The following is a 144,179-nucleotide window of genomic DNA, read 5'->3' as shown; positions in this document are numbered from 1 at the left end:
CCTACCTCCCTCCTGCCTCTTCTCTCCTATGCCCAACCTCTTTACACTCTCTGCCCAGCCTTTCCAACCTGCCACCCCTCCACAAACAAAGTGTCACTCGGTAGAAAGAGCTCCAGTTTTGCCTTCAGCTACACCTGAGTCTGAGTCCTGATTCCACTTATTACCCATGAAACCTTGAGCAAGTTGCTTCAACTCTCTAGGGCCAGAATTCTACATTTATTAAGTAAAAATAGTATTACCTATCTCATAGGACTAATATACTAATTTTAGGAAACAGCAAAAGTGAAAACCTCTTGAATGGCATTTGATGCTTGATATGTGCTCAATTAACCACAATAATAGCAATTATTGTCAACTTTGCATTGTTATGAACTAGGGCAAGCATATGCCAGAGAAGGTAATCAACTCTGTTCCTTGTCAACAAAATAGTCACTTGTACAGTGTCACTTTGGACTTAAAGCAAGTGGATTTAGGAGACTTTGAAAACCCAATCAATTTGCTAAGTAGATAAATTTCTTAATAACATGTAGTTTTGAGTACAGATGGTTGAAATCATGTCTCTGACACTTATTAGCTGTGACTTTGGTTAAGTTACCTAAAGTCTCTGTGCCACAGTTTGCTCATTTAGAAAATGGGAATGGGATGAAGAAGTATAAATTAATAGCTACAAAACAGTCATGGAGATGTTGAGTACAGCATAGGGAATATATAGTCAATATTATTGTAATAGCTGTATGCAGTGCCAGATGGGTGCTGGAGTAATTGGGGGGATCACTTCATAAATTATATAAATGTCTAGCCATTGTCCTGCAAACCTGAAATGAACATAAAATATAAATAAATAAATAAATACATACATACATACATACATACAAAGCAAAAAAGAAAAAAAGAAAGAAAATGGGGATAATAATGGTATTTACCTTAGAGGGTTGTCGTGAGGATTCAATGAGTTAATATATGTAAAGTACTTAGAACAGCACTTGACACATCAAAAGTGTTATATAACTCTTTACTATTAATATTATTATTACATTGTATCGAACACCTACTATATGCCCAAGGTCACAAAGCTAGTAATGAGTGAAGCCAGAATTTAAACTCAGCACTGTCTGATTCTGAATCAACTCTCCTAACTAGTAACCCCCCTTTGTCTAACCTCTCTAACTTGCCCCTCCCTTTTTCATCCCCTCCCCTTCGCAACCCAACGCTTCCCCCATGTTCATAGGATGCAAGTCCTTGTCTTGTCTTTGCCTATTTTGGCCAACTTTTATCCTTACTTCTTCAAATCATTTCCTCTGCCACAAGCCTGGAGCTGAAGATTGACTAACACCAGCTGAATCAGAGACCCGACTCCAATAGCTTAAACACATCTTTATTTTCTCTTCTGCTTCTTTTACATAAAAGAAGTCTGGAAGTGAATAGTTCAGGGCAGATGTGATAGCTCCATTATCAAGCAATGCTGTTTATCTAATAGTTTCTATCCTCAAAATCACCTCCTAGTGACAAGACTAATGCTATATTTCTAGCCATCACATCTATATTCCAAGTAGTAGTAAGAGACAAGATTACGAGAGGTGACTCAGCACGGTCAATGGCTTTGGAAGAGCTTTCCTAGAAGCCCCACCTAAGAATTGTCATTTGGCCACTCTTATCTTCAGGGGAGACTAAGAAATATAGTTTTTAATGTGGGCACATTGTTACTCCCAACAGAGTGCTGTGATTACGGAAAAAGAAGGAAAATGGTAACTAGGTAGGCAGCTAACTCTTGCTACCATACTATCCTCAGAAAGAAGATAAGGAGAATGGGTGTTAGGTAGGCAGTTAGCTGTCTCTACCACTCCATCCTTAGAATTCCTTTTGAGGAGAGTACTGTGGATAGTTGGGAAGGATTCTCCGATGAACCACTTATGTAGGTGATAAGACACCTAAAAAGCACAGCCAATAATTATGGGTCCCTAACATCGTTTAGGGAGGAAGTTTCAAATTAATGGCAGGCCTTCTGTTATGCTAAATAGAGATGTAAGTTTGATTCCAGAGCTGTTTTGCTTGGACAACGGAAAGACTAAATACTGCCAAGAGGAGTCCTATTTGTTTTCATTCTTAACACCCAACAACATTCAGCCTCTTCTCTAAATACCCTTTTAACAAATATTTTAAGAATAATGGTTTGAAGGGATGTCAAATTATTAGCCTTCCAGGGATAAACATTACTTGTGCTCACTAGTATCTGGTTCTTCTTTTCCTTTTTCTGAGCCCACAGGAAGAGTACACTATCCAGACTCCTTGTGACTACATCTGGTCAGCAGACTGTAAACAGAGGCAACATGTGTCACTTCTAGGCCAAGCACCCAAGAGCAGATATGAGTTCTCACTGCTTTTCTCTTCCCATTGCCATGATGAATATGGAGGTCTTGTGTTGAGTTGGTGGAGCCAGAAAACTGAAGCTGCCTACATCATTCAGTGTCAGCACATGGAGCAGGAAGGGGGTTGGATGAGGTTTCAACGGACTTTGACAAATCGAGAAATAAATTTGTCCATAAAAACTCAAGTGAAACAACTGTCAATCAACTGATAACTGGATAAATAAAATGTGGTACATAATAAACTGGAATATTATTCAGTAATAAAAAGGAAAGAACTATTGACATGTGATACAGCATGGACAAACCTTGAAAACATTATGTTACATGAAAGAAACTGGACACAGAGGACCACATATTACATGATGCCATTTATATGGCATATCCAGAATAGGCAAATCTTAGATTAGTGGATGCCTAGGGCTGGATTGGGAGAGGGACTAGGAAGAGACTGTTAATAGGTACAGGGATTCTTTCTGAGGTGATGAAATGTTCTAAAATTAAATAGTAGCGATAGTTGTACAGCTCTGAACATATTAAAAGTCATTTGCTCTATCTAATGAAATCCCATAAATGCATGTTAATACTCATATTAGCCAATACAAGATGCCCTTGTTTCTAGTTGTAACACAGGCAAAAAGTGAATCTTCTCAAAGGTTAAAAAAAAAAAGCTATTGAATTGAACATTGTACATTGAATTTAAATGGGTCGATTTTATGGTGTATGAGTTTTATCTCAATATAGTTGTTAAAAAAAATAAACAAATTTTTGTTAAGTTCAACTACTGAAATTTCAGTGCTAATTTGTTACTACTAAAGCATAAGCTGGCCTATCCTAGATAAAACACTGCCCGAGGTACCCATGTGTCTGTAGTCAGCCTTGACTATAATAAAGTATGAATGAAGTATCATGGGAGCATAGTGCATGAGTCAAGTAACTCCAACTGGAGAGTGGTGAAAAAAGGAAGAACATTTAAACTCTGTAATGAGTAGAATAGTCCCCTCCTCCCTCCAAAATAAATAGATGGATGGATGGGTAGATGGATGCATGGAAGAAAGGAAAGAAGGAAGGAAAGGAGGAAGAAAGGAAGGAAGGAAAAAAAAGGTAGACAGGTAGATAGATCATGAGTCACTTATGATAAGACATGGACTCATTGAAAAAAGATACTGAGGAAACCGTCATAATTTGACACGACCAGAATATGAGATCTATATCATCAAGATGACAGTGGTTAGACAATAAAGTATCTTAAATTTCTGGCCAAGGTGTTGGGACTTGATCTAGTCAGAGAAAGAGAACTTTTGAGGATTTTTAAACAGCAGGTTGGAGTGGAAATATCTGTATTTTACCTCACTCTGGTAGCAGGGCAGAAACTGCATTCATGTAAGTAAAACTCTGTGTCAGAAGCTGGGAGCCTGAGTCTATACATCATGCTATCAAGTCTCACACATGCTGGTCCCTCTGCCTGCTACGCTGTTCCCTCACCTCTTCACCCACTAACTCCTTCTCATCCTTCAAGCTGCATCATCAACGTGGCTTCCTCCAGGAAGCCTACCCTGGCTCCACAGACTAGGTTAGGGTCCCTTATTTTGTGCTTTCAAAGTATGCTGTGTTTCTAGCACTTGTTTCAATTGTAATTAATTAACCACTTGTGGGATGAGCTGTACATCATCTGTCTCCCTCACTGAACTCTACACTCCAATGAACCATGCTAGTGTTGTTCACAGCTGCACCCTCACTGCCTAGCACAGTGTCTCACCCACAAGTAGGAGCTCAAAAAATATTTGATGAGTAAACCAGGTGGGTGGATATGTGAATCGGTAGATGAATCTGAAATTTTAATAGCTGACTTGAAGGTGAAATTCATTCTGAAAGGAAAGAAAAGCATAAACTGAACTTCTATGATAGCAGGGAGTGGTGAGTTCAGGCTTTGGAGTCAGCCTGGCTTAAGTCATGCCCCAGCTGTGTGACCTAGCGCAAGTCACTTTCCTTCTCTGAAACTCAAGTTTCTTTCTCTGTAAAATGGAGACAAAAATATTTATCTCATTCAATGAAAGTTAACACAAAGCAGTTAGCATTGTATCACACAATAATACAGCCTCAATATATAACGATAATAATAATAATAATGAAAATAGAGCTTTATTTTCTCACTTAATCCTGACAATAATTCTTTGAGGATTAAACTCAGTGTTTCCCAAACTTGCCTGGTTATAAGAATCACCTGGGGGGAACATGGTATAAATATGGTTTCCCAAACTCTCACCCTGGACATTCTGATTCTGTGGGGCTGGAGTGAGGCCTACTGAAATTGCAGTTTCATCAGGCACTCCAGGTGAACCTTATGAGCAGGTAAGTTTGAGAAAAACAGTGGCTATTATTACTCGTAATTTAATAATAAGACCAGTGTTTTTCCCATGCACTTTAAAGTACAGGAGAATCATCTGGGGATTCTAATTCAGTAGGTCTGGGTGGGGCCTGAGATCTAGGAGTTCTAGCAAGCTCCCAGGTTATATGGATGCAGCTGGTCTGGGGACCACACTGAGTTCAAGGAGCTAGCTTAGAGAGTTAGCTCACTGCACAGGGGTGTCAGCTAAAAATGCTGATGCTTGGGTCCTGCCCTAAAGATTCTGGTGTAATTAGTAGGTGTGGCCTGGACATTGGAACGTTTAAAGCCTCCTCAGATGATTCTACTGTATAGCAAGTTTTGAGAACCGCTGATTTCAGTAAGTCATATTGTTGGAATTTATAGAGCTAATAAATGACCAAGCCAGTATGTGATCCCTTGTGAGAAGGGTATACAAAATGGTAACTGATATTATTATTACTGATATTATCGTTATTTGAGGGAGGACCCCAGATATAAGGCACAAAGAAGTAGCATAAGGCTGGGTCAAAATCTGGAATTTGCAAGCACGAATGGGCCAAGCCGGCAGTATAAACAGGGTATAGTCTAGGAGAGAGCTCCCTGCTCTTATTCTCCCAGCTGTGGACAGACAAAAGCAAACAAACGTGGGCGTGCGCCATCTCCCTCTCTCACTGGCACCTCTCCAAATGGCATGAGCAGCTGCTGAGGTCTCAACTCACCTCACACCCACGCTTACAGCTTTTTGAAGATGGAAACAAAAGCCAGGCTACCCAGGCAGACGTGAGAGATGCATGATTGGATGACCTTGAGAAAACTGTAGCAGCCCCTAACTCAATTTCTTACCAATTATCCTGGCGAAATGTCTCCAAAGGGACAGACATTCATGGCTTGATTAACTAGAACACCAGACCACCGGAGACAGGCAAACATTCCAACCACAAAATTCATTTGGAAGACTCAAGGCGGAGAAGGGATGTCAAAGACTGGCTGTAATTTCAGAATCCATGAGAGGCATCACTTGACATGAATAATAAACACAAAAGCTATCATTCATAGAGGGCCTGCCATGTGCCAGAATGTGTGTTAAGTACTCTCCACACATTTTCTCATTTAATTCTCACCACCACCCCGTGAAGGAGGTACTCTTAGACCCTCTGAATAGATGAAGGGATTCAAGTTCACAAACCTTAAGGTCACACATCCATTAATTGGCAAAACTGGGTTGGAACCCCACACTGGCTCTTAACCACTTTTTATTTTCCTTCTTACTCTGTGTAGCTGAGCCTCATAGATCACTGCCTACTTTGGCCTTTAAACAAAAAGTTTTCCTCTGACTATGCAGTGTAATAATTATCCCCACTGAGCCCAGCTGTTCCTCCGTACCCACATCCATTTCTCTCTAGCTAGGAAAGGGACTGACTTTGAGAAGGCTGCAGGGCCCCCCAAAAAGAAATGAATGCATGTACTGTCTTTAAAGGTTGCCAGTACCAGAGAAAGTGACATTATTCTGAGCAGCTTTGGTTTTGTATCAGAGCTTTCTGCTGTTTTAATTTGCCCCGGGGTTCCGGAAAGACAAGCCCTGTGTTCCAAAGGCTTCAAGCAGGTGTGGTCATTTAATCTCCTATCTTTAGAAAAAAAAAAGAGCAGGTGACATTTGAACCAGCCCGCAGGCTTTTGTTCTAAAGAGCAGGATTGTTATTAGCTCTTACTTTGTCCCTCCACGGTAAGGTATCCATGGTTCTATGTCCTCCACCAAGGTGATTCCCAGGATACAACGTTCTCTACCTTCCCTGACTGATCTCTGAAACCTTAAAACCCTCTTACTGGAGGACAAAAGCTTTCCTTTCATAATTAGAGACAAGGCTTAAAGGTAGATAGCCAGATGAAAGGCAAGGTGAGGTCTTTCCAGCCAGCAATGACCTAGAATCATCACAAATCCTGAGTCTACCCTTTAGCAACCCATAACTAAGAAGGTCTTGGAGAAGGCAATTGTAAGCAAAAAGCTGAGAGCAGTACTCAGTTTTAGGCTTTTAGCCAGCTAACAAATTAGTGAGCAGATAATTTGAATTACCTTTTTTTTTTTTAATTTTTGCAAGCTTAATGAGGAAACTTTTTCCTTCAAGTTCAGAACTAGCTAACAAGCTCGTGAATAATTAGACTCCATGGTGGATTTCAAGATCTTTTTTTTTGCTCAAATCCATCTTGATTTGGAAAATCTTTAGCTAGCAAGTATACAAGGAAATAATTTGGGAGACCATCTTGATTTTTTGATCATTTAAACTACAAAACCCAGACATTAATCTCTTTCCTGTTCTTTCCCTATCAAGTGTAACCTTTGTTTCTGACCTGGCTTGGGTTGGAAATTAGTCACATAATAGGAATAGCCAATCTTGATAGTGCTTACTAGTTACCAGATACAGCTTTAAGGGTTTTACATGTATGAATAAACTCATTTGCTCCTTGCAACAGTTCTATGAAGCAGGTAACATTTTCATCTCCAATTTACACATGAGACACCAAGACACAGATGTTGCGTAACTTGTCCAAGGACACAATAATAACAGTCCAAGTCAGAATTTGAACCCAATCAGCCCACACACTTTTAAAATTTTAACTGTTACCATTTTATAAAAGGATAACAGACATACAGGAAAGTGCACAAGTCATAAGGGTACAGCTCAAAGAATTTTCACAAAGTGAAAATTCAGTACCAATACTCATATCAAGAAACAGAACATGATCAGAGCCCAGAACTACCCTCCTGCTCAATTCCAGTCCCTACCTCTGCTGCCACCTCACCTGTACCCTCAATCCCGGCCCCAGGTAACTAGCAATTTGATTTTCTTACTATCTAAGATCCTACTATCTTTGCCCATTTTTGAACTTTATATAAATCTAATTATACAATATATAACCTTTTGTGTCTAGCTTCTTTTATTCCTAATAATGTTTGTGCTTCATCCATGTAGTTGTTTCTCTGTCCCATTCTGGGACCAATCCTTGGACCAATATCATGCTGTCTTAATTACTATAGCTTTATATTACATCTTCACATCTAACGGTAACAAAACTCTAGTAATTAACACAGTCTTGTTCTTCTTCAGGATTGCTTTGGCAATTGCTCTTTCCTAAGCTTGTTAATCTCTACCAAAATACCTGTGGGATTTTTTAAAATTAGGATTACATTAAAATTATCAGTAAATTTGGTAAGAATTGTCATTTTTACAATAGTGAGTCTTCCAAATGAAATATCCCTCTATTTTTGGATCATCTTTAATTTCTCTCAATGATGTTTTGTAGGAATGTTTTCTTTGGTCTTATACATTGTTAATTCAATTTGTTCTTAAATTGTCTTTTATGCCATTATAAATAGATTTTTTAATTTCATTTTTTGTTTGTTGCTAGTATTTAGAAATGAAATGATTTTTCTACACTGACCCTGCATCCAGTGACCTCAAATTCACTTAATGTAATTGTTTTTGCATAGAATTTTTTGGATTCCTTACAGACGCAATCAAAATATCTACAAATGGTTACATATTTGTTGCTTCCTTTCCAATGCTATGCCTCTTATTAATATTTTTTGCTTTGGAGCTCATTACTGAAATATTATACTATAATCCAAATTGCTCTCTTAGAACTCATTTGCCTTCCAAGACTGACATTCCTGGGATCTCCCAGTATGTGTTCTTTATGTGTGTTCATTTATTAAGTTAGGACTGCTTTCTACCCCAAAGAACAACAACAACAAAAAACCTGACATTTGTGGCATAAACAAATAGGAGGTTGTTTTGTTTTGTTTTGTTTTGCCTGAATCACCTAACAGAGATTCTAAATAAATGGCTGCTGCAGCTTCAGTTATCAAATCTACATTCAAAGCAGGAAAGAAAGGAGCCAAGACCCGCAAGCTTATACCCCGAATATTTTCCCAAAGTTTCAAAGTTCCCCAGATTGTCACTTAGGATGCATTGGTCAGAACTAGATCATGTGGTCATTCCTAACTTTAAGGGAGCCTGGGAAAGTGGAGTATGGAATTGTTATAATTGACTTAGACCACATCCATAATCTGGGCTGGACACATTACCTCTGAGCAAAATGGTAGTTCAGTTAGCAAAGAGGGAATGGTATTTCGGTAGTCAACTAGCAGTGTCTAATACATCACAAATAGACTTATCTCCATAGAAGGCCTCTGCCTGCTCTCTCTTGAACCCACTAGGTGTCTGTAACACAGTAGCATCAGGCCAGGAACCTGTACCTGGACCAACAAGAGGACCAGATGAATGAGACATGCCATTTATTACTCATGATACAGAGAAGCTTCAGCACTTGATTGGTTGGAACTACAGGAAAAGGCATCCAGCCAAAGGCAAGCAACATTTTATCCCCAAGCTGGGGAAGGGGGCTTGCAGATAGTGTCCAAGAGAATGGTGGCCAGCCACCCTCTCTAGTGCATTGAGCAGATAATATCCATGGGAACAGAGAGTTCCCATGGGAACAGCACAGAATGTCCTTGGAAGCAGGCATTGCTGAGAGAGCCCTGGGTCCACTGTCCACTGTCCTCTTTGGGGCTGCTGACTAAGCAGCCCTTTTAGTCTTCTGAGTATGTGGAGGGGCTATGTTTTGAATGAACCCCACACTGTCCCTGCGTCTCCTCTGAACAACAATATCTTCTGCCACAGTTGAAGCCTCCAGGTGATCAAGCTGTCCTGCGATATAGCAGCCAAGTGGAATGAAAGGTTCTCACCTCCTTTCGTGCTACCCTCTGTGAGAATTGTCACACAGCAGTGCTGCTCATGCTCAAAACATTCAGAATTTTTAATAAAACATATCTCTTACAATCCTCACCTTTACAAGGACCTTGACACAAGTGTTTGGAACTGAGCCCAGAACCAAGGGAGAACCACCACACTGTGCATACAACCCCCTCTGAGGACCACAATTTGCTATGAGTCAAGCTTGTTATGCTGGGTGCCTACCCCTCTTAGGATGAGCTCTTTCCCAGGAGACACTGATGTTCTGGTGAGCTGGGATTCTGATCTGAAGCCCCACTCAGGATCAAGCTGAGAGCCTGGCTACAGAAACTAAGTAAGCTAAAAACTAGGAAACCATTTTGCCTTCAGAGCACTTTTGAACTTGAATGACAAAGAAGTATTGAATTTCTTAACCAGCTGGAAAGTCAAGAAACCTGGGATCTAGACCCGATCCTGATACTAATTGGCTAATTAATCTCAGGTAATTTCACTCCCCTCTCTGGGCTTCTGTTTCCCCAAATGAAAACATAAGAGAGTTGGACAAGATAGCCTCTCATATTCAATCTAGCTCAACTTTTTTTTAGAGCCCACCCCATGAAAATGTGCTAAGGAAATGCCCCAGTGGGCCCTGACTATTTGTGAGTTTAGATTTTGAGTACCCTAGGAGGAGGTCCTAATATTATCCTCGTATTAAAAATCTGGAAACTTAGTCACAAAGGTAAGGCAGCTTGCCCAAGATGGCAAAGCTAGTAAGCAGTGGATCAGAATTTGAACCTAGGTCTGTCTCATTCCATCCCGGCTATGGACCACTATGTTATGCAACCTCTATCAATACTGGTCCCACACTCCCTGAGAATAGAGCCACGGTGCAAAGCCTCAGCTACAGAGAAGATAATCTTGCTTCTGGGTGGAGCTGAACAGCTCCCAGGTGAGGGGCAGGGCTGTCATCCACCTACCCACCCTTCCCGTGAATTGTCTGCCCACATGATTACAAGTTTCTGCTAAGCCTTCAGCTTTGCTCTGCTTTCTCCACCATAGGCTTCTTATTTTATGATTTCAATATAAATGATTTACTGGTAATTGTCATTCCACAAACTGCTCAGCCTGCTATAGAAATCAAATTGCCCAAACCCACAGCTAAGTTGAATAGAGGAAATAAATGTACCCTTAGCTCTAAGAACCAGAATTGAGATAGCAGGCAGTCCACCACACCTGCCACCTGTATCATTCACTCAGTGGGGATCTTAGGGCCTGCCACACATGAGGCATGTAAATACACATGTGTGCATTTTCTTCTCATATTCTCCACGGGAGCTATATACATGGCAACAATTCCACATCAGAAATATTTGTGAGAACTTGTTGTATTTGTTGAGCTGCCTCAGTTTTCCCAAAAGCAATCAATCTTAAGGAAAACAAAAGGCAAAAAAAAAAAAGAGAGAGTATTCAGTTTACTGACTATTCTCTGAGTCAAAGGCAGCCAAGATCCCAAACATCTGACCTCTCCACCAGGCATCGCTGCATGTTCCTGAAGGAGATTTGCAGAAAACTAAGCAATACCCATTCTTTATTACTCTGTTGTCTTCTATTCTAATAAGCTTGGTAGTTCAAATAGGAGCAGAAAGGACTCCATTTGTCCCTTTGCCTGAAGCTCTTAGACAGTGCTTCTTAAAGTCTCTTTAGTGAAGTACCATTTATTCTTCCAATCTGTTGTGGACTGACAATTTTATAAAATACAATAGAAGTAATTACTAGGAAAAATAAGAAAAAAGACATACATAATAAAAGCCTGAATGTTTTATTGTTAGCCAATAAATTCAATAGATTCAGTTAGATTTAATAGATTCAATAAAATTACTCAGTCAAATTGCTATATAAATTTCTAAACACTCTCAATTTCAATTTCTACCTTGTTGCAAACCAGTTCAGACAGCTTACAGATCAGCATTGATCCATGGACCACAATTGAATAGCACCTTGCCAGACCACAGAGGGGCAAATATGTGGCATATGCATCACCGGTTCCCTATCCCATAACCAACAGCAGACATTGATAATTGATCACAACACTCATTCTTTTAATTTTTTGTAATTTTTATTTTACTTATTTTATTAAATTTATTGGGGTAACATTAGTTAACAGTGTAATATAAATTTCAGGTGTACAAGTTTATAACACGACATCTGTATACTCCATTGAAAATATTCATTCTTCAATGCAGCCCCAGATTCCTTTTCAGCACATTAATCCACTCCCCAAATCAGATTGGGTATGCAAAACAAAAATGATTTGCTACCCCTGGTTCCCTTTTTCCAGCTCTATATTCTGGTTCTGGCTTTTTTGACTCTGTGTTCCAAGCCTTCTTCTACTCTTTTCTACTCTCTCCAAAAGAAATAGGTCTTCCAGGGGGCTAGAGCCTGCCTGTTAAGGAGGCAGCCCCAGCACTGAATTCATTGAAGAGAAGAGAGAGAAGTGCAGTGATGACATTTCAAGGAAAGAAAAGAGAGTTTCTAACCCCATCCAGTCCTATTTACGATGTCTTTACACACCTACCTCTAACCACCGCTCCCGCCCAGGAAATAAGGCTTAATCATGTGCTTTGAATCTTATACTAGAGATAACATCTGTGGAATCTGCAGTGTATCGGACCTTATTTTAGGTGATTATTTTGCTACCTCAATTCATCATATAATACCCCAATGAAATAGCCATTACTATATGCTTATTTTAACAAGCTGAAACTCAGAGAGAGAAAGTGACTACTCAAGGTCATGCAACTATGATAGAGCTTAGATTCACTGATTTCTCTTCCCCCTCCAGACCCAGCTTTGGAACTGGGGGAGACAGGCTAATGGTGACATTTGTGTAATCCACAGTCTTTTCCAAATGGTACTACCAGGCAAGAGAGGCAGCACTTCCCCTCCTTACCCCCAAATGGCAAAGGAGAGCAGACCAAGGCTCGGCCTCAAACTCAGCCTTTTATCTTAAAGATAATTTATTGATAAGTGTTGAAGAATTACAATGTCCAATCCCACAGTTCATGGATGTCGCTAGGGCAGTTAATTGGACATTATTCATTTGCTTCTCTGGGTCTTGGAATCTTGACATTTTAAGGTAGGAGGCTACGGAGTGTCCACCCAAAAATACTGATAGAATGAGTCAGTATTTCAGCAAAAGCATTGGCTGGAGAATTCACCCATCTGGCCTCGGCAATCTGGCCTCCTAGACAACTGCGGAAATAAATAAAACAAAATAAGAAAATGAGAATAACAACTGCTACTATTTATTGAGTTCCATATGCCAAGTGCCATGATAAGCATAAAAATATACATGTAAGAATATATATACATATATATATATATATATTCCTAAAATCCATACAATATTCCTTTGTATTTCTTCAGTGAAGGGGAATTTTCATACTTTGAGATTGTGATTTTTTACAAGACCCTAAAGTCATTTGGTATAGAGGCAGACGAATAAGGTGGGCAATGGAACTAAGTCACGGCTGTATTTGATCCAAATGAAATGGTGACTATAGAGTAATAAGATCAATTTCCTAAGTAGCTCAGAAATTAGCTCTTAAGACTGATAAATAGGAGTCCCTGGAAGGTTTTGAATAGTGGTAGGCCTCAAAAAGAATATTTATAGTCAAGGTGACTTTTTTCCTTTGCAAAAAGAAAATAGTATGTATTTGTTTTCTGATATTGCAAAGGCTGTTTATTTTTACTGTAGAAAGTAGAAAATAGAAAAAAATCAAAAACAAAAACAAATTATTTGTAATTTCCTGTTATTATTTTTGTGTTTCCAATTTTGTTGCCATTAAAATTATGATGCAATGAATAGTCTTGTATTTATATATATTTTTATGCATCCCTGATTATTTCTTTAATATAAATTTCTCGAAGTAGAATTTCTGGACCAAGTTTATGTGCATTTTTTTAAAAACTTTCAAAATTCATTGCCACGTTGGTAAGTAAAAAATGTTATGTTAAGGTGCATGTTTTAATTATTAATAAGATGTAAGTTTTTATAGATTTATTTATTTGCATTTGTTATTTTGTGGGTTGCCTGTTCATGACTTTAGCTTATTTTTATATTGAAATATTTATGTTGTTTTTTAAAGGAATGTTCATATACGAAAAAAGCGAACCCTTTGTGTGTCATGTATTTCACTTCCTCTAATTTGTTAGCTGCCTTTCAATCTTTAATGATTTTTTAAATTGCTTTTTTACTTTCATGTAGTCAAATATACAGATCTTTTCCTACATGGTATCTGTCTTTGCTTATATACTTTGAAAGGCCTTTCCAAAATGGATATAAATATTCACAAAGGCAACTGCTTTGCAGAGAACATGTTTTTGGATATATAAACACTGGTATATTGTTTTCAAAGTCTCAGTGCTTTATAGTTACACTTTTTAATGTATTTATTCAATTATTTTTTTAAAACTAACATTCGACGAATACCTCTATTTGCCAGGCTATCTGCCAAAAGTTGAGAGTGCAGTGATGAATATTTTAAGAGCTCAGAGATCACTCTGACTTCATTCTACTTTGCCCAAAGCCAAACTTGGCAATCGAGAAAGTAGCAGGACAAAGGGAAAAAATGATGTCACTCTCCTCAGTCTCTCTCCTTGACCTAGTCTCTCCCATACATCTCGGTACTTTATGTAGTTCTCATCTAGGTCTTCATTTCCTCTCATTCCTCACAAGGTCCGTGGGTGATCAACTCCAATGACTGTGGGAGTGTGAGTACCCCCATATTACCCTCCTGAACATCAGAGCTATATATACTACCATCATCTCCACTTGTGGATCCCACAGTCACCTCGAACTCAACATATCCAAAATGAAGCTCATCACTGTACCTATGAATGCCACACCTCCTTTGTTCAGCTCAGTAAATGGTCTCACTATTTACCAGCAACTCAGGGATCACTCTTCATTCCTCATCCTTCTATCATTTCTGGCATCTAACCAATCACCAAATTCTGACATTCTACCTCCTAACATTTCATCTCCAACCCCTTCTTTCTAAACGCACTACCATGACCTTACTCTGGGCCCTCTCATTTTGCACTGGATTACTGCCTCGGCCTCCTAACTAAACTCAACACTGCCTGTCTAGTCCTCTTCCAACCCATCTTCCACACAGTAGCCAGAGTGATCATTCTAAAGAGTACCTCTGACCACATCCCTCCTTCAGCCAGTCCTCACTTGCCTCAGGAAAAAGTTTGCGCTCCTGAGCTGGGCCTACAAAATCCTCTAATATGTGGCCCTTGCCACCCTCTCTAAACTCACCTGTCATATTCCTTCCCAATCCCTTCCTCTCATTCCATAAACTGCTTGCAAATCCCTAAATATACCAAGCTTTCTCTTGCCTCCAGGGCTTTTCAAAAGCTGTTTTTCAAAAGCTGTTTGGAACTCTTCCCTCCCACACATTCACCTGGCTAACTCCTATTTATCCACGGGGCTCAGTTTAGATTATCATTTCCTCCAGAAAACCTTATTTGAAACCTACCTCCACGTCCAATGACTTGATTAAGTGTCTCTTCTCCCACAGTCTCCCTTCTTATCTTAATTACTATACCATAATTGCCTGCTTGATTGTTTGTTTTCCCCTTTAAATTGTGGCATAGCTGCACAGGTTATACATTGCACAACTCACAAGAAACAATGATGTAAAGGGTGGCCCCTTTACAGAGTTATACAGTGTATACCCTACACAACTGTATCTGAAAGCCTACCTGTGACCCCTTTGAGGAGCAGGAGGACTTATCTTGTTCACTCTCATGTAAAATATGTGCTCAGAAAATAATTGTTGAATATATGAATGGATAGATGAATGATGAATGGGTTAATGAATAGACAGATGGATACAAAACTTATTCTTTGGTCTCCATGTCTCCTGGCCAATGAAAGTCTGCACCCTCCATTATCCTTGTTATCTATCTCCCATCTGCCCTACTCACCTCTAATTAATTCACCACCTCACCTAGCTTCCAAGCAAGTACCTTATTTAAAGGAGTTAGTCTTTGTGTTGCTTAAAATCAAGACATTTCTCTTTAGTTGTCCTAATTCCTAGGAGTCTCCTGAAGTTTTAATCAGGAATAATTGATGACATAGGATTATGTGGGTTTTCATATCTGACATTATAAAAAGTTAACCAGATTCTCTGCTGTATATCCTAGGGCATAGAAGATTGGAAAAAAATACAACTGAAATCTTCCTTTCTCCCTCCACCTTTCCTTTATTTTCCCACTGTGTAAAGAGAAATTGCCTTTGGAAAATTACAGAGTTTTTCTCTCTGCATCCTAAAGAACAAGAACAAAAAAAAAAAAAAAAAACAGTTTACAAGAATTACAACCAAGGAACTGAGCCTAAGAAACATTTGAAGATGTACTATGCAGATATGCCAAATGATAGAAGTCAGACTCAACAGGACAAATATCATATAATTCCATTTATATAATATTCTTACAAAGGTAAAACTATGAGGTCTAAAAACAAATTAGTAGTTGCCAGGGGTTGAAGGGCTGGTAAACTGGAGACGAAGGCGGGGGGAGGGGAGATGGCGGGGGGGGCACGGGGAAGGAATAGAAGTGTTCTATATCTTGATTATGGAAGTGGTTACAAAACCGTATGCATTTGTCGAAACTTACAGAACTGTACACTTGAAGAATTTTACTATATATAAATTATACTTTAAATTTTTTACATGAATAAAGTCATAGATGCATAAATCATTAACAACAATGTAAATGAGAAGAATGCAGAAGGTAATATATGGTAAATTCAGTCCTGTTAGTTTCTATTCATTTTCTACTTCTGGAAATCCACTGCAAACATCATTTTTTTCTCACTCTTTTGATTATTCTCTCTTTATTCCTCCTTTTTCTCAAACTAAAACAGACTTAGACTTGAAATTTGTGTTGCTACTTCCCAGCAGATGAATCCTGGACAAATCACTCAACCTCACTGAGCATTCGTTTCTGGGTTTCCTTATCTGTAGACCAGGAAAAACCATATCCATCTCCCAGGGGTTTTCTATGAGTGCTAAAATAGATGTAAGTGAAAGCAGACACAGTGTTTTGGGAAAACCTGTAGGTACCATTTTATTCATCCATCCATCCATCCCATTAATCATCTACTGATCATTTAGGATTAAAAGGGAAGAAGGACCAGGAAATTCACTTTGTTAAGGGTCTAATGGTACTGAGGCAAACACCATCATTTAAAGATTTTTATTTTTATTTATTTATTTTTTTAACGCCTATAGCACCTGGTCTTGCTAGGCGGTCTCGCATCCAAGTACTAACCAGGCCCGACCCTGCTTAGCTTCCAAGATCAGATGAGATCGGGCATGTTCAGGGTGGCATGGCCGTAGACTAAAGTTTTTTACTTAATCCTCCCAACCCCACAAAGAAACTCAGATATAGAAATATCAGGTTGTGCAGCCAGGAAAAGGAGTCAACAAAATATAAATTTTTCTGAGTCTTCCCATTCCTTCCCCAGGTGTCAGAAATTCTTTTTTTTCAAATGTTATTTCCTTTGGCTCTCACAACAGTCCTACAAGGCACATAACCTTATCCCCATTTTATAGTTGTGGAAACTTAGGGGTTGTCTCTTGCTCAGGAAACCATGAGCTAGTAAGTGACTCACTCCTACAGCTCCAGTTCAGTTCTTGTCACTGTTAATTGGTCCAGGTCAAGTTTCCAAGCATGGCACTCACCCTCCTTTGACAAGACCTGGGCTGTGTGTAATGCATTGCAAGGTCAGCACACAAAAGAGAAGATGCCATCACTGCCCTGAGGGATAGGAGATGTCTGGAGTTTAAAAACATCTTGGCAGGTAAAGAATCTTCATGGTGTGTGGACTTTTCCAACATTCGGAGTACGACTTTGAACCTGTTACTTCCGCTTTCCGAACCCCAGTTCTCTCCTCTGTTAAACTGGTTTTATTATGCTACCTGTCAGGACTGTGGTGGGGATTCAATGAGATATATATGGAAAAGCACCCAGCATGATAATGGTCCCTCCTGTTTTCAGTACCTGCCCCACAAGGCTCAGATCCACCACCTACCCATGTTCAGGTTGGAGGCTTGGGAGAAAAACTCTAAGGAGACAAGTTTATGGGGTTACATGTTAAATGAGGATGTTGGGTACTTGGATCAAAGCTGCAATCCTTTATCATGGCAAGATGTTTTTGGATGTGGAAGTGGGAGTTGTTGATATAGTTACCCTATGCTCTGGACAACGCACAGGGACTAAGCCAAGCCTTGGGGCACAAGTGGGCATTATTCCCATGAGACCCTGTTGAAGAAGATCCTCACTCCTCAACAGCAAGAGGACAGCAAAGCCCTTAAAACAGAGCGGGGAAGCCCACAGACAACGACTCATTTCCCAAAAACTCCTGGTTGCAAGTGAAGGACAACATTTGCACAGATAGAAACCGTATGGTGAGCAGAAGTTGGCTCATCCCCTGTCCATGTGGTCCTTTCATGTTCACATCCACAAACTCTCTACCTCCTGATTTCCTCTCTGACTCTCTCCTTCTCCCCTCTACTATGAAAAACCATTCTGTAGTTTTGAGTACAAGAGGCCTTGATTTGAATCCTCAATTTTTTCCCCCCAATGCATTGAGTATGCTCTGAATTTTTTCATTCCCTTGACAGTCTAGGCTTTGGGAACTCAAAAGCCAAAGCATCACTCTTTCCTCTGCCAAAGCATCCATTCCCTGGGATAATTTGTCTCAGAATAATCCAGCCTAGTGGTTCTCAAAGTAACAAACAATAACTGCATCACCTGGAAACTTGTTACAAGTGCAAGTTCTCAGGCCCCCTCCCAGACCTACTGAGTCAGCTACTCAAGGAATGGGGCTCAGTAATCTGTTTTTTTTTTAATTAAGTTTATTGGGGTAACATTGGCTAATACAATTATATGATTTTCAGGTGTACATTATCATTTGACATCTGTATATTCTATTGTGTGTTTACCATTCAAAGTCTAGTTTCCTTTGGCTACCATATATTTGACCCTCTTTATCCCAAATACCTTTCCCCTCCTCCTCCACCCCCTACTCTCTGGTAACCACTAGTCTATTGTCCATGTCCATGAGTCTCTGTTTGTTTGTCCTGTTCATTTGTTGCTTTTAGGTTTATATCCCACATACAAGTGATATCATGTGATTTTCAACTTTTTCTGTCTGGCTTATTTCACTTAGCATGATTATCTTGAGGTCCATCGGTGTTGTCACAAATGGCAGTATTTCACCTCTTCTTATGGCTGAGTAATATTCCATTGTATATATGTACCACATCTTCTTTAGCCAATCGTCTATTGTAGGATACTTCGATTGCTTCCATGTCCTGGCCACTGTGAATAATGCTGCTATGAACATCGGTGTGCAAATATCTTTTCAGATATAGGTTTTCAAGTCTTTGGGGTAATACCTAGTAGAGGGATTGCTGGATGATATGGTTGATCAATTCTTAGTTTTTTGAGGAATCCCCATACTTAGTTTTTTGAGGAATCCCCATGTTTTCCATAGTGGCTGTACCAATTTGCAGTCCCACCAGCAGTATATGAGGGTTCCTTTATCACCACATCCTCTCCAACATTTGTTATTACTGGTCCTGTTGATTATAGCTATTCTAACAGGTGTGAGACAGTATCATACTGTGGTTTTGATTTGCATTTCCCTAATAGCTAGTGATGTTGATCATCTTTTCATATTTTTGTTGGCCATTTGTATGTCCTCTAGGGACAAGTGTCTGTTCAGGCCCTCTGCCCATTTTTTGATTGGATAATTTGGGGTTTTTTTTTGTTGTTATTGAGTTGTATGAGTTCTTTCTATATTTTGTATATTAGGCCCTTATCGGAGGCATTGCTTGCAAATATATTTTCCCATTCGAATGGTTGTCCCTTTACCTTGATGGCTTCTTTTGCTGAGCAGAAGCGTTTTAGTTTGATGTAGTCCCATTAATTTTTTTAGCTTTTACTTCCCTTGCTTTTGAGGTCAAATTCGTAAAATCCTCTTTAAGTCCAATGTCCTTGAGTTTAGTTCCTATGTTTTCTTCTATGCATTTTATTGTTTCAGGTTGTATATTCAGGTCCTTAATCCATTTTGAGTTAATTCTGGTGTGTGGTAATAAACAACAGTCTAGTTTCATTCTTTTACAGGTGGCTTTCCAGTTTTCCCAGCATCATTTATTGAAGAGGCTTTCCTGTCTCCACTGTATGTTTTTGGCTTTTTTGTCGAAAATTATTTGCCCGTATAAATATGGATTTAATTCTGGACTCTTGATTCTATTCCACTGGTCTGTGTGTCTGTTTTGCTGCCAATACCATGCCGTTTTGATTACTGTTGCTTTGTAGTATAATTTGAAGTTGGGCAAAGTGATGCCTCCAGCCTCATTCTTTTTTCTCAGGATGGCTTTGCAATTCGGAGTCTTTTATGCCTCCATACAATCTGATGATTTTTTTGTTCTATTTCTTTAAAAAATGCCTATGAGATTTTGATGGGGATTGCATTAAATCTGTATAATGCCTTAGGTAATTTTATGGTCATTTAAACTATGTTGCTTCCTCCAATGCAAGAACATAGAATATCTTTCCATTTCTTTGTATCTTCTTTGATTTCTTTTAATAGGGTCTTGTAGTTTTCATTATATAGGTCCTTCACACATCTCGTTAAATTTATTCCTAGGTATTTTATTATTTTTTTGTTGCAATTGCAAAAGGAAGTATTTTTTTCATTTCTCTTTCTGACATTTCATCATTAGAATATAGGAACTTTATGGATTTTTGAACCTTGATTTTGTATCCAGAAACTTTACTGTATTTGCTTATTGTTCCTAGTAGTGTTCTTGTGGAGTCTGTAGGGTTTTCTATGTCGAGAATCATGTCATCCACAAATAGTGGCAGTTTGACTTCTTCATTTCCTATTTGAATGCTTTTTATATCTTTCTCTTGTCTGATTGCACTTGCCAGGACCTTCAATGTTATATCAAATAATAGTGGTGATAGAGGACAGCCTTGCCTTGTTCCTGATCTTACAGGGAAGTTTTTTAGTTTTTCATCATTAAGTATAATGTTGGCTAAGGGTTTGTCATATATGGTCTTTATTATGTTAAGGTACTTTCCTTCTATACCAATTATGTTAAGTGTTTTGATCATAAAAGAATGCTGTATCTTGTTGAAGGCTTTTTCTGCATCTATTGATATGATCGTATGATTCTTATTTTTTAATGTGTTTATGTGGTGTATCACATTAATCGATTGGCATTGAACTATCTCTGTGCCTCTGAGATGAAGTCCACTTGATCGTGGTGTATAATCTTTTTAATATGTTGCTATATTCGGTTTGTTAGTATCTTATTTAGAATTTTTGCTTCTGTGTTCATGAGAGATATTGGTCTGTAGTTTTCTTTTTTTTGTGTTATCTTTACTAGGTTTTGGTATCAGAGTAATATTGGCCTCATAAAATGAGTTGGGAAGTATTGCCTTTTCTTCGATTTTTTGGAAAAGTTTGAGGAGAATAGGTATTAAATCTTCTTTGAATGTTTGGTAGATTTCAATAGTGAAGCCATCTGATCCTGGACTTTTGCTTTTTGGTAGGTTTTTGATGATTGTTTCAATTTCCATACTGCTGATTGGTCTATTTAGATTTTCCAGTTCTTCTTGGTTCGATCTAGGAAGATTGTGTTTTTCTAAGTACTGGTCCATTTCTTCTAGGTTATTAAATTTGGTGTTATACACTTTTTCATTGTATCCTTGTATGATCCTTTGTATTTTTGCGCTGTCAGTCATAATTTCCCCTCTTTCATCCCTGATTTTTTTATTTGTGTCCCTTCTCTTTTTTCTTTCGTGAGTCTAGCTAGGGGGTTCTCAATTTTATAAACCTTCTCAAAGAACCAGCTCTTTGTTGTATTTATTTTTTCTATTGTTTTTGTTTGTTTGTTTGTTTTCAATTTCATTTATTTCTGCTCTAGTTTTGATTATTTCTTTCCTTCTGCTGACTTTAGTCTTCATTTGTTCTTCCTTTCCTAGCTTTTTAAGATGAAGTGTTAGGTTGTTTATTGGGGCTCATTCTTGTTTTCAGAGATAGGCCTGTAATGATGTGAACTTTCCTCTTATGACCGCTTTTGCCATGTCTCAAAAGTTTTGATATGTTGTACTATCATTATCATTTGTTTTTATGTATCTCTTGATCTCACTTTTTATTTCTTCTCTGACCTAGTTATTCTTCAGTAGCATGTTCTTTAATCTTCATGTATTTGTGGTTCTTCCTAATTTCTTTTTGTAGTTGATCTCCTGTTTCAAAACATTATGATCAGAGAATATGGTTGGTATGATTTCAACCCTCTTACATTTGTTGAGGCTATCTCTGTGTCCCAGTATGTGGTCGATTCTTGAGAATGTTCCATGTGCACTAGAGAAAAATGTATAAACAGCTGTTTTGAGATGGAAGGCTATGTATATGTCAATTATGTCCAGTTGGTCTAATGTGTCATTTAAGGATGTTATTTCCTTATTGATTTTCTGTTTGGATGATCTGTCCATATCTGACAGTGGGGTATTTAGGTCTCCTGACTGTGATAGTGTTTTGGTCTGTTTCTCTCTTTAGTTCTGTTAGTAATTGTTTTACATATTTCGCGGCTCCCCGATTGGGAGCATAGATAGTAATAAGTATTATATCTTCTTGGTGCATGGTTCCCTTTATCATTATGAAGTGTCCCTCAATATCTTTCTTTACCTTTTTTATTTTGAAGTCGAGGAGGAATTGAAAATATTAAGGGAAACCAAACCAGTTATTATTTTAAATATACTCGCCTCTAAAATAACAACTAATTGTTGTAGTTAATGTATTTGACTTCTTATGATGTACAATGGACTAAACCAAGCATGTTACCTGCACTGCTCAAAACCACCTTGTGAGGTAGGCACTATCATAACTTTCATTTCCCAGATGAGGAAACTAAGGCTTGGAGAAAGAATTTGGAATTTGCCTTTGGTTATGCAGGAAACAGTAGGGTCAAGATTGAGATCTTGAAAATCTGAGTGAAGAACTTCACTTTAGCAGTAACTTAAAATCAGGTTACAAAATAGTCAATAGTATGGAAAGTAACATTAAAGATAACTTTCATTTTCTTTCTGTTTTTCTATATTTTCCACATCTCCTCCTAAGTGTGTTGCTTTTTAATCAGAAAAAATAAGTTGCTATTTTTTCAAAAAATCTGCCCATTATGGTCTCATACTGGTAAAATAAAACCTATAAAACATATAATTATACATAAGTGCACATATAAATTTTACATAACTATATTAGTTATATCAACAGTTATTTATTCACAAGAGAAAAGACTAGAAGGCTCAGCATCAAAATGTTAGCAATGATTATCTATGTGGTGGGAATCTAAATGATTGTAATTTTCTCCTATTTGCTGCTCAGTATTCTTATATAATAAACATAAATTATTTTTGTAATCAGAAAAAAAGTTTTTAAGCCAAGGCTTTCTGACTCCAACACCAGAATTTTTTCACAGCAAACTGTCAGTGCCTTTTTAAAAGCTCCCCCACCCCCACCCCCCGGCCTTTTTTTTAGCTTTCACCAATAAGCGAGTCTTGTTTTTCTGTCACACGCTGTGACTAAGCACTCAACCCATTCCACATCATCCAAGAAGGAATCAAGCCTTCCAATGAGGAGCTTCTTGCAAAGCTGCCCAGATGATATTCTCTGATTCAGACTTTGCCTGCAATCTTGTTGTTCTAAATACAGACTAGAAACATACTTTGCCTTTCACTAGATAATAGTTGAGCTCTAGCTAATTATGGTATACTCCTCTGTGGATTTTTGACTATAAGTGCTTGTGAGGCTTCTTAAATGATTATGGAATCATCAGACCTAGGTTCAAATTCTGGCTGTTTCCATTTCTAACCAACTCTATTGACCTTGGGCAAAATACTCCTCTGGGCTTTAGTTTCTTCTCTCTAAAATTAGAGAAAGTATTGAATGCCTTTCAAGTTTGTTATGCGGAACCAACAAGAAAATGTACATGAAATTTCCTAAAAATGCTTGGCACATAGTCTTTCACAATCATAATTTCCTTCTTTCTCAAAGAATCATAGTTTGATTCTACTATTGGGCTACTTAGCCTTTTTCAACCTGTTTCCTCACCTTCAATGAGGATAATGCTTCCTTTCACCTTCATGCTGAAATAGTGAACATAGAGGTGAGCTAATCAAATGCCCCTTCAAGGAAGAAACTCAAGGAAGTCCCAGCTGTCAGCTCCTACAGGGTGGGCTTCAGGGCATGTCCTCACCCGAAGACTGATTGCAATTGAGATATAAGGTCTAGTTTAGCCCACCGCCGCATAGCTCTGATGAGGCTGCCCAAAGCTTCACCAAGTCTGCATCACTGTTCAACTTCTCTCTCTGTCCAGTGTCTTCCTCTCTCTCCTTTGTACAGCTAATGATCCCTAATAAATATCCTGCATGCCAAACTCCATCTCAGTGACTGTTTACAGAGAATCCAATCTGTGACAGTTGGTATCAGGAGGAATCTGAGAAAGCAGGCAACAGATGAAGGTTTGGAGCTAGACAGCTCACCAATCAAGACCTCAACATTAATGGCAGGGGAGAACAAACAGCCCTTGACTCAGGTGATGATGTTGCTAAAACATTCAACTGTGGTGAACTGGGATGGCATGTGCTGATGGAAGAGAAGCATAAGCTTATGTGATGTATCAGGTGTTTGAGAAGTACCAGAAAGTACTAGCTACGAGGACAATGGGATTGGTTGGAGTATTAGTTTTTTAGGGCTGCTATAACAAAGTCCCATAAATTTGGCAGTTTAAATCGATAGAAATATATTCTCTCAAAGTTCTGGAGGCCAGAAGTTCAAAATCAATGTGTTAGAAGGGTAGGCTGTGAAGGAAAATCTGGTCCTTGCCATTTCCTTATGGCTGCCACTCTCCAATAAGACAACAGTACCCCCACTTAAGAACTGCCATCATCTCCTCTCCTGGACACCAGGCCTATAGCTAGGTGACATGCTGGGCCTGGTAAAAAAAGGAAAGGGACTACACCCCCCCAAAGAGCTCTAAGACCCAACAAGCATGTGTCTGCAGAAGGCCAGGGGTACATGTAGGGCTGGATTCTAATAATGTTTGATTAAGGGGGCTTATGATCGAGAACACGGGATTGGATTCTGGAAAGTTGATTTATTTGAAAGTACTTTCCCAAGATACAGGGATTAACACACTGGCATAAAACTCCAGCAGATGATGCAAACTCTTCCTTAGGATGGTTTCTAAAAGCATGGGAAAAGCGATGGCCCATGCTAAGTGAAATTGCAATTGCCATAGCTGACATGGAAGAAATTATAAAATGCTCAGGGGAGTGCATAGATTGTCACAGAACAAAAGACCCATTAGAAGATTGTGTTCCATAGGAAGGCCTAACAGCTACACTGTCTACCAAGACTGAAAAAATGGGTAAAAAATTGGGTGATCAATAGCTTTCCTTCAAAACCAGGACTGATAGTAGGAAAAACTAGGAAGAGCTAGGCTCATTGATAGCAGTGAAGAAGACAGGACCCCAAAATAGAGTCCAGGTGGTGGCACTTAATTGCCAAAAGGCAGGTGATGCAATTATCACAGTGAACAGCAGGGCTGGAGTAGCAGCGGAGGGTTCTGACTCACAGAGCTAGTTAATAGTACTCAGTGTCCCAGGGCAAAATAGATAGGCAGCTTGAGCCATCAGAGGAAACCAAGGAGGGGTAATCTAGAGACTTAGGACAGTTGTCTTAAGAAATAGCCTGATCTCTTGCCCAGTTCTAGATGTGAGGCAGTTTTTGGACCTAGCATTCACTGACTGCATAGGAGACCAGGTCCCTTGGTGGAAGAACCCTTGCAACAACATAGCTAATATACACAATAATGATCCCCTAGTCTTTCCCTAAAGGGACCTGCAGCCATTTACTCTGGTAACTGTTCTCTGGGGAAAGGTGAGTACAGAAATATTTTGAGGACTGTTGAACACAGGGTCTGACCCGACACTGTTAACTAGAAACCCAAAGTGTCACTCTCCCTCTGTTAGAGTGGGGGCATATGGAAACAAGGTAATAAAGAGAGCCCTGACTCCTGAACACAGGAAAGTGACTTAGTCTGCTTTAAGAAGTCCTTAATATTCCAGTTTCTGCTATCTCTCCAGACTCATCTCTCAACACTTATTTCACTTTCTCCGCAGAACTGAGCTACTAGTATTTCCTTAATGCTTCATCTCCCATCCCCATTCTTTCAATCTCAACATCGCTTTCAACCTCTCTATCTCTATCTCTCTCTGCCTTACCTCTCTTCTAGTTCTCTCCCATCTCTCTCTCTCTTTCTCTTTCTCACTACCCCCTTAAATCTCTCTCTCTTGATTCTCTTCTGTCTCTCATCTCTCCAGTCCTGGTCTGTCTCTCTGTTCTTCATCTTTTTCTATGTCCCTCATTCCCTCATCTATCAATCACACTCTGTGTCTGTATCTCCCTCCTCTCTCTCTCCTTTCTCTCTCTCTCTCACACACACACACACACGTGCACACACACACACACACACACGTGCACACACACACACGCCAGACTCTGTAGAAGCTTATTCAGCAGTCTTGAATGCTCGCCTCTCCCTCTGCCTTTCTCCTAGGTAATTTCTGTTTGTGCTTCAAACCCCTTTCAGGAATCACCTCTGAGACTCAGGGAAGCCTTTATTCTCTCTGTATTTGCCTCAACCACAACATAAACTAGATTCTATGAAATAGTCAGGACTCCCCAAATTGATCTACAGAGTCTGTGCAATCCCTATCAAAACACAAGCTGGCTTTTTTTTTGCAGAAGCTAAAAAGTTGATTCTAAAATTCATTTGGGAATTTAAGGGATCTAGAGTAGACAAAGCTATAGTAATCAAGACACGATGGTACTGGCATAAGGAAACACATATAGATCAATGGAATAAAACTTATAGTCCATAATTAAACTTCTATATCTAGGGTCAATTGATTTTTGACAAGGATGCCAAGATAATTCATTGAAAAATGAATAGTCTTTCTAACAAATGGTACTGGGACAATTGGACATGTACATGCAAAGGAATAGAACTCTACCTCATCATATACACAAATTAACAAATTAAAATGGACCAAAGACCGAAATATAAGAGCTAAAATTATAAAACTCTTAGAAGAAAATTCTGGATAAAATAAAAAATAAATTTCCCATTAGAGAAATGTAAATCAAAATCGCAATGAGGTATCATTTCACACCCACTAGTATGCCTATAATCAAAAAGGGAGATAAGTATGGCAGCTCCCCAAAAAAATTAAACATAGAATTACTATACGATCCAGCAACTCCATCTCTGGGTATATACCCAAAAGAATTGAAAGTAGGGACTCGAACAAATATTTGTACACTTGTGTTTATAGTAGCATTACTCACAATGGCCAAAAGGTGGAAGGAAGCAATCCAAGTGTCCGTTGACAGATGAATGGATAAACACAATGTGATCTATACATACAATGGAATATTACTCAGCCTTTAAAAAGGACATTCTGACACCTGCTTCAACATAGATGAAACTCGAGGACATTATGCTAAGTTGAAAAAATCCAGTCACTAAAGGACAAATATTGATTTCAATTATATAAGGTACTTAGAGTAGTCAAATTTATAGATGCAGAAAGTAGAATGGTGGTTTCCAGGGGTTAGGGGGAAATGAGATGTTATTTTTAATAGACACAGAATTTTAGTTTGGGATAATGAAAAATTTCTGGAGATGGATGGTGGTGACAGTTGTACAAGTGTGAATGTACTTAATGCCACTGAACCGTACACTTAAAAATAGTTAAAATGGTAAATTCTATGTAATATGTACTTACTACAATAATAAAAAAAAAATGTTTACTCTTACCATTTTGTTTAAAAAAAATAAAAGCATGTGAATCATTACAGGTCAAAATACTATTAAAGTCACTGGTACTAAATTTGGAGGCACTAGGAGGCCCATGCACCTCCCCGGACCTTGTGGTTTCATCTTAAAAATGAAGAGAATAGGACTATATCTGCCCTACTCCCAGCTAGGAGTCTCTGGACCTCTGTGGATTCTAAATGTAATTTTAAAAGATTCCTTGGTTATTTTCAATATTTCCAAATAAAAACCTAATAAAATTATTCTTTTACCTTTCAAAAGCCTGCCCAGAGCAATAAAAACCATCAGACTTCTGTCTTTTCTGCAGACTGGAATTATGAGACTTCAGAGTGGACTTGAAGGTTATTAGTTATTATTTTTACAGAGGAGAGAGGGACAGTTTCAAGCTGCTTATGTAATAGCTGCTACTGGTACAGGGGAGAGGATTGTCACCATGGAGGCTAACTGGAGAAGTCCTTTGAAGCCCATAAAAGGCATAACAGTTTGAGCATGGACTGTACCACCTATAGCTGAAAAAGAAAGGATGCCACACTTGAATAGGCACAGGTATCTGTGGCAGGCAAAAATGTCGTCACTTGAAGCAGTAGTTCCTTCAGGTTCTATGACAGCTGGAATTGAGATCAGCAACTGGGGAAGGAGAGGAGGAACATGGCAGCTGAGAAGAGCAGAGAGCCATTCCTGACACTGTGGATTCGCTAAATTAGTGGTTCTCAAACTGTAGCGTGCATCAGAGTCACCTGGAGAGTTTATTAAAGCTCAAAGTGCTGGGTTCTGCCCCCCAGATATTTTGTTTCAATAGGCCTGGGGTGGAGACCAGAGAATTTACATCTAACAAGGTCCCAGACAGTGCCAAAGCTGCTGGTTTGAGGATCATGTTTTGAAAATCACTGCCCTATTATATTGATCAGGATAGGTTATGCAATGCTACAGTAAGAAATAACTCCCAAATCTCAGTAGCCGAACATCATAAAAGTTAATTTCTTGCTCACATCTCAATCCAATGCAGTTTTGATAGCCTTTCTCTATATTGTACCCACATCAATTGTACTGCCAAATAGAAAGAGTCCTGGGAAAGTGCATGAGAGATTTTTAAGGCCTGAAAGAGGATTATATCACCCTTCCTGCCTCTCATTGATCAGACCTCAATCACAGGACCTCATATACACAGCATGGATAAATTTCATAAGCATTAATGCTAGAAGACAAAAGCCTACATTCTATATGATTCTATTATATAGTATTATACAACATTGTCAAAAAGTGAAACTCTAGAGACAGAAATCATATCAGTAACTTCCAAGAGCTGGAGATATGAGTAGGAGATTAACTAGCAATAGTATAACAGAACTTTTCAGAGTGATGGAAATAGTCTACATATTGATTACAGTGGTGGTTACACAACAACGTACTTGTCAAAACTCATTGAACCATACACTTAAAAAGGGTGGCTTTAACAGTAATGGAATTATATCTCAGTAAACCTGGCTTTTTAAAAAAATTTAACATACAGATTTTATAGATTGAATTCATAGAGACTTGGTTTTAAATTCTTGCTTCATCACTTTCTCTGTAACTTTAAAGATGTTTCCTTAATCTATCAGAGCCTAAGTTTCATCATCTAAATAATAGCAGAGAATTTTTTGTTCTGGGTAAGATAAACACACCTTACCCTCTTTAACCCACTGAATGCAGATATAAAGCCTAGACATGATGCTCGGAGGTCTCTGAAAAGCTAATACTAGCAGTTAAATTAGGAAAGAAGACTAATTCAAAGTACTACTAAACTGAAATAGTGTTTCCACTTTTTTTATTCCAATGTCTCCTAGCCTGTACTCAACACAACCCCAACCCAGAAGTGGACATCCACATGGACAGAGAGAAATTCTCTAGTTATAGCTCTAGGAGCAGGATAAGGATGTCCTGGTGCTCAGAGAAAGTGGGGGGAAACCTTTAGGGATTTTTCTTTTTTTTTTTTCTCTTCTAAGCTCTCCTGCATTAGTCCCCAAGCAATCGTGTGCCAGCGGCAGTAACAGCAGTGGCAACAGGGACTCATAGGAACCTAATACTCTGAGGAAGGGAAAACTTCCTCTCTGATAAGAGAAGATATAGTCCCAAAACAGTGAGACAATGTTTATTTTTCTCTTTCTTGACCCCAGATGCGGGTGTACTCACTGGAAGTGAGCAGCAGAACAAAATAAATAAATTCTTTCTGGCTAAGAGCCAGAAAATATTTAAAGTGTTGAAAGAAAGAAACTACAAAAGAAATCTAAATAAATGGAGAGACTGACATACTATGTTCATGGATCAGAAGACCGAACACAGTAAATTCTTCCCATATTGATCTATAGATTTTACATAATTCCAGTAAAATCCCAGTGGAATTTTTGCAAATATAGAAAAGCCGATTCTAAAATATAAGGAAAGGCAAAAGAACTAGAATACAAGACAATTTTGAAAAAGAGGAATAAAATGTAAAGAATTACACTACCCAATTGTAGGACATTATGAATCTCCATTAATCAAGACAATGTGGTACTAGAGGAGGAATGGACATATAGAACAATGGAACAGAATAGAGTCCAGAAATACACCCAAATAAAATACAACCAGTTGATTTTTCACAAAAGTGCAAAGACAATTCAATGAAGAAACACAGTTTTTTCAACAAATGGTTGTAGGAAAATTATACATCCATATGTAAAAAAAAAAAAATGAACCTTGACTTAAACTGTACAACTTATACACAAATTAATTCAAAATAGATTACAGACCTAATTATAAAACTTAAAATTATAACGTTTTAAAAAGAAAGTATAGAAGAAAAATCTTTGTGCTCTAGAGTTAGGCAAAGACTTATGAGACATGATACAAAAGCATGATCCTTAAAAGAAAAGTTTATCCCCCGTTGATAAATTGGACTCTGAAAATTAAAACTTTTGCTCTATTACAGACATTGTCAAGAGAATGAAAAGATTAACTAGAGTAGGAGAAAGTATTTGCAAATCACATATCTGACAAGGGACTCGTACCCAGAATATATAAAGAACTCACAAAACTCAACAGCTGAGCCAAGATTCAAACTAGGAAGTCTGAAGCCGGAGTTTACACTCTTAACTATGACATTATACTGCCATTTAGATGAGATGCCCACTCTGTTCCTTGAAATTCTACATTATCCATTTGCTTCTTTGGTGTTAAGAGTATGTAGTATTCCAGAATTCCATTGGAAAACACAGTATCCTTCCAGAGAGAGAATTCCAAGACCTGGTATAGAGATTATTCTTTCTCTTATGAAGGTTTTCCTATCTAGTGAACTTCTGGTCATCTTTCAAGATCTGGCCCACATATCAACCCCCATCCAGGAAGCTTTCTCAGGAAAACTGAAGAGCTGTCTTACCACAACTGTGGTGCAGACGTCATCTGTATTTTACTATAATCGCTCTGTATATGTATTTATTTTTTGTCACCAGCCTATGCCGTTCCCAATTGCAGAAATTTTGCTTCAGGCACCGTGCTTGGCCCTAAAAGGTAGAAAATGAATGAGATATGGTCCCTGACCTCAGAGAGTCTCAAGCCTTCTATATGTAGCTGATGGATGTAGCTGATATTTAAGACAAGAGCTGGAGGGCTATAAGCAAAGGGTTATGTGGGCAGAGAGGACAGAAAAATTATTTCTGATTAGAAAGAGGTGATATTTGAGCTAAGACTAAAGGATGAAGAAGATTTCAATGGGAGAAAGAATGAATCCCTCGGGAAAAGGAACGATTTGTGTTGTTTCTACGGTACGAGAGGAAAAAGATCAAACTTGGAGACTGTATTGGCAGGGCTGCCAATAGCCCTGTGACTTCAGGCAACTCACTTCATTTTTCTATGCTTCAGTTTATCCCTTGTAAAATTGGAATAATATCCACTAATTTCCCAGGATTTGTTTTAAGCATTAAATAAAATCATGTCTGGAAAAGTACTTTGTGTAAAATGCTAAATGCCATAAAGATTTAGGTATAATTATGCTTTTAAATTCTTCTTGTACATGGTCTCTTAAGAATTCAACAAGATGGAAAACATTTATTGAGAGCTTACTCTGGGTCAGGCACCATAATATGTACTTTCTTGATACTATTTCATTTACTATCCCAGCAATCCCATAAAGTAAACTATTATTACTCTGCACATTCTATAAATAAGGAAAAGAAGAAACAGAGTTTCAGTTGTGTTGCCGAAGATCAAACAGCTATTAACTCCTGGGGCTCAGATTCAAACCCAGGTGGTACTTCAGGGGCTAAAGAAATATTAAAGATGCTCTCAGTCTGGCCAAGTTATGACACATCAATCAGCTGGAAATGGACAGATGCAACAAAGCGACCCTCCTCTGACAAGATGGAGATCAAGACCCCTCTCCTTCACCTGCATCAGCAGATAAATTGAATAATGTAGCTAATTGTAAGAACCACAGAGCTTGGATATTTTTTCCCAAACATTTTCTGTCCTTTACTTAAACGCTGATTAGAAGAAAAACAGAGACATAAAAATTATAGAGATTTTTACAGGGCTTTTTAAAAAACAAAATAGGTCAGCATCCTCTTAGTGAAACCTAGCATGACAAAGTTGTTGTTAAGAAACACAAAGCCAGCAGCTGGTTAAATTAGAAAAATGAGGACCCACATTTGCTCAAATCAAGTGGTATTTATCTGTATTTTTAAATGGCTCTCTACCATTTTTATTTCATTGGTATGAGAGTTCCAATAGAACCCTAAAGCGATTATACAGAACATTGGGGTTTTTTAATAGCCTCTAACTTCACAAGCCATGGTAATTTAAAAGAGAACGGATGAACTGCTAGGAGTGGGGAGTTTTCTGCTAGAGAATACAAATGTGTTCTCTGCTACACTGCTTCTGCCTCTTCCTAGAGAGGCAAAATGCACACAGGAATGTGATGGAACTCCAGCTGGTGATTTTGCATTATCGAGAAGGACAGTTTTTGTAAAAATGTTTGATAATTAGGTGTGAAAGCCCGTGAGACTGAAAAATGGAGAAACTGCAGAATCTTTGTATCAAGGACTGAACTCCATTGGTAGTGTGAATTGGCACAATCTTTTCTAGGGTATTTTAGCAATGTGCTGACACTTTGACTCAGCAATTTCACTTCTAGGAATTGACTTTATAGCAATACTTGCACATGTACACAAAGGTCTATTACAAGAATATTCACGGTAGCATTGTTTGCATGTATGAAAAATGGACATACTCTATATCTATCAATATGAAAATGTTTAAACAAATGATGGCATATCCATATTTTAGAAAAATTTTCTGCTAATAAATAAAATGAGATATTCTGACATGGAAATATGTCCTTGATGGGGTAAGTAAAAAAAAAAAAGCAAATGGCAAAATAGTTGCTATCCCACGATTCCATTAAAAATGTTTTTAATGTTAATATAGTCATAGAAAAATATCTGGGAAAATATGTACCAAAGATTATCAGTGGCTATCTCTGGGGGATGGTAGTATTTACATTTTTATGAGCATGGATTACTTTTCCAAAGAGAGGGAGGAAAAACAGCAAGGTTGAATTATCACCTAGAGGGAAGGAAGAAAAAAAAGTAACGTGGCTGGTAGAGATTTATTCACTGTCTTTGGGTAAAAGGTTTTAGTGTAATTGCACGGTGAATGCATTTCAGATTCTGGCAATCGGGCAAGGGTGACATTTAGTCAGAATGAACCAGAATGACTGTGCTCACATAGAGAGGCTGAGATGCACTATGTCTCCCACCTGCTGCCCTTATCCTGGTCTCAGTTGTTCTTTTGGTTACTGCTGCTGCTCTTTGTCCTTGGCTGATGGAGTAGAACCAGTTGATTTCCCACTTCTTTCTCTTGTCTAACAAGCTGCCTGTTTTAGAAGGCACTAAAACAAGGTGGTAAAGAGCTTGGCTTTTGGAATTCAGGAGCTGTGGGTTCAAATCCCCTAACTGTGTGACTTTGGGAAATTTGCTTCTCCTTTTAGGCCTTCTGTGTCTTCGTGTGAAAAATGATACTCAGAAAAGCTGCCTCATGGGGTCTTTTGGAATGATGAAAAGAGATAAGTATAGAAGGTGCTTGGGAATAGTAAAGAAACAAATATCGCCTGTTGTTATTGTCGCCATGTCCTATCAGTTCATCTTTCGTAGAATCTCTCCCACCTAACTCCTGCCTTATAAACTCCTACTCATCCTTCAAAACCTGGCTCAAATACCATCTCTGTGAAACCTCCTCTGGTCTCTCATGATGTGGGAGTCCAAAGGGGGACACTGGCCTGGATCTCCCGTGACCAGGTTCTTTACACCACCAGAAAGAATTCAAGGACATGACAAACAGCAAACAGGAAAGTGCAAGTTTTATTACAGCAAAAGTACACACTTAAGAGAAAAGTGCTGCCCCGAGCTGTCTGAATTATGGGCTTTTGTTTTCTTGGGCGTGGTGATGGAGACATATTGCCGTATGGGTGATATAATGATGTTATGATTAGCCAAAGCTAAACAAAGGACAAGGGAAAGACTCCAGAACCTGGAGGGGAGGGTATGGCCCAAGGCCATCTATCGTGTCTCTGGGCTTTGGCTTGTTTCTCATGCCACCTGGAGGGGACAGGGTACTTCCCTAGGCTAACTAACCTGCCTTGCTCGCTAGCACACACAGAACTGATTAGCACTCCCTCATCAAAGGTCCTGCAGGGCACTGGGTATCCAGCTTCATACGGCGCATTACATTCTGGGTTTGCTTGTCTGTCTCCTCTGCAGACCCTGGGCTCTTGCAAGACAGCGGCCCTGTTCTAGTCATCTCAAATCCTCAGCACTTATCTCAGTGCCAGGCCCAGGGTTTGAATTCAAATAATTTTTTCAAATTGAATTAATCTCATTAATGCCTCTATCACTTCAGGCCAGCCTCTTTAGTTCATAGTGAAACTATGGTAACAGCTTCTTAACCGGTCTCCCCGCTTCTTCTTTCCCCACCCCAGTCCAGGCTAACATGTGAGCCTGACAGGTAGGTCTCTGCTTAAAGCTCTTCAAGGACAGAGTAGAATTGTAGGACATGGAGCCAAACCTGGTTTTTAGCTCTGTTATGCCCCAGGCTGTTCTGATTCTAAGCACATTGCTTTCTCTAAGACTTAGCTTCTTCGTCTCTAAAATAGAGGTGATAACCTCCTCCCACAGGGTAGCGGAGAGGACTCAATGAAAAATGCATGTGAAATGCATCAACATTACCCAGCTCTAGCTATTACTACCTCTGTTATTTGTGACAGGCAACGTACATAGGCAAGAAGGTAAGAGTATCTGAAAAGTCTCTGTCCTAGAAGTCAAATTACACCCTGAATGGCCCTGTGATCTTGAGCAAGTTTATCTCCTTATACATAAAGAGCTGGGTTCTCACCTGGGGTCCCGTTTCCTCCCAGGAAACATTTAATGTGCCCTTTTGTGAAACCAATCCCCAAAGTAAAGAGGCAGAGACTCTTTTTCATCCTTAAAATTAAATACAAATATCAGAGAATATTGGTGAGTCCTTTACCATTTATGGAGCATTTTCATACCTATCATCAGACTTGAAAGGGCTTTAGTAGGATGATATCCCAGCCAAATCTTAACAGTGATAATCTCTGGGCAGTGGAATTGGGCGTGATTGGAATTCTATTTGTGTTTTCCTAAATCTTGAGAATCTACATTTTGGAGCTGGATGGAGATGATGATAGCACAACATTGTGAATGTGCTAAATGCCACTGAATTGTACAGAACATGTACAATTTTATGTTATGTGAATTTCGACTGATTAAAAAATTTTTCTCCAATACACATGCATGATTTTATAGTCATTTATTAAAATGCGGCTTGAGGCGAGAACAAAAAAGGATTCTCAAGGCTCAAAAGCAGTTCAATTAGCTGACACTCTCCCCCACTCAAATGTTGAGTCACAGTCCCAGGCCGCCAGCCTGCAGAGCGCTCCTCCGACCACGAGGGGGTCTCAGCGAAGTCCTCACGTCCTCACACTCGAGCGAGCGCCTTCTCTTGCGCCTTTGAAATCCGTGTGCCTGTGACAGGCGTGGCCGGAATTGGTGGTTCCCCGGCGTGACTGTCACCTTAGCCTTGCCGGTCCCTTCAGTTCCCACCTCTGGCCCCAGCCTTCTCCTTTTCGGGCTAGTCCCAGACTTCTCTGTCCCCACCTTTAACCGTCTGCCCCGGTATCCAATCCCTGCCACGCTGTCCTCTGCCCTGCTCCGCCAAGGGTCCCTGTCTCTGAGCCTCGGCCCTATGGCGCTGCAGGCGCTGCAGAGCTCGGGGGTGGCCTTCCGCAGGATCCTGTCTCACTTTCCCGAGGAGCTGAGCCTGGCTTTCGCCTACGGCTCCGGGGTGTACCGCCAGGCGGGGCCCAGTTCAAACCAGAAGGTGAGCCCGGCCTGGGGCCAGCCCCACGCCGAGAATCGGCCTGTTCTCACGAGTTCCCTTTTGCCTACCATCTCTGCAGAGCCCTACAGCTAGCTGCCTGTCTGCCCTGCGCACTCCACGTATCAACTAGCAAAATTCAAACTGAACGTGTTAAGCTGAGATTTGAAGGGTAAATAGGAGTCTACTTTGGTTTAAAGCAGAAGATGCAATTATGCAGAGACAGAGTGGAAGAAAGGAAAAAAAATTTTTGCCAGGTACTAGTTCAGTATTCCAAGCCTTGGCTGAAAGCTTCTGAGAGGCTTTAAAAAATACTTATGCTTGGGTTCCACCTGTGGAGAGTCTATTTTAATTGGTCTGGGATGAGGCATTGGCTTCAGGAGTTTCAAAACCTTCCCAGGTTGATTCTAATGGTTCGCCAAGCAGAGTTACTGCCTATAGCTGTAGGAGAGAAAACAAAATCCGTCATGACTTTAGGAAGCTGAGGGACTGTTGTAGGCGCGGCAGGAGCAGTGAAGTTAACTATGAGCAACAGTTTGTGGCAACAGTTTGTGGGTGGCCAGTATATTACCCATGCTCTGGACATTTAACAAGAGTCTGTTTAGGACTAGACATTGTTACTCTTCAAAGCTGGTTGAGCACAACAGCAGCGGGGGTACAGTTCTTGTGATTGCAGTTTTTTCTTTTTTCTGAAAATAAAGGGAAAATACAGTTTGCTTTCAAAGAAGAGACAAGATTCAACACAGCAGAAGAGTGGCAGGCAAATACTTTTCAAATGAAGCTGTTATTAACTTCTGTCAAGGCTTTAGAGCTTTTGCTGAATTAACAAAAGGAACAAAAGTCTAGATAGAGGTGTTCTCTGTGTGTGCCACTTGTGTTCTGAACTGGATTTCTACTTGCTTTAGTCCTTGCACAGTCTAACAGTTCACTGTCATCTTTAATAAACAGGAAATGGAAGTGTGCAGATTGCAGTAAGGCCTCCTGGATTTGGATACCTGGCTATAATCTCTGGCCATCTATACTGTTGCTTGGATTTGCTCTTTCTCACCTATACTAGTATTTAAGTATAATTTTCTTTAAACTGATATTTTGAAGTTATAGGTTATAGGTATATAAGATTACAGATTATTGTAGGCTATTTTTCTAATAGTTATAAATTTTTCAAAAATTTCATAGTTATAAATTTTTAAAAAACATATCCACCCCAAATCTTATGTGTCACCAGTGGTTTGTGAATCACGTTATAGGAAACTCAGAGCAGGCCTTCACCTCCTGATTCTATAGTCACTTCTGTATTTTTCCATGAAAGTTTTCCTTTGAGCAGATGTGGAATTCCCTTTGAGAAAAGGTCCTTACCTCCTTTTGCTTCACCATCATTCCCTACAAGTTAACAAGTCTTATAGATTCCAATACCTAAATCTCTCTCAGATCCCTACTCCTTTGTGCCTATTCTTTTCTCACCTGGAATCTTGAAGTTAGCCTCCTATGTGGTTTCCTGGCCTTTATTCTCCTCCCTTCATTGAGTTCTGTAGGAAAATTTCACATGGCAACCGGCCTCCCTCTCTGATGTTACTTCCCATCAGTCCTTTGCCTGCATTCTATTCCAGCCATATTCAGACTAAATGCAGCACCCAGAACATGCCAGCTCCCATATTCACAGGAGTGTTTTCCTCTAACAGAACTCCTTCCCTTTCCCCACACGTCTAATGACTTCCACCAAACCTGCTTAATTCTTGCACATTCTTCAAAGCTGAGATTTATCAGATTCTTGAAGAATGTAATTTTATAGGAAAATTTCTCCGTCCTGTTCTGACACCGTTTTGAGTGACATTAGTACAGTTCGCATTCCTCTATCAAGTCCGTTATGTGATAATTTGTTTATTCTCCCCAGTAGACTACCCCAGGACCTATCAGAGCTCTTGTATGTTCTCTGTGAGTGGTTAGCGAATAGGTGAGAGTTAAAATAATATTTCTCTTTACATAATAGTTTATAGAGCTTATCCATATGAGGTTATTTCATCTAGAAGAAAAGTGGAGCATATTTAGCAACATTTAGATGAAAGGCAGTGTATTATAGTAGTTCAGCACACAGAATTTGGAAACATACTTTGTCACTCACTAGCTGTGTGTTCTTGGGCAAGGAACTTTGTGCCTTGTTTTCCTTTCCTATAAAATTGGGATAGTAACAGTACCTACCTTGTAGGATTGTTTTAAGGATTAAATGAGTTACTGGATATATAATAAAGTGTTTAGAAGAGTGCTGGCATGACAATACATATTAAATAAGCATTGCTTTTATTCTGTGTATTGATGAAAGCAAAGTTCAGATTGGTTCCAGAGACTTGCTTAAATTTCTGATGACAACCTCAGGTGTTTTATTAATCAAAATGATATAGAATATTAGAGCTTTCCATACTAGGTACCTTTCTAGGAATTAAAACTAAAATCCTTCTCTTTTTCTTCACCTCCCAGAATGTCATGCTGGACTTTGTATTCACAGTAGATGACCCTGTTGCATGGCATTCAAAGAATCTGAAGAAAAATCGGAACCATTACTCTTTCCTAAAAGTTTTGGGGGCCAAGGTTATCACCACTGTCCAGAATAACTATGGCGCTGGAGTTTACTACAATCCATTGATCATGTGTGATGGTAAGGTAAGTGATTTAGGGCCTTTGTCTTAACTTGGGTTGTTATTGACCTTTGTTATTAGAATACCAGCTACATATATATGTTTTTGCAGTCAAGAAATGGTAAGCTTCTGCTGGATGAAGGTAATCAAGTGTGATCGTCTTTATTTTTTTGCGTTTGGCCAAGTGATTCTCAATTTTTAGTGTATATCAGAATCCCTTATAGTACCTATTGGACACACAGATTCCTGGGTCCCACCCCAGAGTTTCTGATTCATTAGGTCTGGGGCAGGGTTTGAAGATTTGCTTTTTTTAAATCGAGGTATAATTATCATGTAACATTGTATTAATTTTAGGTGCATAACATAGATATATGTATATATTAAGAGATGATTGCCACAATAAGTTAATATCCATGGCCAAACATAGTTACAATTATTTTTCTTGTGATGAGAACTTTTGATATTTACTTTCTTAGCAATGAGGATTGGCATTTCTAACAAGCTTCCAAATGATGCCAATGCCGCTGGTCTGGAAAGCGCACTTTGAGAACCAGTGGTTTGGTCAGTGAGAGTAATAGGCAGGCCTATAAAGATCAGGGTGGAAATTAATCTTATCTATACAGAGGGGTCGACACTCCCAAGAAGAATTTGGAAGTGAAGAGGATATCATAGGTAGTTGGGAGCATGTGGTGCCAAGTGGAAACCTCTTGGTACCAGCAGGTGGGTGCAATTTGACAATGGGGTGTTAGAGAGCAGGTGAGATGCTCTCTAGCACAGATCCTGGTAGAGGGTTGTCTGACAGCAAGAACCCTTCAGATGAAGGGGTCCAATCTCTAAGAGGGCTCCGAAGAACTAGGCAGGATCCCAAACTAAGAGGACCAAGGGGGAACAAATCAGATGCCTCCTAGAGATAAACCGGGCTATGGATGACAAATGGGTTCCACTAGCTGTGCCAACACTTCTCAGTGCTGCTGATTGCTTAGAGCAGTCATACTTTGATGTGCAGATGAATCACCTGAGGATCTTGTTGCAATGCAGATTATGATTCAGTTGGTCTGGAATGGAGTCTGAAATTCTGCATTTTTTTTACAAGCTCCCAGGTGATGCTTATTCTACTGATCAGTGGACCACACTTTGAGGGGCAGGAGGTAGGAGTACTGACTTGAGAAGGATTTTGAAGAACTATCTGAACTTGGCAGGAATGAGCGGTATGATTTATTGGTGATGTCTGCATAGCCTTTGGGCCCTGTATTTACCTTTCTGGTTAAGGTCCAGTCCTGGTCCACCTGTGCTTTACATATGAGAAAAACCAAGCTTCAGAGAGAGAAAACGACTTCCATAAGGTCATGCAGCTAGTTAGTGACAGGCCTCCGACTTCCAGATCAGTGGTGTTTCTATTACCTCCCAGCTGTTACGTGCCTACAGCAAGAAGGGCTTCTGCAGTGCTGTGGCCAGAGTGGCGGGAAGAGGTTATTCATCACACACAACCTTCCATGTCCACTTAGGTCATGCCAAACATGTGGCTTTGTTCTTTCTCCTTAATATTATACTGAGCCTATCTCTAATTAATAGTTTTAAACAATATTACAAGCTTCAATAACCAAATATTTGGGCATAATTATGCCTAAAGGACTTTTTAATTAAAATTCTCTAGCTACTTTTTAGATATTTGCAGCCTGAGAGGGCTGTTGGGATACTGAAGTTCAGCAGAGTGAGTCCAAAGATATTTGTTGAAGTAAATGGTATTTTATAACAGCTACATTCAGGAACAGCTACATTCAAGGTTTGTACAAATTGCTATTGAATGAATTTGACCATAATTCCATTTGTTTAACACTGATAAAGAGGTTTTATATTTGCATGTTGCTTTGTAATTATAAAAGTGTTTGAAATAGTTTATCATGAAAGGGAAATTCATCTCACCATGTAAAGGATGTCAGTAAAAACTTTTAATTAAAGAAAATTTCTTATACTTTGTGATGACATAAACATTGGAAGCCCATACTAAAATTCAGGGACTTAGTTTTGTCTCTGTTACTAATAGTGCCATTTTGTGCACATCATTAATTCTCTCTGAGCCTTAGTTTCTTATTTCTCAAATGAGAGGCATGAACTATGTTATCGTTTCTCAAACTGCCTGTGGTAAAGGACCAATTTTTTGTTTACAATCCATTGAGGACCAATACTAGATAGCCTCTAAGAACCATTAGGCCTTTAACATCACAGGAGTCTGAGTTAAAATAGTGGTCACTTCACCTCATATATCTGAGGGGACAAATCAGTCTTGGAAACTAATCTTTTGCAAAATTTTTTGGTGGAAATATGTGTTTTTTACAAAGTAGGCACTTTGAGTGGCTTTGGAAATCAAGGTACTACTCTTGGTAAAAATTTATTTTCTTATATTTTGCATTTACATAATCAACAATATGGTGTTTTGTTCTTATGTCTGTTTCTTTTCCAGCTTATCAAATATGGAGTTATTAGCACTAGTATTTTGATTGACGATCTCCTCAACTGGAATAACTTGTATATTGCTGGACGACTCCAAAAACCGGTGAGTGTTTTATTGGTTGCCACAATTAGAGATATCTCTTCTCTCTGAACCTGATCTTACTTTGATCTTTGATTGCAATGAGATGGAACTCCAAGAAATAGAAATGAGTTTCAGACTCCTTTCACTGCCTACAGAATTCATTGCCAAACCATGTCTAGATATTACTCACACTACTACTGCCATCTCTCTAAAGATTCTTCAGTTGTCTGGATAAATCAGACTCAGAGTTAGTCCATTTGGGCTGGGGAGGATGGCAGAAGCACCTACTGCCTCAGTGGAGCCTCTATCATCTCAACTCAGATCACCTTCTCTTCTAGAATTTAAGTGCCATGAGACATTGTTTGTCCATTGATGTATCCCAACAGTACCTGGGACAATGCCTGGCATACTGTAAGCATTCAGCAAATATTTGTTGAATGAGTCAGGTAGTCATTCTGAGGGGGATGGATTCTGATTCCCTTTGTTATTATTCTCAGGCCAGTGTTGAAATCCTGTCATAGTGTCCTTCATTTGGGATACTGCTAGAGGAGGCTGTAGGGGGCAGGTGTCTCCCTGTGCTTTAATAGAAACAGAAAACAAAAAATGGAAAAAAGTAGAGAGGACTTGAACTTTTGTCATGTATTTGCAAATATCATGTTTCTTTTTTTTTTTTGCAGCTTATATAGTCTATTTTCTGAGAAGGGGTCTTTTTATAGTTTAAGAACTATGCAAAATAGTCATAGTTGCTAATCTCACAGCAAGGAAAAATTTTCTTTGTGCTGTCAGAGAGTCTCAGACTCCAAAAAGAAGATACATAGATTTTTCTCAAATGTCTCCCATGAGGATGACTGTGCTGCTCCTCCCTTTGTCAGTTATGGCAAAAAAATTAGAGATTTATACAATCTTAGCTTACATTGTGGTGTCATAAAAATCTCTGTTGATATTTATAAGTGGTCAAGATTCTCTTGCGTTGTGTCTGGGTTTAAAATTTAATGGCGTAGCTCATTAAAACATCCAGAAACACTTGATCAGGGCACTAGTTACATGTATATATCCATATGTAAAAATTTGTCAAGCTCTTTCTGTTAGATTTGTATACTATATGTAACTTTTACTTCAGTAAAAACTTTATTTTTTAAGTGCAGAAACAGGCTCACTGAAATAACTTCATATGTATGTAGATGAAATTCTCATTTCTAGACAGGATAACTAGTAAAGCTCATAACTGAGCAAATAAATGTCATTGAAAAATTTTAAATATTCATTTTCTTTCCAAGGTTTTTGTTTTTTGTTTTTTTTTTAATATGTAGCTTGATGAGAAGAGTAATGAACATGGAATGAGAAGCTTTGGGTCTTATTCATTCCTGCCACTCATTAGCTATTTACGTGAACTTGGGCAACTTGACATCTTTCTGAACTTCAGGTAATTTATCTATAGAATGGGGAAACAATATTTGCCCCGCCTACTTCATTACGGTGTTGAAAAATGGAAGCAGAATGGTAATGCTGGAAAGAACACAGGTGTTTTAGAATCAGACAGATCTAGAGCTTGTGTCCCAGCTCTGATACTCCCAGCTACATGACTCTGTACCAGTGACTTGATCTCCTGAGCCTCAGAACATCTTCATCTGTGGATAAGGCTGATGGAACCGATCTCAAAAGGCATTTGAGAAATGCTGGATCTGAAATGCCCAGCACTTAATAAACACTCAGGAAATGCTCTTTCCCTTCTCTTTGTCATTGCCTTTCTCAGAGTTATTTTGAGATAAAATGAGATGTTGAATATGAAAATGTATTATTCTATGCACTGTGCTTTGACTATTTCAAAAATTTTTTAAATAGTCTTTAGAAAACAAAACACCATGAAATCGCAGAATATAAGCACTAGAAATGACCTCAGATTTCATCTCAGTGTCATAGATTCTGATAAAATAAAAACAGCAATTCAAGAAAAGTAGTAGCAGCTATACTCATATGCAAATTTGCATTTCTCAGGTAACTTGAAGAAAATGTTATTGATAACAGTGACTATCCCTCAGGCTTACTAAACTTATAGACAAGAAAACTAGGCTATCTTAAAAATCATTTGAAAATGTTGACTATTACACATGCTAAAAAGAAAATAAAAAATGATAAATAGATAAATTAACTCTTCCACCCACTCTTGCACCGTTTCCCTCTCTAGTGGAAATCACTGGTAATCAGAATTCTGTGATAACTATCTTTAAGTAAACTATTTTTACCTCTAGGTGGCAGCAAATATTAATCAAACGAACAAATCTAATGAAAGTGTTGGTAGCATTTTGGACAAAAAATAATGAGTGAATGTCTTAAGAAAGAATTGTGAGAATATGAGTGTGAATTCTTTGTTTTTGTGTGTTTTGAAAGAGTTACATTATATTGCCTAAAGCTCTAAAAGTATCTTCCATATTGGAAATAGAATAGAATTTCTCAATCACTAGCAATTTAGTCTTTAAAATATACAGGGCTTGTGGGAACTCTCTGTACTTTCCATTTAATTTTGCTGTGAATCTAAAACTGTTCTAAAAATAAAGTTTATCAATCAAAAAAGAAATATAAAGGATAGACATTTCTGCAAAAAGTTAAGCGTAAATTAAATTTCATGCTTTAACATTAGCTTACCTCCTAATTGAGAGGATAACCCATTTTTATTTTTAGTGCAGCCTTAAGTTTCTGAGTCATTTACCAAGTCATTTTTCATGAAATTTAAAGTATTTAATAGAGCCTTTTGGCAAGTCCTTTTTTTAAGTCAAAAGAACTTTAATATTAATAATAGTTATTTCCCTAATTTATTTAACATAAGTTTGGGATTTTGTATTTCATATTGTTTTTTAGTGTATAGATAATTTGGCTTGAATTTTTAAAGTATTTGCATTGACATACAATGATATTTTGCCACCTTGTTAAGAGGATTTTAGTTTATTTTAATGTATTCATTGCAATATATTTGCTAATGTAGCTTTTAAAAAAATAATAGCTTCATTAAGATATAATTCACATACCATACAATTCAACCATTTAAAGTGAACAGTTCAGTGGTTTTTAGTATATTTTTAGTTTTGCAACCATCACCGTATTGTAACTTTACTGATTTACTTTTTATGATTAGAAAAATCCCAGCACTATAAAAGATCTCTGACTAGGAGTTGGAAAACCTGGCTTAATAGTCTTGGTCTGCTCAGTTGTGAGCAAATCTTTGTGCCTCTAACCTTTGAAGTGCAAAGATTGAGCCATTCACTTACTTATTGACAACTAAGTTTCTTCTCTGTCTATGCCAAAGGAATAAAAAAATAACACCATATTGCTTTTCTTGGAAGACTCCACAGTCCAACAGGCCAGTAATAAGGTTTCATCCGGCTTGAATGTTCATTGTCTCTTCTTGGTCCTCAAGCAATGACCATTTAGAAAAACTAGCCTTTCTGGTCATTTGGAATGGAAAACTTCTGCAGGAAGTGTCATTTGGTTAATGGTTGAGCATTTAAACACTAGGTAGGGCTGTGTTCTTTGTAACCATGTAACTTCACTCTTTGCAATTCAAGTACTGTCTCTGTGTGCCTGTATTATAGAGGAGACCACATGTGATGTCTTTTTTTTTTTTTCCCCCTATCTTGAAAGGTACTCACAAATCTCTGAAGTTGGGCTTTTGAAAGTCCCTTCAAGCCTTGCCCCTTCCTCATTAAAGATTTTCTCCTTGGCAGTAGTGCCAATGCTATCTATGCGGTTCAGGTCAGGGCATTCCCAGTAAGATACAAACAGCTATTCACGAATCCGAGGGCTTTCTTTTTTTCCCAGGCTTCTCTGGCAGTGTCCCAAGAGTTCATTGGCTTTTCACTCTAAACAACAAATAACAGTGCTGCTGAGACAAATTCCTCGTTCACCTTACACTGGAGAGCCAGATCAGCACAGCAGCATTGTCTTCTGAACTGACATTTTTTCTTTGAGTAAGGATGCTTTTATTTACACTCTCTTAACCTTAAATAGCAAACAGACTGCTTTTTTACAATCTAAGTAGAACAACTTTCTTGGAGAACAAGTGTTATTTCATTGAATAGGAAAATTTCCCCAAATGTACTCTTTTCTTTGCATCTTTGATTTGTAGCATCTCCAAATAGCTTCTGTTTTCATGGAGTTTCAGTAAAAGCTACCAAAAAAAAAAGGGCAAGGAATTATTGAGCAGGACTTGGTGAATGAGGATAAAGAAAAAGAATTTGGAAGTAAAGAGGCTTCACAGGGTTGTGGAAAGGGCTCTGGAAGAATCAGGGACCTAAGTTCTCATTCGGTGTGCCACTATTTCTCTGAAAATCCTAACTGTCTGTGCCTGTTTCCTCATTAGTAAAATGGGGAGGTTATCCTCCTAGATCCATGATTCTGTTTGGAATACAAGGTTTGGGAAAGTTTTTCAAGGAATAAATGTGGGAGTTATTATAGGACCTTAACATTTGTTTTAATCATCTTTTGAGAAAAAAATTAATTAGAGCAGATCCCTAACTGAATGTATGAGAATAATTCAAAATATTTAGAGCTGGATTTGCCAAGCATAAGGGTGTTACCCTGATTTTGCCATCGACTTGTTATGCAACCTTGAGCAAGTCATGCTACTGGGTTGCTCCTTGGTTTTACTTTCTGCAGATGATTGCAATAATGCTAAATCACCCAAGTGCTGAAAGGCTTAATTAAGGGCTCTTAAGTCTTTATAATTACAAGGGAGGAGGTAGTAGTATTGAAAAAAGTGGCTTACCTACCATACGAGAGGTTTTATGTTATAAATATTCCCTTAGATAAAAAGTAGAGACAAAAGCTAAGAGATAGAATTAGGTTCTTAAGCCTGATTTATAAAATAGTTATGTTTTATAATATTCCCTTATACAATTTTTTAAAAAGAAACTATACTTTGATATATACATCATTCTCTTTCCTCGCTAATAAAATTTTATTAAAATTTTAATATGCAATTTCTTATAGTGTGTGTGTCTTTTATGTGCCATCTTAATTTTGGCAGAAATTATTCGACTTAAGCCCTTTTCTCTAGAATAGGAGGAAAATTTGGTGACAACACTAAATGGTTTAGAGATGTTGGATACATTTCAGATATATGGAGTTATTAGGGAATTCTAGACCCTTGTTTAGAAAATCAGTCAAAAGCAGCATGATGCTTTAAAAAGTTTAGGGCAGGAATGTAAATTGGCACAACTACTCCGGGAGCAATTTGGCAATTCGACTTCTAAGTATATTCCTTAGAACAGTGGTTCTCAAATTGTGGTCCCTGGACCAGCAGCAACAACATTGCCCGGGAATTTCTTAGAAATGTACATTTTCAGGGCTTACCCAGGCTTACTGAATCAGAAACTCTGGGGGATGGGTCTAATAAGTATTTTAACAAGCCCTCCAGGTGATTCTGATGCTTGCTAAAGAACCTCTGGCCTAGAGAAACTCTTGCAGTGTGCACCAAGAAACACACATAAGAAAGCTCACTTCAACTAAGGATTCATATGTAATATCTCATTTAGTCTTCCCAGCAACTGTATGAGCTTGATTCTGTTATTAACCCCGCTTTACTGATGAGGAATTATGCCCATAGTCACAGAGTTAGTAAGAGAGTTTGAACTCAGATACATTCTCTTAACTACAGTGCAGTCATTAAAACCAAGAATCTCGGAACGGACTAGGGCAATTTGCATTTTCATCAATTTGGGGAAAGTCCAAGAGAGCAGTTTCTGTTGTTTATTCAGGAGAAGAATTCTTTTTATTGATCAAGGCATTCACTAGTTATCAGGGATTTTACACTTATTATCTTATTTAATCTTTGTAACAATTCTTTGATGCATGTCTGTTATCCCCATTTTATGGATGAGAAGTTAAGTAATTGGCTCAAATTCACACAGCTAGTAAAAACCTGGACTTGAGCCCATACTTATACCCAAAACCCATGTTCTTTCTTTTGTAGCAAATTTTCATTCCTTTTTCCTTAGTCAAGTTCAAAATCAGTTCAAAACAGAGCATGAACTACTCAGGTTATATGTATTACAGAAGAGATGAGTTCTATATAAAGTAAAATACCTTTGTCCACCATTAAATTAAGTGAACGATGAGATTATAAAATATTAAATTTCCCAAAGGATATTTATTCCATCTGTACTTCTTTTTTTATTTTATTTATTTTTATTTATTTTTTTTTTATTTTTATTTTTTTAGGTGAGGCAACCCTTGGTTGACCTCACAGATTGCAAAGACCTTGTCAGTTTACAATCCCTTATTTTTTATTTTTTATGCCTACAGCACCTGGTCTTCATAGGTGGTTTCCCATCTAAGTACTAACCAGGCCCAACCCTGCTTAGCTTCCAAGATCAGACAAGATCAGGCTTGTTCAGGGTGGTATGTCTGTAGACTTAACTTTTTTTTTAAAACCCATTGAGAGTTTACTCACTTAAGAGAAATATTTGTTTTCTTTCCCGTGTCAGGATTTCTCTGATTTGAGCATAAAATGAGATTCTAGGATTGCATATTAGAATAATAATTCTTTTGTGTCAACTGGCCTAATTTTGCAAGATCTTCAGGACTAATTTGGGACAGTTTCATTACATGTGTAAAGCCATAGCTTAAGCAATACACTTCTGGAATTTTTTTTCTGAATGTTCTGCTTTTTTTTCAGGTGAAAATTATAGCAATGAATGAGAATGTCACTCTTAGGTCAGCCCTTGATAAAAATCTGAAGAGTGCTGTGACTGCTGCTTTTCTCATGCTCCCTGAAAGCTTTTCTGAAGAAGACCTCTTTATAGCGATTGCTGGACTCTCCTATTCAGGTTAGTAGGTTTGATGCCCATGTTTTCTGCAAGAAGATTTGTTGTTTGAAGGCCATGCAAACACCTTACTCCTCACTCTACACTGGAGCTGCAGTAACATTAGTTCAGAATCCCATTACTTCCTGTGTAGGTTACTGTGATTAGTCTCCATACCTCCAAGTTCTATTCCTCTCTCGTATTCATCTGTACACAGATTACCCCAGGGTAATCTTTTTGTTGTTGTTATTTTTATCTTGAAACAATTTTAAACTTAACAGAAGAGTTTCAATAATAATACAGAAAACCCATATACTGTCTCTCCAGATTTACCAATTGAATATTTCATCACATTTTAACATTTTATCAGATTTGTTTTATCATTCTCTCTATATCAGTGGTGTTCAAACTTTAGTGTGCATCAGAATCTCCTGGAGAGCTTGCTAAAATAAACTATTAGATCCACTCCCAGACAGCTGATTTTATTAGGTCTGGGGTGTGGCCCAAGAATTTGTATTTCTAGCAAGTTCCCAGGTAATGCTAATGCTTCTTCAAGGATCCCATTGCTCTCTCTGTATATGTAAATACACTATATTACGTATTTTTTTCTGAACTATTTGTGAATAGGTCACACTTATCATGTCTCCTTTAGGCCAGATACTTCAGCATGTGTTCCCAGAGAGCAACGACATTCTCTTACATAACCATAGTAAGATTATCAAATTCAGGAAATTTAACAGTACTGATAAAAATTTTAAAGTACTGATACAGTACTTTTATCAAATTGACGATCCATATTCTAAGTGTTGTCAGTTGTCCCAGTTATGTCCTTTATAGTATTTTTTTTCCCTCCAGTACATGATCCAGTCAAGAATCATACATTGTGTTGCAATGTCATGTCTCTTTTATCTTTTAATGTGGAATGCTTGCTCGGCCTTTCTTTTTCTGAAATGACATTCATATCTTTGAAGTCTACACACTAGTGATGTTTGTGCACTGATAGGCAGTGTTTTCTCCCTTCTAAGCAATCTATGGAGAGACATTTGAAGATCATATAAATATCCTGCTTCTTATCAAACTTTTCCTTCTAGGTAGAGCATCCATTGATGATTCTTGCTCAAACTCATCTTTTCTATGATGGTTATAAGGTGGTGACTTTCCAACTCCACCACTTCCTCCACGTTAGGGAAAAGCTTTCCCTTCTTCCTTCTTTCGTTCTTTCGTTCTTTCGTTCTTTCTTTCTTTCGTTCTTTCGTTCGTTCTTTCGTTCGTTCTTTTGTTCTTTCGTTCGTTCATTCGTTCGTTCATTCTTTCGTTCTCTCTCTCTCTCTCTCTCTCTTTCTTTCTTTCTTCATTTACCTACCTACCTAGATACTGACTTCTTTCCCCTTCTACTTAAACAGTTGTGTCCCTCAGAGATGTCAGAAACTCCTTCAGAGGGCAAGAGGAAAGCTGAGAGGATAGAGCCCTGGCCCCTCACCCTAGCTGTAACCAGAAGAATGCCACACTTACCTGTTTAACATGTTGAGGATCTATGTAAAATTTCATTTACAAAAAAGTAGTCAACTACTCAAAAAATAGTTTGAAAATCACTATCTTAAGTAAATATCCTTTTCCCCAACTTTCAAGTATGAGTCACAGAACTCTATGTTCAAAATATTGCAAAAGCAGTTTGCTCCTTTGCTAAATCCCTGTACAGATAAGATTTCATGGAAATGTAATGCTGAAAGAGACTTTAACAGTCTAATTCTTCAGCGTTTTTTCCAAAATGTGTCTAGCATGACCACAACTATAATTGCGACATGGAAGAAAGAAAATGAAATAACTCTCTCTTTGGTTGCTTCTGCTTCACCTGGCAGCAACCCTGCCATTTAACAAAAGGTGGGGGAGCAAAGAGCGTATGACTGTGCGCCTAGGTGAATGGTCCTACATGCAGCATTTGGGGAAAGGTGTCACTTATGTTAGCATAATCCCCTCCCCGTGCTCCCTGTGAGAAAGATGGGCCAGAAGCCTTTTATTGACTTTGTGGGAGAAAATGCAGAACTGTTCTCTACTTTGCCCATACCACTCCTATATTTTGCCCCTATAATCAACATCAGCATAGTATTAGGCAGCTTCTAGTTATCTATAAATTTTTAACATTAGCTAAAGATGTTTACCAAATGACATAACTGCTTTTACCTAATTGCAAACCTTAAGTTAGCATTCAAGCTGCTATCAGTCTTCAGCTGCTTTTTGCTTTGCCTCCTGAAAGGACTGTGTTTTATACTCCTGGTTTCTCCTTGGCTTTGAGACATATACAAGTTATTTAGTAAATATTTGCTGATTCATAACAGTATCATCTTCTGTTTTGCTCCCTTTAGAATATTTATTAAGGGCTGCTATATAGCAGCACTGTACTAGACACAGATAGATAGGTAAGTGGGTGGGCAGGCAGGCTGGCAGACGGATGGACAGACAGACAAATAGGTAGATAATTTATTCCACCGTTAATTTTTCACATGACAGCCCTATTTGTTTAACAAATATTTATCGTGTTTCTTATACTGTGCAAGGCCTTACCCCTAGTGAGCTGACACTAGTGAGCATGACATGAGCGAAACATCTCATGGAGTTTATGTTCTTTTAAGGAGAAACAGACATTAAAGAAGCAATAAGGTAATTTCAGATGGTGCTTAAATGCTATGAAGAGAAGAAAATAAATCAGAATGAGAGTAGGGCTGTCTTTAGTCTTTACAGTGGATAGTCAGGGATGGCCCTCTGAGGTGGTAACATCTGAGCTGAGATCTAAACTGATAAAGAGTGGCCCTGGGCTGTTGGGAAAAGAGCAATCAGAGAAAGGGAGTTGCTTCCCAAGAGCCAGGTTTCAGACCTTGCTGTGTCTGACCCTAGCTTTCTCAGCCTCCAGTCGCTCTCATTTCTCATCTAGTCTCCTCTTGTTTTCTTGCCATTATATTATTTATTGCTTAACCCAGATTTGGATCTGAGAATTTGGCCTAGTATCCTATATTACTCAGTTCAGTGAAGTTGGCTTCTTCTTACCGCAAAACTTAGGACACAATGCTTGGCAAATCCTCTCCAGAGGGAACTGGTTACAACTCTGTGTAGTCCCTAGCTTATGAATGAGACATTTTCCAAAAAGTCTGCTGTAAGTCAATTGTTTAGAACTGGGACCATTTTCCCACTGAAATAACATTATACATGATGGTTGTTCCCAAGCCAGGACACAATATAATTAACGGTTACCTAGTCCATAAAATGATGGGATTAGACTAGAATAGTGAGGATAGGGAAAGATCCAACCTCTGAAGGTAGATATCTTTCACGGCTATGAGACTTACCCCAGGCGATGTGTCGAAAGGAAGCTTTTCCTTCTGCCTTCCCTAGGCTTCGGAGAACCCAGTGTCCTTGAACTAATAGGATTCTATCCCTTTGGCAAGCCCTCAGAATATTCCAAACTTTAAATTAAATTAGTCTCATTTTTACTTACAACTTTGATATTTATTTTCCACCTGTTTCTAGCTAAGAGATAATATGTTGGCTCTAACCTTTGAAGTTAAACATTTCTCCCAGGAAGGGGAGCAGAGAAGACAGAAAACAGTGTTTCTCTATGTTATTGGACAAGTTCCTGCCAGGAATTACTGGCAGAGGCAAGATCTATCAGTATTACTAGTAGTAATAATAGCCTTTTACATTTAATATAGTATTTAAGGATCACTTTGACTACCCTGGGGTCAATATTTATGGCATTATTGTTGTAAATGATGATGAGAAAGGAGTAGGTGGAAGATGAGAGCCTGCAAAACTGTGGAGGAGAAAACTTTCTTATCCTTCAGTTGTTCTTAGAAGTCAATATTTAAGTGAATAGAAAAGGAAAACGAAAAACCTTAAAGGTTCTCTTTGAACTTTCTTATGTAAGTACAAACTATTAAAATGACTAATTTTAGGTAATGACCTTAGTTTAATTTATCAAGTGAATCAGCATTTCATACCTTATAAAGAATTGAAGATATAATTTTTGCTAGTGTGAAGGACCTTCACACTAGTAAACACATGCAGTCATAGTGAGTCAGTGGCAGACTTACAAAATAACACGTGTGAAAAAGGCAAGGGAGGTGTGAAAGAACATGGCTTGTTTAGGGAAGAAGGAGTACATTGGTATGACTAAAGTCCAAGGCTTATGGCAAGAGAAAACAGCATTTATTATTGTGTACAAGGAATGACTCTCAATACTTTTGATCTAATAGCTTGTTCAGTCCTCACAACAACCCTTTGATTTGGGTACTATATTATATTGCCTTATTTTACAGAAAACTGAGACCCAAATCTCTCTAAAGTCAGTTGTGAGGTAAGTTAGTAGGCGGTGAGCTGATTTTAGCCCACACTCTTAACCATTTAACTTCACTGCCTCTCTGGTATTTTGGAGAAGAGGTTAGACCTAGGCCAGACTGGGCTGGGCATTGAATACAAAGGGGAAAAAAAATTGGAATTTGGCAAGCTGTACACAACTAGAAGCCGTAAAAGGTTTCAAGCATTGTAAGATGGTCTGAGATTTGTTGTTGTGGAAAGATAATTTTGCCAGCACTGTGCAGGAGGGAGAAAGACTAAAAAGGAGAAAAGTTTTATTCAGCAAATAATTACAAGAGTTTCTTAATGCCAGGCACTCTTCTAAGCTCTGGAAGTGAAGGAAGCAAAACAAGGCAGGGCATGGTCCCTGCCCTTGTGGGGCTTTCATTCCAGTTGAAAAGTCGGACAGCAAACAAGTGGCAGCACTAGAATAGTGCTGCCACTTGAATAGGGGGAAAAGGTGAACATGGCTTACTTTAATGTAACCAGGGAAGGCCTCTCTAGGAGGTGACATTCGAACTGAGCACCAGCAAATGAGGACTTGTGAGGAAAGCTCAGATGAGAGCTGTCTAGGCAGAGAGGAGCCTGCTGGGAATATACTTAGGGCTGTGTCTGTATTAGCTTGCTTTTGTAACCTCAGCCTCTGGAACACTGTGTGGCACATAGTAGGTACACTGTACGTATTTGTTGGATGGATGGACAAAGAGACCAACAAGTGTTAATGATGATGAGGGCTTGAACCAGAACAGTGCCTCAGTGAAGTGAGCAACTTCATGTGAAAATAATCAGTATTAAACCCTTAACTACTTAAATTAAGCATCCTATTTCAAACCTTGCTTTTTGTTTTGTTTTGTTTTGTTTTGTTTTTAATGTAATATTACTTCATGGAAGGTAGCATTAGAGAAATGTTTAAAGCAGGTTCTCTGGACTCAGACGCCTGGCTTCAATCTTAGCTGTACCCTTAATTAGCTTTCCACCTTTGAGCAAGTTTCTTATTTCCTTATGACTCAGTTTCTTTGTCTCTAAAGAAGGTTTTTATAAAGAGTAAATTAAATCATACATATAAAGTGCTTAGCACAGTGCTGGCACATAATAAATGCTTATTAAATGTTAGCCATTATTAATTTAGATATGTGTTTGCTTATATTAACACAGCCACTTTATATAATAGACAACAGAAAGGGAAAGACTGTAGTCGGACCCGAATTTGAATACTAGCTTTCTAGAGGTGCTTAACTCTTTCTGAGCCCTAGTTTTCTTATTTGTAAAATGGAAATAACTTATTTGTAAAGTGAAAATAACTATCTCATAAAAAGCTTTTCAATGAGATAACATATAAAAGCCCCCAAGATCATACTACATTGTTGTATTGATAGTTGGTGCTCAGAAAATGATTGCTGTTATTATTTATTACTATTATTATTTATTATTGCTGGCTACATAGGTTTTTCCCAGGTTGAGACACCATGTTTTGCTCAATCATTCAGTGATTGATGGACATTCAGGCTGGCTCAATTGATCGTTGTTTTGTTAATGACACTGCTATGAATCACTTTGGACAAATTACTTTGGCATGGGGAAAGGGTCCAAGGGGGCACCTACTTCCTTGGACATGTTCTCTAAAGTGGAATTGTGTCAGTTATGAGAATTATAAAACTTACTACACGTTGACAAAATTAGCAGAATACTTAGATCAGGTGGATTCATTTGGCCCTTTATAGTCCTTAAGAATGAACATCTTCAAGCACTCTTGTGTAAGAGAGAGAATGGGTTTCTTTCGATGCCAGATTGTCTAAACACAGGCTCAGCTACTTCTAGGAATAAGACAAAGCAGTGAAGAAGTTTAGTTGCCAGTTGAGTGATTCTTGGAGGAAAAAAATTGGAAATGGGTTCCAGCCCTCTAAAGTGTGAGTGAACATCCCCATTTCTGGATCCTGGTACAAGTCAGTAAAGAAACTTTTTCTCTGGAGTGAAAGCTATTAAGATGTATTCCATGAAAGTTACACCATGTGAAACCTTGCAGACAGTATCATTTGACAGGATGACTTGTATATTGGGGATTGGCTGTTTCAGTAAGTTGGAAGCGTATTTCTCTATGCTTGGCAAGCTTAAGCTTATGCTGAAGTCTCAGTTGGAACTCTGTGTACTCATCAATAATTTCTGAGAATGCAACACTCACGAAGGAATACTGTCAATAATATCTAATGTTCATGGATTACTTACTGTTTGTCAGATGGTGTTCTGAGTGTTTTACATGTATTAATTTGTTGAATCCCTGAAACTTATAAACTAGCTACTATTATTGCTTTCATTCTACATTTGAGGATACCAAAGCCCCGAGAAGTTAAGTAGCTCGTCCTGAGTCATGTAGCTTGTAAGTGCCGAGCTAGGATTTGAACACTGGTGATTTGGTTCTAGAATCCTCACTCTTAATCCTTCACTGTTCTACAAAGTATCATGATGAGTATCATTCCTGGTTCACACCTGGTGCACTCTTTCCCCAGGGACCTGTGTAGCTTGCCTGTCATCTTTTTCTCCTTGTGTTTTCTTCATAGCATTTTCTATCATCTGACATACTGTTTATTTGTTCGTAGATTCGTTTGTCTTTGGTGTGTGTTCTACCACTAGAATGCAGAGGGCACAAATTTTTGTCTTGCTTTGCTCACTGTACCCCAATGCTTAGAATACTAGGTGCTCAGTAAATAAGGAATGAATGAATAAATGAATGAATAGTCATGATATTGGTTCCTTCCTTAACCATTATTATAAACCTGATTCTTCCCCATCCCTCCCCACATCCATCCATTTTGTGTTCTGTAAAGTATATAAAAGAAAAGTGATTCAAATTTACATCACTATTTTTACATCACTATTACATCATATTTACATCAGCTATTTATTCTATCTCATTCTCTTCCACATGTGCATTAGGGCAATATGATGTCTTCTGCAGCTATGGAGATATTTTAGAGGATGCATTTTGAATGGCGTGTTAGACTACCTACTAGAAACACTGCCTTAGTCATCTTTGTTTAAATAAGTATAATTTTGTCCACATGAAAAAGAATGAGGTTGGACCCCTAACTTGCACTATCCACAAAATTAACTCAAAATGGATCATGGATGTAAGAGCTAAAACTATAAAACTCTTAGAAGAGTGACTCTGTGTTAGGCAGTGGTTTCTTAGATATACACCAAAAGCACAAGTCAACAAAGGAAAAAATAGATACATGGGACTAATAAAAATTAAAGTTTTATGCTGTAAACAGTACCATCAAGAAAGTGAAAAGATGTCTACGGCCATACCACCCTGAACACACCCGATCTTGTCTGATCTTGGAAGAAAGTGAAAAGGCAACCAAAAAATGGGGTAAAAGATTTACAAATCACATATCTTATCCTAAGGGACTAGCATCCAGAATATATAAAGATTCTTAGAACGCAATAAAAAGACAACTTGGTATAGAAATAGGTAAAGGATTTAATAAACATTTTTTCAAAGAGTATGCAAATAACAAATAAGCACATGAAAAGACGCTCCGCATCGTTAGTCATTAGGAAAATGCCAATCAAAACCACAGAGACACCACTTCACACCCACTATAATGTCTATGCTCATAAAGACAAATAAGAACAAGCGTTGGTGAGGATGTAGAGAAGTTGAAACCCTCATACATTGCTGGTGGGATTGTAGAATGGTACAGCTGCTTTGGAGAAACAGTTTATCCGTCCCTCAAAGTATTAAACAGAGTTACCAGATGACCCAGCAATTCTGCTCCTAGGTATCTACACAGGAGAAATGGGAACATATATCCACACACAAAAATTGTACACAAACGTTCATAGCAGCATTATTCATAATAAATAGCCTAAAAGTGGAAACAACCCAAATGTCTATCAGCTAAGGAATGGATAAATAAAATGAGATATATCCATTCAATGGAATATTATTTAGCTATAAATAGGAATAAGTACTGATACATGCTTCAACTTGAAAACATTATGCTAAGTCATAAAAGACCATATGTTGTACAATTTCTTTTAGTTAAAATGTCCAGAATAGGCAAATCAGTAGAAACAGAAAGTAGATTCATCTTTGCCTAGGGCTAGGGGTGGAAATGTGGAGGGAGATGGAGAGTGACTGCTAATGGATACAGCGTTTCTTTTAGGGAAGCCAAAATTTTCTAAAATTAGATGGTTGTGTAACTCTATAAATATTCTTAAATACATTGAATTGTATACTTTACATGGGTGTATTATATGGTAAATGAATTATATCGCCAAAAACCATTAAAAATGAATATTATTTTGCCACACCAACCTCCAGTTTGGGCTACTGTTCTTAAACACTACTACATAAGAAATACCCACTTCCATAAACTGCACTGAAGATGTTTTTCATGTCACTTGCAGCCTGAGGTAGGGTGTATATCTTTATATCTCCAACGTCTAGCACAGCTCCTGGCACTTAATGGCCACTCAAATATTTACTGAACTGAACTGACAGCATTATTCCAGTTAGTTTAAGGGTGGGGGGAGAGGGGGGAAGTTAGCCAGTCATTATTTTCAAAGACTCAGAGCTTCTTCTGTCCTATGCCCATCCCATATATGTATCTCGTGACAACATCTGCTTTATTGTTTACAAAGCATTATCAAATACATTAACTCATTTAAATCTAAAAGCAATCTTGTGAGGCTAATATGACCATTACAGCCATTTTACAGAGAAGGAAACTGACTCAGAAAGGTTAATCCCTAGTCACCCTGGGGTATCGCCAGATTTGAAAACCAGGGCTTTTCCACTGTACTCCCCAGCCCCGCACATCCCTACATTCATAATTAGGTCCCTGACCACTGGTGGCTAGAATCACGGAGCAGGCCAACTGCAGATAGTTTACAAGCCTCTGAGTTTGTCTCATTTCAGAGTCAAAGAGAAATTATCCTTTTGGTTACCCATTATACTTGATTGTCAGTTTTCTGACTTGAGCAGTCAAGAGTTAAACCCATCAGTAGAGGCATAAAATAAAAGTCAGTAGTCAGTTTTCTTCAATCCTTGTGTTCTGTTGCAAACATCTCTGGAGTAAGAAAAATCCGTTCTTATCAGATGCTAGTTCATGCTGTGCCCACAATTTTATTTATTTCGTTCTGAAGAAATGGATAATAAGCCCATTTACTTGCTGTTCCCTGTGGCTGAGATAGTTCTGCTGCACAGCAGTTGGAGAAATTCAATTCAGCAGAAATTTATTGATGTGCCTTCCACGTGCCAGGCAGTATGCAAGGAGCTTGGGAGAAAGAGAGAAGTAAGCCCCAGTCCTTGTTCTCAGAGGGTCCATAGTATTTTCTAGATCCTTTAATAATGGATGCAGTTGTTCTTTTGGGAGGATTTGGATTCGTTTTACATTTTGGTAAAATACAGTCCCTCTCTCAGAAAGTTGCTATCTAAGGTATAAGAACTTTTCGTTTGTTGAATGTACAGAAAGAAAAGAAATGACACAAATGTTTAGAACTCAACAGTGATACGAACTGATCTTTCACTTCAGAGCCAGTCATGTTAGATTCAGAATGTGATGACAGTTCATCCTTTCCAAGATTAATAGTATTCATTTAGGCTCTAAATAAAAGCATAAGATTTTACACAATGCAGTTTGGCTGCTCTTCATTTACATTTGCCAAGTCATCACGTCTCTGCATCCCATGAATTTACTTTAAAATGTTAAAAGTGATATGCCAGCATTACAGAAGTGAGGGAAATGGAGGAAAATTACAAAGTTGGGTAAAACTAGTCACTAAAAATGTAACTACCCTGGTACTGAGAGGGAGCTGGACCTTGGGCAAGTTGCTATTGCCACCTCAATCTTCCCAGATGTAAAATTGAAAATAATTAGACCTTATGAGGCTTTGCCAGGACTATATGAAATAGCAAATGTAAAGTATACACACACAGAAGCCCACAATAAATGTGTATCTTATTAGAGCAAAAATAACCATTTTTATATATAGTCTCTTTGTCTTGTTTTTCCTGTTTTTTATAAAGTTATTTTCTTGTATTTTTGTATCCTGGTTTCTTACTGCACATTATTATATGATCATTTTCCATCTCATTGTGTGTGATTACTGTAATTTTTAATGATTGCACACTGTTCTGTGGTAGGGTATGAGTGTACCATCATAGTTTATCCATTCCCTTGTTGAACATTTGGGTTGCAATGTTATAAATGGTACTTCAGTGAAGAGTTGTATGTATGTAGTGTATTCACTTTGCCCCTGGGAAGTCTGATACAGGTTACTTCATCTCTCTGTCTTTGTTGACCTGATGCTAGATGGGGATAAAATAGTATCTACCTGAGAGGATAGCTGTGTGGGTTAAATGAGGTAACACAGCAAAGTACTTGGAACAGTGCCTGACACTTACCAGATGCTCGGTAAACATTACCTCTTCACCTCTGTTTGAGTTTATTTCTTTAGGCTCGCTCTCCAGAGATGGGGTTTCCTCATTCACTGCTTTCCAGAAAGATTTTAGCAGTTTATGATGTCAACAGCATTATAAGAAAAGACCAGTTTCTCTACACCCTCACTAGCAGTCACCCCGGGATTTATCTGTGTAACTCTCTTTCCCTTTAATAGTGAAAAATAAGTCTATCCATGTAAGTCTATCCATTTTGTCACACTTCATGTCATGAAAGTCGGGTGCTGGAGGCGATTTGTAAATCTGTTTTCCTGAAGCTTTCAGGCCCCAGCTGCTTTCCACCAAATTGTAGCAAAAGTTGGTCCTTTGAAGCTTAAAAACCTAATCGATTTTATTCCTTATTAAAGTGAATACTGTTGGGTATCATTTTATCTTATCTAAAACTAATAGTTTGCTCCCCCTCCCTTCATGAGAAAAGGCATCAGCAAGGGTAACCATATGTCCTGGTTTGCCCACTTTATACTTGTCTTGGTGGAATTATTCATTGTACCCCACTTCACTCTCAAAAGTGACCTAGTTTGGATAATAAATTATATTGTCACTTCATCCCAGGGGATTCCTCAGCAGTTGGGTTATCTTGCCTGCACTTGCCACCTCACTATTCTCTTAGGTGACTTTCTGTCCAACAAAGGTTTCAGCCACATTGCTTTTCCCAAGCTTTACCTGGGAAGTCCTCACATGTGCCCAGCCTGTTATGAATTAACATTAGCCTAATAGATATTCACTTAAGTTTTCCCATTTTATCATTTTTCCCCATAATTTGCCGATTATTGTCAAATTTAAATTTGTGCCAGAAGTTACTCTTCGTCCATCAGAATTATCCATTTTACAGCTCAGTTCATCCCCATTTTTCACCACCTACAGTTTTTAAAATTGTATCTGCTTTCAAGTTAATCTTAAATGTAAACAAGATACTAGGACTTTTAACATTCATTGCTCTTGCCCTTATCAAGTATAATAAGGTTGTCTATATTCATAAAGCACCTCAAAAGCCCTCATGTAATTACAGCAAACAGGTCCAAGCTGAGTAGTAGCAAAGATACGTCTAAGGTGATACAGCCCCTATCTCCACGCTTGGTCACAGGCAGAGTTTTGTCCACAAGATGAAAGTTTTTAAGTACAGAAGCTTCTGCATTGGAAAAACAGAAACAAATTAGCTTCTCAATGATGATTACCTTTTGCACTTAGATAACTATATTTTAACTGTCATAAAGGGCTTTATGATATGAGAGGCTCTCTTTTCCTCCAAACAAGTGCCTGCATTCCTTGGGTAATGGAATGGGTTTTAAGGAAGAAAAGGAAATGTGTTGAATGGGGGATGCTGCCATCTTGAACTAGTGCAGGATCAATGTGGGGCTGTAGTTCATAGTCCAGAATGTTGGTTACCAATGGAAAATTTGTTTTCCCTTTTGTTTTAACCAGGCGACTTTCGGATGATGGTCGGAGAGGATAAAACAAAAGTGTTGAATATTGTAAAGCCCAACATAGTCCACTTTCGTGAGCTCTATGGCAACATACTACAGGAGAATCCCCAAGTGGTGTATAAAATCCAGCAAGGCAGACTGGAGGTAACTCTATGTGGAAAATAATGTCTCTTGTTTCTAAGATAAGAGCTATTTTAGAGCGGTATGACTAGTATGGTAACATTTATATTTTTAAAGTTTTGTATGTAAACATGTTCTTTTATATATTTTAAATAATGCTGAAAGGCAACACAAGAGGCTAGTAATAAAAGGCCATCTTTGGAGAAGGGGGCCAGGGGCTGACTGAAATGGGAGCGGAGCTTGTCTTCACCATGTATATCCCTTTTGCCATTTGAAATTCTTACTATGTGTAGTAATTACCAATCAAAAACAAGTGGAAAAATTCTCAGATTACCTTCTTTCCATCCCCAGTCCTATTTGCTTCTCCAGGGTAACCTTTCTGACAGTTTGGCATTTATTCTTCCAGATCTTTTACTATTCATTTTTGTATATATTTGTACCTATACGTATGCATGAAGTGAAATGGTCTTTTTTTATTTGGTATTGTTTTAACATAAGTGGACTCATACATATTATTCTGAAGCTTATTTTTTTCCCATCTTGTTATTTTTATTGTCTTAGAACTTTCCTTTTGCTATATCAAATAAAACTTTCTTTCAAAGTATTTTTAAAAGTAATATTAAGTATTTGAAAATAATTATTAAAGAACTTTTCTTTTGAAAAAAATAATTTAGATTTAGGATTTTTTTAAACTATAGAAACCACTGTTTTTTTATCTTTAGCATAAAAAATACTATATTTTACTTTTTTAATGCTCCTCTTCTTCCAAATAGGAGCGACTAATATTATATTAAATAAAAATGAATAGAACTTCTAGAACTGAAAGGGACTTTAAAAAAGAGGAATTGTTTTAAACATAAGGAAAGAATGGAGAATAACATGAAATTCCAGAATACCCACCACTGTGTTGAGCAGATTTTGCTGCGTTTGCTTCAGCTTTAGGTTATTTGTTTTTAATTTTCACTTTTCTTAAAGTAATGCATGCACATGGCTCAAAAACCAAATGGTGCCTTAAGGTTTATAACAAAAAGTAGCATTCCCTGCTATACACCTTCTCACATCTCAGTGCTACTTCCTGGAGGGAACTGCTTTCAATTCATATCATTAGCTGATTCTTGTGATGTTTACCTCCATGTTTCTAAATAATGTGATTTGACTGTCATTTCTTGATTTTTTTCAATTTTATACTTTATTTTTGTCATTCATCTATGAAAGGTGAGGATATTTTACTCTTTTATTCCACCCTCATCAACACACACACACACACACACACACACTTTTCCTCCTACCTCATTGTTGCTCCACATATAATTATTCATGATTTTGAGTTAGGTTAATATTCAGTATTTACTTTATTATGACAACTTATCTTTTCTTCATTGCTAAGATATATGACTATGAAATTCCCTTCCCCATATAACTTTGTTTTTCTCGGCGTTAATAATTGTCTCATCTTTTTCACTTGCTAGGTTTTCTTCATACCTGCCACTAGTTCATCCTCATACTCTTAGAATTCTGTAAAACTTCTCTCATTATAGACAAACACATCAGGTATTTTTTCTTTCTTGTTTTTTGGGCGGACAATCTGCATGGAGCCTTGTGTCCCCCATTCCTTTTTGGACTGGTCGTTTTGTAGGCTTACTGTACAACTGTTCTGAAACTTCTTTTCATTATCATCTTGAGAAATTTTTTGCCTTTCTCTTTTGCTAGTTTTTTATTTTCTGGATCTTTTATCTTCCCCTTTCATGGTTATACTTTAATTTCAATGAAGTTTATCTTCCTAACATAGATTGTATGGGAGGTAAATTTTTTAAGACCATGTACATCTGAAAATTCTACCCTTGCACTGATTGATAGTTTGGACTAGATATCAAATTCTAGGTTGGTAGTAATTTTCCCTCAGAATTTTTAACTCATAGCTTCATTTCTTCTAGTTTTTAGAGTTGCGTTAAAAAGTCCGACGAATCCTTATCCTTTGAATGTAACCTTTTTATCTCTCTGACAGTGTTTAGGATCTTTTTCCTTTTCCTAGTCAGTATCCATACATTTCATGATGATTTGCCTTTGTCTTTGTATATGTCTGTTTTTCATGAGCCTTTTCAATCTACAAATTAATAACTTTCAATTCTAGTGAATTTTCTTTTATCTTTTCTATAATAGCTTCTTTATATTCACTTTCTTAGTTTGTTCTTTCTGAAATTCCCGTTAGTTGGTTGTTGGACCTTCTGGTTTGATCTTTTTGTTTTTCCTTTCTTTCCTCTTTTTTGTTTCTTTGGGGTGTTTTTTTTTCCCCTGCTTTCCAGAAGAATTTTTCAAATTGATCTTCTGACACTTCTATCAATGTTTCAATTTCCTCTGAATGTTCTTTGTTATCACATTCTATTCTTTTTTATGAACATATTTTCTTTCTTTATCTCTTTAAAGTCTTTAATTTTTTTTAATTTTAATTAGTTTCAAGTATACAGTACATTGGTTAGACATCTATATAGTTCATAAAATGATCCTCCCAGTTGCTCCCTCCCTCTCCTGACCCTCCACCTGGCCAGCTTATTAATGCTAACTGCATTTCTTATGCCGTTCTCCCCATCCCCGTGACCATCCATCAGCTACTAATTTGTACTTCTTTAACCCTTCACCTCATTCTCCTAGCCCCCAAACCCCCCTCTCCTCTGTCCATCACCAAATTGTCCACTATATTTGTGAGTCTGTTTTTGATTAGTTTGTTCTTTTTATTCTTTAGATTTCACATATAAGTGAAATCATATAGTGTTTATTTTTCTGTCTGACTTAAATACCTTCTAAGTCCATCAAAGCAATATCTTTTTCCATCCCCTTCCTTTTCATATGTAGGGGTCTTGTTTTCCTATCCTTTCAGGCACTCTATCTTTTGGTTGGAGCACTTAATTCTTTTCCATTTAAGGTACTTATTGATAGGAATGTAGTTGTTACTATTCTTTATTCCTGTTTTTGATACTTTGTTTTTCTTCTTAAAGAAGTCTCTCCAACATTTCCTGAAATACTGGCTTGGTGGCGATAAATTCCTTTAGCTTATTTTTGTCTGGGAAGCTCTTTATCAGTCCTTCAATTCTAAATGATACCTTTGCTGGATAAATTATTTTTGGTTGTAGATCCTGGGTCTTCATCTTGTCAAATACTTTTTGCCACGCCTTTCTGTCCTGCATAGTTTCTTTTGAGAAATCAGCTGCCAGTCTTATGGGTATTCCCTTATAAGTAACCATCAGTTTTTCTCTTACTGCTTTTAATATTATTTCTTTGTATTTAACCTTTGGCATTTTAATGAGATGTGTCTTGGTGTGGGCCTCTTTGGATCCCTGATTTTTAGAATTCTCTGAGCTTCCTGGGGTTTTATATCTATTTCCTTCACCAGGTTAGGGAAGTTTTCCATCATTATTTCTTCAAACAGCTGTTCAACATCTTGATTTTCTTCAGTTACACTGATCAAATGGATATTTGGACCCTTAACAGTGTCCTATATTTTCCTTAAATTATTTTTATAGTCTTGGCATCTTATCTCTTGCCGTTCTTGCATGTCCTTGGCTTTCCCGTCCTTTAGATAAGGCATTTGATCCTTTTCTTTATTCACTTTGTTTATTTGTTTATTCTATTTAATATACTTCTCAGGTAATGTGTTCTCCATTTCAGACTGGTTCTCTTTTACAATTTCAATTTCCATTTTTATGTTTTTTAATCTCTTTGTTGGAGTTCTCTACACTTCCCAAAAGTTTATTGAGCATTCTTCTAACCAATGTTTTGAACTCTGCATCTGTTAGATTACTTGACTCCATTATATTTGAATCTCTGTTCTGTTCCCTCATATGGTTTCTGCTTCATTGTCTTTCCATTTTGGCTACCTTTCCGTGTCTATTTCTATGTACTAAGCAAAGCTCCTAAGTCTCCCAGTCTTATTAGTGTGGATTTGAAAGTAGGTGTTCAGTGGCACAGTCCTGAGAGGGGTTCAGCTGCAGGCCAAATTTAGCCCAAGCCTCTACCCCTCCGGAGCCACCTGTTAAGATTCGGCAAGCAATCCACAGATGCTGTGCTTATAGTTGCCCCAAAAGGCTACACCGGAAACCGAGGCCAGCTGCCTCCTCCATTGTGAGTCTCAGCAAGGAGCACCTGACTTGTTGAGGATAAACCTGGTTGTGGCTTGATAGGGGCCGCGAGTTGGGGAAGGTGGGGTTTCAGGGAATCCTCTGGGTGGAGCAACCTCTGTTATCCAGTTTGATGATGTCACGGCTATGGCGGTACTGTGTCCGGTTGGGGGAAAGACTCAACAGGGAACAATGGATACTGCCGGTGCTTCTGTACAAGCAAGTCTCACCTCGGCCCTCACTCGGACAATGTATGTCCCTGGTGTCCCCGTGTGCAGCCTGATCTGCATTGGTGCTCAGAGTGAGCAGGTCCGTCACCACGAAAATCTGCTCGCAAACACGGCGCCTTTAAGAGGCTTTTGCCGCTGCCACAGCCTCTGTCTCACTCAGCCACTGGAGCCAGGGTAGGCCTGTGTCCTTGCCCCATCCCACCTTCTGCCATTGCAGGGTGATTTCTTGGTTTTCTCTCTAGTTGTATGGCTTGTTCATCCCAGGTGATTTTTCCTTGCTGCTGCTCCTTGTTTTCGTCACAACTTTGATTTAGTCGCCAGAGGGATGTACAGAGCCTCTATCATCTACGCCATTTTTTTTCTCAAAGTCTTTAAATGTTTTTATTATGATTTAAAAATTTTCTTTCTCCGTTGTCTCTGTTTCTCTTTGTTCATTTTCCTATTGATTCATTCTCATCTGCTGTAATAGAGGCTTTCTTCACATGTTTGGATATTCTTCATGGCCTGTTTTATAGAGCAGCACACTTTAAAAATACAGACTAGAAGTTATTTGTGAATGATAGGGCTTATCAATTGGTGAGCTTCACTGTAGGATTATGGGATAAAGACTTGGCTGTTTTATTGGAGGACCCCAGTTGTCAGTATCTGTAGACTTTCTCCAGCAAGACATCATCTGGTCTGGTTAGAAGATGGAAAGAATAATGTGCCTGGCTGCCAGCTTTCTAGAAACTAAGCAAGGGAAATGGGTTGGAAATTTCTTTTAACTAGGCAGATAAACTTTTCCAAATTTTTTACTATAGCCTATGAAATCCCGCATGATCTAGGTTCTAAATGGTTGCTTATCCTGGGGAAACTAAGATTAGCAGCTTGAGCTACATACAGTTCCAGCACTATATCTGGTTTTGAGGCTGAAGCGTATACCCATCTTCTTCCTCCTCTACTACCCATACTAAATTCCCCTCACCATCATCTAGCACTTCTGTTGGTTCAGATGAGGTGGCCCAGAACCTCATCCCTGATGTGTCTAAAACTCTGGTCACCATGCCCATCTCAGGCTGTGGCTACTGTACTTGTCCATGTACCATCAAAATTTGGCAAGGGGTACTTAGAGATGTGTATCAGCAGCCCTACCTGGAATACCACCCGAAGCCTACCCGTTGGGAAGATTTCCTCTCATTGATGTCTTTCAGGGCTATCCCTGTGTGAGGCTGTAATGCATCATTTTCAGTTCACACATACTAAGCCAAATCATCTATGAAGCAAGCTTGTCCTTGTTCTTCACCCCAAAACCAGTCACGAGGGAGCTTCCACATGGTTATATGCATAAACCAACGGGTAAGTAGAACAGATGATATAATAGTGCATAGTGGATATTATGAGAGTTTAGGTTTCCTGGTTGTGCAGCTTACTTGTGCCCTCTGTCCTTGCTCATGTCTTATGCTAGTGTACCTCTTCCGTCTTATAGTGGATCACTGTTGAGCCTTTCTGACCTTAAGACTTGGTGAATCTGACAAATCCCAGCTCACGATGGGCAGTTCTTGATGCATGGTCTTTTTATATCCCTGGCCTTTTTCTATCCCACAGTTAGAAGTTCCATCTCTACCAGGGTCTAGTATCTAGGAGTTGATTTCAAATGGTATATGGTTCTTCATTGCAGATGGCATGACCTTGCTCCAGAACCCTAGCAGACTACATTGTGATTCTCCTGCTAGGAGCCCACCATAAGCTTTCCATGGCTTCTTTTTACACTGAAGTTACCGTTAGTACCATAGAGTTTACAGGTTTGTATGGTTCAAGTGGCAGATCTGCTTACACTGCTGCCTGGGCTATTACAGAGCTCTTGTCTGCTCTGGACCCCTCACAAATCTGGCATCCTTTTATATCACTTGGTAAATGGGTCTGAGCATTTTTCCCAAGTGAGAGATGCTGCTTCTAGAACCTGAAGAGGCTTGCCAGGCATTGTGCTTCTTTCTCAGTGGTGAGAAGTGCAAGATGCAATAAGTTGACCTCTACTTTGTAAAGGACGTCCCAGAATGCTCCAGGCCACTTGACCCCCCCCCCAAAAACTTCAATGGCTGCAATAGGCTCCAGAAACTTTATAGGGTCACTCTTCTACACTCTGGAGTGCATATATCTACCAAGGCCTCCAATATCCAAATAGTCTGGTTTCCTTTGAAAATCTTATGATAGAGGATGGGAGAGTTAACATAGCCCTGAGGCAAACCGTAAGGTATACTGTTGTCTGTCCCATATGAATGTGAGCTGCTTCTGATCCTCTTTCCTAATGGAAAAGAATGTACTTGCCAAGTCTGTGGCCCAATCCAGATACTTGCAGTTCTGTTGATCTACTCTGGCTGGTTTACCACCTCTGGCACACAGATGCAATTAGGGCTTCTACTTGATTGCATTTGTGGTAGTCTGCCAGAATATGCAGAGTCTACTACAGTCTAGAGAATCTGTTTGGATTATGTGAGGGCCAGACTTAATGGAAATATGGCAAGGACCATCAACTCTTGAATTAGTCAGAGTTCTTCAGAGAAACAGGACCAATAGGATATATAGAAAGAGAAGGGGAAAGATTTATTTTAAGGAATTAGCTCTCGTGATGCTGGTGGGCTGGCAAGTTTGAAATTTGCAGGGCAGGCCAACAAACAGGAGACCCAGGGAAGAGTATGTTGTAGTCTAGAATCTGAGGAGAATCTGGAGGCAGAATTCCTTCTTCATTGGGAGACTAGTCTTTTTTCTTAGGGCCTGTAACTGATTAAATAAGGCCCACCCACATTATAGAGGGTAATTTGCTTTATTCAAAGTCTACTGACTTAATTACATCTAAAAAAAATATTTTTACGGTAACATCCGGACTAATATTTAACGAAGCAACTGGGCACTATAGCCTAGGCAAGTTGATGCAGTAAACATCACACCTCTGTATCCTTTAGATCTACAGGTGACACTAACCTCTGCCATTCCTCCCAGGATGTTTTTATTTTTTAATTACTCCTTTGGCCAGAGTGTGAGAATGGCAACTTAAGAAGCTTCCACTTGGCCTTCTACACTATGACTGCTCCAAAAAGCCATCGCAGAGTATGCTTTACAGCACCATTCCTGGTACTAATTGTGTAAGCTGAGGATTGGGCAGACTTGAAACAAAGACCTCATCTGATCCTGTTGTGGCACTATGGAGCTAGATGGCCTTTCCTAGTTGTCCCAACATGGACAAAGAATATAGGCCTTTGTACTCCTGCTTTTCCAGTCATTGGATACAGGCAGCTTGCTTTAGCTGAGTACAGTTCTGGTAGGGACTCTGAGAGAATCCCAGCAGCTAGTGGAATGAGTGCCTTAGCCCTAAGCCAGGATCTGGGTGGTGCAACACAGCATCCACTATCATGTGACCGTATTTGTTTTTTTTAAATATCAGCTTTATTGAGATGTAATTCACATACCATAAAATCCAGTGGTTTTTAGTATATTCATAGAGTTGTGCAACCATCGTCACAATCTAATTTTAGAACAGTCCCATCACTCCAAAAAGAAACCTTATACCTATTAGCTGTTTCTAGCTTCCCCTCCCCTGAGGCAACCACTAATTTACTTTTTGCCTCTATGAATTTGTCTGTTCTAGACATTTCATATAAATAGAATCATACAGTATGTGGTCTTTCCCATGATGCTTTTAAAATGCAATTTGACTCTCACCATTTAACTGAATGCTTTTACTTTCATGTCACTAAAATATGAAGAATTAAAGAGTAAGGATAATTAGAATTTAACAATTTATTTGACACATCACCTGATATTTTGTCTTTAGACACATGCTTCCAAGCGAAAATTCGAGTGCATTCTTTTCCTCAAGAGAAAATAGTAGCAAATACTATTTTCTAATTCCTTATAGTACTAAGGCATTTTGACATCTCTAAAATTGCTGGAAGTTTCATAATTAAAGCCTTATAGAAATATAAGATCCTTTTGACTAATCTCAATACTTGGCCCTAAAATTTCAGTCTGTAAAAGTCATTTCTAGCATATTTTACAGAAATATCCACATTTTTTTGTCATTTAGCCAAAGCTGACTAGAGGTTAAATCCTAATAATTTAGAACCATTTTAATGATAAATGTGAAATAGGTTTTAAAAATTCTTTACTTTTATTGGAGCCACTAAATAATAGCATTTCCTACTTTGCATAGATTTTATAGATAAAACTAGAAAATCCAGACATTGGCATATACTCAATAAATATTTGTTGAATGAAAAAAAGTGATAGAATGAGTGAATTCAGTTATTAAAAAAGTTGGTCATGTATGGAAAATCTGAATCTAAAATTTAGTACATTCATTTGTTTAATTTTTCTTACTATTAAAGTTAAAACCTAAACATTTATTTAAAAAATATTGGAAAGATTCTTACTTGGAAAATAATGTGATGAGCTGTTGAGGGCAGTGTTACTGGTTCTCAACTTGGCAGGTAGTCAGTATTTACATAATTTTGTAAAAATGTAGTTCCATGAAGTAAAGTATATTAGACTAGGAGTTAGGGAAGCTAGGTGTGACCTCAGCTCTATGGCTAAATTTTGATTCTAAGGTTTCCAAGTAAAGTCTGATACATGGTTTTATATGTTTTATTTCTCTATTTTTCAATTTAAGAATACATTGAGAACAGAAAGCACTGATGTAACTTACTCCTATTTAAGAAATAATGACAACTATGTTTTATTGATGTAGTTATTCATTTCCTTATTCAACCAATGTTTTTGAGTACCTACTATATGCCAGGGGATTAAAAGTGAATAAGATTAGTTTTTGTCATCACTTTATTCCTACAATTTATGAAATACAGCATGGTGTGTAAAAGCCCTAAAGGCAGGGGACACTCTTTCTTATTGGCTGCATGATCCTGGCTGTGTTACTCTGTGTCCCTGTGTTTAATATGGAAGAGGTAATTTGAGTGCCTGTATTTGCCGGGGCCTCAATAGATGTTAACTACAGCCCCACATCCTTTAACTGCTGCATTTAAGACAAGTAGAAACTTTAAAACTGAGAGTCAGAATTGATTCTGAAAAGAAGTTCATATTCTTTTCTCTTGTAGAACTGAAATATAATAGGAAAAGAATTCACTTTTTTGAAGGAACTTAGAATTCTGAACAGTTACACATTCAGTTTCAGAAAGGAGACTGTCTCTTTAGCATGCTGCCTAGTCTAGGGTGTGAGTTCATATATGTGTGCGTGACTTTAAAGAGAAGCTGTGTGTCTTTGGGTATTTATAGAATTCAAAGTACTTTCCATAGACATCATCTGTTTTGTTTTGTTTTGTTTAGATAGATAAAAGCCCTGAAGGACAATTCACTCAGCTGATGACATTGCCCAAAACGTTACAGCAACAAATAAATCGAATTATGGACCCTCCTGGAAAAAACAGAGACGTAGAAGAAACTTTATTCCAGCTTGCTCATGATCCTGACTGTGGAGAGGTAGTGCGACTAGGTATGTTTATGAATTTGACGTTGAGGAAGTGCTGGCTGTGGGTAAAAGCAAACTTTGTTTGTGACTGAGACGTATTCTTTATTCTTTCTTACCTAAGTGAGATCAAGAGATAGATTGCTTCTAGGAAGAAGAAAGCAGTAAAAATCTGAGTTTTTTCCAAATCTAAATTTTCATTTGTTTGAAGTAGGGGTGGTTAAAGTACTTCCATTTTCAGATTCCTGGGTCCTAAATCACTGTCAAAGGGGAAAAACAATGTTTCTTTTGGTCCCAAGCACATAACTTCTAGAAGTTATTTCAAAGACATGTCTGTTTTTTTCATGGTGGGTCTAAGAAGGAAGGAGACTGGTGACATTTTTAATGCTTTTATAACATCAAGAACACGGCTTTCATCAGATAACATTAAGAACACAGTTTTCATCAACTAACTCCCATTCAGTGTGTCATAGTGTGTTCAGCAGTTTCCCCCTGACATGGCCCATGTTCCATACTTCATCCCCAGGGCCTCCCAGATGTTTTCCCAAAACTCTGAACCTTATCTTCAGAGACCCACTTCCCTTTGAGGTGTTAAAGGTAATTTATGAGGTCAGTCAGTAAAGAGATATTTAGAAAATTGAAAATGACTCCCTCCCTCAGAAGAGTGTGTTCTCCTATTTCATTGGGTACGTATTTACTGAGCTCCTACAAGGTGCAAACCAATGTGCCAGGTGCAGTTCATAGTGACGATATTGAACATTAGCTACAGTAGGTGGGCTCCACGCACAGTCTCTCAGCGACCTGCCCCAGGTTATCAGAGTATATGTTTAGGTCACCAGCTACCTATTCTGAAGATAAATATGGAGGCATATCATTTGTTGTTTTTCATTTTAACATAATTCTGGTCACGGTGTGATCTCTGTTGCCTTTCTGAGAGCATGGGGGACTGTGCTGTTGCTTTTCACTGAAGAGTCCTCTGTATGTGTTTTCATAATGAAAGTTTTTCCTCTGGGCAGAAACATTTGTTTTGTTTTATATTTTTACATCTTGGAATTGATAACAAACAGCCTTAAGCAGATTTAAAGTCATAAAATGGTCTTCGAGGGTCACTAACTCAACCTATTTTAAGATGAGGAGGCCCAGGCTCAGGTTAAGGTCAGTCGTTTGCCTATGCTCACATAGCTCATTGGTGACACGGCTGACAGCTCCAGTCTCCTGGCCCTCAATTTTGATACCGTTTTCACTGTCACTCTGTTATACTAGGACAGAGATAGATTTGCTGATTTTATTTGGATAACTAGAAAGAATATTTAGTTTCAGGTTTTAAAAGTATTGAGATCACTAACATCTGGCTTTTTTGGCATCCTTGTTGGTTTTTCCTCACAGGGCTTTCAGCAATCGTGAGACCTTCTAGTATAAGACAGAGCACCAAAGGCGTTTTCACTGCTGGTAAGAACTTTAGAAAATCTGTTTACTTAATGAAGCTTCTGGACTGAGTGACCTCAGCATCCCTGGTTAAAATGTAAAGCTTTGTATGTATCCTGCAAGTACTTGTGAAATGCCGAATTTTGCTGTTCATAAACTAAGACATTGCAATAACGTACAGACAGGCAGACAGCACTGTAATCTGGTCATCTAAAAAAGTCAAACTACGTGAGGTACTGTTGAAAGGCTTTACAGCCTTTCTAAGTTTTCTGATTAACTCCTATGTGTAGGTTTTTCTCTCATGTTTTTTACTTATGAAAGTTATTGTTGCATATTGTTGCAGAAACAGCAGTACCTTGCCCTTCTCCCCCATTTTCCCTCTCCAGAAATTACTATTTCCAACTCTCTTAGTGGGTTATTTTTGTTTTCACTGCTAGTTCTCTAAATTATACTACTGCTTCTTTGCTTTTCAAATTTAGGCATTATCTGTTGACTTCTCACTGTAATAGAATAAAATTTAACTCTTCCATGCACTCTTTTTTAAAAATTTAATTATTTAAATTAGTTTCAAGTATATAATACATTGGTTAGACATCTATATAGTTTATAAAACGATCCCCCTAACTACTCCCTCCCTCTCCTGGCCCTCCACCTAGCCATCATATTTCCATGCACTCTTATGACACACCCTCGACCCTCCCATCCCTCCGTCCTCCTAATATTAGTTATATTGTAGTTTTGGTAAAGTCAGTCTTCACAGTTTACATCTTATGACCATGTTAATAAGATTCACAGGTCAGCCACATACTATACTTTTCCTTTTCTGTACAACTTCCTTTTCCAAGGAGTTTGTCTTCACCTCTCATCTGTGTATCTCCTTTTCTGCATATCATGTCCTTCACCTTTATGGCACACACTCTCATTATGGTGACGCACACCATGCAGTAAATTTCTGAGAAAAGGTGCATGGAAGACAAATTTGGAGACTGTGTGTGTCTAAACATATCTTTATTTTACTCTCACACTTAATTGAGACTTAGGCTACGGATAGAATGGAAATAGTTTTTCTTTAGAATTTTGAGGTCATTGCTCCAACTATCTTCCGACTTCCAGGATTGCTGTCAAAGTCCAAAGCCATTCTGATTCTTAATCCTTTGTATACATCCTTTCTAGAAGCCTGTTAGATGTTTACTCTCTCCCTGGGCTCTGAAATTTCTCAGTGATGTGCTTTGATGTGAGTCTGTTTTTATCTGTTATACCGTGTATTCATTGCTCTTTCAGTTTGGAAACTCAGAATATAAGAATTTTTTCTTTTTTCTTTACTTTCTTCCTATCTGTTTTCTCTCTTCTTTCTGGAACTCCTTTTGTTCAAATATTGGACCTCCTAGGCTAGTCTTTTGGTTTTCCTTCTTTTCTCTCCTATTTTTGATCTCTTTGTCCTTTTGATGTGCTCTCTGGGAAATTTTCTCAATTTTAGCTTCCAACCCTTCTATTGAGTTAAATTTCTGCTATTACATTTTCAATTTCCAGCAGTTCTTTTTGTTTTCTTTTTTTGTTCTCTGAAATATATGTGTATATGTATGTGTGTATAAATTTTAAAACATCCCGTTCTTGTTTTATGGACTTAAGCCTTTGAACATATCTTTGGATAATGTCACATTGCCTTCCCAGATGGTTATATCAATTTATAGTCCCACTGGTAGTAAATGAAGTTCTTGTTTCTCCCCATTCTTTCCAACACTTGGAACTGTCAAATGATGGCCTTTTCTAGTTCAGTCTTTCTTATGTAACCATGTGCTGAGCGTCTCTCATGTGCTAGCCATGCAGGATAGAAAGTGAACACAAGACACCATCCTGCCTTCAAGAAGTTCATAATCTAGAAAGAGAGTCAGGCATAATTGGCTCAGAGCTAACACAAAGAAGGGAGTGGTCTTTCATCCTGATTCTGATTCCTGGGTTGAGATAGCCAGGGAGCTGTCTTGGTCACACCCCTTAATATTTCACCCAGCTTCCTGGATACGCAGCAGAGAACTTGGCCTCAAGGACACTGCGTGGCTCTCTTGAATCTTTGGAAAGATTCAGCCAAAGATTCAAGAAAGATTTAGTAGTACCTATGCCAAACCTACTCAACTGAAGATTTTCCTACCATTCAGGAGTACATAGCTTTGAGTTTCCAGCTAAGATATTTATTTAATCTGTGTTCCTGCTGGTTTATCCTGGCAAGGCTGAAGATGAGGTGCTTTTGTTTGCTTGGGTGGTTCAGGCTATTAATATGTGTTTTGCATGATTGCAGCTCCCTTGCTATAATACTCCTTGGGTGTGGCTGAATGCTTGAATTTTTTATTTGTGGGGGTTTGTTTGTTTGTTTGTTTTTTGGCTTCCTGTGCTATAAGAAATTACTACATTTATTGGTGATTTTTTTTTTAGTTGTGAGAATGGTAGTGTGACAGGGTTTTTTAAAAGTTCCTTTTCTTCTAGAAATACATAACTAAAATATTTACAGATGAAATGAAATATCTGAGATTTGCTTCAAAATAAAATGTGGAGGGAAGTGAGTAAGGAGTAAATGACATAAGATTGATCATGACATGAGTTAATACATTGTCGAAGCTGGATGAAGATACATGGAGACATATTGTATTATTCTTTTATAAGTCTGAATTTTTCTCTAATAAAAGGTTTTTAAAAATCCAACATCATCTCTTGACACTTCAACCTGAATGAATCTTTGGTCCTCTTTCCACTCGTTCTTCCCAGTTGCCAGCAGAGGGCAGTGGGGAGCACCTCACAGATCATGCAGCCCAGATTTCCGTGTGGCTGTGGAGTGCCCATTGTAGGGTCCTCTGCTGGCTTACTGTTTGCTTCCCATTCCCTTCTAAACATGCCTTATTGTCTTGACAAGTCCAGAGTAACAGAATGTCTGTAACCTGCATGAGATTGAAGAAATTGTGGAAAGTGATGAGCATCCCTTCAGATTCTATAGGTTTACTTACTTTTTATTCTGGCTTCTCAGGTTTATGGTGGTTGTGGGCTATGAAGAAGTGAACACAGGCTAAGGGAAAGGGTTTGTGAACCCCAGAGACTAGGTTTCAAATTCCAACTTAACTGCTATGACTTAGGCAAGTTACATAATTTTTCTGAGTTTTAATTTCACAGCTGTAATTATACCTGCCTCTCCAGGTTGTGAAGATTATTGTATCTTGAATATATAAAAGCATCTAACACTGTACCTAGTCTTTCTTCTTTTGATATCATTTTCTAAACGTTTCCTGACTTCTCTTTAGAATATGGCTCTTTGCACTGTGTTATTCAAATCGTATTAGTCCTTTAACCAGTCCCTTAACCTCTAGGTGGATGAAGTAAACTAGCAATGAAAGGAACTGAGTGGCTGGTTTGCTTCTTTCTCTTTCCTCTTAACTACACAGCAAGTTTCAGAATCTCCATCCTCCCAGACTTTGTTCTTTAGAAGTCCTCTTATTGCAGTTTTAGCTATTGTTTTGCCTTACTGTTGCTGGGTTCATCTTTTCAAAATCTCCATAATTCTGCATCTGTTCACTTTTCAAGTCAACTAACGTATCATCTGCAGGGTGAGAAAACCCCAGTGTATTTGGTTGAGTTTTTATTTATTTTTTATTATTTTTTTACTTTTTAGTTGAGGCAACGCTTGATTGACCTCACAGGTTGCAAGGACCTTGTCAGTTTACAATCCCTTATTTTTTTATTTTTTTACACCTACAGCACCTGGTCGTCCTAGGTGGTCTCCCATCCAAATACTAACCAGGCCCGGCCCTGCTTAGCTTCCGAGATCAGACAGGATCGGGGTTGTTCAGGGTAGCATGGCCATAGACGAGTTTGTATTCTTTTGTAGCCATTATCACTCCACTTCTTTGCAGCCTCCTACTCATAATGAGGGTAAAAAGAAAGTTTCAATCTTCCTCTTATCCAGCAAATATCTTTTATGTTCAAATACAGTTCAGTTCAGACAAGTAGCTAGCCAGGAGCTAAGCTTGGGGTCAGAAGACATTGCCTTGAAGTTGTAGTTACTCATTTTTTGGCTCTGTAACCTTGGTATATCAGTTAGCCCTCTGCCTTAAAATGGCAGGGCCACCAATACCCAGTTCACAGGGTGTTCTGAGAGTCTCCAGTATATTACCCAAACTTAGGTGAGTCTAGTCTAAATCCCTAGAAAAGCTGGAAGCCAGGCATCTATAACCAGCTCAGAGAATTGCCCTTTCTCATAAGCCATGTTCGATAACACAGCAGCGTATTCTCATGCAGTCTTTTCACATTCTGTCTTTATAAGTTCCCTTGAAATTCCCTGACCATCAGATACACCCAGAGAAGTGAGGACAGAAATACTTCTAAAACCAAACACTTTTTTTCTCTTTACCCTGAGATTTGATCATTTAAAAAATAATGTTGCCTCCTCTTAGACTGTGATCTTGGTAGAATTTCAGAGTTATCATCTCTGGATAGTGGATCAGTAGCTGGAGCCAGCCAGCTTAGGAGTAGCCAGAGATTGTTTAGCTTCCTAATATGTGCCTTCTCCTCCTTTCATAGAAGCAGCAGATGGCATCACATCTCTAACCTGTAACAGAAGACCAGCTAAGCAAACTGTCATATTCTGAGCAGCAGCAGTCTTTTATGTTTCTAATCTGATTGGAGAGCAGTAGAGCTGTTTGAGTATTCTGGTATGGGATCTGGGAGAGAAATGGGGGAATTTAGTGATTAGACTGAGAAGTAAGCCGGAGCCAGACAAGGGAAGGCATTAAAAGCCATGGAAAGGAATTCAGAGTTTATTCTGAGAGTAGAGGGAAGCCACTGAAGGACTATAGAAAGACCACTATAGCTAGAGAATAGAGAACAGATTGAAGGGAAATAAAGCTATTGCTTGGGAAACTGGTTAGATATGGTTGCAGCCAGCCAGGTGAGGAATTTTGGAAGCCTGGACTCAGGTCATTACAGTAGAGGCAGAGAGAAAAGATGCAAGAAATATTTGGAAAGCAGATTACCAGGTCTTAGTGACTGGACGGATATGGGAAATGAAGGAGAAAAATAAGTAACAGATAACTCCCAGGTTTCTGGCTTAGGAAGCAATAGATGGTGCTGTTCCAGGATGCGAGGAAGGTTAGAGGAGGTTAATGCATTTAATTTTTGAAATCTTTATTTTTGCTTTATTTTTCCTCACCTGATTTTCTGGTCAATCACAATTAACTCTGGGGACAGATACCTATTTACTTCTCTAGCTTCAAAAGATTCAACTGAATTAACGAGGCAGGTTCAGTCTTGTTACTGAAAAGATTCTGGCATGCCTCAATTGATTCTTACCAGCCCTTTCCTGGAACACAATAGAATGGATCATTCATTGACCTCTGCTTCTGATCTCTTATAACTAAAACATTTTAAAATGAGTTGTAATTCTGCCTCTGAAGAGGTTTTCTTTGTAGATATAACTAACTATGTTTGGCTATTAATTGGAAGAATGCTGAGGGCTTACAGATTTTTCCCTCCTAAAGATCCAAAATATAGAATTATGGGAAGGTAGAGACCTCTCACAGCCCAGTCATTTCTGACTCACATTATTTCTTGGAGAATTTTGTCTGCCATTGGACTCATCAGTTTAAGGTCACACAGGGAATTTATAGTCTCACATATGCAGTAACTTTGCTGTAGGTCATGTGAAGCAAGCGGGAAGGCGATAGAAGAAAAACCTTAGGAGCCATATATTGAAGTAGATTTCTGTATGTTTCCAAAACAAAATCCTGAATTCATGATGGTAAATAAGGTAAAAAAAATGGTTTAAAAACATTTCATCCTTAGGTAAATAAGGATCTGTCTAAAGAAGATGTATCTAAAGAGATGTTGCATCTTTATCCATTGGGGAAGGAGCAAAGATAGTTTTCTCTATCAGGCTGTCTTCCCTCAAGCCACATTCTAAATACAAACTTCCCAAATCACCATCCTTTTTTTTTAGAAAGGAAGAAGAAACTGAAAGTAAGCTTTTATATAGGCCAAGTAGAATTCTATGGAGTGTAAACTGTGTGAAGGTAGAGACCATAACTGTTGTTCATACCAGTATCCCCAACAACTCTCTTAGTGTCTTATATATATGGGTACTCAATAAATACTCATTCAGTGTATTTCAGTAACTGAATAAATTAAAGATTCTCGACCTTCTGTAGAATGGGAAATCTCCAGCTATACAGAAAAGTACACAAATCATACATTTGGTGAATTTTCATAAAGTGAACACATTCATGAGCCTAGTACTCAGATGAAGAAATAAAATGGTACCAATCCCCCAGAACCCACCCTGTGCCCAGTTACAGCCACTACTCCTCCAAGAGTAACTACTGTCCTTACTTCTAATGCCGTGTTTCTGTTTTGCCCATTTTTGAACTTTACATAAATATGTACTCTCTTGTGTCTTTCTCTCAGTAACATCAATGAGATTCCTTATGGTGTTGGGAATAGTACTGGTTCATTTATTCTCATTGCATCCAGTCCATTTGTATGAATGTACACAATTTACCCACTCTACTAATGATGATTTCTTGAGTTGTTTCCAGTTTGGAGTTATTACAAGTAGTGCTGCTGTGCATGTTTTTATACCTGTCTTTTGGTGAGTGTATTTCTGCATTTCTGTTAGGTATAAACTTAGGGGTAGAATTACTTGATCTAAAATGAGTGAATGTTTAACTGAGGTAGGTACCACCAAACAGATGTCGGAATTGCTCTCTCACTTAGCAAGAGTTCCTGTTGCAGCACTTCCTTGGCCAAAACTTGATATGGGTCTTTTTCCTTTTAGGTGCTCTGGTAAGTGATTAATGGTATCATACTGGAGTTATAATTTACATTTTCCTAATGACTAATTAAATTAGGCATTTGTTCATATGCTTATTTGGATCTCCTCTTTTGTGAAGTGCCTATTCTAGTCTTTTGCTCTTTTTTCTGTTGAGTTGTCTGCCTTTTCTTGCTGAATTCTCTATAAAGTCTAGATATGGGTCCTTTGTGGGATATATGTAATGCAAAAATCTTCCATTCTGAGGTTTGTTGTTTCATTCTCTTAATGATGTCTTCGGTGAAGAGAAGTATTTATTTATACTTAGACTAGCTTATCCATTTTGTCCTCTATAGTTAGCAGCTTTTTGTGTCCTGTTTAGGAGATTTGGACTACTCTAGATTCATGAAGTTTAAGTCCACCTTTGTTGCAATTAGAATATTAAGGCAGAAAGGACCCTTTATTGTGATCTGTTGGTTCTTAACTTTTTGCAAATCCTGGCTCCCTGTGAAAAGCTGGCTAAAACTCTGGACCTTCTGCACAGAAGTGCACATGTGTACCTATGCAGCAAACTGCAACAGTTCCAGGGTGTTCACAGACTGACATTGAAGCCTGTTTATGGGCCCCTTGTTAGAGAACCCCTAACCTAGTCCAATCTAGTCATTGTGCCGGTGAGGAAATCGAGGCCCAGAAAGGGTGGAATCGCACTGTAAGTTTGTAGCCCAGCTGGGACTAGAATGCAGGTTTCTTGACTCCTCTTCCAGTGCTCTTTGTAACAATTCTCTGCTGCAGTCTTTCTGAGAATATCTCTCTGGCAGAGCCATGGAAGAGAGAGACTGTTTTCAATTAAAGGAGGTTTCTATCTCCTAAGAGCAAAAAATGGCCGTATGGTGCTGCTCATGTACTTCATGTATTTACCTTAAATGTTAAGCTCCAAGGAGTCTGTGAGTAAGTTTTTGAAGTTGAACTGGGATTTATCATGGTTGATGCAATTTCCTCTAGCTGGGACGCTGCGGCCTGGGGTTGCTGTGTTGAACCTTACCATTTGCAACTACCTGTATTCTGCTTAGTGTCTTGATTGGTTCTGGCTGGAATTTTATAAAGCACCTTATGTAATAAGTTTCCAGTCTCAATGCTCAAGTGGGTGAGGTTTACCAGAGTGGTTGCTCCAGGGAGAAAATTAAAAGGGGTGGAGGCAGGGAAAGGAGCTCTGAGTTTCTTGACTAGGCTATGTCAGTTTGCAAGCAGTCAGCAGACAAGCTAGTCCAGAGTTTCTAGAAGTACTTGCTAATGATTTTACTGATACCTTTTGCCTTTTAACCTGCCACTGCCTGCAGTAGCCTCTTTAAAGGTCCTAAGTGGACTAGGCAGCTTAAGGTAACACGGCCAGGTATTTTCAAGAGATCACTTAAACCCCAGTGTTAGGGAGTCTCCAGAACTAATCCTGTTACCTCATCAACAGTGCTTACAAAGTGTACTGCCAGGGGCGCATTTCAGACTCAGCACAGATCACAGTTTGTATCTCACGGTGAAAATGACTATTGGGATCTTTGGGCCACACCCCAAAACACAGACTAGATGATCTCATCCTTAATGCAAAGGAAGTCAAGCCCATAATACTGTCTGCAAATAGGACCTTATTAGATCTGATAGACAAATAACATCCCATTTATTCTATCACATTTATTTATTTCTCAAAAGACCCCAGAAAGCTTCTTCTCCGATTTCATCAGGTACTTATGATTAAGTAGATAGAGGGTACTGGAAGGTCAGATATCTGAATGAGGTACAGATATCTGTTTCGTCATTTCAAAAGCATTTGCTGAGCACCTGCTATGTGCTGTGTACTATGCTGGGACATGGGGATATAAGGATGAACAGGACAAGATCCCTGTCCCAGGAATTGTGAGTCTAGGCAGAGGGTCAGGTGAATAAACTGACAAGCACTATACAGTGGGGCGTTCTTTGCTGTGTATCAGCTCAGGTGCTCTGGGACTAGGAGAAGTGTCTGAATTGGCCTGGGAGTCAAGGAAGGCACTTCTAGAGAAGAAATCCGAAAGGGGATTCAATATCTACCTAACAGAAAGTGATGGAAACAAGATTCATTCTGGGTGGATCAGCTGCATATGCAGTGACACAAAAGCAATGAGCTGGGGAGGGTTGAGATGCAGGCATTGGGAGTTAAAGGAGCCAAGGATGCCCACTTACATACAGATTTTCTTCTGTGTTCTTCCTTTTTCCTCCTTTTAAAAAGAGCTGCTAAATTTAAAGGCTGCCAATATGCTTGTGCCTCAGAAGATTTCACTTATCTCCGAAACTCAGGTACCTTTAACATCCATATCATTGTTTCAGTAGATGCCTAAATCAGAATCTTTTCTCTTCATATTGATCATAGTGACCTTTAATGACTTTCAGCTCCCAGGGTCTCCTAAACCCTTCAGTCAGCCCATCACTGCTTCACTACGAAGACAAGTCTCTGGTCCAAATATCATACCAATAAGCCTTAATTTTCTCAGCTGTGTCTTCTTTTCTATTTTAGGCATGAAGAAATCATTGATTTACGGTTCACGAAAGCTGCATAAAATGTGGAAAGGATGGCTGAGGAAAACATCCTGATTTTGCTTGCTTTTATATATGTTATGTGTAGATGAATAAAGTTGCTTTTTGACAAAACAGTGTTTGTTATTTCGACCCATTGTTTGAATTCGAAGATGCTTTGGTTTGTATAATACAGCAGATCCTCCAATAACATTGTTACTTTCAATGTCATTTCATTATAACATTGATGAGAAAGAAAAAAATTGATTTCCAGGTGGAGCCACTGTCTGTGTGGAGTTTGCACATTCTCCCCATTTCTGCACAGGTTTTCTCTGGGGACTCCAGTTTCCTCCCACATCCCAAAGCTGTGCACATGAAGTGAGTCGTTGCGTCTAACTTGTCCCAGTCTGAGTGTGGGTAGGTGTGTGAGTGTGCCCTGTGATGGAAGTGCATCCTGCCCAGGGTTGAGTCTTGCCTTGCACCCACCCAGAGCTGCCAGAATAGGCTCTGGCCACTCAGGACCCTGAACTGGAATGAATGGGTTGGAAAGTAATGATCTTAATGATTTGATTTTATTAATCTTTCTTAAATGTATGTATAGCTCACAATTATTTCAATGTTTAATATTGAAAGTGTTTTCAGTCTTTACAAGATTGGTGATGATTTTATGACCAGAGATATACTTACTGTAGGGACTTAAATTTTGTTTATATCAATTAGCCTAGGGTAAAATTGGTTTCACTATATGTTTTGCTTAAAGTTGCAGTTTCTAACCTTTTGACAATCTTAAGTAAGAACTTACTGTACTTGTTTTTATATGTATGTATTAGACATTTAAGTGGTGGGGGGACCCAAATTCCTTTGAGGACTTAGCATGAGAGAACAATCCTCTTTACATACAAAATCATCTGTGTCCTGCCTTCATAAGAGCTTTAGCTGTGTTCTGCATTTTCCAGTACGTGAGAGTCAAGAGACCTGAAAAATTGTGCATATGCTTGTGGGCATGCAGTTCCAGGGGTTACAGGCAGGGACTCTCTCTAGAGCCTCTCTCTGCCTAGGCTCCATCCTTCTTCAGTTGTCTTTTTTCCACTAAGAGATCACAGGTGTTGCATCAACATTTTCCTGGACCTAGGTTTTTTTACTTTGGTCTTCAGCAGTGACTTGGATGAGGAGCCTGCCACAGGCCCCTTGCAGAGCCTTCCCTATTATAACAGGAATGTTTGAATAACAAAAAATCCATTGCAGAGTGCCTTGATCAACAAGATTCATTCAGTTCAAAGAACTGAAAAGTTAGAGGTGTGATGGGCTTGATTCAGAATTGGTTTGATTCAGCAGATTAACAGAATCATCCAGGACCCAGTTTTTCCACCTGTCCTCTCCCTGCCCTTTGCCATGTTGGAATTCGAACCCCACAATGTGCCTTAGGCTGGCTTCCCTCTTAATTCTGAGACTGCTGGCAACAACTTCAGGAGCTATGTGCTTTCCCATCCGTATTCAGGGAGAACAGGGCTCCTTTCAGAAGCCCTCTTTAAAAGGCAAGAAACCTTTTCAGCAGCCCCCAGCAAGCCACTGTCTGATTTCAAGGCCCTACTTGAGTTACTTGCCCACCCCCAAGCCAGTTACAGGCCTGGCAGCTGGAAGAATGTTTGCTCCATTTCTGGAGAGAATCTGGCTGGTGAGAGCATCACAAGGGACTTCCAGACCTTCTCAGCTATAAAACCTCAGAGCCCTTGTAATACAGGACAAACCTTGAAATATTAAACACATATATTAACTTTTCTTTAGCAATTCTCTCCGAAGATCTCATAGACCTGTGCTGCAATAGGATGGCCATGACGTGTGTAGCCATAGAGCCTTTGAAATATGACTGGTCCAAATTTAGGTGTCATCTAAGTATAGAAGACACACCACATTTTGAAGACTTAGTATGAAAAAAAGAATGTAGAAAGCTCAATAATTTTTAATATCGATTGCAATTAAAATGATATTTTGGATCCATTGACTATATTATTAATGTTAATACCAATTTCACCTATTCCTTCTTTTTTTTTTTAAATGTACTACTAAACAATTTAGATTCCAGTGGGCAGTGCTATCATGGACCTTTTCAAACTGTATACACTGGTTTCTTCCTGAAGTGGGAAGAAAGCTGTTTCTCTCTTCATTTGATGACTGGTAAAAACTATATTTCTTCTAGTCAGCCATGCCTTGCCCATAGTAAGCTCTCATAAAAGTTTTTTGAGGAAAATGATGAAGCAAGAACATCCCAATTTTGTTTTACTTCCTTCTTTTAGATGCTGCTATGCTATTTTATCAGATTGTTAGCTTCATCACAAACGTGAAAGAAGAAAGATTGTGGGTGGTTCAGCAGTGTGTGAAAGAAAGGGTAGCTTATTAGGACATTGTGAAGTCATTCGAAAAAAGCAGTTGGTGAATAACCATGGGTACTATTTGCAGAGTCTTAATAGCTGTAAACATGTGTCTGAATGCTTTTTCACGGGCATTATCTAATTTAATCCTCGTAATAGTGATATGTATGTTTTTATTATCCTCATTTTATAAGTGAGGAAACTCTCTCCAAAATCTGGTTTACATTACCTTCCTGGCCCTATGGGATTTGAGGTTTTGACCCTGTTCCCTGGCTAATTACATATTTATTATATTGAAAAACTGATTGAAACCAAATGAGTAGAGTTCCAGTCTATATTGTACTTCAAAGTCCTTGACTGAAAATTTTAATCAAATGCATTAACATTGTGATTTAAATATTTATTTAAATCCCATTTGATCCCTAGCACAGGAGATTCTATTTAAGTTTTTCTTTTGTGAGTACACTGTAGTTGTCTAACATAACTTTATTATTCATCTTTGTTAACTCAAAAATAATTTTAAGGTTTCCTTTTTGGGAGGACCAGATGCTGCAGATAATTTGTTCAAATTCTAGAGTTATTTCAGAATATGAAGCTAATCGAAACAGATAACTGTGACTTCACTGGGAGGTGGCAACCCATTTCCAATTCAGTCATGGGTATCGGGTAATATTTTCACTTTTAATCAGAAGTACAATCACGACACAAAATTTTTTTTTAATTGAGGTACATAATTGACATACAATATTATATTAATTTCAGGTATGTAACATGATTCGCTATTTGTAAATATTGCAAAATGATTACCACAATAAGTCTGGTTAACATCCATTACTAGTTTACATAGTTGCAGAATTTTTTTCTTGTGATGAGAACTTTTAAGATTTACTCTTAACAACCACAAATATGCAATACAGTATTACTGACTATAGTCACCAGTACATTACATCTCATGATTTATTCATAACTGAAACTTTGTGCCTTTTGACTTTTACCATTTCGCCTACCCCTTACCCCTGCCACTGGCAACCGCCAATCTGTTCTTTGTATTTATGAACTTTGCTTTGGTTTTTTTGTTTGTTTGTTTTTAGATTCCACATAAAAGTGAGATTGTATGGTATTTGCCTTTGTCTGATTTATTTCATTTAACATAATGCCCTCAAGGTCTATCCATGTTGTCGCAGTTGGCAAGATTTCATTCTTTTTTTAGGGCTGAACAATATTCCGTTGTAAATACCATCTTCTTTACCCATTTATCTATCAACGAACACAGATTGTTTTCATATCTTGGCCATTGTAAATAATGCTACAGTGAACATTTTACGGTTTCATGTCTTAAATTCAAGGCTTTGATCCGTTTGGAGTTTATTTTTGTGTACAGTGTGCAATAGTGGTCCAGTTTCATCCTTTTGCGTATTGCTCTCCAGTTTTCCCGCACCATTTATTGAAGAGACTGTCCTTTCTCCTTTGTGTATTCTTGGCTCCTTTGTCATTAATTAATTGACTATATGTACTTAAGTTTATTTATGGACTCTCTATTCCGTTCCATTAACCTATATGTCTGTTTTTATCCCAGTACCATGGTTGATGGTTTTATTTGACTAGAACAACAAACATATGTTTTCCAGATAGTTTTATTAAAGACAAAAATGCAGATTTTTTTCCCAGTAAAAGAATGAGAATTTTAGAAATGTTAAACTCACTTATACATTTATAATACATTTATTTTAAAAATATGTACTAAGCAGGTTGTTTCCATCAGGTTGGCATGTGAACCTTAAACTATATGATTATTTTACATATGATTACATGTGTACAAATGATTATGTAGCTAGCACTCTTTCAGTTTCTCCTTTTTATTCACAGGACAAAAGGTAAAGCATTCCCACTTTCTAGTTCCCAAATAATAGTTCTATATATTATTAACTTATCTAAAGGAAATATCCTTTCTATGCTTATTAGAAACCTAATTCTAAATCCTATTCTATGCTGTTAGAAACCTAATTATCAACTCAGAAAGTGACTGTATGGTTTAACAAGAAAGTTATGGTCTCTGGGGTAGTCAGACCTGGGTTCATATCCCAGCCCTACTGCTTATCAGTTGAATGACCCCAGGAGATCGTGTATCCTCTAAGAATTTGGGTTTCTTCTTCTGGAAAATGGAGATAATACTTACCTTGCAAGGGTTGACATGAGGCTCAAATTAAATGATTATTGTAGTTTTTTATCATAAAATTTACATATGTAATATCCTCTGATGAATTCGAGTGATGAAGAGGCAGTGTGGTGTAATGGAAAGAGCTTTAAATTTGAAGACTGGATGGGAAAGAAGGTAATACTGCTAAAGAACCTTCTGCACCCCACCCCGACTTTACATAAATTGTATCATTTTCCTTACAATTACCCTGCGAGGTGAATGTTAATTTTCCTATTTTGCACTCTGCTCTTCTCACTATACCTTGTAGATTTAAATTCAAGTGTTCATTATGCAAATTACTATGTGATCTTGGGGACATTTATCTTAATGCTGTTTTCTTATTTGTAAAGCTGCAGTGGTATTAATCCTGACATCACATGGTAGCACTTAAACTCCTTTTTGAGGAGTCCCAAACCCCGTCCTTGCCAGGATCTCCTGCAAGCAGTTGCCTTGTGCCCGATGCTGGCTGAGGGCTGAGCGTCCCAGCTAGACTGAGCAACGTGTTGGGAAACGCAGCACCCTGTCCAGATCCTCCCTACCCAGCTGATTTTAACACCAACATTTTGGGAGTGGATGAACAAACATACAAGCAGTGAAGACCTCGTGGACTTTTCTGGTACTTAACTATTCTAATGAATATTTCAGGAAACTAGAACCGAAGTATGCCCACATGGAAACTATGGCAAAGTTAGAGAAAATGTACCAGAATAAATTAAATTTCAATGACGGTCAGCCAGCGATCATCAGAGAAGAAGTGCCTAGTGTCTCTTACATGTCTGTATTGGAAAAGAATTCCTATCACCCTATCTTGTTAACAACATCACTTTTAGAGCCTGGTTTAAGTCATGCTTCCTCCTTGATTATGACTTCCTCTGAAGATGAGTTGCCCAACTTAAAAAAGGAGTATCCCGAGAAAAACAGAAGGATGATGAATGCTAAGGAGCTCATCAACAACATGTGGAGAAACTTTTCTGTTAAAGATTATATTTAGGGTGAAGATGCTGACTTCCCGGCAGTTGAAAAAAACAAAGAAGAAACCAAAAGAATGAGTGCCAAAGATTACAGTACCTGAGCCTTTTCAAATGATGATCAGAGAACAGAAGAAAAAAGAAGAGAACATGAAATCTAAATCAGATATCGAAACGGTACAAAAACTGCTCAAAAATCAAGATTCAGAGTGTAAGAAAAAATTCCGAGCCAACCCAGTTCCAGCATTTGTCTTTCCCTTTATCGTGATATAGTCAAGCAAAATGAAGAACGGAGAAGGACTATGAAGGAGAAATACAAAGAGGCTCTTTTGGCCTCACAAAAGCCGTTTGAGTTTATTGCAAGGGAGGAACAGAAGCAAGCAATCCAGGAAAAGCAGCTGAGAGTCTTTTTTAAGTCTAAAAAGAAAACAAATCGATTTAAAGCCAGACTTATACCTCGATCTACTTATGGTTTAATTTCCAATGACAGGTTAAAAGAAGAAGAGCTCTACAGAAACAATAGGGCACAGCTGAGAGCCCAAGAGCTTTTACTTAATTTATCCCCTTTACCTCGTAGACCAGCTCGCAGAAGTTTTGCTACAAGGAAGCCCTGAACAGGCTGAAAAGTTGAAGTGTAAGCCCAAGGCTAGGTGCCAGACTGCTGATTTTGGAGACATTCCTGAGAGATATCAGAAACACCCCTCAGAACAGAAGTATCTAAAACCCCTAACAGTCTGTAAACCATCCAATCTTCATGCAGCCTCACATGCATCCACTAAAAGAGAGAAAATTTTAGCAGACATTGAAGCAGATGAAGAAAATTTAAAAGAAAAACGTTGGCCTTATCTGTCTCCAAAGCACAAGTCACCAGTAAAAAGTGCACATGCAAAGCGTGTGCCATGTAACTGCAACCCTCTAATGCCCACAGTATCTTCCAGAGGAAGAGAACAAGCCACAAGAAAGAGTGAAAAGGAAAAGATGAGAGAATACCGACAAGAACAAGAAGAAAGAAGAAAAATTAAAAAACAGGCCTCTACTATTTGAAAGAGTTGCTCAGGTTGTGTTTGTTAGAATTCAAAAGCTATCGTTAGCATTTTTTTTAACATCTCCAGCTCTTAATTTACAATTCGTTTATCTTATGTGTTATATAATGTATTGAAACTTATTGTTTCTGTGACAGCTTCACCAAATTAGTCAAGTAAGTAGTTTTGCTTAAATCTGAGCATTGAATCTTGTCGATGAGGCACGTAAGCTTGATAAAGAATATGCTGCTAATCCAATCATTTTCAAAATAATAGTGTCACAACCTGTTTTTAATGGCTGGTCTTTTTCCAGTACCAATTTGACCAAATATTAAGGTGAGGCTTCATGATATGATTTGGAGGTCTTCGGAGAATTAAAAAATGAAACAAAAAAAATTATTTAGATTAGCTCTAAATAAAAAAATAAAAGTTCAAATGGTTACTTTCAGGGTCCACTAAGACAACACACATAGCAACACTTAGCTTACAGTAGTTCAGTAAATAATCATAACATCCAGAACTGAATTAAGTTACTTCCACCAGCACACTGGCATGACTTTATTTGAAAACTCAGCACACACATTTCTTAAAAATCGTAGCAATTTATATAGTAAAAATGTGTCTACAGAATAGCCAGATCCCGACCACCTTGGTGAAATTGTAAAGCTGTCCTGAAAAACAGTTGAAGAATGAGTTGTTCACATGGATATTGGCAATCTTCATTCAGGCAGGGAATGTGACAGGCAGATGGTGAGCTGCGCTCCAAAGTCCACGGGGAATGTCAGATGTCATTTGGAGACAGTAATGAAAGTATTCTAGCTGAATGGCCTGAACCTCAAAGAGAGAGAAGTTAGGTCAGGGGCAGTCTTGGGAACCAGGAAATTGCAGGTTCCATCCCTGGGCCTGTGGCATGTGGTTGCTTCATGGAAAGTGCTCCCCTGCTGCCCACTGCACAACTAGTTAATCTTGTGCTAGCCTGGCCACCTAGTTAATAGCCACGCTGAACTCGATTACTGCTTTTGTTGGCAGGGTGGAGGGCCTGCCTGTGTTCGTATGGTTTGATAGAGAACTTTGCAGGTGCACATATAAAGGGAAGAACATCTTCTGATTCCAGAGAAAAGAAAACAACCCCCAGGGTTAAGGCTTCTAAGGTGGGGAGAGAACTCTCCCTTTCTATGTTTTGTCCAGGAAGTTTTCCTGGGTATAACGTGTGCATTCATAGAATGGGAGAACAAGTTTCCTCAAACCTGTTTAAGGTGGCAGAGCATCTAGAAGTCAGCTGCTTTTGCAGAAGATGATGAAACAGTGGCATTTCTATTTCTCATCATATGAACCATAATTTAACTCAGCTATATCAATGGATTTAGCATCTGGGCTGGGGTAGAAATGCATGCTTAATTAATTGTGCATACTGTTAAAGTAACAAAATCACAGCCGTAAGCATACTGGCTCATGAAGAAAACAAGCTGTTGAGCTACTCAGGTTCCAGCTTCCAAGTGTCTCCATGACATTTTCAATATTCATTTGCCAATAGGTTTGGATGTTCTGCTAGGACTTGATAGTAGTTAGGAAAAAAAAAAAATGGGAAAAAAACTTAAAATTGACAAAGTACTAGTCATTATTAGCTTTTTGGTTTTTTAAATCAAAAAGAAAAAAAAATCATATTTGGAGTCTTTGGAGTCAGAAGACCTGGATTTAAATCTAGAATATTAGCTATGTGACAGTGGGCAAGTTACTAACCCTTTTGGAACCTGCTCCCTTTAAGATGGAGATAATACCTACTTGGCAGGATTATTCTCAAGATTAGCATTAATGTACATGAAGACTGGTGCTTGCCTCAGCAGCACATATACTAAATTATAAAGACTCTAGCACAATGCCTGGCCCATAGTAGGAGGTTTACTAAAGGACAGGAATCAAGTGTTCTGATACAAATAATATTAACCATTATTAACCATATTTGTATCGGAACACTTCTGGCTCCTGAAACACCAGTGTTCCATTTGGAGAAAAAAAATAAGCTGGAAAAGGCCTAGATATGACTGAGTTATTTCCCCTCATTCAACAGTGGGGCAACAGAGCCTCAAAAAGAGGAAGCCCCAAATCACACTGGCAAGTTTGCTTCTAGAACCAGGCACAGAATCCCTACCCCCAGCGGCTTCCTCACCATGTTGTGCTGCGCTGTGCTCTTCTGCAAACCCAGAGCCTTTCTAAAATGCCCCACATTGTCCCTTGAGGCCACCAGTTGTTGTATGTGTTTTCTTACCTTTTGGTAGCCAGCCAAAAGGAGAGAATGTGCAATGACTCACCAGGTGAGCCTGTCTCCAACCCCTAGTTATTGTTCCTGTTAAAGAAAACACTCCCCTTTTGACTGTGCCCACACATTTGTGTTTCCTGTTATGTTTATTCCTCCCACAATGGCTTTGCTCTGGAGAATTTGTCAAGGACGCACAAGGCCACAGCCTGAGATGCTGATACCGTGGCTACCTGTTGTAGGGAAGGACCCAGGTGCCCAGCCTGGCCTGGGCTGCAGAGTGGGTAAGCTGGCTGCCCGCCTCAGGGCTCCAGAGAGCAGGTTTGGGCAGAGAGAAGGGGACTGGGAGTGGAGGCAGACGTGTTAGCACCTGTCTGCCAGTCTCCAGGGAGAGAAAGAGAGAGAGAGAGAGAGAGAGAGAGAGAGAGAGAGAGACAGACAGACAGATGAGACAGACAGCCAGACACACACACAGACAGACAGACAGACAGACAGACAGACAGACACCTGGGACAAGGTGAGGCAGAAGCAACACAAAGGAACCCAGGTGCACCTCAGGAACGGTACATGGATTTCAGTCTTGAAGACCTCTTTATTATTTAAAACACGTCCCAAAGCTTTAAAAGATGTTGGTTGGTTGGTTGGTTGGTTCGTCCCCTATTAGGCTGTTCCCATTATGGGCATGCGCTGTTCACATCCCCCGCCTTCCGGCTCCTGGGCTCAGCTGGGGCGGCTGGCCAGCCAATCGCATTCACGAGCTTCTATTATGTCACCAGTAGCCAATCAGACTAGCGGATTAGTCTGGGCTAACCAGTGTTACCACCTAGAGTTGAAATAATCCTAGCCAAGAGCAAAGAAACTTGGCGGTTTTCATCAGCAGGCAGAGCCTTTTAAACGGCTTTTTGAAAGCCTGCATATCTTTATAGGGCCACTCATAAATCTCCATGTCTCCACCCCACACTAACTGATGAGCTGGCTGCACCCCCGAGTAGGAAGCCAGTGTGCAAAGCCTGCAGCAGACACCAAGAGAGGAGTCCATGAAGCCGGAGAGGCCCAGAGGCACCTGCTCCTAACGTTTCAGTTTGTGGCTCTAGTCCAGGCCCACCTATGCATCCCCTCTGGGTTCTAGAAAGTGCCCTGAACAAATTCTTCTTTACTTAAATTAACTGGAATCAAGGCTTTCTGTCTCAGAACAAATGACCTTTGCCAAGACTTTCTGCCTCGTTATCGAGGCTTCTCTTTGCTTTGGCTGTGGGTTCCTTCTCAGGACTGTCACTGACTTAGGCACTACACCTCCCACGTTGCTGACACAAGGGCCTGCAGGTGGCCTGACTGAGAAATGTGCTTTGGCGGCTCTAGGGGGTTCTGCCTTGCCTTGTAGGAAACACTGGCCCTTGGATGGAGAGCAGAGTTCTACTTTCCAGTCCATGTTGAAGACCTGATTCTTGAAGTCTAAAGATACCCTGTGCCTTGGTTCAAAGTTTCACTTTCCTTGCTCCATTTTGATTTTCACAGCGAATGAGAAAACTTCGGGATAGTTAGGTCTCCTTGCTTTTATCTTTCCCTTGGTCTAATCTAGGAGTCAGTAAACAATGGCCTTCCTGAGAAATCCACTCTGCCTGGTTTTTGTAAATAAAGCTATATTAGGACACAGCCAGGCTTATAAATTTAAGTATTGCCTATGGATGCTTTCACATTACAACAGCAGAGCCGAGAAATTGTGACAAAGATCATATTTTAGCAAGGCCAAAAATATTTACTATTTGGCACTTTACAGAGTTTGCCAACTTCTTAATTCATCTACCTGGCTGCTCCCAGAGTAATCTTTTAAACCTCAGATCCAATCACACCTCTGCTCTGCTCAAAAAAAAAAATGAAAATCCACACTGTAGACAGAAACTCCTTAGTGTGGCTCTATACAACTTGGCTTACACTCCCTTCCATCCCTACTTTGCACCCTCCACCTTGGCTCACGCTGTGCCTGATGCCTAGAACACCCACTTTCTCCATTTGTCAAATCTCTAAACATTCTTTAACACCAAATTCAAATGTCGCCTCCCCTACGCACCCTTCCTAGATGCCCAACAGAATTCATTGTTCCCTCTTCTGTGCTCCCATAACTCTTTGGACAGACGACCGACGTTGTATTATGATTGCAATGATGTGTTTATGTGTTTGTCTTCCCCACTAGACAGTGAGATACTAGAGTTCAGGGACCTTGTCTCATTGCCTTTCTGCCCCTGCCAAGAATGTAGATGAATCATCTGGGTGATAAGTCAGAAACAGATCTTTATGAAAGTGCCAGGAACCTGACTGTATGCCACCTCTCATGATTGACTGTCTGGTTTCTTCTTCTCGCTGTACCTCCTGGTTGTTGAAATATCATAAGTGCTCAGAATGTCTAATGAGTGAATGTGTAAATGGATAAAAAACATATATTCTTTCTTCTAACATCAAAATGTAGTAAGCGCATGGTTACATTCATTTTATCATTAAGTACATTTAGTACTTTTAAAAGTAATCTACCTCCATCCAAAGAAGATATACATATGACCAATAAGCACATGAAAAGATACTCAACATCATTAGCCTTTAGGGCAATGCAAATCAAAACCACTAGGATGGCTATAGTCAAAAAGACAGATAATGTGTTGATGAGGATGTGGAACAATTGGAACCCTCTTACATTGCTGGTGTGAATGTAACATGGTGTGCGTGCTAGAGAAAAGAGTTTGACAATCCTATTGAGTTACCCTATGACCCAGCAATTCCACTCCTGAGTGTATATCCAACAGAAATGAAAACATATGTCCACACAAAAACATGTACAGCAATATTCGTAGCGACATTATTCACAATGGCTAAAAAGTAGAAACAACATAAATGTTCATCACCTGGTAAATGGATAAATAAAATGTGGTATATTCCATACAATGAAATATTATTCAGCCTTAAAAAGGAATAAAATTCCAATTCATGCTACAAGATGAACTTTGAAAACATTAAGGAAACCAGTCACAAAAGGCTGTATCATATTATGATTGCATTTATATGAAATGTCCAGAATAGGCAAATCCACAGAGACAGAAAGTAGATTAGTGTTGGTCTGTTTTTAGTGGATGGAGGTGGGAGAAGAGATGAGTAACTGCTGATGGGTATGGAGTTTTTAGGGGAGATGATGAAAATGTTCTGGAATTAGATAGTGGTAATGTTTGTACAATTCTGTGAATATATTAAAATCATTGAACTGTAAACTTAAATTGGTTAATTTTATGGTATGTGGATTTTAAGTGTGTGTGTGTTTTTTTAAGTATGATACATGAAATAAGAGCTAAAATCTGTGAATTCTATTAATTCAATATCCTGGCTGGGAAATTGTACTATAGTTTTGCAAGATGTTAATTCTGGAGAAACTGGGTAAAAGGTGCACAGGATCCTTCTCTATTATTTATTACAACTGCATGTGCATCTACAACAATCTAAAAAATTTTAAATTTAATTTAAAAGCATACTCTACCTCTATACTATTCCTTGTCCCCCAAAATAGAAATTTTTCAGAGCAGCTTGTCCATGTTCTTTAAATGCTGTTGTTATTTGATGGCATCTTTCACTTGTTAGAAACCAGAGACCTAGCTTATAGACCCTACGAATTTTTCAAGAGCTGACAAGTGTTGGATGTATCAAAAATATTTATTGACCCCAAAAGGTAAAAAGAAAACCGTAAAATTATTAACAAATGTTTAAATAAATCTACAAAATATGATCTTATATCAAATAGTCAGCTACAATTCAACTTCTATATTTCTCTGTGTGTGTATTATATATTTTAATGGAAGATTATCATGAGGATTCGAAACCAGAGGTGACCTGGTTTTGAATCCTGTCTTTGTAGCCCTGTGATATTGGATACGTTTTTTAGCTTCTTTGAGTCTCAATTTCATTATCTGTAAAAAAATTGTAGAATCTACTCCATAGAGTTGTCATGAAGGTTAAAATTACATGAATAGCTAGTTAGTATGATGATGACGGTAATACCAAGGATGGTGATTTATACCAAGGATGGTGTCCCTGAGCTATATTTGTAGGTGATAGGGATTGGTGGTAAAAACCTTGAGCCCAGTAGTTCCTTGAGTCTACTTGATAATGGGTTTGTTCTGAACCAGAGCCAGAGAAAGGCTTCTATTCAGTTCTGCTAGAGGAACAATGGGAGGAGAACAAAGGCCTGGTTACATTGGAGCTCAAGCTAATATTATGATAAATGAAAGCTACAAAAACAGTGTGGAAAAACCACAGGAGGGGTGAGGCCAGTTAAGGTTTTCGTCCTGAGGTCAGCTAGTGGTTGGCTGAGTCACAAAGCATTTCACACAATCTTTATCCCACACTGATTGTATTTTCCTTGCTAAAACTCAACGTACTTGTTCTAAAAAAGCTATTTTTTAAAATGTGTGTGATTTGTGGTGTCTTATATATGAAGAGTTTTTGTGTAAAACCTAAATCAAATTTGGTTATGCATTTACTCAGTCATCATTATTTAAAAAGAATAAGATTATGTGACTTTGGAAACTCATCACAAACCTGAGCTTGGGAATAACTGTTTGGAAGAGCTCTGCAAACATGTATCAAGGCCCGGCACCTCACTGAGCAGTGAGGACGCAAAACAGTCCCTGTCCTTAGGCATGCTCAGTACTGTACCTATAAAATGTAAAAAATAATAAGACAACAAAAAAAACAGAGATCTGTAATAAGTAAAAATTAGTGATTCTGCTAATGTTTTATCATGTTAGTCAAAGATAATAATGAAACAAAAATAATTATGAAGGTCATCCTCCTGTTTTTGGCACTCAAAAAGTATTATTTTAGAAAAACAGTAGAATAGAAATAGTGCTGATATACTAAGCCATACAAAGATTAGAAATGAAAAGATCCGGGTTTTGGTACAGGTTCTTCCACTTACCTATTGTGTGATGTTAGCCAAGTCACTTAACCTATCTGTGCTTCAGTTTCCTCATCGGTAAGAAATAAATAATAAAACCCACCTCATTGGTTTGGAGTGAAATTAAGTAAGAGAAAGTGAATTTTATTCAAATAGAAGGTAATATTATAGGAAATCGTAAGTAATGCTCTCAGTGTGTCTATTTACATATAACTTAGGGTTGTAGAATTGTATTATTTCTAGATATGTTTGTTTTTCTCATTTTAAGCCAAAATTAGAGTGGGAAGTAAAAAATTCTAGAAGAGCAGAAGAAGACTACTAATTGATCAGTGCTTTTGTGCTTTTTCTTTTGAGAGCTTTAATGCCTTCAACCGGTAAAAGAAATTTGTGTCTATAGTAGGAGGGCAAATGCTCATTGATTAATAGTGAGTGCTAGGTAAGGAGAGTCATGCAGCAAGATCCAAGCAATAAGAGAGAGTTCTCCGACTGATTGTAATGTTTGCCATGGGCACAGGAAAGGCAGACTAGGTAAGAATTAGGTGTTCACTGACTTTGCATTTCTAAAGAGAGGAATACTGTGTTAGCTTAGGAGATGAAAAAGGAGGATTATGATAAATCTAGAAGACAGGAATGGGAGTCTAAGGTTAAGTCACTCAAAAAATATTAACTGAGCACCTATTTTGTGTGTGTGTGTGCCAGACCTTGTGCAAGGCACTGGTGAAGGGACAATGAATGGGCTGTATTCCTCAGTGTTCTAGATAAGAGTCAGTAGACTAAGGTTCAAATCCTGGCTCTGTGACTTGACCTACGACTTTGGGCAAGCAGTGGAGTCAGCGGTGTAAATACTTATAATACCATGTGACAAGTGTGCTAACAAAGGTATTTGCAAAGGATGTGGGAGGCTTCTGGTCATAAGGTCATGCTTTGAGGCTTTCCCCTGCTCCAAATACATAAAATTCTAGATAAAGTATTAAACCTAAAAACATAACCCCAGTAAAAAAAATATATATATATATTCCGATTTTCTCAATAAAACTGGAAAATAAAATAAAAAATGAGAAGAAATGAAAAAATGAATATGAAAAAGAAGCAAATGCTGCAAATGGAAAAATAAAATTAGTGACAACAAAGCGTTAAGGAAGGAAAGAAAAGAAAGCTCCGAACTCAGTGGGTGGTTGAACTCAGGAGGAAATGTTGCTTTGCTTTTAGGAGTGCCACCAGGAACTCTTTAGCATGTCTTGGAATGTCATACTCACTAGCTGTTGGGTTAATTTCATAAATGCAAGTAGGCTGGCATCCTCGCTTGGGACAGAACGATAGGCAACTGCTTGCATTATAGGGAAGAAAACAAGCTTCGTCTGGCAATGAAGATAGTTCCTTAAATTGAAAAGCTTCCAAAGAGGGCAGCGACTTGCCCATCCAGAATGACTACAGTTGTGTATTCTGAAAATATTATTATTAGGTCACTCAACCCTGTGTGAGTTTTCTACTGAGGAATGTTTTCTCAAACCTGATTTATAGAATTTGGTTTCTGTCTAGATGCTTAAACCTGGGAGGTGGAAGAGCTGGGCTGGGGTGGGAGGAATGAATATTTATTGAGCTACACACACACTGCACCGATTTTCCGTATATTTTCTTAGTAATCCACTTACCAACTCTGGAAGTCAGATATTTTTATTCCTATGTTACAGTGAGGAAACTGAGGCTCCAAAAATTTAAAGTAGTTTAATCAAATTTTCCCAGGAGATAGTGATACAGGAATTTGAACCCATGTCTCCCTGTTCCAATGCTCTTTCCACTCTACCACTTTGAAATAGAGACTGGGTCACTTTTATGTTTGTATTCCCAGTGCCGAGCACAGTGTTTGGAACATGAAAGATAAGTGTTGGCCAAAAGAATGGAAGCACCATTAAGCAACCTGTAAGGTCCTAAACAGGCAATCAATCACTCCTCTCACTTAACTATTATAGAAAGGAGCTGAGTAAAACTGATCATATGCAGATGAATCTCTATGAATAATTTTTATGAGAAAGATGAAAAATAATTGCTTTTCCATCATTGCACTTTTTAATCTCACCAAATCCTAATTCTCAATCTTAAATATCTCTCAAACCCATTCCCTTCTCTTCATCCTCACCACCTCAATCCTAGCCCAAGACACCTTTACCTCTCATCTTCAGAGCTGCAGTAACCTCTCATCTGGTCTGCCATCTCTCCTTTTGCCTCTCCATCCATTCCCCACACTGCAGATATGATTATGTCTTTCCCTACGTAAAATCCTTTAATGTTTCCATTGCCCTTAAAAAATGAAAAGCCCTGAAACCTTTAATGCCCTAACCTGTGTGATCTGCCCGACTAAGCTGTTCTGCCTCTCCTTGTGGTATTGTCTCTTGCTCTCTATTTTTTAGGCAGCTGGAATTGTCACCTTTCCTTGGTCTTTGCTATCTCTTGCCTTCATAATGCTATTCTTTCCTTCTTTTACTTGTCTCACTCCTACACAATATCCAGGCCTCAATTAGACATCAACTCTGCAGGGAAGCATCGTCTGCCCTCATGAGACTGAGCTGGGACCCCTGTTGTATGCTCCCATGGCTCTCTGTACACCTCCTTTAAAAACTGCTAATAGAACTCTAATTGTTTCTTAAACATCCCCCTCCCCAACTAGACTCAGTTCCTAACCCACTGGGACCATATCATTCTTATTCACCAACATATGCTGAGCACCCACTCAGTGAACAGATGTATAAGAGACTCTTAATGAATACATATTGTCTACATGAGTGATTTTCACACTGCACTTAAGTGGTGACATGCCCAGTGATAGAAGGGAAGTGACACAGAATTGCTTCTAAATCGCAGAATCAGAGCAAAGATTAAACAACCCTGTGATTTACTTGGGAGTGACTTTTAGATGGGGAGCTCCTGATGGTCTGAAGAGTAAGTTAAAAAGCATTGTCATTTTGCTGTCTGTGGCTGGTGGTTAATCAAGCCCCAGTGGGGCCCGGTTCCCATGGGGGGAATAAACAAGGTGACATCATGGTGACACACTCTCGAGGGATTGCACAAGTTATCAGCTCTGTTTGCTGGTTAGAAGAGTATGTCCTTGCTCTCTTGGGCTACTAATCATTTTTGTAAGGCTTATGATTCTGTAGGTCTCCAGGGATAGGCGACAAACTTCAGACTCCCGGTTCTTTTGCGCTCTATGTGACCCTCAGGATCTAGCCTGCCCTTCTGGGTTGATGGATGGCCTCCACTGCACAGAGTTCGAGGAAAACAGTGCCTTTGCTCACTGGTTTTCAAATTCGGAGTACACCCAGAATCTTCCCTTACTTCAGTCTCAATGTAACAGCCAATATCCTTCTAACACATCAAGGTTTGTAAAACTTTCCCACTTTTTCTCTTTTGATCATGGATCTTATATGCTCACTGAAGAAAGAAAATAGATTGAAGACTGCAGTGTTTCACAATATTATATATACAAACAGATTCAGCTTAATGATCTGGGTGTTATTTAACTTCTTTATGCTTCAGTTCTTCTCTGTAAAATGGAATAATAGTAATAGCAACTGCTTTCGTAGGATGTTTGTAGAGTTTAATTAAATTAATACGTGTACAGAATTATAACAGGTCCCAGGAAATAGGTAATCACTAAGTATTAACTATTTCTATTACTATTATTATATTTTTCATGAGCGGATGTATGATCTATTTGAAAAGACATGGGCTTTGGAATCTGGAAGACAGGATATCTATCTTGATTCTATCACTTACTGGCTATGTGACCTCAGGAAAGTTATTTAACTTCTCGGAACCTTGATTTGGACATATTTAGGACAGTGATTAATACTACTGACCCCCAAGAATCATTGTGAATATTAATTGAGAGACTCTCTGGGAAGCTCCTAGTGAAGGCCAGGCACAGAGCTGACATACTCAGTAAATGATAGCTCCTGCCTATTACTCTGCATGGAAAATGCATCACTTTCAATACATAATAAATGAGAATTGCACTCAAGTTAACCAGTAAAAATAGGTCAAGAAAGAAGGGAAAAACAGTGTTAGCAGATACTATTGGTAGCATCCCATCAGTAGCTGTTAATGATTCTAAAATTAGAACACTTTTTGAGTATCTCAAGAACAAAAGCGATAACATTTATTGAGTATCTACTATGTGCCAGGTACTTTAAATAAGCCCATTTGAGCCTCAGAAAGTCCCCACAAGGAAGTGATCATCACTCTATTTTACTAATGAGATAGATAAAATGGTTGCTAAGGCCTCACAGTGAGTAAATAGTAAAGCTGGAGCTTTAATCCAGGACTGTGTGATGCCCAAACACGGCTTTCTCCGTATTATGTAATACTCAAACATCTAAAGTCTGTTGTGAGGATAAATAGACAGTAGCCAGGAGATGGGCAGGGGAGTGTTTTATGGGATGAAAGCATTGAAGATAGTGTGGACAGCATAGCATATTGTAGAAACGTGAGCAAGATGTTTATAGGAGTCCATTTTGAGGAAGGTGAGTGATGATGCAGGAGAGGGATCTTTTGCAGCAGGTGAGGGGTACGTCTTCAAGCAGCTCTAATGTTGGCTATCAAGTACAAATAGGTCACAAGGGCACATGAAATGATCCTCCTATTCAAGTTCAAGGTGAACATTCCTACCTGACAGTATCTAGAGTTCTCAGAGGCGGTTCCCCTTCTGAATTCTTCCTCCACACTCCCTGCTCCTGAACAGGTGAGAATGTATCCTCTGCCCACTGCACAATCTTCTCACAGCCCCTGGGACACAAAACCTCTCACCTTCACTTTCTCTCCCCTCCCTCCTTTCCTCTCCCTTCTCGTCTCTCATCCCATGGCCCCTCAATCTTCTTAGTCCTTTCACATTGCCTCCCCAAGAGCCCAATCATCTTAGTTTCTGTCTGCATTCATTGGAAGAGAGAAATGAGGTGGAGCTGTAAGTGTGAGGGAGCCATCTACAAGTTCCAGACTTCACGAAAAGGAAATAATTACCCTCTTTGCATAGCTCTTGTATTGTTATGCTGAGTTTCATCTCTTTCTCCATCTTGAATCCCATTCCCAAGGTTTTCTTTTGTTATCCTAGTTTAGGTATGTGCCAAGGCCAGGAGAGGGGGTGGGAGGAAAAAAGAAAAGTGGATCCTGCCATCTCAGGAGCATGAGTTCAGACTTTCCCAGGCTCATCCTGAGCAGACTTACACTGGTGGTCAGTGAGAACAGTGTATTTGAGGGGAACAGGACTGGGGTGGGGAATCGATTAGGGGGCTATTACAGGTATCTTGGGAGGAGCTGTGGTTATCTGATTGAAGACTGCCATCTGGATTAGACAAGATAGTGAGGAAAAGAGAGATCTGAGGAATATTTAGGAGGTTTAAAAATATTGGTCACTGATTGGCTTTAGAGGTGAGAGAGAGGGAGGAACTCACAATGACACTCAGGCTTCTAGGATGGACGTCTGGGTGGCAGGTAGGATTATTAACTGAGCTGGAGAGACAGGGCATGGAGGGCTTCGCCCAAGTTTAAGGAGCCTTTGGGATGGGCAGGTGGAGGGTGCAGTCTGTATTTGATACATGAGTTGAGGTCCAGGAGGGAGGTCTTGATTGCCAACTGAGAACAATCAAGATTCTCCGAGGTAGAATGAGAACAAAAGGCCAGGGAGAGAAGCTAGGAGAGCAGCAACGCTCAAAAGGCAGGTAGAGAAAAAGTAGCTCACACACACACACACACACACACAAATAGAGACAAACAAGAATATGAGAAATCTGTTGCACTGAGAAAAAATCTGAACTCCCTACTGTTGGCCTACAGGGCCCAGAATGACCTGGCTTTGCCTACTTTATCTCCTCACCTCTTGAGCTTCCTTACTCAAGTCAGACGCATAATCTTCCCCTCTCCTCAGGTGCACCAAGTACATTCCTATTTTAGGTCTGCTGCTTCTGACATTCACCACCTTTCAGGGCAGCCATTTTTTAAAACCACTTTATTGATGTATGATGGACATGTAAAAAACTGTATGGATGTAATATACACAACTCAATGAGTTTAGGGGTAAGTGTATACTTGTGAAACCATCACCAACATCAAGGGCATAAATGTATCCATCTCCTCCCAAAGTTTCCTCTGCCTACTTTGTTATTATTATTTTTATGCATGTGGTAAGAACATTTAAAATCTGCCCTCAGCATATTTCAAGTAAACAGTATAATATTGTTAACTATAGGCACTACGCAATATAGATCTCTAGAAATTATTTTTCTTGTACAACTGAAACTTTGGACCCTTTGATTCCTCGTCCCCACGCCCCCTGGCAACCACCATTCTACACTCTTATAAGAGCTTGACTATGTTGGAGTCCACATATAAGTGGAATCACACATTACTTGTCTTTTGGTGTTTGGCTTATTTCATTTAGTATAATCTCCAGATTCATCCGCATTGTTGAAAATAGCAGGATTTCCTTCTTTTTAAATAATAATATTCCATTGCATCTACATTCTACATCTTTATCCATTCATCCATCAATGGACATTTAGGTTGTTTTCATATCTTGGCTACTGTGAATAATGCAGGGTGGTTATTTTTTACCATTATCTTTAAGGTAGCTCTCTATTCTTCCTATCACTTCAACCCAATTTATTTCCTTTATAGCTCGTAGCACTATCTAAAATCTTTGGATGATTTTCTTGATTACCTGCCTTTATCCACACCCCCCACTAAAATATAAGCTCCATAAGGACAATAAGCTTGTCTGCCTTGTTCATCTCTGTATGCTCATCACCTACTTAGTCCACATTCAGTAAACACCTGGGGAAGACCAGGACGGGGTGATGTCACAGCAGTCAAGGGAAGTGGTGCATCAAAGTCAATTCAAAGAGCTTTACAAATGTACAGCTGCCTGCCCCCTGCCCCAACCTCATGCCCATCAAATCTGAATACCCACATACAATGTAAATATATATATGCCTTACTGTTAAAATGTACAGCTGAAACATTGAATTTCATTAACCAATGTCACCATAAAAATTAATTAATTTTTAAAAAATCCAAATCCCCAGGGTAAGTGTTGAAATTCTCCACTTTGATATATTCAGATGACAGCCAGGGTTGAGAACCTTTAGAATAGGGAATTTCAAGAAGGATCAACAGTGGCAAATGCAGAAGGCAGTTTCAGCAATCTAAGGACTGAACGACATCCAGACTGGACTCTCTAGGGCTGAGCTGGTTAGTTCAAAGTATGGAGGAAGCTACTCAAAAGGACATGTGCTGGTTGCCTTCCAGAGTCTACCCCCATCTTCTACCAACACTTCCCTGATTGTCCTGTGGGGAATTCTCAAATGTGTGGTTTAAGGGGTCCAAACCCACCAGAGCAGGCTGTTACTGGTCATGATTATGTAATTGCCTCCCACAGCATTTGACTCAGGGCTGTACATAGCCAAGAGCATCCAAGAAGATGCTTACTCGAGCTCCTGAGTCAAGTCTCTTCTGGAAACTCACAGAAAAGACCATTTCTCTCCTTCGGTGACTGGGGCCTCGGTGACAGGTGGATCCTTGGCAGCAAGCCCTATCTGAGCCAGTTTCCTCTGGACGCTTCAGTTCCACAAGTAAATCAGTTCTTATGGATGAAAAAGAGTCCTGACCTACACAACTAGTATGTCAACCTGTACATCTGGTGAGCTGAGAGTGAACTGGGCTTTAGTTTGTTTACACTTAGACTTTTCAACAGGTTTTGTTGAATTAGGATATGAATCTAAGCCACAATCAGAACGTCTGTCACAATCAGTCAATATTTTCAGAGGGTTAGAACACTGGCCTAAAAGGGTCTGAAGCCTAAAGTGGATTTGATTCTGGAAAGTACAGTTGATGCTTAAACAACATGGGGATTATGGGTGCTGACTTCCCCCATTTTAAAATCCACGTGTAACTTTTGACTTCCCTAAAATTTAGCTATAGCAGTTGACCCTCAGTATCTGTAGGGTATTAGTTTTAGGACCGTTGGTAGATACCAAAATCCACAGATGCTCAAGTCCTTTATATAAAATGAGGTAGGTCAATGCAAACAGTTGGCCCTTACATTCGCAGACTCCCAACTGTGGATCAAAAATTTTTAAAAATCAACATAGAAGTGAGCCCATTCAGTAAACCCGTGTTGTTGTTCAACTGTAGATGTTTTACAATTGCCTCAATACAGAAGTATGCCTTTTTAAAAATAGACAGTCCATGAAGCCTTCTGTTCATGTGGACACACACTGATGCTAAGATGTTCCAGTATCCAAGATGGCCACAGTAGTCTTAATAATCAGTCATTTCTTATCATCTTTAGAAAGCAATTTGGGAACAAGCAGATCCAACAGATCTCAAACTGGAATTGAACGAACACTCCCTTTTGCTTCATATCTGATTGGCGTACATCTGTTTTGGATTGTACATTATGTTTATATATTTATGCTTTGGTTCATAGTAACTTCTCATGTTGTGGAATTGATTTGCATTGAATACAACTGTAAATTAAAAAATAAATTACTTAAAGAGGAAAATAATCTGCCAGCAGATCCTGACCAACTGTAGCAAGAATGGACTGGCTTCTGTATGTCTTACCTCTATAGGCTGGAGTTGCATCGAATTCAGAGGTTTTCCTGGGGGGCCTAATCATTATACAACAAAGGAAACAGGCTTTGGTGGCCGGGACCCAAGGCATATGAATATGGGAAATTTCTAGGTTTTTACTCAAAAGAATAAGGACTTTAGAGACAGATTTAGGTTCAAGCCCTAGTTCTACCACTTACTGGCTCTGTGACAAGTGAGTTATTTAACAAATCTGAGCCTCTTTGCTCAACTATAAACGTGAACGCAACAAAATCTACTTTGTAGGATGTTGAGGGTCAAATGATACCTATGTGACAGTGCTAAGTGCAACCCCTCTAAGCTCTCATTGTGGTAGCAAAATGAATGCCACAGTTTCAAATCTCACGCTCTCCACCGCAGCCTCCAGGCAGCACCCACAGAAAGAGAAAGCTCTCAAAAAGGTAAGTTTCTGTTTCTTTTTTTCCCCCCCTATTATTTTACTGCTACATGTAAGAGTACCAAAAATATTAATTACATTAACATATGGCATCATAATTTCTTTGACGGTAAAGAGTGGGATTTTCATGTTTGATATGTAAATACTGAGTAGACTCTTATCATCTATGTCTTACGAACATTTTTTCAACTTTATTGAAGCATAACTTAGTTCTATTTTAAGCATACAGCTCAAGGACTTTTGACAAATGTATACAACTATAGATACAACCAATCAAAATATAAACTATTTTCACCTCTCCGAGAAGCTTCGTTATACCTCTTGGCAGTCAATCCCTCCTACGTACCATCCCAGGTAATCACTGAACACATTTCTTTCACCATTGGTTGGATTTTGTCTTTTCTAGAATTTCATGTTGATAAAATCACATGGTATGCAGTCTTTTGTATGTTTCTTTTCTCAATATAATGTTTTTGAGATTTATCTATGTCATTGCATGTATCTGTAGTTCATTCCTTTTATTGCTGAGTAGTATTCCATTGTATGAATATACCACAATTTGGTTATCTGTTTACCTGTTGACAGACATTTAACTTTTTGATTATTATAAATAAAGCTACTCTGACATTTGTTTATAAGTTTTCTGGAACATGTCATTCCTGTTGGGTATATACCTAGTTGTAGAATTTTGGGGTCACGTGATAAGTGTATGTTTAAATCTTTAAATATTTATAAAAAGTGCCTAACAGTGTATGAGAGTTCTAATTACTTCACACCTTTGCCAACAGTTGATATTGTTTTAACCTTTATTGTAAATATGAAGTGGTAACTCATTGTGATTTGTTGCTAATTTTTTTAAAGTTTGTGGTAAAATACACATAAAATTTATTATCTTAACAATTTTTAAGTACAGTGGCATTAAGTGCATTCACATTGTTGTGTTACTATCATCATCATTCATCCACAGTACTCTTTTCATCTTACAAAGAAACTCTGTAACCATAAAACTCTAATTCCCTATTCCCCTCTCCTCCTAGTCCCTGGCAACCACCATTCTACTTTCTGTCTCTGTGAATTTTAATATTCTAGGTACCTCGTGTAAGTGAAATCATACAGTATTCGTCTTTCAAGACTGACTTGATTTCACTTATCAAGTGAATGTGTAATGACCTCAAGTTTTCTCCATGTTATAGCCTGTGTCAGAAATGCCTTCCTTTTTAAGGCTGAATATTTCATTGTATGTACATACCGTATTTTGTTTATCCACTCATCCATTGATGAACACTTGGTTTGCTTACACCTTTTGACTATTGTATATAGTGCTGCTATGAACATGAATATACAAATATCTCTTTGTGTTCTTGACTTCAATTCCTTTGGGTATATACCCAGAAGTGAGATTGCCGAATCATATGGTAGTTCTATTTTTAATTTTTTGAGGAATCATCATATGTTTTCCATAATAGCTGTACCATTTTACATTCCTACTGACAGTGCACAAGGGTTCCAATTTCTTTGGATCCTCATCAACACTTACTGTTTTTTGATAGCAGCCATCCTAATGGGTGTGAGGTGGTAGCTCACTGTGATTTTTATTTGCATTACCTTAATGTTTAGTGATGTTGGGCATTTTTCTTGTGGTTATTGGCAATTAGTATATCTCCTTTGGAGAAGTATCTATTTAAGTCCTTTGTCCATTTTATGATTGGGTTGTTTTTTGTTTGTTTGCTGGTGATGCCACTCGCTAATTTTTAAACTGTCCTTCTCTTAGCATGTTATTCCATTTTATAGATAAGGAAACTTTAGTTCAGAGTGGTAAAGTGAGCATAGTAAACTGTTCACAAGCACTGTTCTCATCTCATCAAATATAAAGATAAGCAATTATTTGAATATTGATTTGGCATGTATTAAGGGCAGCATAAGTATGATAGAGCTGGGGATATTGGGTTTACAGTTCCTAGAGGGAGACAAATAAATAAATGGGCAATATTAATATAATGTGACATACCATAATAGGGGAAGCATATGATGCTAGTTATATTTGGAAAACTGAGTAGTTCAGGATAGCTAGAGCTCTGAGTATAAAGAATAGCTAGAAATGAGGCTGGAGAGGGAGACTGGTGAGAGTTCTTAGTTGCAAGCAACAGAATCCGCTCAAACTTATTTAAGCAGAAAATACATTTGTAAAATATTGAGTAGTTTGCATTTTCAAGAGGGCCAGAGAGTGGGGCCTAGAGGCCGCAGGACCAGAAGCAATGCCCAAATAACCCCACAGGACTTTCAGCAAAGACTCCACTGCCACCACCCTGTTGGTGTGGTCACTGGCGGTCACTGGATGTCACTGGCCACAGTGACACAGACATCCAAACCTCCATTATGGCTGCCCCCACCAAAGCTGATTTCCTCTACTCTCATCCTTGTCTTAAAAATGGATTCTCTGGAGAGCTTGTTTCCTCACATAGTCCACTTCTGAAAAGAATCTTGCGTGGTTGTGTCTCATGGGCAGAGCCTGAGTTCTCCAGATGCAACTTGCGAAAATGAGTTTTTCTGGCTTCTATCTCCAGTGGCCAAGACTCATAAGGGAGGGAACTCCCCAATCATAGAAAAAGGTTCAACTTGTAAGGGCATTTTCACACAAAAACTCGTACAAGAATGTTCATAGCAGTTGTATTTGTAATAGCTCCAAATGGGAAATAGTACAAGCGTTCTTTAAAAGGTGAGTGGTGAAACTGTTGTGCATCTATACCATGGAGTATTACTCAGCAATAAAAGGAATGGCCTACTGATGCATGCAACAACTTGGCTGGATCTCCAGGGAATTGTGCTGAGTGAAAGAAGCCAACTTCAAAAGACTGTATGTGGTGTTATTCCATTTATATAACATTTTTGAAATGACAAAATTTTAGAAATGGAGAACAAATTATTAGTTGCCAGGGGTCAAGGATGGAGAGGGAGGGCACTGTGGGAGGTAGATGAGTATGATTATAATGAGGGATATAATGTTCTATATTTTGACTATAGAGGGGGATATATGGACCTACACATATGATAAATATTATAAAACTAAACATACACATACACATAGACATAAATCAGTACACATAAAACTGGGAACTTGAATAAAATTGGTGGATTATATAAATGTCAATATTCCAGTTATGAATTTACACTATAGTTTTGCAAGATGTTAGCATTGGAGGAAACAGCAAAGGGTACATGGGATCTCTCTGTATTATAATGACAAGTTAATCTACAATTATCATTATAAAAATTAAGAAAAAAAGCAGTGGGATGCCAGAAAACACTAGGAATTTAGGACTTTATTTTAAGAGCTGGGGGAAACTATCGAGGGATTTTAAATAGGAGTGACACATGTCTTCATTTAGCACCTATTTTCTGTCCAATGGTAGGATAATGTTATCCTGGTTTAAGTTACAATTGTGACATTTTAATTTAAAATAAAATTTAAAAGATCTATTTAAAAAAAAAACCTAATGTGGTTTCCCAGACTTTCCAGGAAGGCAATTTTTGGCCCAACATATGAGCTCTGATTCCTCCTGCCGCAGAAATAATAAGGATTTGTTCTCTCGTTCCACATGCATTTATTAAGCATCTGCTATAGGTCAGGCACTGTGCCAGGCGCTATAGATTTGCAAATGAATAATATAGTCCTGCTCTTGAGAAATTGCATTGTTCGACCCTGGGCAAAAAAACAGTGGTTCCAATAAGAAAGGAATTTATCTCAGTGTCATGTAACCTGAAGACTAGGGACAAAGATCCAGAGTTGATTCAGTTGCCTCACAATGTCACCAATATCCCAGGCTCCTCCTATCTTTTTGCTCCACTATCCTTAGCATATTTTTCCCCTCCTCAAACGTATCTCATAGTTGCAAGGTAGACATTGCTGCTCAGCTTGCATAAGAAAGAAAGATGGAAGAGCGGCAAGGGAACCTACCTTCTGAATTGGCAAGCTCCGCAAATCTCTTTAGGGAATTGTCCTGGGAGCTGCACCCAGAAGCTTCCATTTGCATCTCATTGACCACTCCTGTTTGCATGGGAGCTGGGAAATCAGTATTCTCTCGTTGGGACAAAGAGAGAATGGATAATTATTGGTAACTAGCAGTCTCAAACACAAGGCTCTTGTAATCTAAGTGGGGAGGCAAGCATGTAACTAGTTAGTGACAATATAGCATGTTAACTGCCTATGTGTGTAAAGGAAGTATGACCTCAAGGCTGCAGAGACACGAATCCAGTCTTGATACAATCAGGGAGGGCTTCATAGAAGAACAGACTTTTTGAAGAAATTACTCAGTAGAGGGAACTGCAGTGCATATACTAAGGTATAAAAGGGCCTGTCATGTGTAAGACAGAAAGTAAAGTCTAATGGTGTTGGAGCATAGGTGTTTTCAGGAGTGTTAGGAGAAGAGTCTAGAAAACTAGGCCAGGACCAGAACAGGAAGAGCCTTGAATGCTGTGCTAAGAAGTTTGGACTTCGTTCTCTAAAGCAGTAGTTCTCAAACTTTTCATGCATCAGGATCATCTATGGTTCTTGTTAAAACGCACATTGTGCCCCCATCCCCGGCCAAAGTTTCTGATTGAGGATATATGGGGCCTGAGAATTTGCATGTGCATTTCTAACAAGTCTTTGCTGATCAGGGAACCCCATTTGGAGAACCATAGGTATACAGAATAGGCTATGGACAGGAGTTTTCAAGTAGGGAAATAATGTGATCTTTTTCTCTCTCTCTTTTTTTTTAGAAGGATCATCAGTGGAATCAACCTGAGGACTGAGTGATTTCCTACAGAGTGTAAATCTCTCAGAAACTGCCCTAAAAGATGGATTCTTCCCCCATGGGCATCACACTGCTCGGCACAGATAGTATCCGGAGCAAAGGGCTAGGTTTTGAGAGGATCTGGGTTCCAGTTTTGTCTCTGTGACCAACTGGTTGTATGAACTGGGACAAATGTGTTAACCAATCTGAATGTTGGTTAGGGTGTCAGTAACAATAATTAGTACCATTTATTGAATAATTACACAATCATCTTGTTTAATACAACTGTCCTAAAAAATGGGTATTTTTAAAAATTAAAAAATTTTTTTCAATGACATTGACATTCAATATTATATTAGTTTCAGGTGTACAAACATAGTGGTTAGACATTTATATAACTTATAAAGTAATCTCCCCAGTAGATCTAGTACCCACCTGGCACCATACATAGTTATTACAATATTTATTCACTACATTCCCTATGCTGTACTTTACATCTCCATGACTATTTTGTGACTTCCAATTTATACTTAATCCTTTCACCTAGCCCTCCAACCCTACTCCCATTTGGTAACCTTCAGTTTGTTCTCTGTACCAATGAGTCTGTTTCTGTTTTGTTTGTATATTTTGCTTTTTAGATTTCACATATAAGTGAGTTCATATAGTATTTGTCTTTCTCTGTCTGACTTATTTCATTTAGCATAATACTCTCTAGATCCGTCCATATTGTCTCAAATGGTAAGATTTCATTTTTTTTTCATGGCCAAGTAATATTCCATTGTATATATGTATCACTTCTTTATCCAATTGTCTATCGACGCATACCTAGGTTGCTTCCATATCTTGACTATTGTAAATAATGCTGAAATAAACATAAGGGTGCATATATCTTTTCGAATTAGTGTTTTGGATTTCTTCAGATAAATATCCAGAAGTGGAATTGCTGGGTCATAAGGAGATAGGTCTATTTTGAATTTTTTAAGGAACCGCCATTCTGTTTTCTACAATGGCTGCACCAGTTTGCAATCACACCAACAATGCACGAAGTTTACCTTTTCTCCACATTCTCGCCAACACTTATTGTTTGAAAAAATATGGAACACTTCACAAATTTGCGTGTTGTCCTTGTGCAGGGGCCGTGCTAATCTTCTCTGTATTCCGATTTTAGTATATGCGCTGCTGAAGTGAGCACAAAGATAGGTATTATCGTTCCAGTTTACAGAACAATAATTGTTAAGTCTAAGAGAGATTAAATAACCTGCTTAAGATCCCAAGACTACTAAAGGGTGGGTTTTGGCTTCAAAACCAGGATTTGTTTTTTACTCCAAAGCTTATGCCCTTATGATTTTGTTATGATTTCTGAACCTGGTGTTTACAAATGTATTTTTAGGAATAGATGAGTTTTCTATGACAATTTTAAACATTTAATATTATTGATGTTAATCTTTAAAAAATTCATTTAAGCAAATATTGGGTATTCTGGACGACACTTCTAGCTGATTTCAAGCCCTGCATTTGTGTTTACAATGACAATGGAGCCAAGTAGAACAATTTTAATTGTCCCAGCTCACTGACAAAAGAACATCAGTAGCCTTCACTTGTAAATGGTGTGCCCATGCAAAGTAAGGAGCAGCAAATGACCTCAAGACAAGCTGTACGAATGGAGTGTCCACTATGGTTTGAATGGAGAGAAGAGGTAGAAAAGTTCTTATTAAGTGGGGTATGATAGTTAAAAAAACAAACAAATACATAAACCCATATCAGTCAGCTCCATATTCTCATTACTAATAGCTATTGAGTTTCATGAAAAAATGTCATCTGCCATATTAACTTAATGCTGTTAATTTCAACATCGCTGATTTGTGGCATTGCTTGCAAATGTATTTGTGTTTTCTAGTTACTCAAAAATTACAAGCCTCTAAAGAGTTTATACTTAGTTTTTTGGTATACTTATTTGAGTTACATGAGGACAAAAATAATGTAAGTCAACTCTAGGAGTCCAGAGGAATTTTTGATCATGAATAGGGGTCTGCAAATTACTTAAGATTAAGCCAGGGTTCTGAGTTATAGTCAATAGAAGTACTCTCTGGTTAATATAAGCAGAAATCGAGGTTCTTGGATGGGTATTGGGTGGCCGAAGAACAGAGGGGAAGGCTAGAGAACCAGACTCAGGAAGTGGTCAAGAGCCAGGGCTGTCCCCAGAGCTGTCTGGGGTAGAAGAATCTCTGACTCTCCCAGCACTGGATTCACCCCTTGGTCCCAGGCACCGTCATTCCAGGACTTTCGCTGCTACCACCATCAAGCCTTCAAATCACTCTCTCAGGAGTGAAGACTGTGAGCAGGAACATCCAGTTGGCTGAGCTTCTATTGTTTGCCTACCTCCTGGCTTCCAGGGAGGAACCATGTGTCTTCTTTTGGCTTCTGTAGACCCAGCTGATGGAGAATTTCCCTCAAATAGGAAGGACCTCTAGATGCTGGGGAGCCAATATTCACTATACACACTCTTCTATAAAATAGAAGGATTTTAGCATTGAATAAAACAACCTCATTAGCATCAACCATAAAATCCTGTTGACGTGTTTATAGTTATCGATGAGCAGCATTTAACGAGTCCCACTGTGATCAAGATCAGAGATAAAGGCCCAGCTTCCACCACTGGTATTTTTGTTTTATGGTCCTTGCTACAGTAGGCAGATCAGGAGGGAACCACACAAGGTAATTTAATAGAGGAACCGTATCTTCCTTGAAAAAAAAATTTTTTTTTCATTTAAACCAGTTTCTCTGGTGTTTATTAAAAGCTAATAAAAAGCCACTGGCTCAGTTTTTGGAGTTGAAATTCAGAAAACATAGTTTTTATCACAGCATTTTTATATTCTCATCCTCCTGAGCTAATCACATAACTGGTTTTGCTCCGAGCATGGATGGGAAGTGTTTGTCCAGGTCTCTGTGGCGCTTGCTAAAAATACTTCCTCGCAGTGCTTCACATGTGTCTTCAATTAACTGTGAAGAAAACCTGCTGCACAAGGAAAAATTGTTTATTCTGTGTTCCATATATGAAACCATTACCCTTTCTTATTTTGGTAGTAAGTCTTCCATTTCAAAGGTGTTCTACTTTGGGAACTGCACAGGAAGTTCTTGATTGTCCATTGCTTTCTATGCAAAGATTTCTGTACCCCGAAATAGAGTTTTTTTTCTTCCTCCTTCTCTGGTTACATGAAGGAGTTCGGGGAAAAAAACCTTATTTGACTACTACATGATCTGTTCACCTCCCTCAATCCCTACCTCTGACCTCATCCCCTACCCCACTCCAGCCACAGTGGCTTCCTGGTACTTTCTCATTCACCCTGCCCTATTGTTCTCCAGGAAACCTGATACACTGTATACTTAATTGTTATTTGTTTATATATCTTCTCCTACTAGAATACAATCTTCATGAGGCAGAGACTATGTCTTCTTCCCTGCTGATCATACTTGCCCAGCACATAGTAGATAATCAATAAACTATGCTTTGAATGAGTGAATGCATGTAATAGTAACAGTTATCATTTCATAAATAATGAAATTACAAACATTATCTCTAATAAAGGAGTGAAGTTATGCTGATGAAGTTAATATTTTGAGGATCAAGGTCAATGAGGGGCTCACACCACTATATTAGGAGGTATTAAGGTCAGAAGCCACTGGGTAAAGAGGTAATGCAACATTTAAATCTTCAGTCTTGATCACTCCTCCGTAGTCCTGGCTCATACACCCAACTACCTTTCAACATTTCCTTTTGGTTGTCTCATAGGCAGCTCATACTATGTATGTCCAAAATGGAACTCTTGATTACCCCTCCCTCCAGTATAAATCTGTTTCTCCCCCAACTTTGCATTTCAGTTAATCACAACTTTCTGCCTTTGCTCAGGCCAAAAGCCAAGGAATCATCTTGGGTATCTCACTTTCCTCGAATCCCTACATGTAATCCTCTAGAAAGTTTGCCAACTCTACCATGACAGAAATGGCCAACTGACCACAAAGATATGTATTCCCTTTCTGTAGTGTAGAACTGTTGAACAGAAGTGGCTCCCCACACAGGGACTATATTTCCTGGCTCCGCATCATTCAGGTAAAGCCGTATGACGGGTTTTCATCAATGAGATATAAATGGAAGTACCACAGTTAGACCCAAGTGCCAAAGAAGCATATATGCCTTCTCCATGCTCTCTTTTTTAACTGTTTGCTGAATGAAGAGGATCCTACAAAGGATTTTGGGGGCCCAGGAGTTGGCAGAGTCACAAGATGGAAGGATCCTGGGTCCCTGAGTTACCACTTGGAGAAGAGCCACTTGCTCTTCTAGAATACCTGTTTGGACTTTATGTGAAAAACCCACCAAGTTTTTGGAGTTATCTGTCATCGTAGCTGGCATTATCTTAACTAGTGTATCTATCGCCAAAATATATCTCAAATCTGTCTACTTGTCTTCATTAATCTTATTCTATTTTGAACCACTATCCTCTATCCCCTAGAAGATTGTAAAAGTCTCCTAACTTATGTTCTTGCTTCTGTCTCCCTGCTTGCTATAGACCAAATATCTGTGTCGCCCACAAATTCATATATTGAAACATAATCCCCAATGTGATTGTATTTGCAGGTCCAGTCTTTTGGAAGTGATTAGGTCATGAGAGTGAAGCCTTCATTAATGGAATTAGTGCTCTTATAAGGGACTCCAGAGAGCTCTCTTGCCCCTTCCACCATGTGAGAATCTAAGAACCAAGAAGCTAGTCCTTACCAGACACAAATATGCCAGGTGCCTTGATCTTGGACTTCCCAGCCTCCAGAGCCATGAGAAATAGATATTTGTTGTTTAAGCCACCCAGTCTATGGTGTTTTTGTTATAGCAGCCTGAAAGGACTAAAACACCCCCTATAGGGTATATTCTTTACACAGCCATCAGAAGGATCTTTTAAAAATTTAAGTTATGTCACCTCTTTCCCTAAAACCCCTCAAATGGCTTCCCAGTGCATGTAGAATAAAGTCTGAATTCCTTACTCTAGTCTGTCTACTTCCCCAACTTTATCGCAAACCTCTCTCTCCTTCACTTATTATGGTCCAGCCACCCTGACCTTCACTAAGTCCTTCAAACATGGAAAACTTGCTTCTGTCTCAGAGCCTTTGCACTTGCTATTCCTTGTGCATGGAAGATTTCCTCCAGGTTGTGGCCTGACTGGCTCCTTGTCATCCTTCAGGCCTCAACTCAAATGTCACTTCCTCACAGAAGCCCTCCCTGATCGTACCATCAGATTGCTGCTATTCTGCTGCCTCAACCTGTCATTCTTTCTATTTCATTGCCTTGTTTTATTTTCTTCATTGCTCTTACTAGTGTTTCAAATGATCTCTTTAAGTTACCTTAACTCGCATGACTTAAATTATGTTTCCCGGCTATTGTCTCTCTCCCCACCTCTTTCCCAACACCTCTCTATTAGAATATAAGCTATAGGAAGAAGGATAAGACGATAGAAAGAACAAAGGGAGGGAGGGTGGGAAGGAGAAAGAATTGCCCTAATTTGATCAATGATCCTCACAGTGAGACCCCAGGATCTACGCAAAGCTCCTGGAGGAGAGGAGGAGTGGGTCAGGGAGAGAGAGAGGGAAGGCAGGCTGGGCAGCCCTCTGGCTTCTGAGTCAGCCTCAAAGATACAGAAAGGACATTACCTTCCGCCCCTGGGCATCGGCTTACTATTCTTTGGAAAGCTCTCTCCCACTGGAAACAAACGAGCGAAAAAAAGGCCCTCGCCCTTCTTTTCTCCCTCTGTAGAGAAACCTCATCTATTTCTACTTCCTCTGATGCCAGTAAGCACTGAAAATATTATAGTACCTCCTTATATATGTAATTCAGAAGAATATTACATTGTAAAAAATAGTATAAAGAAGACATGGTTTGCCCAAGATGACCAGTTATTTATTTACATGCAGCTGGCCCTTGAACGACATGGGTTTGAATTGCATGGGTCCACTTATACATGGATTTTTAAAAAATAAATGCCATAAATGTATTTTCGTTATGATTTTCCTTTTTTCTAGGTTATTTTATTATAAGAATACAGTATATAAAATGAATAACATACAAAATATGTGTCGACTGTTTATTATCAGTAAGGCTTCCAGTCATCAGTAGGCTATTAGTAGTTATGTTTTGAAGGAGTCAAAAGTTATACATGATTTTCAACTGCTCAGGGTGTATGCCACTAATCCCGTGTTGTTCAAGGGTCAACTGTATATCAAATTCTTTTGAGATAGTTTTATAAATTGTGGTGCCCTAAATACAAACACAGTCCACTTTCTGAGTATTCTAGCATTATATGCAGTGGGGCACATTAGACTTTGAATTTGGAACCTGCTTTATGATGATGTAACTGTTCAAATGTATACAAACACCCTCTTTTAAAAATATACAAGCAAATACAAATTCATCAGTCTAAGCAAGGTTGACTTGGATTTTAAAGCTGTCTTAAATAATCAGCTATAGACTCAATCTGATGAATAACTGAGTGGAAAAAACAGTGATTAAAGTACTTAATTTTTAAAACTCTAAATCTTTTAAAAATTAAGTTAGAGCTTTTTCTTTTTTTTTTCAGTTTCATTAAGATATAGCTGACATGCAGCACTGTGTAAGTTTAAGGTGTACAGTACAGTATAATCTTTGGACTTACTTTTATTGTGAAATGATTACCACAAAAAGTTTAGTTCCATCATCTCATACAGATACCAAAAAAGAAAAAGAGAAAAAGAAAAGAAGTTTTCCTTGTAATGAGAACTCAGGATTTCCTCACGTAACAATTTACAAATAAACCATACAGCAGTGTTAACTGTTATCATCATGTTACATATTACATCCTTAGTACTCATTTGTAACTGGAAGTGTGTACCTTTTGGCCACCTCCACCCAGTTCTTTCTCCTCTCATCACCCCCATCTCTGGTAACCACAAATCTGATTTTCTATGAGTTTGGCTTCTTTTTTTCTTTTTCTTTTTAGATTCCTCATGTAAGTAAGATCATACAATATTTGTCTTCTGTGTCTGTATTTGTCTTACAAACATGTTTTTAAGTGGAAATCATCCCCATTGTATAGGTGAAAAAATGGAAGTTTGGGCAGTGTCCAATTTTGTGCCTAGTGCCATGCAGCCAGAAAATGGTGGAACCAAGGTTTGAAATCTGGTCTATCTGATGTCAAAGTCTCAGCAAGTCTCATGTGTCAAGGGCTTTTCTATCCTTTGAGAAACAGTGTCAAAAATGATGTCAGAACCCCACTAAGTTCCAATTCCACATGATAGCCCACAGGGGAAGGGAAACTGAAAGGAGACATTTTCTTTCAGAATCAAAGTGTTGGTCTATGAGAGTAGATTCAATGATTTATTTAAAGATTATCAAAGGGGTCTTTCCTGGGTGAACTTAGTGGTATTTTTAAAAGATTGTTGAATGAGAAGTCAGGCCAGCAGATTTGAATCCTGGTTTTGCACTATTCAAGTAGTTGCACTAAGGCAAGTGTTCTACCCTCCCTGAGCCCCCACTTCCTCATCTGTGGAATGGGGTCATGAATGACTTCCTCATAGGATCACACCACATTAAACGAGAATGCTCAGCACAGCTGGTAGTTGGCACCCAGTAACGTTGATCCTCTTTCTTCCTTGTTTACTTTCCTCTTGCCTATATATAGCACATGCTTGTAAGAGCTGAATGCAAAAAGAAGAAATTGGAGCCAAGAGAGACATGGCAATCTCGGTTTAAAGAATTTCTCCAAAGTGTGGCTGTCCTTTGCATGAATCTACATTCAGAAGAAAAACGCACACTCATTTGGGGTAAGTTCCCCATTCTAACCATTCTGTCTGAGAGGTAGCTAGTTAACTGTGGCCAAACTCTGGCTGGCCTTAAATCCAGCATCTGCAACATTCTTTTCTGTAAAAAATTGCTCTTATTATCTCCTACCCCAGCTGACTGAAATTTGTCTCTAAGAAAGACAGCAAGAATATATTGCCAAGCTGAATTGTTCTTATAGTATGTGAAGGAAAATTCCTTGTGTGAGGACAGATTTAATATTTGGATCAGTGTTAGATATCACTCAGAGATCCTAGGTCTGAGCAATTGTTCTGGCCATAAATCTGGTCTTGCTTAAGGGGACTCATTCAGAACCATGCTGTGAAAAGAGCTGATGTTCAGAAAAATGCTCACCACTGACTTCTTGACAGGTTTAAAATGGTACCTCCCCAAACCTTGGAACATCGCCCTTAAGCACAGCTTTTCATTGAATTCCACAAGTGGCTGAAGGCTTGGGTTACTGCCATTCACAACGGCCCCATCACTGAACTCTATCCAGTTGGGCAAAGTGTAAAATCCATGTTGGGCCATTGTGGAAGTGAAGCTCATTTCTGGGCTCTGAGATGGCTGCAAGGAAAGGAGAGAAGGGAATTGATTGAGTACCTGGCACTGTTAGATGCTTTTCTACACATCTGCCTAAAAATTGTGCAAATGTTTTAACCATTCATAGCTCTATTATTTACCACGTTCCTATCCTATGACCATATCTCTGAAATTTGAGCAGTAGAGGACTTGGCAAGCCAGATCTAGGTTTGAATTTTGACTTCCTGCCCTAGATTGATAGTTCAATGATGGCAATATTTGTTCATTGCCGTGTCCCCAGTACCTAGAGCAGTGCCTTGTACATAGTAGGGCCTTAATACTTGTTAAGTTGAATTGACAACTGGGCTTCTTACTCAGCCACTTTAAACCTTCTATTTCTTCAACAATAAAAGTAGAAAAAATAAAACCTATGTCATAGGATTTTTAAATTATACTTTATATTTTGAAAGAATTGTACATTAACATGCAATTGTAAGAAATAATACAGAGCGATCCTATGTATCTCTTCCTCTAGTGGTAACATCTTGCAAAACTAAGTACAATATCACAACCAGGATATTGACATTGATCGATTTATTGATCTTATAGGATTTTTATGTGGATTAAATGCAATTTTATAGGCATAATGCTTAGTGTAATTCATGCATATTGTAAACATTTAATAATGGTAGCTAATATCCTTTCAGAAGCAACATGGTGTGGAATAATGCTTCTCAAAGTATAATGTAAATATGAATCATCTGGGGAGTTTGCTGAAATGCAGATGCCAATGCAGTAGGTCTGTATGGGACCCGAGAGTCTGTATTACTAGCAAGCTCCCAGGGGATGGCTGATGCGAAGTGATAGGCTAAGCACATGGCTCCGGAATCAAACTGCCAGGGTTTAATTCTAGTTGCACCCTTATCACCTTTAAGACTTTGAACAAGTTATACTTTAGTTTCTTCATTTGCTTAATGAGGATATTTACAGCCCCTACCTCATACAGCTCTTGCAAGGCTTATATAGATTATTGTCTTAAAGCACTCAGAACAGTGCTAGGATCATAGTAAGTGTGCTCATTAAATGTTAGGTATCATTATTATTTTATTTCATTTCTTATTCTGTATTCTCTCACTGAAGTAAGATCATTTGAATTTTTCCACTGGTTACGTTGGCCCCCAGAAAAGTAGAAATTCACCTATTCTCACTCTATGAGAAAAGAGAGAAGTTATTGCTAGAAGGGATTTTTAGAGCTCTTCTAGATCAAAAATGGCAACAACTGGTTCACCAGTTCCTATACCCTGCCCACAGCAGCCATGACTAACCAATCTTGACACTTTTTAAATAAAAACTGAACCTCAACTGTGGCTTCAGAGTCCTTCTTAAGAGAGTCCAGGCAGAGCTGGTGCTCAAGATGAAACCTGTTTCTAAACCTGATCTGGCGTAAGCTCCTCACAGATGTGGAGACTTAGACCCAGAGGTGTAAAACGACTTCCATGGGCTCATGCTGTCACCTGGAGACTGAGTCCGAACCAGAATCCCCATCTTTTGTGATCTTTGTGGAACAAGTCTGAGAGCAGAGAAGAAAGGAAGAACAGGAGAGATTCATGTGAGAACGTTATAAGCAAAGGGAGACATGGGGTAGAAAAAGACATTCTTCACAGACAGGTTGGTGCGTTGAGAACAGTAAGAGTCTATGTGTACTATGAGCATTTCAGATTGCCAGCCTGTTGGTGTTTCCCTTAGGCGCCCCCCTTGGAAGTGTGACATGAAGGACAAGTTGAAAAATAAACTACTTATTGGGAATTTGGGGTGGAATTTTATTTTATATTTTATTTTACAATATTCACTAATTTAGAGATCCTTAGAAAACCATAAAGAACAATTGGAAAGGCAAAGACCTTATTCTTACCTAAATGAACTCCTCAGAGCCTTTCAACATGTTGCATAGGTCACATCAAGTCTTGGTTCCATCCCACCTCTACCTGCTAACAGTTATGTTATATACCTTGTAATTCTGAAGCCTCTCCCTCTTTCTTCCCATTTCTCATCACTGGATCATGCTTGACTTTATGGACCCTCACAGACACATGACTTCAAGGTAGATCAGATTGCAGCCATTTCAATGGATTAGTTGAAAGAGAAGAATCAGATTCTCTCTTTGAGCAATCTGAACTCTGAAGGTACTGAAGAAGTCAGTTACCAGTGAGAGCAAAAACCAAAAGGGGTAGTAGGGACAGTAATAAGGGAATCAAAGTGATGAGGAAGCTCCTTAGGAGAGAGATAAAAGGCAGGGAAAAGCACAAAGAAACAGAGAAGGAGACTTGCCAACGACTTTGAGGCCCATAAGGTGGCACGATAATGGACCATAGAGCATCCTTCTGTTTTTTATACTCTATTTTTCTTTTATTTTTTAATGTTTTAATATTAAAAATTTCAAACATGCAAGAGTAGACAGAACAGTATAACAACCTTCCCTGCATCTGTCACTGGGCTTCAACAATGATCAACTCAGGGCCAATCTTATTTCTCTTCCTGGATTATTTTTATTTTTTAAATAAAATAAAATTTTAAATAAAATAAAATTTCAAATCCTTGGTTTGAAATACATTCTCACCAGTGGTCCCTGTACAGCCTGCCTTTACTTTTTTTAGTTAGCTACTTTTAAAAAAAAATTATTTATTTATTTTTAATCAATCAATTAATTCATTTTATTTTTTATGGTGACATTGGTTAACGAAATTCAGTAAGTTTCAGCTGTATATTTTAATAGTATGCCTTATTATATATATATATATACAGTATATATTAAAATATATACTATATATTTTATATACTAGTATATATTAAAATATATACATATATATATATATATATATATATATATATATATATATATATATATATATATATACATATATACTCCTATAGTTAGATTTCTTTCTATCCCCACATATTTGACCCACTTTACCCCGTCTCCCTCCCCCCTCCTCCCTACACTCTGGTATTAGTTAGCTACTTAAATAGTTTCTGTTTTTGTTGTTAGAAATTGGCCCATTGTTTTCCCTTTAGCTCCTTATATTTTTTTATTGTGGTAAAATATAACATAAAGTTTACTATTTTAACCATTTTAAGTGTATTGTTCAGTGGCATTCACATTGCTTTGCAAATTTCACTTAAGTAAGTATTTTTAATAGTGAACCTGGGAACGTACCACCCAAAAAAATAAGACCTTGACAATAAACTACATCTAACCAAATGGTCCCCTCTCATCCATCCCATGCAGTCCCCCTAAGTAACCCTCATTTTGAACCCTCATATCATCATACTCTTACTTCCTTTTTATGTAGTTTTTTTGCAGGTGTATGTGCCTTTACAATTATTTTTCATTTTATTTTTAACATTACCAGTAGGATATTATGCTGTATGTAATCTTTTGGAACTTACTTTTTTCACTTAATGTTGTCAAGATTCATTCCTATTTTTGTAGGTCCCTGCAAGTCATTTGTTTAGGTTGCTGTCCAATATTCCATTATGTGAATATTCTATGTATTGGATAGATTCCATTCCAGTCCACATCTTGACAGCATACCCCCTTTTTTAAATGTTAACTTAGTATGTCTCTCCTTCTGCACAACTGAAACAGCCAGACTAAAACAATCATGCTTAGATGTTGCCAGAGCAAAGTTACTTTAATGCTGATGTAAGGGAAGCAGTGAGATTAATCCTTGGAAAGGTCGAAGACTGGTCACATCCATGAGAAAAGGGCCTCTGTCCCCATGATTTATTTGCAGAGTAAGGTTCGCGCTAAACTATGATGGAAATTAAAGAGGAAGCTTTAAGACCTCCACACTGACCCCCCAAATGAAAATCATTTAGCAGCATACAGATGGCAGAGTTGTCATAAAGATCAAATGAGATAATGATATGTGGAAACACTTTGTAAACCCCAGAGCCTTTTTATAAATGTGCAGTTGTATTGTTATTGCTATCATTCATTTGCATTATCTGGGCAAATCATTGTCCTATCCCTCCATGATTAAGGTGGGTAGTCCCAGCAGGACTGGATTTAAGGCAGGAAGAGAGGAGGGAGATGTGAATATTAATCGAATATTCAGCCTAGTCCTTAGTCCTTGCAATTTCTCTTCAAAGTAAGAATTATTCTCTGCTTTATGGATGAGAAAACTGGGCTTGATAACATGCCCAAAGTCCTATAACTAATGGAGGTGGAGTTTGGATTCAAATCCAGATCTGTCCGAATCCAAAGCCCTTTTTCTATCTTGCTGAATTTCCTGAAATTTGCAGTCTTAACTCTTTCCTCATTCCCTGTCCTAATATGGCAGGATGAAAACCTCCTCTTTATGATCTTTCTCAGTATTTTTTCCCATAGACTGAGACTATTGATGAACTAAAACGGAGTCTAAGTAAAAATATCTTTGGGAAGACTGGGAGCCTTCCCAGTTTTAATCTGCGAGTTTTAATTTGGGAACCAGGAAACCAGGCAACTATGCTTGGGTAGACTTGACACTGGGTTGCCCTATCTACACTGGCCCTGTGTGGATTGAAGGAGAGTGAATTTCACAAGGGACCACCAGACCCAGACTCTGGTTCAGGTGACCCCTCTGCCTGTTTTAGGTAAACTATCTAATCTCTGTAAAATGGAACTATGAATGCCTGCCCTGCTACCCAACAGGGGCTAAGACCCAACAAGTTAAAATACTGGACTCGATAAGACTGGATGAAGTAATACATGGGAAAACAGTTTGAAAACTGCAAAGCATTTTCCTCCAGCACTAATGTAAGCTGGTATTTGTTTTTATGGCCATTATTCCTTCTCCGTAGAGCCCTGTCTCAGGGAAAGCCCTGTAGTAGGAGCTCCTAATAATGCTGAGGTTTGAGAACAACCAGAAGGCTAGCAACATGAAGCCATTTAAAGCAAACCAGAGGAAGTCCAGTCTCTATTTATTTTATGAAGTTAGCGGCTGGATATGTTAAGCAAATGTTTTCTTAATTGTGGCAGTATGAGAAAACAATGGGGCAAGGGCTGCCGGGGACGGGGGAGTATAAGGCCTCCGCCCCACCCCCACCCCCTTGCCACTATATCTCCAGAGAATGACAGGAAAAATTAAAGACAGGCCTTTTCTTTTCGTGGTCACATGTCTAAGATGCTGCTGTAATAAGAACCTGCACCAATTAGAAATGCTTCACCTCCTCCCCTTGGCCCCTCCCCGAGCACATTTCAGAGCAGCCTGGGTTGTGGACTCCAGGAGTTTGCCAAACACAGCAAACATTAGTGTGTAAGCGGCTGGAGGGGGCTCTTCACACGGATCTCCGTCCCTTTCTCCTCTGCTCCCTCCCTTCCACACTGTTTTGATTTTCTAGGACTTCCTCCTCCGGGCGAGGGAGGGGAGGAAAGACGCTCGCTTCCCAGCGCCGTGTGTGAGTGTGTGTGTGTTTGCGTGTGAGAGCGAAGTGGTGGAGTGTAAAATGCTGTAATGGGAGGAAACCGAGCCGCGTCTGAGTGTCCTGGACTGCAGAGGCCGTTCTGATCTCAGTGGCACCTGAGCACACACCTCCCCCAAGCAAGTACCTGTACTCTCAGGTACGTGTGGCCGCCGGCCTGTCTGGGCAATGTGGCTGGGGTATGTGTAGGTAACGAGAGGGTGCGGTGGTGTCCCAGGATGGCGCCCTGTGGAGCGTGTAGCCAGGGGAGGCCGGAGGCACCGCGTGCGCCGCTGTCCGGCGTTTGAGCGTGTGTGAACGCCGAGCCCTGGGTGCCAGAGGGCTTGCACGCTCTTCCAGGGGCTGCTTTGCGGGAGGCCGGGACCATGCGGGTATAAAGCCGAGGGCATTGGAGGTCTGGCCCGAACGCGCTGGCACTTGGCTAGCTGTGGTGGTTAAGGGGCATCTGGTCCAGTGGGTACGGAGTGTGGCTCAACCGTAGTCGTCGGTGTCACGTGTGCTGTATCCACTGGCTGCGAGGGCCAGCTGTGTGCGTGTGGGGAACGTGCCTGGCCCACAGCAGCAGACACCTGGGAGCGCACGAAAGGGTCGGTTGGGGTAGTGCATGTGCACTCAGGTGTGTTCCCACTGGCGGGGCCTTGGGGTTGTGATGTGTGGGACACGCTGCCTCTACGCGCCCTCTGGGACTGGCGCTTCTCAGGCCCGGCGCGGCACCAGGCCCGCCGCGGCGGTTCGTTGCTGGAGCGCGCCCGCGCCCGCGCCCGCGCCCACGCCCGCGCCCGCACCCGCCCGGTAGCCGAGAGCCGCCACCGGGCACGCTGCGGGTGGGAAACGGGAAACGCGCCTCTCCTGGCGCGATTGGCCCCGCCCCCGCATCCCGGCCGGTTCACCTGGGCTCGGCCCCACCTGCTCGGTGGGCGGGGCGTGTCCGGGGGCGTGCCCTGACGGGCCTGGCGGAGCCCGGGAGAGAGCAGGCGGTCCCTCATTCCAGGGATTCCTTGGGCTCCCGCGCTGGCCTCCGCCGCGGAGCCGGCCCGGCGCGCGCCGCCCGCGTGTGCGTGTGGGTGTGAGGAGGGGGAGGCTGTGCGGGAGCGCGGGCGCGAGCGCGCCTGTGCGTCGGCGCGTTGCCGGAGTGCGCCCCGCGCGCCCCGCGGTTCCGCCCCCGCCTCTGGCCCCAAGGGGCCCGGCTGGCCCGCGGCAGGCGCGCCCAGGGCCGCCCGGCGGTGAGTGCGGGAGAACTCAGCCCGCAGGCTGGTGGGACCGGGGCCGGTCGAGGGCTGCTGGCCTGTGCGGGAGCTCGGCTGTGGGCTGTCTCGGAGCGTCCTCCTGCAAGGAGGCAGCTGGTTCTTGCCAGGCAACTTGAGGCCCGCGGTGGAAATCGAAGCGTCTGGGCTCCCGGGTTAGAGGTCTAGCTCCTGGAGGGGTCCCAAGTGGAAGGCGTCCTGGAAGTCGGAGGCGCGGGGCGGGAAGGGGGCTCGTCGCCCTGCATCCCCTTTGGTCCTGGCTAGCGGCAAGGAGGGCTGTGGTGTGGGACTGCGGAAAGTGGCTGAGAGGGAGCCGCTGGGACCGGTCTCTTTCTTTGTATAGTACCTGCCCCCTCCCCAAAACAAAACGGCACACTCTTCCTGCACCAGTGCAGGCCTCGCCGGAAAGCAAAGGTCTTTCTTTTTTTGTTTTGCTTTAAGTCTCCTTTGATTCATTACACTGAGACATTTAAATGTCTTAAGTTAGGATGACAGTACTTCCTAGGGCTATTGACTGAGTTTTATGCACTTTACTGGCCTGAATTTGTCTGCTTAAGTTAGATGATTAAAAAAATCGGTTTCACTTTGATCATCGGTGCTGTATGTTTGCTAGTTGTATTTCCTTCTCAGTGGTTAATAAGAACCAGCAGCTTGGGGGGCGGGGGTGGAGGCTGGTCTTCTAGTTTTTATCAGCAGCTGGTTGCCCCCTTTATTTGAAAGGTACTAGAGTCTGAATCTTTTTCTAAACCCAAACCTACCTGGACGAAAAGGAAGATTCGTAAGTTTCCTTTGAGCACTCAGAGACGAACACTAAATGTTAATTTTGCTATTAGTAGTTAAAGGTCAGTTTTGCATGCTATTTTTGCCTTCCAAACTTTAACTCTTTGTGAGTCCACAGACTTGTAATGTTCATTGTTTCCTGCTTGCAGCTAATGAAGTCTGCGCGTGACTGTGAGGGGAGTAGCGTGGGTAGTTTAAAGAGAGCTTTGGGGTCAACGTCTAAAGGCTGTATTTATCATCTCTACATCTTAGTGCTCTAATTTTAAGTAATAGGTTTAGAAATACTTTTCTAGAAAGTTTGTTGTCTCATAGTCAAGACGGTTTTGTGTTTTGTTCTGTGTGTTTCCTGTTGCATCTGGCTGAAAAGTCATCTCCCCCATAGTAGAAATGGTGTAAAACCCTCAATTTATTGTTTAATTTTGGCAAAAACTTGAATCCCAAGCTGATTTCCCCTGCCACTTTTTTCACACTTCTGGGCAGCCTGTTCTATTTGGAAGGGCATGCAAACTAAATTTTATGTTGACCAAAACACAGTACAATTAAGAAAATAATTCTCTATGAATAACCATGGACTACATTCCAAAAACAGTGTGTGTGTGTGTGTGTTGTAGTTAAAAGCAGCTCTGTCTTATCTCTGGAGACTTGAGTTCAAGTGCTACCTCTGTCACCTAGTAAATTTGTGACTAGAAAAAGTTACTTCTGCTTTTGTGCTTTATTTTTCTCTGTAAGGGGATGATAATATCTGTTCTAGTACATCACAGAATTTCAGTAATTACAGGGAATAATATGCTTTGAAAAGTATTTTGTGTTATGTTATTTACAAAAGTCTTTGAAGATTTGAGAGAGCTTCGTTAAACACACTGGTTGCACTTCCCCCAACTGAACTATAGAACTATAACTTTACCTTAAGATTTTAACACTTTGTATAGACGTGATTATTATGAAACTAAAACTTTCACTTTCAAGTGTTCTGTTTGATAAGAGTTCTGTAATGGGAAATTCCTTTTAACTCCTTGTGTAGTCAGCCTTGTTACCAACCTCTGGTGGTTGTCAAAACAAATCCAAAGGAAGATTTTACTTTGTGTCTCTTCCAGGTATCTCCCGGATAGTTTTGCTGCTAGTTTACCTTAGTAAAATATGAGTAAAATAACCATAATAATAAGTTGTTTTGCAGCTTTGAATATCACTTAATGAAATAATAAGAGTTGTAAGTTCAGGAGGTAAAAGTCAGATACCTTGGGAAAATTCTGATGTAACTGAAATTCTGACACTGTGTGGCGATTTTAACATATCAAGTTGTCTGTTTTTGGCCTGTGTTAGATAGGCTGTTGCTGTGAGAACCTGGTGACAGAAAGTTTTTTTGTGTTACGTTTCTGCAAGATACGTGAATCGAGGCTCATTCGTGATTTTTTTTTTTTAGGGAGCTTATTTAAAGTTAATGAATCTGTATGCGGGCGCTTCATCGAAGAGAAAAGCGAGTGTTGTGAATCAGTCTGTAGCCATGTAGAATCTGTTCACCTTAAAACAACAACAACAACTTAGAAACTGGACTGCCCAATCTTGATAATATTAACTGCCAAGGTAGGAAGGAAGGCGTGTATCTGAGAGGTGCTGACACCAGAAAAATTCTTTCTACCTGGGATACAGTAAGGAGGAAAACCTTCTGCTTTCTATCTCATGCCTCAGGTGTGATAAACAGATACAGTAAATCTCATTATTCCTGTATTCCTTACTTGCAAATTTGTATACTCACTTAACATTTCTTTGTGATCCCCAAATCAATATTTGCGGCATATTTGCAGTCATTCACACACATGCACAGAGTGGTGAAAAATTTGAGTCTCTGAAGTACATGTTCTCAGCTGAGGTCGAACAAGGGAATTCTCTGCCTTCTTGTTTCAGCTCTCATTCTGTAAACAAGTATGCTTTTGTGGTCTATTTAGTGCCATATTTTTCTCATTAGGGGCCATTTTGTTAGTGGTTTTGCTGTTTAAAATGGCCCCCAAGCTTAATACTGAGAAGTTGTCAAGTGCCCCTAAGAGCAAGTGCTGTTGTGCCCTACGGAAAAAATATGTGCATTAGATAAGCTTTGTTCAGGCATGAGTTATAGTGCTGTGGCTGGGAGTTCAATGCTAATGAATCAACAACAGATATCAAATAAGGTGCCTTTAAACAGAAACACTCATAAAACAAGGTTATGTATTGATGATCAGTTGACAAAAATGTAACCAGAGGCTCGCAGGAACCTAACCCTATCATTCCCCTAGGAGTAATGGTTCAGTATTTGCTAATTCAGTGTTTGCTAAGAGTTCATAGAACATAACTACTGTAAATAATGAGAATTGACTATTTACTGATATTGGTAACTAGAGTCCTTCCTAATGATACAATGTATCATGGGGTTTGAAGACTTCTTTTAGGTTGTCTGTAGGCTGAGAGTTGAGATTTTGGAAAAGTGGAGTTAGATGGAGGGTACTATAGGAAGTTTGCCAGCTTGGACTATGATACATAAATTCATATTTCTCATTCTTGGGGGTAAACAAGTCCCTGAGAGGACATGGCAGGCACCTCAGTACTTGTGAATAGAAAATTCTAATGTCTAAATAAAATAAAAGGCAAGAAAAGCATATCCAGAGTAAACTAAAAATGCCAAAGCTTCTTTTATTTCCTCTGTGATGCTGTACAAGGCTTGAGGTCTTGAAAATGAGACAGAGTTACAAATGGCCTAAATGTGAGAGAGAAAAGGATAGTTTATTTTTATTTGACAACAGTGTTGAAAAATGGTGGGAATGGGTAGTGATGCAGGACAAGGCAAATTTCCCCACATCCAGTGAGGGGGAGACCAAGCCCTGCACTGAGAGAAGAAGAGGGTCCTTTGGCGGAGAGTGTGGAAAGAATTCAACACACACACACACCAAAGTTAGAGTTAAAAGGAAAGTTCATTAAAGGGGAAAAGCAAAAACTAGAGAAAGCAAGGACAAAAACCCAAGACAAGGAAAAAAAGCCTGGAGTGTCGGGGATCTAGTTTATATATTGTTTTTTTAGTTGCTGTGACAGTTTAAAGATATGGCATACAATGAGGAAGAATTTATAACGTAAAAGGTAAGAATGTGTAGTGTGAAAGGCCTCCTGGCAGTTCCCAGCATTTAATCCATAGGTTCCCCATGGTTTTAGCCATAGGGAATGAACGATTTTATTTTGTGTACGGCAGCCACTTAAAGACTGTTTTCCTGTTTCTCCTTCACAGGTGTGGGAAATGGGTTGTTAGCAATCCCAGCAGAAATCTTCCTTTGTTCTGCAGGTGTCCTCCTGGCCTGGCTGCAGAGCTAATCAGCATATTGCAGTCTGAATGTAGCTTGATTTTACATTTTAGTTCTCTTTCCTCCTCCCTACATTAGTAGTCTGCTCTAAAAGTTCATATGTGAATTTTACTTTTTCTCCTTGGACACAATGGTGTCAGTGTGGGCCTACCATACAGTTACTTTCTAGGGGATACTTTAGGGAAGTAGGTGAACTTCAGCTAGCAGTAAGAATTTTATGCCAGCATTGGGCAGGCTCACATAAAAGTCATGAAATATGCTGTAACCTAAGTTTGGTTTTGTTGCTCTAAGCCTATGTGGATGGCCCTCAACTGACCCATAGTCAGCGTTCATACATTCTGTGCATGTGCACAGTTTACAAAGATAGCAAACTATTTTATAATAACTAAGGATTTTAGTTATTTCATGGTAGCACTGTTTGGCAGCTCCTGTTACCAGGGTCATCAAGGTAACTAAATCTCACATCTCTACCCACTTTTGTTGTTCAGGAATGATTATGTATAGAAGTAACAAGATGGATGTAACTGGAAGCTGGCTAGGCCCGTCTGACGTACTTGGTACGATGCTTCATATTATGGCAATATGGGTCAACTATTCATGATTGGGGCATGCTTAGATATGGAAAGCTTTCTAGCAAAGGGCCCATCTCTTTTTGTTCCATCTTTGATAGTCTGACAATTAAAAGTGTTTTGAATAAGGGCTGGCTTCTATTTAGGAAGGTGGCTTAATATTTTGATTTATAAGAAATATATATTTGGGTCATTCAGATGACCAAAATATACTTTTCATATATATTTAGTCTTCCTCCACAGTTCCTGACTTACTGCGCCCCTAACCCTTGGAATTTCCTGAGTGTTGAGAGTGTTAGAGATGTCTTTTGTTATGTGAATGAGGTGACTATTAGAAGCACCTGAGGATGGGGTTGGTTGCCAGGAGAACCAACCACGTGATTAGAGGGTTGGACCTCTCTCTCTTTCCCCCACCTCTGGGGAGGGGAGAGGGGCTGGAGGTTTATTCAATCGCCAGTGGCCAAAGATGTAATCAGTCGGCCCTTGTAATGAAGCCTGCATAAAATCCTCCAAGAGGAAGAGGTTCAGAGAACTTCTGGGTTGGTGCACACATGGGGATTCAGGGACAGTGGTGCACCTGGAGAGGGCATGGAAGCTCCGTGCTCCTAATACATTTCTTCTATCTGGCTGTTCCTAAGTTATATCCTTTTACAATAAACCAGTGATCTAGAAAGTAACATGTTTCTCCGAGTTCTGTGAGCTGCTCTGGCAAATCAATTGAACCCAAGGAAGGGGTTATGGGAATTTTTTATGGCTACTCTGTCAGAAGCACAGATGACAACCTTGGCTTGTGACTTGTGTCTGAAGTGAAGGGCAGTCTTGTGGGACTGAGCCCTTAACCTGTGGGATCTGATTCTATCTCCAGGTAGATAGTATCAGAGTTCAGTTGAATTCTTGGACACACTACTGGATAACCTTCACAGTTATCCATTGCAGGTTAACAGGCTTTCTTGAGCATGAGGAAGTAGAAGCCATTCTTCCTAATACTGAGCCTGTTCTTGGAGCCTGAAGTCCTTAGGGCTTATGTTTAATTCCTGTGTGGCCACGGGCCCAGGAATCTGATGGCTCTGCAGTCTGTGTTGTTTTCCCCACTCTCAACATCAGCTGACTTGGCGTGAGCATCTTCTTACCTGCTTTGGTTACTATTCTTGTTACTCCATGCCTGTCTCTGTTCAAAGAAAGTAAAATGTGGCGTGGTTTTCATGTGCTCAAGGGAAGAGGGCGTGCTTCCCTTTGATTACTTTAGAAACTATCATGTTATTGCCTGATATGTATCTCAAGTGTAGGAGAAAGAGCTTGCACAGACTAGCAGTCTTGCTTTGGTTGTGGAGTGAAGGTGTTTTTTGTTGTTCTGATAACTTGAGCTAAATAACTGCTTTTCTCCGAAGGGACTTTATGAAAATCAGCTTAAGAATAGTAAAAATAGCATTGGATGGTGAGTCAGTAGACTTGGATTCCAGTCTTGGCTTTTTCAAGAAGTCACTTATATGTTCTTGGCACCTTGGTTTTTCATCTGTGGAAGAATGCTAATCATCATATTTGGTCAACTCACAGTGAGAATCCAATGAGGTAATTTATGTGTTTTTGAAAAAGTATATGCTATACGGCTATAAGGTGGTGGTGGTGGTAGAATGAGAACGTATACGTCTTAGTTGAGTTTATAAGGCATTTTTAGTGACGTTATATCATTTAATCCACATGCCAAGCTTGTGACTCAGGCAATGTTACTATAATTTTCTTTAAGTGAGGAAACTTGGGCCTGGAGAGGTTAAAAGACTGGCCCATACCTTTAGTGTTAGGCATTTAGAGCAAAGCCTAGAAGAAAATAAACTTTCAGTAATTGATTGATGATTGAATGAGTGAAAGTGTTAAAGTAGGGCTCAAACTTTGGTTTTCTGAAACTAAAGTCCTGACTCTTCTGATTTAACAGACGGTAAAGTGTGAGAAGAAAGGGGCATTACACTAATGAGAGATTCTTTAGCAGGAGGAGCAGAGAGAATGGTCTGAGAATTAGATGTTAACAGGAAGAATGTGTGTTTAAGAAGTTAGTGGGGCAGCAATTAGGACACAGTACGGGAAGAAACATCTAGGAGAATGTTAAATCACATCTTCCTGATGTGCCCAAAGCTGTGCTTGTGTGCTTGTGTGCTTGTGTGTGGAGCTGATTGGTCGGACATTTCATTTACTCCTTTCACTGACATGGACAGCTAGCCAAATCTACCACAGCGTGATCACATTTGGTGTAAGTTACTCCAGGGCAGTGAATTTACTTTTCTGTGCCATCTTTTATTGTTTTTAATTGAAGAGACACCCAATCAATGAAAGCCTCTAAATTCTTGATGGTCTTAAGGTCCGGACACCCTGTGCTGTGATGTGATAGTTCATACCTGTAGGCTTGTCTTAGAGTTGTACTTTTTTAATGAGTCCAAGTTGGATTAGCCCAGGAGGTGGTGGCCCCGATGGGGGAATAGAGTGATGGAACAGGGCCAACAAGAATTAGGGATACTGAAGAGGGTGCATCTGGAAGTTGGAGATGCCATCAGTATCCTAGGATAGTGATGTCTTTCTGTTTCTGGCTTTTATTCAAGTGACAGTGTGGCAGGAGCATCAGGAGGTTTGAATGTGCTTCTCCCCGCCCCCACCGGTTCTACTTCCTGCTAATACTCTTTCATAACTGTATTAGTTAGCCACTGTATCTGGAAGAGCCATGAAGTGAGGCAAGCCTGGTGCTATAGCTTTCACCTTGAAAATCTTGGAGCACTTCCATAACATACCTTGAAATTCCATTCCCTTGCCCGAAAAAAATATAATCTAATACACCCCATAATTCTGTTCCTAAGACGGGAGCTCTTGTCCTCTCATTGATCAAAACGAGACAGTTCTTTTTGGAAGGCCAAAATAATGGTGTTCGTATTTATAGCTGAACTTGTCATTGGCACTGAATACCCCTAAATTTTAGTAGCTTTAGAATTGATATTTATTATTTTCTAATTCTCAAACTTAAGCTATTTGGAAGAGCATATTATTAAACATAAGGGAGTCTGAGGTAAGGAATGTGGGCTGGCAGAGAAAATACATGATCATTGCTTGAAAAAGAAAGAATATATGTTCTCTTCATCGTGAGTAATGTTCATGTTGACAACAACTGTGAAGGAAGGTGAATGTATAGAACAGAAATGGGTCGAATACAGTAGAACACTCTTACAAATGCACTTTGTCTTTTTCCAGAAACATATGCCTCTCACTTTAATGTTGTTATTATGTCCCAGGTATTAGCATTTCAAGTGATTATATCTTTGGTTATGATCTCATAATATAAAAACTATCACAGAAATGAGGAGAGTCTATTGGGATATACTTAGATTTATTTTCTGGATGATGCATAATCTTTTGCAAAAGGTGGTAGATGATTCATAAAGGATATGAAATAAACCAGACACGCTACTCCCCTGCTTAAAACCATTTATACCATTCAGGGGCTTTTCACTGACAGAATAAAGTCTCAGCTTTATTTTGCTCTACAGGGTCTGCATGGTCTGGCTCCTGCCCACCTTCCCACCTCACTTCCTGTCCTCTCCCTCCTGTTACCTGTGCTGCAGTCAGGTCACAGCACTCCTCCTCCACATCCATGTGTTTAGCTTTGGTCTGTCTTTGATTTTTTGCGAGTGCTGTTTGTCCCTCCTCCCCACCCTTCACAAGGGTAATTCCTCGCATCCTTTAGGTCTCTGCTTTCATTCGTCTCTTCGGAGAAATCTTCCCAGATTACTCTATATAAAGTAGTGCCAGTGCCCTGTCTTTTTTTTTTTTTTTTCCAGTACGTTTACCATCATTTGGAATTTATTTGATATGTTTGCATATGTTTTGACAAAAAATTACTTTGATAGATAAAACCCATTCACTTTTCATAATACCCTGTGAAGGAGGTAGTATTAATATCCCCATGTTACCAATGAGGAAATAGACACACAGAGGTAAAGTTACTTCCCAGGGTCACACAGACAGGAAGTGGCTGAGTAGATTCAAACTCAGATTGGCATCTTTTAAATAGCCATTATGCTAATTTGCCTCTCAATATATTGTGACCCTCTATCAAATGCTGTACCCTTTGTTCATTACATTACTAATATGTTTTATTGGGTTTGTTGAGCTGTGATATTGTGCCCGATATAAAATTCAGGAAACTTTTTAAAAATTGCCGTTACCTTTCACCTTTATTTGCTTACATCTTTTGTGGCTGGATAATGTCTAGTCCCTTGTCTTCATCTCCCACCTGTTTTATTATGTTATTACTAGCTCATATTGCCATTATCTCACACCTGGTTCCTACAGAAGCCTCCTAACTGATCTGCCTCCAGTGACTCCTCACTTCACTCCCTCAGGCCAGACCATCTTCCCCATAACTGCTAAACTAAAAAGTCAACATCATATCACAACTTGCTCAGGGACTGATAATGACAGCCTGTTGCCTGTTACATTAAGTGTGAACCTGTCTGGGTAGCCTTCGGCTCTTTCCTAAATCCACCCACATCATGCTCATCCAAACTTAGCTTCTGCTGCTGCTTAACAAGTTTTCTCAATTCTAACCAGGCTGGTCTTAGTCTTCCTGACCCAGCTTCTCATTCCTGCCTCTCTGCCTTTCCTCAGGCTGTTGATCCAACATGACTGTTGGTTAAGACAAGGCCCTTGTACCCAGGAAATAATCAAACTGTAACCCAGGTAAGAGAGGTCGGAGAGGAGAGGGACTGCCCACGAGAGAGAAACCGGGGAAGGAAACCTTTGTTCGATGTGGCTTTTTGAATACACACACCCCAAAGAATAGATGTTCACAGGGTAGCCACTTAGCTGACACTGATCTTCTCTTTTATCACACAATATACATTTTATTTTAAAATTATATTTAGTCTTTTATTCTCTTAAATTTGTCTACTATTATTTTATTCCACATACTCGTTCACAAACAATATTGGAACTCCTTAAAAGCAGGAATCATATCTTCAACCTCTCCAGATTACTTTGTTGAACTCAGAATAATTGTGCAATAAAAATTGGTTGGTTTCATTAATAAGGAGGCAGCAGATGGCAGATGTCTTGTAGTGGAACCCCAAACACTAACTAATCTCTTATCTACCTATATTGAACATAAGTTGCTTGAGGGCTCAGATTTCACAGTATCTGAATAAACTTAAATATCTAATTTTCCATGATGCTGGAATTCTGGGTTTGTATACTTTATATAACTTAAGACAGATGTCAATATGTATCTATTTTGAAAGCGTTGTCCTTTAACATAATGGGGAAATGAAGGAATAGTGAGTCTAAATACTACATCAAGGAATAGAATGCTTAAATCAGTATTTAATCAAAATAAAAAACTTTAAACCCAAATCTTGCCTGAATGGGAAACTGGCTTGGGTGAAGAGAATGTTAATTTAGTTCTTGGGAGTTCAGCAAACCTTTTCCTAGCAATCTGTTCCAAACCATTCTTTGTTGTTTTCCACCTTTGAACAAGTTCACAAATTCTTACTCTCAGGACATGTTCTTTTCTATCTCACAAAGATTAGAACTGTGAATATCATTCGTTTTTCTCTCTTATACCTCTGATTTTATTCATCCCCCCATCTGTGAAAAAAGAGAAATTTACTGTTTGGTTTATGACACCACTGCCTTTCCAGTCACTCAGAGTCTTCCCTGACTTCCCCACGCTCTCACAGTTCTGTCTCTGTAGCTGTCTCTTACTCAGACTGCATCCATGGTAATACCCCCATTACCGTCTGCATGCCGCATAGCTGTATCTTTCGAATCCTCTAACGTGCCTTAGGCTTTCCGTTGCTTAGAATGGCTCTACTCCATTCCACACGGCATTACCAAAATAATTTGTGTTGAACACACAGATGATCAAGTTATTTTTCTGCTCAGAGATTTTAGTGGCTCCTTAATACATACAAAATCAAACTCTATTCCTGTCAAAGTCCTCAGTCCTTCCATGATGTGGCCCCAGACAATTTCCATCCCATTTGTTATTTTCTATTCCCATTTTACTCTTCTAGCTCATTTGGGCAACTTGTTCTTGAATGGATTCTGCTTATATTTCTTCCTTCTGGAGTGCTTCTATATTTGTTTATCAGAGAGGCTCAGCTCAAGTTCTGTTTTCATTATAAAGCCCTTCATAATTCATCTGTAGTTCTATAGGATTTTGCTTGTAGTGCTGTTTTGACATTGAGTACATTTTGCTTTAATCCATTATTTCCTAAGATGTTTCAAGTTAAAAGAAAGGCCTATAAAGTTTGAGAGATTTCGAGCACAAAGAGCTACCATCCCCACTGCCTTTGCCCCTGCGTGAGGCATAGCATTATATCAAAAGCATAGGAAGGAAAGTAAGCTGCTTATTTTGGTTTATTCCAGTGTTTCCCAAACTTATATATCGTAGAAAAGATTTTTTTCTTATAAAATATGAATATCCAGTGCAAAATACTTTGGAAAAGTACTGCCTTAAACTAGACTTCTTGTAGGTATGTCTGCTGTACAGATGAAAACCCTTTGAAGGCAGCCACTTGGCTATGTTCGTTTTTCCTGCCTTAGCACCTAGTGGATACTTAATGTTAATGAAATCACATTGCAATATTAAGGATTAATGTTCCTTTGGAGGCTTGAAGTACGAATATTATAAAGAAAAGCCAGTCTGCTGCATGTTGTAACTGGCACATACATAGGTACTCAGTAAATGTTGAAGAATGCTGGATTAATGCTGAGTGTCTTTAAAGGGGTGCAGTGAGGTATTTTCTTCTCAGTTCTTGAACTAATAGGATGTCTCTATTCCCAGTAATTGTGTGTGTGTGTTTAAACTCAAGGAAAACTGGGCAAAAGTAGCTGGGTTTTCTAGGTTTTCTACCATCTTTAAATCTTTTGCAGTGTTTGCTTTTATATGTATGCTGTAATTTAAGAAAACAGAATTCAGAAAAAAAATCCAGGCTTAGTTAAAAGCATGATGCTAGATAAATTGGTGATAGGCAGTGGGGATAGGAAATACACTATAAAACATGACATTTTAAAATAAAGGTTCCTGTTGGACTTAAAATACCATTTAACTCACCAATGGAATCCACGCACAACTTTTCATGTGTACCCCGCATACATTAAGCTACACAGTCATGCAGAGTCTCTTAGCTAAGGAGGTGAAAGAACAGAATGGTTCAATCTTAGTAATTTTTGTTAAAACTAATAAACTAGGAACTGCTACCACCACAACAAAAATCTCAGTTTAGTAGTAATGCTATATTCATGCACCAGCCTTTGTTTCGAAAAATATTTTTTACTGGGTATGTCTGTGCAGGCATGTTACTGTGCTCACACATAAACATTTATAAGCACAAATAACATGGGCACGAATATTCACAATATCCCATCTTTTAGTTCTGCCACGAGTTGCTTCCTGGAATCAGCAAGGTTTAGCTTAGTAGACAGAATGGAATTTAACCCTTTTCTCTATCTGCTCCTGAACGGAGTCCATTCAGTTTCTTCCCAGGATGGGAAGATTTCATCTTCAGAAGAGTGATTTGCATTTCGTGGGAGAATCATTCTAATTGTTACGACCAGAATTCTAAAACTCTTTTGAATTCTGTTTCAGTTCTTTTATCTCTCTCTCTCTTTTTTTTTCCTTTTAGGTTCCAACTAGGAATGGAGACACCGTTGGATGTTTTGTCAAGGGCTGCATCTCTAGTGCATGCTGATGATGAAAAACGTAAGTCAGGCATCTATTTTGAGTGCTTTTTTCTATGCGCTATAATAAAATTTTGAGTTTCACAGCATGATTTTGTGGCTATATGCTGTTCATTTTGGTTGTTTTCCTCAGAGATAACAGCTTGGCATCCTTATTTTTATTTTCAAGTGCCAGAACATGTAAGTCTTTTAAATGTCATCTTTGATTGCTGGAGTTGAGCATATAACTGCAAGAAACCTTTCCTTCTCAGCTTCCTTTAGTGGGGTCTGGAATGGACATACTCCTTATGTCTCTATAAGTTTAGATAAGTATATGTCGGTTGATATTCTAATTGACTAGCAGAGAATGAGAGATGGAAGAAATCATCCAAGATCATTCCTGTCATTGGAAGTATGCAGTGCATATCATAATGGAAAACAGTTGTGAAAATTCTATTTGCATAGCTGAAAGAGCATTTTTGGGAAAAACATTCACTAATGTGTTGGAAGAGGGGCAAAAGGAGAATGAACATTGACATCAGAAGATTATTCCACAGTGTGTTAAAGTGACTTTCCTGCTCATCCTAAGGTATATTTGTTTTTAAATATTCTGTTCAAGTTTAAAATTACTTGCTAACAATATTTGCAAGAATGACTGTTTTATGTGGCAACAAGTTTGAGTGTTTATTTTCCTAAGCACTAAAAGACTAATAATAAAAATATAAGGTTGAGCATGTATACATATAACTTCTGGAAGACGAGCTACTTTTCGGTTTAGTTCTTAATGACTTGGCAACTAGAAGTGCGTGCCCTTAAAATGAAAGGTCTGCCTTTTTACTAGAGGTTAAGACTTTTAAGCCTCAGTTTCCTCATTAATAACAGGAAATAGCAATACCTACTTGCAAAGTATTTGTGAGGATTAAATAGGCTATTGTATATTTAATGCTTATTTTAGCTCTCAACTCCTAAGGATTGGGGACTGCCATGCCCTATTCTCTTATGGCTCCTTGTTGACTCTTTGATAGGACCACTCTAGACTGCTTTCATAAGCAGCGTGTCTGCGTCTTCCTACCCTGTCTACCATGCAAAATTATCTTTAGACTAGTGATTGGATGAGATAACCACTAAATAAATTTACATTTATTTAGCTTTTGATTGTTGGGAATCAGATATAAGTACCCCATGGTGAGGTATAATTATTCCTTCCTAAGGAAGTTGAAGCTGGGGGATGTTAAGTGTCATTCCCAAGCACACTGAGCTAGCGAGGGGCAGCTCAAGTTGCAGGCTTTTATCCAAATAACACATGCCTCTAAGATTGCAATAAATGTTCCTGACTTGAATAACTAGTTACAAACTTTGTTAAACATCAATACAATTTAGTTTTTATATAAGGTAGTATTTTGAATTTCTCTATTATATCGCCCACCTATAGTTACAATTAGTAAAAGAAAATACTATTTATAAAAATGAAAAACAGAAGGAATGACCTCATTCCCCGAGTGTAGGGAGTTTCTTTTTTTGCTGCTACCTTCTCAGGCTCTCTCTTGGAACCCAGCTTCAGGATCACTCTGTTCAGGTTGGAGGCCTGTGTAGCTTTTAGTTCAGTGAGCAACGATTGAATGCTTATGGGTGAGGGGTATATACAGATGGACAAGGGCGGTCCCTACCTTCATGGTGCTTCTGAACTTACTGTGTTTAGACTTGTTGCCACTGTGAAATACATAGAAGGGGAGACTTGGTGATGTAGATGCCGGGCCTCCTTGGAGCCTACAGTTTGGGAGAGCTGTTTTCGTAGAAACAGTGATACTGCCAAGGGACAGAGGAACCCTTATTTTCCTCCTGTGTTGAACACAGCCATTAGCGTTTTGCAGAGGAATGATATGCAGTTGGCTCTCTGTATCTGTGGGTTTCGCATCCTAGGATACAACCAACCACAGATCAAAAATATTTGAAAAGTTACATTGTTGCTGACAGGTACTATGTAGTTAGGCTGTGTCTTTCTTTACTGAACATGTACAGGCTTTTTTTCCTTGTCATTCTCTAAACAAGGCAGTTTAATAGCTATTTACATACCATTTACATTGTATTTACTTAGGTATTATAAGTCATCTAGAGATAATTTAAAGTATATGAGAGGATATGCATAGGTTATTTGAAAATACTATGCCATTTTACATAAGGGACTTGAGCATCCTGGAATTTTGGTATTTAGCGGGGCCTAGAACCAGTCCCTTGTGAGCATTGAGGGGCAACTGTATACATATAATAGGCTAGAATGACTACAGAGTAGACTTTATTTTGGAAGAAGAACATCTTTGGACTCTGGTGATTCCAATTGGTTTAGGAATGGATTGACATAATTCTGGAATCCCTTTGTAATAGTTTCAGCTTCTTGGGAATCATTTTTTATCTCTAAACAAGAGAGAAAAAGTCCAGAGATGTCTATAATTATTATTACTATGTGGACAACATTTTTGAGAAACTTTTTAAACTTTTTTACTGTGGTGCTCTATGAACCACTCATAAGAGCACAGAGCTCAAACACCAGGCATTTATTTTATTTTCTGTTACCTAGGAATGTAAGTGAAAATTCATGTAATTTATGGGCGAAGTTGAGCATTAAGTTCAGTCTTTCAGGTAAATTTCTTAAGACCTATTTAGGCTCGTTCAGCCTGATTCAGCTTTCCCTGTCCTAGATTAATTCTATTTTTACTTTTGTTATAAGTTGCTCTTAATTTAACATTCTCCTCAACACTTTAAAAGAAGTCTTGTGTGTAATCTGATTTGGGTGTCGTATTCCAAACAGAAAAATGTTATTACTACTTGAGATCAGTTTCCCAACTCAGGTAGGTGACCTAAATGATTCTCTTTTCTTTTGCTCACGGAGAACCAAAAACTTAGGCATTTTTGAGGATGTTATTGTATTAGCATTTTGAAGAGAAAAGTACCTTTTAGGACTTGAGTATATAATACCTGATAGCCTTAAGGCTTTCATTATGTCTACTAGTGGAGAATAAAAGAAATATCTCAATAGTGCACTGTAGAGCTAAAGTCAATAGTGAAATAGTGGATTTGTAGTAACACAATAGTCACTTATCTGAATGGCCTAGCAGGAATAAATTTACTTAAAATAATCATTCCACTGCTCATGGGACATTGATTTAATCAGTGTCCAGGGTAATCCTGGAAGGTGCTTAATGAAAATACAACATAAGATTGCCGGTTTTCCTTGTGCTTGAGGAATCCCTCCTTTCAGTGATCATTAATGCTGGTGTTGGGAAGACCCCAACCTTTTTTCCAACTTTTACTTTGTAGTAGTCAAAAGTGAACAAAATTTGAGGAAAGGCTTTTATACACTGATGTTTAAAACAACACCCTGGTATGTCTTTAATAATTAATTTTATTGTGATGTTTACAAATGTTTTATGTTGGGTACAAATTTTGTTCTTCTATCTTCTGATTATAAGGTCCTCTTGTATCTGCTGACTTCCTCACTTAGATTAAAATAATTTTAAGGGAGGACCATAGGAAGAAAAGTCTCTTGAAAATGTTGCCTACATGTTAATGATAATAATTATAGACACCTTGGGACTTTTTTCTGTTTTTGAGGATTTTGGTGAAGGGCATAGTACTGTTGAGCTGGTCTAATGAGTATGCATGTGATCAGAAAAAGCTGGATAAGGTTGGTGTGAGTGACGGAGAGGGAACAGGAAGAGAAGAGAGCTTTTGCAGGTGTTGTTGCATCTGCTCCTAGAAATTCACTAACTCCTTGTTTGGTGAAGATGTTTGAAAGCTGACTAATTGATGAAGCATAAATTATCATAATCCTTCTAAGTAAAGTGTTCCTAGGAATGCAAGCTTTTATGATAACGGGACTGGTGCCCAGATGTGTGGAATATTTTTGTGTCCTTTCCAATTAATTATAACATAATGATGAGGTACACTCACATACTGTTTTCTCCAATTGGTTTCTTCTCTCCAAGATCATGTTGACTTTAGTTAGCCTCCACATCAATAAAGTAAACCAGTGGCTGTGTGCACAGGTTACAGTGATTTAGCTAGCACTTTCCTTTGAGCAAATCAGCTGGGCCTGATTTTATTCTCTCTCTCCTTTCCTCTTTGCTCTTACCTCTTTCCTCTTGGCATCTGATAGACTGGCTTTCAAACATTTTTAACTGTGGCGCAGAGCTAAAAAGCATTTATATTGTGACCCTTGTACTCACATGTTGGCATAACTGATACAAAAGCTTCATGAAACGATATTCTGACTTTGCACAGTGTAGTTTGATTTGCCTCTTTTATTCTTTGCTTTCTATTTATTCAAATAAAAGTTGGATTGTGACTCATTAAATTGATTTTAGGATCCATTAATGAATCGGGACCTGTGGTTGAAAACATGATTTGGTTTATATCTCCTTCATTGGATAAACTTATTTCTGGCTCCTCCATTTATGTACTGGGGAGATTTGACTAACATGTGGGTCATGAAAATAGAGTGAGCCAGGGTATTCAGACATGCTGGAATTATCGGTGACTGGACAGGAATGATGTCATCTTATTGTTCTCTTTCAAGAGCACTAGAGGACTTGGCACACCAATTATAAGCAAACATGACTACTCCATTAAAGGCAGCTCCTCTCTATTCTAAGCCTGTATTGTTCCTGATTTTTAGAGCCAGTACTCAAGAAAATGGTCATTCCCCTTTGGTTAAACCTATTTGACTCCCTCTTGTTCCCTAAAGTGTTCTAGCTGCCTCATGGCTCCTTTGAGACTGCCTAGTAGACACTGATTGAGAGGACACCAGTGTGAACCTTTGTAGCCTACGTTTATGACTATAGCTTTTTATCCTCTAGAACCCTAAACACCTGAGAGGATGCCATGCATTTCCACCATGACAATGGCTCACTGTAGCAGGGATTCCCAAAGAGAGGAGGAGCGGGTATTTGTAAGCATTCTGAAAATGCCTTCCCAGGTGATTCTGATGTCAGGGCCCTTCTCCCAGATGAGAGTCACTGGTTTAATAGTATTCCCAGGGAAGTGTTGGATCTGTATCTTTAAGAAGGAGGGGCTAGATCCTTCTAGTTATGAGATGCCGTAATTCTTTGGCTATCATACATCCTTTTAACAGATTTACTAGTTGTTTATATTTTGTCTCATTTATTCTCTCTCTTTCTCTACACACACACATACACACACACACACACGCACGCACACACGCACACGCACAGCAGATTCTTGAATAATGTTATTTCATTCAACATCATTTGTTATGTTGGTGAGAAGCTCTAGAAACAACTCCTGTTTATATTAGTTAACTTATGGTAAAATTGGTTTCATTATACATTATTTTGCTGAGTGTCACAGAACCTATCAATGAGGTTAAATGAGAACTTACGGTTTGTGTGTATAGATATAGATATAGATTATTTTTCCTGAAACATTTGAGAATAAATGGGAGGAGGTATCTTGACTCTTTACTCCTAAATACTTAAATATGTATTTCCTATGAATGAAAATATTCTCTTGTATAACCTCAATATAGTTATCTTCGTTAAAATGTTTTATAAATAAGGATAAAAGTGGGCATAAAATCTTTATGCTTATAGTTCTTTTACAACTTCATAACCAGAATATGAATTTATAATTTATCGTAGCCAATAAAAGTTAGCCATGATACAATAGATAATGATCTGTTACACCAAAACCCTGTTCCACTGGTCTGTGGCACCTACTGCTGCTGTGCTATGTTTAATTCTTCTGTGTCACTGTGCCTGTACTGCCATATGTCTTTTGACACAATTTCCCCACCACTTTTATCTTGCGAACGCTTATAAAATATTTTATTGTGCAGATTATGGTGACATAAGTTGGCTTTCTCAGTGCAAATGCCTCAGTTTCATATTATGTTTGTTTTTGTCCTTTTCTCATCACACCAAGAAAAAAATGTAAACAGTCACTGAAATCATGTTTCAATACTTGTTTATATACTAGGTGTGTGATTTACAATACGCTTCTGTCAGATTTTTAAAAAGTTCTCATTGAAATGACGCAAGTGAAAATTCCTCACTAACCCCTGTGCATTTTTGTCTGTAGATCTCAGTTTAAGGATTACATATTACCTCATCTCATTCTCACAGTAGCCCCACTTAATAGGTACTGTAATTAGTCCCATTTTATAGATAAGGAAACCGAAGCTTACAATTTAAATAACTTGCCTAAGGGTATTGAGCTGGTAGTGACTGTGCTGAGATTTGAACTCAAACAGCCTGACTTTGAAGTCTAAGCTCTCAATTTTTCTGCTATAGACTTTCTCAGATAGAGAGCATTGATGAGTTGACTGCTGATTAAAAAAAAATAAAGCAAAATAAAACAGAACTGTATATACTGGCTTTGTTAATAAGTCAACAGAGAGGTTTTCACTTGGAAAAGGTTTCCCAACCAGAGCACTGAGTAGCAATAATCTGCCTAATGTTTAGGACGGGCAGTAGCACACATTCAGGAACTGCCGTGACTCTGCCTCCCATGTATGTGAGTGGTTCAGATGCACACTGCCACAGAACTTCTCTTCATATTGAGCTTTTGTTTCCAGTAAATACTTCAGTTGACTCAAGATCTCGGCTCCCATGATGAGCTGCTTCACAACGTATTGGATCCCTCATTGCCAAAGTTTTTAAGTAGAGACGAGATAACCACTGTCCAGAAGCATCGTAGAAGGGCATTGGGTGGGTGGGTGGCCAGACTTGACCTAAGACTCTTGACCTGAGACCCTAGACCTGTTCAAGGCAAAGATCCTGTTCCATACTCCTTTGTATTCCAAGCATGTACCATTTGGTGCATATGATCAGCATTTGATAAACATCTGTCTGTTGATAATAAAGTAACTTGGAGTGAAAGGCTCATTTCTATGGAGTTAACTTATTTAGCAGTAGCAAAAATGACTTCGTATAATTATCACTATTATTACTAATGTACAAATTCAAAGTACTGTATTCCACTTGATAATTCTTAATAGTTTGCAAAACATTTTATTTGGTGGTTGTGTCAAGAATCTTTGCAGTAGGCTGAGTGGGGGATGTCAGGGGAAAAAAATTAAGCTTGAAGAAGTTGGATGCCTAATTCAAGGTTAAAGCGTTTAAAAAACCCCAAAAGCTTGAGGTGCTGTCCCCCTTCAGTACCCTCCTGTGCATTCACATGCTATGATCATCAAAACAGAAATTCGTAAGTGAGTGTCATTGTTGCTGGACAGTGTAGTCTTCCAGGGTAGAAAAAAAACGACTTAGAGAGTTATCTTCTCTGAGGCTTATATTCCCAAGCCTCCTTTTGATGTTCAAAACAAGGACTGAATTTACTGCCCTTTCTAAAGGTTGAAGACACTAATAATATGTTCTGTGTTTTCAGTTATTTCTCTTTTGTGAACAATGGCATTGAAAATATCTCCCAGCAGTCCATTTTACTTTAAAAAGCTTCATAAAACAGAAAACATAAGGTAGGATAATATTATGTCTTATTTAAGATACTCTTTAGGTCTGGTCAGCTGCTTTAATCAAAGTTTGCCTCCCAGGGTAGGCACCTGGCATTTGTTGAGAAGGCTACCCTCCAGAGACAGCTACTACAAATGTCAGTGCTATTTTTGTAGTTTTATATCAGATCAAATTAGCATAATAAATGTTAGAAATGGATCTCCACTAGTGATAATAATGACTTGTTAATTAGCATAATGGATATTGAAATAGTCTTTCACCAAATAGCTCTTTAGATACTTGATGGTCTATTCTATTTCTCTTAAATGAATATTCATTTCTTAATCTTTAGAAATCCATGCTTTACTTTAATATACATAAAAATGCCATGAGCTATTTTAATGTCGTTTGCAATTCAGTTTAAAATATCAGAGTGAAGAATCCTTGCATGAAGTACTTCCTTTTTTTTTTTTTTTTTGATACATATCTTCCTGGATGTCCCCTTTGCCTCCCAGCATGGTCTTCCCTCCCTGTTCTCTCTTCCCCTGTCTGCATCTTAAGAATCACTCTTATCAGTATCTTGTCTAAATACCCCCAGTACAAGCAAACATTCTTTGTTGGATATGTCTTCTAAACTCATCATGTGAAGTCGCTGTCTCCTCCACCCAGATGGCTTGTCAGTGGCCCTCCTGTAAGATAATATGTTCAGACCTAAACAATGATTTCTGTATGTGATCAGATTTAGTATAGTGTACCTAGGACTAGCACCAATTTTAATTTTGTCCAAGAGTTCTTGGGAGCAAAGGGTCAGAAGAGGGTAGGGCAGACTGATGACAAGTGCATGAAGCAGCCAAGTGTGAGACTAGGGAACAGTGGGAACTGGAGAATAGAAAGCCTCTACTCCTTTTCACGGAGCAACCGCCACCAGCCTCCTGCCACTGTTGCATCAGAGCTGGCTCATGAGAGGCGACCCTGCAGGTCTCTTCCCAACTCTGGACTTCATG

General features: G+C 38.9%; 2 protein-coding genes, 1 non-coding gene and 4 pseudogenes across 9 annotated transcripts in view; 3 read left to right on the top strand and 4 right to left on the bottom strand.

The window, feature by feature from the left end:
- Window positions 1–16,756: 16,756 nt before the first annotated feature.
- On the bottom strand, window positions 16,757–16,875 carry LOC120622364 (uncharacterized; annotated as a pseudogene).
- An 18,627-nt stretch (window positions 16,876–35,502) lies between these two features.
- On the top strand, window positions 35,503–80,855 carry TAMM41 (TAM41 mitochondrial translocator assembly and maintenance homolog). 7 transcript variants are annotated; one of them, XM_039886757.1, is made up of 9 exons: window positions 35,724–35,866; window positions 35,946–36,035; window positions 38,336–38,518; window positions 40,955–41,047; window positions 47,697–47,847; window positions 60,059–60,204; window positions 69,836–70,001; window positions 71,361–71,423; window positions 80,720–80,842. In XM_039886757.1, the coding sequence occupies exons 3-9, from the start codon at window positions 38,342–38,344 to the stop codon at window positions 80,794–80,796; spliced, it is 873 nt and encodes a 290-aa protein (XP_039742691.1). In that variant the 5' UTR covers window positions 35,724–35,866; window positions 35,946–36,035; window positions 38,336–38,341; the 3' UTR covers window positions 80,797–80,842. The 7 variants fall into 7 exon arrangements, with proteins under 7 accessions (XP_039742690.1, XP_039742688.1, XP_039742691.1 ...); XM_039886755.1 differs by having other exon boundaries at window positions 35,946–36,120; XM_039886756.1 differs by lacking the exon at window positions 35,946–36,035 and having other exon boundaries at window positions 35,503–35,866; window positions 69,836–69,988; window positions 80,720–80,855.
- On the bottom strand, window positions 47,315–47,433 carry LOC120622340 (uncharacterized; annotated as a pseudogene).
- LOC120622421 (uncharacterized) lies at window positions 75,129–75,247 on the bottom strand (annotated as a pseudogene).
- Window positions 80,856–83,158: 2,303 nt separating the features above from the next.
- Window positions 83,159–90,569, top strand: LOC120622131 (protein FAM161A-like; annotated as a pseudogene).
- An 18,786-nt stretch (window positions 90,570–109,355) lies between these two features.
- LOC120622183 (U6 spliceosomal RNA) lies at window positions 109,356–109,459 on the bottom strand. The gene has a single exon (XR_005658440.1). It is a non-coding gene; the product is annotated as a U6 spliceosomal RNA (small nuclear RNA).
- A 12,651-nt stretch (window positions 109,460–122,110) lies between these two features.
- VGLL4 (vestigial like family member 4) overlaps window positions 122,111–144,179 on the top strand; it is a 142,304-nt gene continuing 120,235 nt past the window's right edge. Inside the window, exons 1-2 of the mRNA XM_039886749.1 lie at window positions 122,111–122,246; window positions 135,682–135,758. Coding sequence (XP_039742683.1) covers window positions 135,695–135,758 — 64 coding nt within the window. The 5' untranslated portion in view covers window positions 122,111–122,246; window positions 135,682–135,694. The remainder of the gene's footprint in view (window positions 122,247–135,681; window positions 135,759–144,179) is intronic.

The sequence above is a fragment of the Pteropus medius genome, unplaced genomic scaffold (assembly GCF_902729225.1).
Source record: "Pteropus medius unplaced genomic scaffold, Ma_sr-lr_union100, whole genome shotgun sequence".
Taxonomy (NCBI): Eukaryota; Metazoa; Chordata; class Mammalia; order Chiroptera; family Pteropodidae; genus Pteropus; species Pteropus medius.
Note: the sequence above shows the minus strand (reverse complement) of the source record. Positions and strands in the feature narration are given on the sequence as shown.

Bases quoted from the DNA above. Each gene is read 5' to 3' on its own strand.
- TAMM41 (XM_039886754.1), top strand. From the start codon at position 35,732: ATGGCGCTGCAGGCGCTGCAGAGCTCGGGGGTGGCCTTCCGCAGGATC. The intron at 35,867-38,335 runs GTGAGCCCGGCC...TTCACCTCCCAG, and splicing joins GGCCCAGTTCAAACCAGAAG to AATGTCATGCTGGACTTTGT. The intron at 47,848-60,058 runs GTTAGTAGGTTT...TGTTTTAACCAG, and splicing joins TGCTGGACTCTCCTATTCAG to GCGACTTTCGGATGATGGTC.